The following is a 144179-nucleotide window of genomic DNA, read 5'->3' as shown; positions in this document are numbered from 1 at the left end:
AATCCAAATTATCTAAGATACTAAAATTTTAATCAGCACCTAATATCTTATATTTCAATCTCTTTTCTTGGTTTTGAAATTTTAGACCTTTTTTCCTTCATTGTCTTAAGTAAATTATAAATATGTTAATTTTATACATTTCATTTTGTCTACAATGAAAATGCAGAAAACTATATAAGAAAATGCAGAAAATATATATAAGTAATATATTTCACTCTTGTGAGTGTTTTTGATGGACCTCAAATAGTATTCTGTTTGCTTTTGATGTATTTTTCTTTATTTTGTCTGGTAAGCTTTTGAAAACACATAAGGTTGGCCTCTTAGCTAGTATTTTTATACCCATGGAACACTTAGCAACTTCTTCAGTATCACTAAGGAATCAGAAGAAACTTAGGGGTCAAATAATAATTTAAAATATCCAACACACAATAAAATGGAGTCCTTGAATCTGAGAATAATTAGTAAGAGGCAGTAATGACAAAATGCATCTTACTAAGCCTAAAACAAAGTCAGTAATGGAATGCCTAAATCTCCAAAAGAGCAATTTGGCCTTAACTATTATGAAATAAGTCATTTTATTTTTTATTTTATAAAAAGTGGAAGATCAAAATTAGACTTTAATTACCAATTTAAAATGATAGCATAGCATATTCAGATAAAATATCTAAGCAAATACAATGAAAGGATAGTTCAAATTTGCTGAATCTGATCAAGCATAGCTACTTATTGCACTTATTTAAATAAAAAGGTAATAGATCTTTATTTCTTCTTGAACATGTGTTGTTTAATTGTGGGCAGTTGTTTCCAAACTTTTATTTACCTTCAGTTTATTTTTTCTTAATTGTAATACACAGAAATATGTAGCTTTATTATCCATTAATTTTCACATTTTGTTATATCGTCTAAGATCACCTTCTTGCTTTACTACAGCCTCTAGTTATTCGTTTAAAGATGCTATGTGACTGATAAAATTTTTGAGTCCTTGTATCTTTGAAAACTTCTGAATGTAACTCTAGAAATCTCAGTCAAATATTTGTTCTTAAAGCCATTTCTCAATTTTTTTCTGAAATTGTTGGTGCTAGGAAGCATCTGATATCAATCTGATTTTTCTTTCTTTCTGAGAAAATTGATATTTTTTGGATGATCTTTCAAATTGGCTCTTTAAACAAAGTGTCGAAGTACTTACTACTGTGTGTTTAGATGTATGCTTTCAAAAAAAGTATCCTGCTTGGCAGCTGTTAGTCTTTTATTCTGAAGAATGCTTTTAAATCTTTGAATCTTTGTTATGGGAAATATTGGACTATTTTTCCTTCAAGTAATGCTTCTCTTCTTTCCCCCCATTAGGTCTTTATGTTTTGTTCTTTTTTTTTTTTGCTCTGCTGTGTCTTGGATGGATTTTGGAACTTATAAATTTATTCTAAAACGTTTGAACTTTTCTTTCATGCTGCATTCTGGAAGAATTTCTAGTTCAATTTCCATTTATTAATTTACTCTTCAGTTGTTTTCATGTTACTGTTCAATCCAAATATTATTGATACCAATAATTGTATGTTTTTTTTAATCTGCAAGTTCTCAATATGTGTCCTTTATATAATCATCTTGGGTGACTCTTCCCAATTCCTAGTAGGTAATGGCAGCCATGATATGAATCTTCACAACAAATCTCAAACTCTCTAGGTCCTACTGTAAGATGACACTAGAGTTGCTGTTGCTTATCTGAGGAAGACAAGACTTTGAAGCACCTTCTGCTTCCATGGCAGTGCCCCAAATAAACATCCTGTTTTTTGTTGATGTCCTTTCTCTAATTCCTAAATTCCACTAACTGTAGGTCCAGAACATGAATATTTAATCTGTTTTGCCAAATCTCTGCAGTTGTGGCTGCCTTCTCAGGTTTATAGACAATCCTTAGGCCCTCTGGAAATATGAGTTACCTGTCTTATATTTTAGAACTAAATATATTTTTGTAATTTTTATTTTTGATGAGATTTTTATGCTATTTCCTGTAAATTTGATGTGGGGACAGAAAGAATGTGTAATACATTTAGCTCACACACTTGAAAATGAGCATTCTGTTAAAATTGTTTAGATACTAAGTTTAATCTATTTTTTTCTAATCATATGAACCCTTTTCACATCAAAAGTATAATTTATATTAAAAGGTAAATACACTGACAGAATTATGAGGTACATTCTCCTATATTTGTGTGGATGTTTTAAACATATGTATCTTGGTCTACTCTCCCATTTAGCTGGAAAACAATATTCCAGGAAATGAATCAAAAACATTATTACAATGTAATTTTTTCCTGGAACCAGGAAAAGTAAAGAGAAAAATAAATAAATTGCAGCAAATGTCAGTATTGGTTTTAGTAAATGAATAGTAAAATCTAAAAGTGTAATTTAATAAAATTGTCATCATAAAATGCAGCTATTTATTCTTTCAAAGGCTTACTTAAATGTAGTACCAAAAAGCTGCAAGATGTAATCATGTTGCCTATGAAACTGAAGTCTGTCAAATCTCAGGCTGTAATGTAATACATTATGAATAAAAAACATTTTTTTTTTTGCATGAAACTTTGAACAACTCCAAAATTGGATGATTTTCAAAAACATTTATAACACATTTTTAAGTAAGCAATTGCACTAAAGTGACCACTTGTAATGTATTAAATGTATGAAATTTATCTTCCATTGTCCAAAATTAACACTTTGCAAACAGAAAATACTCAGGAGCAAATATTTACTTGAAAACTCAAAACTGCTGTGCTTTATTTTACATTATATTGTCATATTTTCTTATGAAGTGTTCATATATATATATATATATATATATATATATATATATATATATATATGGTATTATCTGTCTCTGGATATTTCATTAGAGACTGATTATGTGACATTTATGTCAACTTTCCTGGATGATCTTAATATTTACACATAGTACTGAACCAGTTATGTGTTAGTCAAACTGTCAAAGAAGAATTTAAGAATAAACTTTGATCTATGTTGCATACTGAATTATTCAAACTAGTATGCTCATCTAGACATATAGGTCAGAAATGGGAGAACCTATATCTAACCACAAGAAGAGTATACAGATATACAGTAATTTATGAAATAAATAAACTCCTGAAAAGCAGAATAAAAAAGAGAGATTTGAAAGCTTATTTTTTTATTGAATTGTACTCTAAATTTACACATCAAAATTGTGGAACATTTGGAAATAGAAAAAAATGTTTGAAACAACAATAAAACGATATAACTCACTAGGCAGAATTAATATTTTTGCAGTGGTCTCCCAATATAATTTCTATTAATTATTTTTATACTTAAAATTATGATTTATATTTATTTAATATGTGACCTGTTCATATTCACTAAATTATGTGTATGCTATATAATCTGGTAAATCATTACACATATATACTTACTCATATTGCTGTCATTAAACTGAACATAAAATAATTTTAATAAATTTATTAATTTGCATGAATATAACATGGTATACTTAGTCATTTTTAAAGTACTTAGATAGCTAATTTGCTTCTCTTCCAGTATCATTGTTTAAGGTTGTAAGTTTACCTTTAAGGATATTTGAACTGCCTTTTATTCTATCATGCAATTTAAAGACTAACTAATAATACTGAATTTGTGTAAGGTTATTTATTGCTTTGTTAGGGCAGGGTGTATTGAAGCCCAAAAGTGTTTGTGAAGCCTCTTTAAAGGTTTAGTATTAAAATTCTTGTGTCTCCCTTGAGATAGGCAGCAGCAGAGACCTCTGTTCAGTTCATTAAGGCTTCCAGTTATTGTTTTCCACATGGCTTCGTGAATTCAAGGTTGCACATGCATGATTCCTGTTTTAGGGATTGGTTTCTGATAACTGGTAATCATTACTGTTTTTTTGGTTTTTTTCCTTTGTCTCTGGCTACTTCTTGTATTCTTTGTCTATCAGGGGAGTTTTGTTTTAGAAATTATTTACATTTCGTGCATAGTGTAAGAAACTTTTGATGACCTAATTCTGTTAATCTGCTCCTGTCATTTATGCTATTTTTGTCATATAGTTCAGTTCAGCCATTTAAATCTAATGTGCCTATTCTGGCTTTCACTGACTGCTAATTGTAACAGTAAGGAAACTGGAGTGTATTTACATTTTTTTTTTTCTGGATTATGGGTCACATTTTTCTATTTCATTACGTCTCATAATTTATACTTACATTGGCCATTGTCATCGTTGTGTTGTGTAGATCTGGATTTTTATCTTCCTTGGTGAAATGTATGATTTTATTAAAGCAGCTAGTAAATTACTAGCAGATGATGTTTATCCTCTCTGGGCTGAGAGTGGAGGTTTAGTGCAGTTTGCCTTGGGTCCAAGGACCCACGCCTCAGTCCAAAGTGCTTTTTTCCTAAGGCATGACCTCTCTATGGTTTCCTTGAAAAGCTCAAATTGATTACCAAATTTTTCTAAATTGACAGAACCTGAATCTCTCCACAAACTGCTGAAATCTCAGCTCAGTTCTTTCAACCATTCAGAGATTGCTTTCCCCTAGGATCCTGTGGTCTGCCCCAAGTATGCCCAAAATATGAACCAGTGAAAGATTGGAGAGAGTATATATTCAGATTTCAGGACTTGGCCTCCATATATTTTTTTTTTCCTTTTCTTCAATTTCCAGCTATTATAGTAGTCACAAACTCTGACCTATGATATTTCTACCCAGTAAGACTATTAACTTCTACTTAGCAGTATGTTCTGTGTGTTAAGCAGACTAGGGAGTACCCTTATGGAAAAGTCAGTTAAACCTAGACATTATCCAGTGGGTTTCCCTTTTCTCTAGGGTCTTATATCCTCCAGTTCAGCCTGATTTGTACACTCCAGAGTGTGTTTAAAAAGTTAATTGTCATTGGTAAGAGGATTTGTCTGATAAAAGCTACTTAGCAATGATTAGAAACAGGAAGGCTATGCTAGGTATATGTATTTTTAATTGTACATATATTTCCTTTGATTTCCAGAAAATTTCTAACAGTCCATGTCCATGAACAATATTTAGAAGTATTTTCCCTAAATCCCTAAGATCAAAAGATGTTATAGCATTTCTTAAATTTTTACAGCCATATATAAAACATAAAATGATACGTGTTTGTAACTCTAATTTGTATTTCTTTGGCTACTAATCTATTTGAATATTTCTTCATATGTTTGCTGGAAGTTTTGATTTGCTCTTTTATGTTTTTTCTTATTCATATTTTTCTAAATTTCTAATGAATTGTTTGTCTTTTCCTTGTTACTATGTGAAAATTATTTTTACCAGTATTAAACTATGATTTTTACCATCAGAATTTGTTGAACAACTTAAGTGATTTTATAATCATAACTATGTTTAATTAAATTTTAGTATTACTAAATATCACAGAAATTACATATATAAGGTCATTTAAAAGGAAAATGCACACATATAAAGAAAAAGCTAATAAATCTATGCTGCTTACACTACGCTGGGCACAGTGCTAAAATTTTAAACTATGTTTATACATTTAATCCTCATAACAACACTATGATGCAAGTACTTTTGTTATTCCCATATTAATAAAAGAAACTAAGGCACACTGTTTAGTGTCTTGCCCAGGGACTCAACAATGGCTAAGTGGTGAATTCAAATTTTGAATGTGACGAATCTTGCTCCATTTCCTATTTCCTTAGGTACTATATCATACTGCTTCTTATGTACATCTATAGAGGTACTTGATTGAAAACTTTTCTTGACTATATTTCCTAAAAACAGATTACTGTTGATCTTGAAAAACCATAAGGATTTTAATTTTAAACCTAATTATCTATCATTATTATTATTATAAATATAAATATGCCAAAATATAAAAGCATTTTAATGTGCTGATTGTCTGACTTTTGAAAGAAAATATAATTTCTTTCTTTTGAATTTCATATTATTCTGAGCAATTTTCACGCATTAGTCATTTTAAAGTTTGAATGTATCTAGAAATAATAGTATACATGATTTTAATTAATTGATTTCCTTATTTTTCATATTTCTTCATTTGATTTGCATTAAAATCAAAGTTCTCACATGTTTTGTTTGGAGTACAAAAGGACTAGTCACCAGCAAATGTAATAACACCAATTGTAAAATATCACTTCATAAATGTGTTAGCATTCATTGCCGATGCAGAAGGAAAAAGAAAAGCAGAAATGAGTCAAATTTAAATGGATCCATGGTAAGACATGTATAAATTTCCTTTTATCACCTATGAAAGGAGTAAAAAGATTTTTGATAAAGAAGGAATATTGATTAAAATGAATAATAGGGTCATAATGTAGGTAATAATATATATTTGAAATGCTGAAGTATGCACTTATTTTCATCTTGATGAAGGTAGTGTCTCGCACCTACATAGCAAAATCTCTGCATGGTTATAGCAAAGCAAAAAAATAATAATAGCATGTATGTTGGTGAAAGTTTCTTGGGGTGAGAGTAGGAAATTACACTTTTTCCACAAAATGTATGTGTGAAACAAAAAAATTTACAGAGACAGAATATGTTGCTAAACATTGTACATAGAGCTATTCATCCTAAAATTTAACCAAAGTAAATATATCATGCTTCTATTAAAGTTACAAGTATTTTCGAAGTAACCTTTTATAATATTATTTTGGAGAGCTGGAAATCTTTTCATATTGTCATAATAGTCTCTAGAAATATAGATGTATAAATTGTTTCTATTTTGGAAATAGCCCTACTCAGTATATCTGGGCATTTTTGTTTTGTAAACCAGAAAGAGATGATAAACACTTTTCAAATTTGTAAAGCAAAAGCAGAAAGAGTAATTCTCCTTAAGAAATGTATACTGTATTACTATGGCACTTAGAAAGAATGTCTTCTTGACTAATTTTACTGTCTGTATCAATGACATGCAAACTTTTCTGTAGCAGGAATACAAGCATAGAAAATACAGTTCTGTTAATGACAGATGACCTTGTATTGGAATAATATTCCTGCAGATAAGAATTATGAAGTTTGGAGAAAACATAAAAAAACAAATATTTGAAGACACTAGGAATAATTAAAATTGGACAGAAACTACAGGAGACTTAAAGAATAAAAGCACACTGAATAACATCCACATTTATAAGTCCTTTCTCCCAAGGACATTTCCCATGGAACTGTTACAATGAAGAAAGAACTCCTGCAGAAATCTGATGTCTAATTGGGTTAATGTAGCAGAGGCAAAAGTTCAGGGCTGCTAAAGGGACTGGATATTGTGTAAATAAATGCAAGAAAGGAGGAAATCACAGCTGGTAAGTTTCAATATCTCCATAAAATTCCTATTATGTTCTTGGTTTATATCTGCAATGTGCATGTGTGGAGGAGAATTCAATGAGCCAAATAGGACAAAAATACAAACAAAAACAAAATAAACAAATAATGTACTTGGAAGGCTAGAAAAATTGATGAGAGATTTTAGCTGGTTTTTTTTTTACCAAAAAAGAAACAGAGAAGTTTAAAGTCCACTAAGTTAGATGGACTTCATAAATATCTCAGATTTCCTAAATGTCATACTCTAACAAAGCATAAAATAAGCCTTTACAATGTAAGGGTATCAGTCCATAATATAATTGCCTGATTAAATAAAATCAATACTATTCAGAGGAGAATAACCCAATTCAAAATCTTTTTGATGTATTTTTAAATATATCCAGTATTCAATAATAGACATGCAAAGAATCAGGAAAATGTAGCTATTATCTAGAAAAAAAATAGGTAATAGAAACAGACCTTGAGATGATCAATGGTACAGTTAGCAGCCAAGTACTTGGAAGCCACTCTAATACATGTGTTCAAAGACTTTAAAACAAATAATGGTCATAATGAGTGAACAGATGAGGAATCTCATCATAGACAGGGAAATAAATCTGAATTAATGGAATTTTTAGAATTCAAAAGTACAGTTTCTGGAAAAAAAATTCTACTCCATGGATTTAAATTTGATACAGTAAAGAAGTAATTAGAAATCAATAACAAAATAATACTTTCAAATTCCCTAAATGTGTGGAAATCAAAGAAACAATGTTTAAGCTTAACAGCTAGTCAAAATAAAATTCAATGTTCTCTTAACAAAATGACTTTAAGTCACACTGTAATCAAATTGTGAAAAAACAGTGATAAATTTTTAAAAACACAAAGAAAATCAAAAAGCATATTACATACAAGGGAGAAAACATACAAATCATCCTTGCATTTAAGAAAATGCGGGCAAAAAGGCAATAGTATTACATCATAACACGCTGAACATAAAATGAAAAAACTAAAACACAAACAAAACCAAAAAATCTTTGATACAGAATTCTATATGCATGCCAAAACAAAACAAACAAAAAAAAAAAATTGAGAAAATTTTGTGTTAGCCAACCTGCATTTGAAGAATTGTTAAAAAAAAGTCTTCTTAAGGAGATTGATACCAGGGAAATCAGGGGTGATTTTAATTTTTTCTCTTTTGTATGTAATTTTTCATTTTGTCTCTGTTTGATAGTATTTTCAAAAATTAAACATGCACTTACTATATTGTACATAAATAACATATCAATACATTGGATTAAAATAGAGGCTCCTCTGATGTTTATACTTTACATCAGAAATATTCAATATGTTATTGGACAGATAGTTGCAGGATCAAATCTTATATATATAATCCACAAAAGTAGTAAGATGTGAAATACATATGGGTGAATTGTTAGATAGGAGCATATTTATCCAAGAAATTAAATCAAAGAAGTTATGTACCAGACTAAGACAAAGATGAACATGAATTTCCAATACAGTAGAAAAAAGGGAACTAAAAGTAAATTTAGCATTTAGAAAATACACTTTTCATCAAAGTATAGTAGTACCATTGGCCTGACAATAGCAAAATGTAAGAATTTTTTAATGGTTTTAGATTTTCAGTTCTGTCATGTATTATAAATAACCATAATTATTTTCTCCACCTTGACTAGCATAGATGGAATGAAAAACATAGGAAATGGAAATATGATAGAATAAACATGGCATTTTTTGCCTCAGATTTTACTAGATTATTTTTGTATATTCAAAAGAATAACAATTCACTTAAGGTATACAATTCTTAGTAGATCAGAGTATAACATAAACTCTGGCCTCTCAGTCGTACTTCTTGTCCTATCTGATGAGTAATTGTTTTCTTACTTGGTAAAACTTTTACATATATGTTATGTAGATAGTTAAATTGCTATCTTTCCCTTACCTCCTGTTCTATATGAGAATGAGGCTAATAAAAATGCTATATATATATATATGTATATATATATATACATATATATATACACATATGTATATTTATATATATATTTAAACAAAAAAAGGCAAGTTAACATTTTAATTTGTATAAATTGCCACAGCCAACATCATACTCAACAACGAAAAGCTGAAAGCATTTCCTCTGACATCAGGAACAAGATAAATATGCCTACTCACACCACTTTTATTCAACATAATATTGAAAGTCCTAGTCACAGACATCAGACAAGAAAAAGATATAAAAGGAATTAAAATTGGAAATGAAGAAATAAAACACTCACTGTTTTGTACATGATATTATATACTATATACTATATGTAGAAAATCCTAAAGACACCACCAAAAAACTATTCGAACTAATAAATGAATTCCATAAATTTCAACAGGATATAAAATTAATATACAGAAATCTGTTGTGCTTCTATACACTAATCATGCACTATCAGAAAGAGATATTAAGAGAGCAGTTCCATTTACATTTGCATTTACTTCAAAATAACTCTAACCAAGGAGGTAAAAGATTTGTACTTTGAAACTATAAGATATTGATTAAAGAAATTGAAGACAACACAAACAAATGGAAATATATACTCCAGTATATACTCCAGTGCTCATGGACTGGAAGAATTAATATTGTTAAAATGACATTACTACCCAAGGTAATCTACAGATTGAATGCAAATCTACAGATTGAATTGTATCAAAATACAAATGGCATTTTTCACAGTACTAGAACAAATAATTCTAAAATTTGTTTGGAACCATAAAAGACTCTGAATGTCTAAAACAATCTTGAGAAAGAACAAAGCTGGAGGTATCACAATTCCTGATTTCAAACTATACTACAAAGCTACAGTAATCAAAACAGTAAGGCACTGGCACAAAAACAGACACATAAATCAATGGAACAGAGTAGAGAACCCAGGAATAATTCTATGTTTAAATGGTCAATTAATCTACAACAAAGGAGGCAAAAATACATAATGTGGAAAAGACAGTCTCTTTAATAAATGCTGTTGGGAAACTGGACAGCTACATGCAAAAGAATGAAACTGGACTACTTTCTCACACCATATACAAAAAGAAACTCAAGATGGATTAAAGACTTAAATGTTAATACCTGAAGCTATAAAACTCCTAGAAGAAAACATAAGCAGTATGCTGTTTGACATCAGTCTTAGGAATATTGTTTTTGACCTGTCTCTTCAGGCAAGGGAAACAAAAGCAAAAATAAACAAATGAGACCACATCAAATTAAAAAGCTTTAAAAAAAAATGGTCATGAAGAACCTAGGGGCAAGAAGGGAATAAAGACACAGACCTACTAGAGAATGGACTTGAGGATATGGGGAGGGGAAAGGGTAAGCTGGGACAAAGTGAGAGAGTGGCATGGACATATATACATTACCAAACGTAAAATAGATAGCTAGTGGGAAGCAGCCGCATAGCACAGGGAGATCAGCTTGGTGCCTTGTGACCACCTAGAGGGGTGGGATAGGGAGGGTGGGAGGGGGGAAGACACAAGAGGGAAGAGATATGGGGACATATGTATATGTATAACTGATTCACTTTGTTATAAAGCAGAAACTAACACACCATTGTAAAGCAATTATACTCCAATAAAGATGTTAAAAAAATTAAAAAGCTTTTGCACTGTGAAGGAAACTATTAACAAAATGAAAAGGCAACCTACTGAATAGAAGAAAGTATTTACAAATGATGTATCTGATGAGGGGTTAATATCTAAAATATACAAAGAGCTCATAAAACTCAACATCAAAAAAACAAACAACCTGATTGAAAAATGGACAGAGGACCTGAATAGACATTTTTCCAAAGAAGACATACAGATGGACAACAAATACATGAAAAGACGCTCAACATCACTAATCATCAGGAAATACAAATCAAAAGGACAATGAAATACCACTTTACACCTGTCAAAATGGTTACTGTAAAACACAAACAACAACAACAAACAGCAAATAAAAAGTGTTGGTGAGCATGTGGAGGGAAGAGAGCCCTTGTGAACTATTGGTGCAATTGCAAATTGGTGCAACCAGTATGGAAAACAGTATGGATTTTCCTCAAAAAATTAAAAAAATAGAACTATCATATGATCCATCAATTCCACTTCTGGGTATATAAAATTAAAAAAAATAAAACAAAAAAAAGCCCCCATCCAGGAGCCCACCAAGAGTAACCTCATTTGAAGAAAAGATACTGCAATCACCCAGGAAATCCCTGGGGATTTAGGAATACTGTCTAAGAAACCAGGGTCGAAGATCAAATATATACATATTTTAAAGATGCTTTTAGTGCTCTTATCACTTAGGAAATTACAAGGGTTTTAGTGGCTCTGTGCTACGAACCAGGGACAGAGACTTATATACATATATATTTCACAATATTATTATAGAAAAATAAAAAGTGGGGTAAATAGGCAAATACATATGTGACAATTAAAGGAAATATTTGGTCTTTGTTTTTCTTAACTACCTCTATAGTTCATTGTGGTATTCTGTTGGATTCATACACATGTGCAATATGTAAGCTTAAACTAATTTAGATTTGAACCCAATATTTACATTTATTGGTAGGAGGACGTTTCTAATGTCTCATTTTTAAATATTATTAAATATATATATTTTTTATTCTGGGCATTTTTCTACACCTAAAATATATGAAGTAATAGTATGTATAAAATTATATAAAAAGAGAAGCTGATAACCAAATTTTGTAATCTTTTGAGAAGCATAAGACCAATTACTATTTTACTAAGTCTATATACATGATGTCACCAAGAGGACAGAATGTTTACATATTTTTAAAAATATCAAACTGAAATTAGAATAATTTAAATCAAAAAGTCTAAATAAATTTATGATATCTGAACATTATGTGAATGAAATAATGGCTTTAGCTAAAATGATTTTGCAGTATCCAGAAACATTTCTTAGCTTAAAAAGCATGCATAATAGTATTTATTGCTATTAATGTTAATTATATCCCCGTAGTAAAGATAATTTATTGAAAGTATTTTAATCTTTAATTTGAGATTTATTCATGGTAATCTTTCCCAGTTCTGAAATCAGAAGATTTTGTTTTTATTCGATGCATTGTCATTAGCTTCCTTTCCTTGAGAATTAGCAGTCAGAGGGTTCTAATCAAGCAAACACTTTCCATTGAACAATGCAAACAAATACAAGATTTTATTGTTTGATTTGTGCTTGGATTAAATATTCAGTACAACTAGTTTTCAACTCATATTTTGGACCTGGAGGCAAACCTCTTAAAGAAAAATAACTTCCTTCTCAACTTCAGAGGCTATATGTATATTACTTGACTTTTTTTAAAATTACAGATATAAAGAAAAACAAATACATAATCTACGTAGCCTTATTGGTTGTTAAGGAAAATTACCCAAACTTTAGAAATGAGGCAAAACATTGACAGTAAGTACTTTCAATGTCATTGGGGCACTACAGGCCCACTGGAAGGAAGGTTTATCTCAGTCTCTAAGAGACAAGCAACTCTGACACACTATTGGCAATTAAACAGGTTCCAGATATTTTGATATTTTACAGCTCTGGAAAGTTACATATAATGAGCAGCAAAGTGAAAAAAATAGGAAAAGGATTTTTAGGCTTTTAAAGATGTAACTAATTTCTATCTAGAAGACAAGACAATCCAAAAAGTATGGGTATATTGTCCTACAGGACATTAGCCAGATTGTATCTAATGTAGCAATCTAATTTAAAGCTTTCTTTTGCATCCTTTTTTGAACTGCCTTATCATTCTGTCAGTCCCTATGCTGAGTTATACAGAACTTTTGCATCTGCTTATATCTATTTAAATGAGAACTATGTATTTAACATTTACAGAATTTTGTTCTGATATCAAGAAACAGAGGATCATTTGATTCTTCCCTGAAACAGAGAAATACCAATTTTGAACCGTTGGTGTGGTTTAAGTCAACTTTCCAAATTTGATAATAATAAGAATCACCAAGGAAAGTTAATATAGCCAAGAATTCTGCTGTTTGGTGGTAGATATTCAGAATCTCCAAGGAAAAGACCTGTGTATCTGTCTTTTTAAAAATAGTCCCAGGTGACTTTATCATCAACTGTCTATGCAGAATACAGATCTAGAACTTTGGTTCTGAAAATATTTGTAGTCCACAATTACTCTTTTTACTGCTACTCTGAAGGATATTTATGCCATGAAAACAGCAGATTTTGCTAAAATAAAATAGTACATCTACGTGTTGATAACGACTTCAGACAAAAGTAGTTTCTTAAGTATTTATAATCTCAAAGGTTAAGTATATATAACAAGATAATCTTTATATGTTTTATATATTCTGCATATCTTTAAATGATACAGCAAAAGGCAAATGCTATAGCTGAGTACGTTCAACTGTATGAGACTTAAACTAACTCACTTCACCTATTTTTATTACTGTGCTTCCAAATTGGGAGAGTCTCATCAGAAAAAAACAAAAACAAACCAAAAAACACTTCTATATATTATATATATCACAAAGTGATATTGAGGTCATAGAATAGTATAAATAATAGCAAACAAATACAGTGCTAAGTCCTGTTTTAGGTAAGTTACATATATTATTCTCATTTAATTCTCATAACCACCCTATACTGTAGTTTCTATACATATACTAACTTTTTACTGTTACAGATTTGTAAATTAGGAGTATTCATTCTGTTTATATACAAGAGAACTGTAGTTTAGAGTTCAAATAACTTGCTTAATTTACTAATTTACTAATTTACTTAATTTACTAATGGCTAATATATGATGCAGTAGGGAATCCTAACTTTGATACTGAACTCATGCTTTTTTACACTTAATATTCAATTATTTCAAAGTAATTCTTTATTGGAATCTTAAAGGTGGGATTTCATGGCCAGGTAGTTCAATTTTATATCTGGGTCTTAAATAATCACAAATAGAAGTTATATAAGCCATATATCATAGAAAACAGTACATTTCAATATATTCCTTTCTATTTTTAAACAACAACTCCCCCCCACCCCTCCAGCCAACACTTAGGGAGATCTTCTTTATATTGAGTTGATATGTGTAATAAATTGCATTCCTTTCCAAGGATTTGATCTGCCAATGTTTCAGCTTTATACCTCTCCTCATTAATCTTCCAAATCCATTGAAACTGTTCTTCATAAAGGATTTTTAAGTCTCTGAACAGTCTTCAATTCCACTTTTAAATATATTCCATCTATTATACCTTATATCTTTATTATCATAACATCGAAGTTAAAAAATATCTCTTATTCATATTATCTGGGGAAACTTTTTCTCACATTTTTATTTCTTCATTTTTGAAATTATTTCATTGTCCTTGTTAGCATTTTCTCTACTTTCTCTTTTAGCACCATCTGTGAGTTTCCTGACTTTGCATTTACTCTCTTTAAACAATAATTAGGATATTAAATAAGATTAAGACAGCATTAATCCTCATTTTTTCCCAGTTGGTTATTTCCAATTTTTGTACTGTCTTATACTAACAAACCTTGTTTACAGGTTATTAGAAAACTTGCAGTATGTATTCTGAGCCAGATTGCATTGAAATTACTGGTTTACTAACAGGCATATTATAAACACATCCTACAATTGAAAATTTTATGGTATAACTTCATAAGTCCTTAAAAAATTGTATTCTTTTTGGCTTTACATATTTTTCCATCACTTGTTTATTATCAATATCAGGCAAAATGAGAAATGCAAAAGTCTCTTCAATAAGTGGTGCTGGGAAAACTGGACAGCTACATTTAAATGTATGAAATTATAACACTCCCACACCATACAAAAAAATAAACTCAAAATGGATTAGAGACCTAAATGTAAGACTGGACACTATAAAACTCTTAGAGGAAAACATAGGCAGAACACTCTATGACATAAATCACAGCAAGATCTTTATTGATCCACCTCCTAGAGTAATGGAAATAAAATCAAAAATAAACAAATGGGACCTAATGATACTTAAAAGCTTTTGCACAGCAAAGGAAACCATAAACAAGACCAAAAGACAACCCTCAGAATGGGAGAAAATATTTGCAAATGAATCAATGGACAAAGGATTAATCTCCAAATATATAAACAGCTCATGCAGCTCAATATTAAAAAAAGACAAACAACCCAATCAAAAAATGGGCAGAATACCTAAATAGACGTTTATCCAAAGAAGACATACAGATGGCCAAGAAGCACATGAAAAACTGCTCAACATCACTAATTATTAGAGAAATGCAAATCAAAACTACAATGAGGTATCACCTCACACCAGTTAGAATGGGCATCATCAGAAATTTTACAAACAACAAATGCTGGAGAGGGTGTGGAGAAAAGGGAACCCTCTTGCACTGTTGGTGGGAATGTAAATTGATACCGCCACTATGGAGAACAGTATTGAAGTTCCTTAAAAAACTAAAATTAGAATTACCATATGACCCACCAATCCCACTACTGGGCACATACCCAGAGAAAACCATAATTCAAAAAGACACATGAACCCCGATATTCACTGCAGCACTATTTACAGTAGCCAAGTCATGGAAGCAACCTAAATGCCCATCGACAGACAAATGGATAAAGAAGTTGTGGTACATATATGCAATGCAATATTACTCAGCCATAAAAAGGAATGGAATTGGGTCATTTGTAGAGACGTGGATGGATCTAGAGACTGTCATACAGAGTGAAGTTAGTCAGAAATAGAAAAATAAATATCGTATATTAACGCATGTATGTGGAAGCTAGAAAAATGGTACAGATGAACTGGTTTGCAGGGCAGAAATAGAGACACAGATGTAGAGAACAAACGTATGGACACCAAAGGGGGAAAGTGGTGGGGAGGGGGTCGTGGTGTGATGAATTGGGAGATTGGGACTGACATACATATACTAATATGTATAAAATGGATAACTAATAAGAACCTGCTATATAAAAAATAAATAAAATAAAATTCAAAAATTCAAAAAAAAATTACTCTTAAAGACCTATTTTTTCTAAGTTCATATTATTTGTCTGAAAAATTGAAATGTTAAATCACATATTAAAACTTGTACCATAAGTTACTAATGAAATAAAATTGCATTTTAATGTATTCTATGAAGTAAATAATTACTTGCTCATAATTATGAAAGGGATGACAAAAACCTCAGGCCATAAGCATTCTGTGTATGGTAGGGTAAAGGTTTTAAAATTTAGTCCCAACACAGAGGTTTTCTATTTTCTTCTGTGTAACTGAAAGTGATTTCCTCATAGTTTCCCAAGGACTTTGTAGGGCATTTGGGCATTATTGATAGAGTCAGAGTGCAGTTTGGGAATTTAAAATAATCCATCTATTCTGGTTGAACTCTGTCACCTCCAAATTAACCCACACTTTCAGGAATTTTTTTATCCCTTCCACTACTCTTTATATTCTTCCAGTGTGATATTTGAACACAAATTTGAACCCAATCTCACATATTGGAATGCTTATTTTGAAACGCATTTTTTTTTTTTTTTTTGGACACCTAGTCCCCTTGCTATACCTTTGTTCTCACACACATCCACTGTTGGATGCCATATTTTAAGTTCTTTGAATGTCAGACTGCATTGCCAATGTTTCATTCATCCTTTGTTTTCCTTACTTAGGTGATGCAACTTGACTGCTCAAAGTGAATTTTCTTTTAACATTTACTGTCTCCACTGTCCATATCATTCTACTGAGACCTCACTTATTTAGATCAAGATAGCTTTCCAATTGCAAAATCCAATAATCTCTAGTTCTTGTGCTGTTGATCTTCAATAAGTTCAACAGAGTACATATGCAGTATACATTTTAATTTTATTAAATAATGTTTTTATGAAATATTTCTAAATTTCAATTTGCAATTCATTACATATTATGGTAATTAAATTAATTTAGTTCTACTATGTACTACCAATAATGTGTTTTTCACATTTCTTTTGGAAAACATTTCCATTATTCAAATGTAAAAATAATATACATTATAGTCTAAAATGACACAATTCTTTAAAAAACAGCATTGATGTTTGTTCTTATTGGTTTATTTTTATAGAATATAGAAATTTTAAAGGTAATCACTTTAGGAAAAAATGGGATGTTTAATTTTAAATGAGAATGGTATAATCTCTCTTTCCATGTTAAACAAGAATTGGCCTTTAAAATGCCATGAAGTTATTGACTTCTTTAGTTTGCACCTTAGGTGTGAACATATGTGATGGCTAATTTTATGTGTCAACTTAACTAGGCCACAAGGTTCCTAGATAATTGGTTAAACGTTCTTGGTGTGTCTGTGAGGAAGTTTCTAGATGAGGTTATCATTGGTATCCATAGACTGAGTAAAGCAGGTTGTTCTCCTCAGTGTAGGTGGGACTCATTCAACCTGTTGAAGGCCTGAATAGAATAAAAGGCTGAGTAAGGAAGAATGCTCTCTCTCTCTACCTGTCTTGGTGCTGAGATAATAGTCATCTGCCTTTAGACTTGGATTTAGACCAAAACTGACACTATTGGATCTCCTGGGTCTTCAATATGCCACATGCAGATCTTGGCACTTCTCAGCCTCTATTATCACATGAAATCACTCCTTAAAACCCAGACTAATATAAGCTGTAAAAGGAATGTATGTTATAGTTTCTCTATTTTTATCTAGAGCTCACAAGTAAAAAAAAAAAATGTTATTCTGGGAAGTGACATATAAAGCAGTTAAATTAAAAATATATAGAAATTTAAAAAAATTAAGGTATTAACTGCCTAGTTTCATTACAGAATTATATCAATAATTAGTTGTGGTTATTTTCTGTTGTATGATGTAGTTTGTAGTGAATCTGGTACTACTTACAATTAAATGTGCTTTTCCAAAAGGCATTATTCAAGGGGTAAAGCATCACATAGACACATAATGAAGCAAAGATGGACACAAACTTAAAAGTAAAAAAAAAAAAAAAAAATCAATGTTCAGTGTTAGAAGAATCTTTGAGGTAAATGTGAGGTATTGAATATGCCCAGAAGACAGGCTAATAATCAGCCACAGTGTCAGTATTCAAGACAGATTAATAATCTATGTGTTCACTTACAAATATTAATGTAACATTGTGTATGCAAAGCATCATTGATTATGAACTCATATAATTTCCAGATAAAAGTTTAAAAAATATTTTTGGCAATAACATACTTAATGACTTTATTATATTTTTCATTCAATAATTTTGTTTATGATGAATGCAGCCTACTTAAATATAATGGTCACACTTCCCCACTAAGAGATTTGATAAGAAAGATTATATAAGGTTAAATTAAAAAATAAATAATAATAAATATTCACAGATAAATTCTATATTGTCTTTCATAAACTCATTTGTTTTTCATAAACTCATTTTGATGAATGTCACAGATGTGACATATATCTCAATTAAAAAGGGAACTCAATTTGTCACAGCAGCTTTTGTCTATACATCTGTGAATAAAACATCAGGGAGTAAGATCTAGAAGTGTTAACTGCAGTATTATACTGTGTTATTCTTTTTTCTAGAAATAACTCTTAGCCATATTATCCACAAATGATAAATATAAATAATATAACCACAAAATTTCCTGCCAATGTTAACTCTTACTTATTGGCTTTTTTCCCACTACATATATATGTCACATCCTTTGAAGTTATGACTACACCTACATAATTAATTTACTAAATAACCAACTTTAAAGGACAAGTGGAGGAATAAACAATGTGGTGTAGAATGAGTGGCACATATATTCTGCACTAACATAGCCAATGAATAATCTGCATCTCTATAGTCAAGTTAAAAGAAAGAAAACTATTAATTTTCTGCAAAATATGCAAAAGGGCTATAAAATAATATTCTAAAACCCAATATTGGAAAATTAATGCAATTAAGTGAGTCGTGACATTCAACCAAGAAAAAAAATGGAGTATTTTAAAGTGCTTCTGCAATTTAGATATCTAGATTCAAGAAACAAATTTGTAGTTATAATACCATAGTACACACATACCCATTTCTTTGTTTTGTTTCTTAAACTAGAATGTTGAAAATTATTACCATTTCCTTTTTTAAATACCTGCAAGGATAAGCTTTTCCATTATTAAAAAAAGCTTAATGTATAGTTTATTTTAAAATCTTCTCCATAATATATGCCATATGAATATGAGTTTTCAAACATTTGTAATGGTGAGATCCAGAATTAACTTCATTCAGTATATGGAAATTACATTATTTTCCAATTATTACAATTCAGCAAAGCATGGGCAAACAATTTTAAATATATATCCAATTCTCAATTAGCCACACTACTGGAGGGAAAAAATGTGTATGTAGCATTAAAACAAAGGAAAAATCCTAACTCATTTTTATTCATGTAGTATAATTCATCATATCCATACCTTTCTGTTAGCAGCTCACACTTCATATCTTTCCATGACAGAATCTAAGCTTTAATATTAGAGAGTCAGAAGACCTGACCAGAACTTTTTGAGATGCCAAGGGTATAAAGAATAATTCAGAAAACTTACATTTTACTAAATGTAAACTGGAATTATGTCAATGAAACACACATTATTTAGGAGGTTTAGCATTTCTTATTTTAAGAGGTAATAAACATTCCTTGGTAGTCATATATATATATATATATATATATATATATATATATAGGAGTATAGTTGATTTATAATGTATTTTCAAGTGTACAGCAAAGTAAATCTGTTATACATATAAATATATCCATTTTTAAAGCTCTTTTCCCATGTAGGTTATTACAGAATATTGAGTAGAGTTCCTGGTGCTAAAGTTGGTAGAATGAAAGAAATGATAAAGATCACAGCAGAAATAAATGATATAGAGATGAAGAAAACAATAACAAAGATCAATGAAACTAAAAGGTTTTCTTTGAAAAGATAAACAAAATTGATAAACCTTTAGCCAGACTCATCAAGAAAAAAAGAGAGAGGGCTCATATCAATAAAATTAGAAATGAAAAAGAAGTTACAACTGACACCACAGAAATACAAAGGATCATAAGAGACCAGTACAGCAACTATATGCCAATAAAATGGACAACTTAGAAGAAACGGACAAATTTTTAGAAAGGTACAACCTCCCACGGCTAAACCAGGAAGAATGGAAAATATGAACAGACCAATCACAAGTACTAAAATTGAAAATGTGATTTAAAAACTTCCAACAAACAAAGGTCCAGGACCAGATTGCTTCACAGGCGAATTCTATCAAACAATTAGAGAAGAGTTAACACCTATCCTTCTAAAACTCTTCCAAAAAATTGCAGAAAAAAGAACACTCCCAAGCTGATTCTATGAGGCCACCATCACCCTGATACCAAAATCAGACAAAGATAGCACAAAAAAAGAAAATTACAGACCAATATCACTGATGAACATAGATGCAAAAATCCTCAAAAAAGTACTAGCAAACTTAATCCAACAATATATTAAAAGGATCACACACCATGATCCTGTGAGATTTATCACAGGGATGCAAGGAATCTTCAATATATGCAAATCAGTCAATGTGATACACCACATTAACAAACTGAAGAATAAAAACCATATGATCATCTCAATAGATGCAGAAAAATCACTTGACAAAATTCAACACCCAGGGCTTCCCTGGTGGCGCAGTGGTTGAGAATCTGCCTGCCAATGCAGGGGACACGGGTTCGAGCCCTGGTCTGGGAAGATCCCACAGGCTGCAGAGCAACTGGGCCCGTGAGCCACAATTACTGAGCTTGTGCATCTGGAGCCTGTGCTCCGCAACAAGAAAGGCCGCGATAGTGAGAGGCCCGCGCACCGCGATGAAGAATGGCCCCCGATTGCCACAACTAGAGAAAGCCCTCGCACAGAAATGAAGTCCCAACACGGCCATAAATAAATAAATTAAAAAAAAAAATTCAACACCCATTTATGATAAAAACTCTCCAGAAAGTGGGCATAGAGGGAACCTGCCTCAACATAATAAAGGCCATATATGACAAACCCACAGCTAACATCATTCTCAATGGTGAAAAACTGAAAGCATGTCCTCTAAGATCAGGAACAAGACAAGGATATCCATGCTCACCACTTGTATTCAACATAGTCTTGGAAGTCCTAGCCACAGCAATCAGAGAAGAAAAAGAAATAAAAGGAAGCCAAATTGGAAAAGAAAAAGGATTATATATGCTAGCTGCCTATAACATCCTAGATAATTTTCCCTGTGCTGAGAATGCAGCATCAAAGTAAACATAGTTTCTGCTCTCATAAACATTACATTCTAATAGTGAGGATCAGACATTAGACAAAAAATAGATACATACAAGTAGAGTTAAGGGCTAAGAAAAGTAAGTAAGAGTGATGAGGTGTCATTTTAGAGAGGGTTGTCATGAAAAGTTTATTTCTTCTATATTACTTCAGCAGAGATATGATTGAAATGGATAGTCACTCAAGCAAATAGCTGAAGATAGAATGTTGAATACAGAAGGAGACACAAGGGCAAAGGGCTTGTGATGAGCTAGTGCTTGCCATGGTTGAATCCACATGATATCTGAAAATGAGTGGCGGAAGGGTACTGTCATCTTTGGACTTTATTCTGAATTATATAGGAAGCAATTGGACGATTCTGAGCAAGAGTATGTGATTTGTTTTATATCTTAACAGAATATCTCATGTGGACATTAAGCTGAAGGGAAAGAGGGTGGATTGTAGTAACCAATTATTATGCTATGAAAACTCATGTGGTGGTGGTGGAAGTGGTGAGTAATATTTGTACCGTGGATTTAGTAATAGTTGACAATGTTAGTTTTAGTATAATAAAGTTATTTTGGACCATTTAAAATCCATTATCCTCGGTGGCTATATTCTTTTGACTATTTCACAAAAATATTACATGAAAAATGGCCTATGATCACTTGTTCAGCTCCCTAGAACCCTACTCACTTCTACTTCAACAACCCCTCTCAACTTTATTAAAATTGCTCTTCCTGAGAACACTAATGATCAAATTCTGTTAAACCCAGTTTAAACCTGAGCCTACATATTTTTTAACATATTACCGCAGTCTTTTTACTTTAACTTCCACATAGATCTCTTTTAGAGAGCATGCACATGGGTATAGTTTTGTTATGCAAACAAAACTCACAGTCTTATAGAAGAAATGTTATTTCCTTTCATGATGACATGTTCTTTCTCATCTCAATACCTTTGCTCCTACAACCACTCCACCTTAAATACTTTCTCACCCCTTTTAAAAACTTCTGATGTCAGATGAAATGTCATTAAATTGAGGAAGCTCTCCTTGACCTGAAATGTCAGATTCCCCTACTTTTAGTTAGTTGCATTTATTGTATTTGTGATTTTATATTATCCCCTTGGCTATTTGATTTATATCTGTCTCCTCCTACCTTGTTGGTGCTCATGACTGGACTTGTGCCCAGCACTGGACTTGTCACAAATAGAAGCTCTGAAAATATTTGTTGATAAGAGATTGAAAAGTGGCACAAACCCATTTTCATTTGTGATTCTGTATTCAGCAGCGTTCTCCAGAGAAATAGAAACAATAAGATATATACAGATATGTATATAAGAAGAGATTTACTATAGGAATTGGCTCACACAATTATGAAGGCCAAGAAGTCCCATAATCTTCCTTCTGCAAAATGAAGAATCAGGAAAGTTGGCTGCATAATTCAGTCCAAGTTCAAAGGCCTGAGAATCAGGGGGGCTGATGGTTTAACTTGCAGCTAAAGGCCACAGGTCTGAGAATGAGGGGCTGCTGGTGTAAATTCTAGACTCTAAAGGCTCAAAAACCAGGAGCTCAGATATCCAATGGCAGGAGAAGGTCAGTGTCCCAGCTCTAGAAAAGAGAGTGAGAGTTCACTTTTTCGCTGCCTTATTGTTCTATTTGGGGCCTCAACAGATTGGATGATACTGCTCACATTGATGAGGCTGGTCTTTTTTACTCAGTCTACTGATTCAAATGCTAACCTCTTCTGGAAATACCCTCACAGTCATAAGCAGAAATTATATTTTACAGCTATTTGGGCATCCCTTAGCCTAGCCAATTTGTTGTCCAAAATTAACCATCACAGATATCATTCAGCATTCCCAATTCTTGTTTCCGTGATTAATTTATTATGTATATTTTCTTTTATTGTTTTTCTCACTAAGGATTTAAAGAAATATATTCTCATTTTCCTTCTACTATTGGTTCTCCAAAAAATTAATAAATAGAAAAGTTAATTAGAGTTGGGAGACCAAGATGGTGGAGCTCTCACACCCTGCAACAATACCAGAGCCCCAAAAGAAGAAAGACTCCTCTTCTTTTCTAGCAACAACTCAACCAATGAAAAGTCACGGACTCTTTGCTTACTATAGCCCTCCCAGTGAGCTCACAGCTTTTCTTGTCAACCCTGGAGTTTGAAGGTACATCTTTCTCCTATATCTGAGACCCTGCTCTCTTTGTGTTTGAAGCTCTTCAGGCTTTACTTGGGATCTATTTTAAAGTTTTGTCCTTTCTGGTTAATGTCTTGTTCTGTATGCAAGAATTCATTCAACACTTTGGTGTGATTTTGAGATCAGACTGTTTCAACTGAAACTGACTGAGAAGCCTTCAGCCCTTTCCTTTGGGAGCAGGGGTTGTTTCACTGAAACTGTGCCATTTTTCAGTGTTCAGCCCATTTCTTTGAAATAGTGGCTATTCTATGGGAACTGGCTGAGAAGCCATTGGCCTGGCTCCTCTAGGACAAAACTGTTTACTTAGAACTGTCTAGAATTAGGCCTGCAGGCTGTTTGAGTTGCAAGCTGTTTCAATTGAGCTACTTGAGCTGTAAGCTGTTTAACCTTTTTGAAAATTATTCTTCTACCCTAGAGAAAAACCTCTGAGAAATGGGATCCCAGTTATCTAAATATTTTTAGGGCAACCCACTACAGGGACTCCAACCAATTTATGTTTTAAAATGGTGGTTCTTCCTCAGGTGCACTTCTAACTAAATGGATTGACTTGACCAAAGGAAATTTAGAATATCAATGACTATTATGAGGAACTTTTGAAATCCCCAAACTCAATTTTCTTAGAAACCAATTTGATTGCAATAGCTCAAAAATTTCCAGAACTGAATGGTAGACCTATTTCAATTGGTATTTTAAGGCTTCCCAACATTATCAGGAGTCTAAAATTGCCTGTCTGCAAAATAAGATTTTAAGATTAACTGAGGCAAACAAATTATTTTAAAAAGATAAAATGACTCCTGAAGCTTCAGGCTCTTTTTCCTTGATTTCTTTGTCTCAGGCTCTGCCTCCAGTGCCATGTTTCACCTTCCTTTCTATACCCCCCACACCTCCTCTATATCCTCAGCTTTGCCATACTAATTATCTAGCTGAACTTCCCTTTTTTGAAATTCTCCCCACTCCCTTTCTCTGAACTCATAAGAACCTGTTTCTTTAAAAATAAGCCTTTTGAGGATCCAGAGGGTAAACCCTTATATTCCCTAGACGAAAGCTGAACTGTGAACCATAGTCAAAGATATTCCTAAAGTAACTGAAGATCTTCATAGATTTGCTTTGAGATTTAATATAGTCATTCAGACTTATCAACCTGGTTCCTGTGACTTAAACACACTAATTCAAATGCTTTTGGTAAAGGCCATGTCCACCACTGGGTGAAAATGGTTAACTGGGAAAATCCTGAAAGGTCTCTAGAATTACAACCAGGAGACCAGCCCACTAATTCGTTATATGATCATCTCAGGCAATCAATGGGTGACTTCTTCAGGCAATTTTTCGGGCCTTCCCAAAGTCTGTTTTTGAAACAAAATTCAGGTTTGCACACAAAAATTTGATGAACCTGTTCATGACTATTACAGTTGACTTAGATTATTTTTAAAGAAAATTCTGGTCTTCCTTCAGATGTTGATTTCACCTGGTTAGCTTTTAACTCTATGTTTATTAATGGGCTGAACTGGGATCTTTCTCTTCTAGTAAAAAGGACCAGCATGGAATGGGAAGCTATGTCTGCTCCAGATTAAGTTAACCTGGCAAATCAGCTCTCTTTCACTCTAGATGAGCCACCTGAAAGGAAAAGCACCAAAATCCTTAATCTTCAACTCCAGCAAATGAAGGCTCCTAAAGAAAACCAAAACCCTCCTTGTTTCTGCTTCTTATTGCAAAGAGCTAGGACACTGGAAAATAGATTGTTACAAATTTAAGTTCATTAGGTGCTTTCAGCCCTCTAACTATCACCCACTTTCTAAAGCTATTAACCTTAAAGGGACAAAGCCTGCCAAAGAAAAGTTGCAGTTTGCCCAAACCCAGGTTTTATATTTAGGGCATCTGATATCAGAACAAGGGCTACACTTAGATCCAGAGAGAATTCTTGGTGTCCTAAGTTTCCCAAAACCCAAAATTAAGTGTCAACTATTAGGTTTCCTTGGGCTGGTTGGTTATTGCCAAAACTGGATTTCAAGTTTCTCTTTTATCGCCAAACAAAAATCACCCCAACCCAATTTTATCAGCATAGATTTCAAGGTCTTAATAGAGAGTTGAACCCAACCTGCCCTTGGGCAACCCGATTAACAAATTCCTTTTTTTCCCTTTTGTATACAAAAAGGAAGAAAATGCCCTTGGAGTACTCACCCAAAAACACGGGGCTCCCATCAACCCATAGCTTTTTATAGCCAGCACCTGGACCCTGTGGTACAGGGACACTCCCCCCCACCCCCTTACATTAGAACCATTACAGCCGTTAACATTTCAATTAAGACCACTGAGAAAATCATTGTGGGATCTTCTTTAACCATTTTTATATCTCATGCAGTAGAAGCCCTCCTGAATTCTCATCACACTCAACATTTCTCAGCCTGCCACCTCACCTCCTATAAAGTCCTTTTGTTAACTGCTCCTCACATAATTCTTTTATGTTGTAATAACCTTAATCCTCTTTTTCCCTCCATCAGTGAGGAAGTCCCACTTGACTGCTTAATGCTGACTGAACTCCTCCTGAATCCTCATGATGACCTGCAGGAAAAGTATTTGGGTAATGCTGACTTCTGGTTCACTGATGGTACTTATTTTAAAAGTGACAATGGCAAATATTGTGCTGAGTATGTTATTGCAACTCCTTTTGATGTTGTTGAGGCAGCATCTTTACCTATGGCTACCATGGACCAACAGGCTGAAATATATGCTCTTACACATGCTTGCTCTTTAGCCAAGGACAAAACTGCCAATATGTATGCTGACAGTAGATATTTTTGTGAAGTAGCTCATGATTTTGGAATGTTGTGGAAGCAACATGGCTTCTTTATTTCCAGTGGAAATAAAATTAAAAGTGGTCCCTACGTTCAGGAATTATTTGATTCAATACTTTCACCTGCTGCTTTAGCTATTAAAATTCTGGGGCATCCTAAACTTGACTCTCTGACCTCTCAGGGAACTCACCTTGCTGACTTTTCTGCAAGGAATGCTGCCCTTAAAGAAACCAGCAGCAGACAAGCAAACCTCTGTCATGGTCCAAAGGAATATTTTCCCAAATGACAACTTAGAAAAACAGGCTAGGGAAGCACAACAATTGGCTTATAAAAGGAAAAACAAAATTGGAAATTCAACAATTGTTTGTTTGATAAAAAGAGAAAGCTCTATTTTGAACCAAACAACAATTCAGTCCTACTGGAGACTCTAAAATTTCCAGTCCACACAACTGCATGTTCATTAAGGCACTGGTTCACTTACAAAATTATAGCATTCATGATTCAACACTGGTAGGGAAATATTAACAAGGCTGCAAAAAGTGTCTACCTCACTTATTTCATTTGTCTGAAGTACAACCCAGGGAAGCCTATTCATACTGTTTCTGGACATTTTCAAGGGTGGCAAATAGATTTTATACAACTTTCTCTGGATATAAATATGTTTTAGTCATGGTCTGTATGTTTTCACACTGGACTTAAACCTTCCCTTGCTGACAGGCTACTGCATCTTCTGTAAAGCCTTTTTGGAAAAAAATTACCCTTACCTGGAGAATTTATCTCAAACTTCATAGTGGTTGAGAAACCCATTTTACTCGCTAGGTACTCTATGTCTGTGATGTTTTAGCCAGTTTTACAACATCTTGACTGTGCTTACCACACTCAATTCTCTGATTTAGTCAAATGCACTAACCACATTATTAAGATTCAACTGGCAAAATATGAAGAGCCCCTCCAAACACCTTGGCAAAAACAATGTTGTAGGTCCTTCTAAATCTCAAATCCACCCCTTTGGAACTCACAATCTCTTACCTTTTGAGATAGCCCCAGGACACCAGATGTACTTGGTTCCTGCTTCTTTTGACCCACAACTGTTAAAAAGAAAGACAGTCCCATATAACAAAGGCCTAATTGCTTCTATTAAAAATAACCTTGTGTTGCTAAAGCAATCTTTTCACAGTGTGCTCTTGGGAAACAAAGACCTTAAGCATCACACCTTGTAACCTGGAGATTTCGTCTACTGAAAAAAGACACCTGCAGAAGAACTCTCTTCAACCACACTAGAAAGACCTCTATCAATCACTGTTAACCAAACCTTGTACTGCTGAACTCCAGGGAATAGACTAGGATTCATATAACATACCAAACCCTGACTGGATCTGACATTATCTGGTGATATGAAAGTAAAGATTTTCTGGAATTGAACCAGAAAATGTCTGATGAAACAGATTTTCTAAGATATCAAGATCAAGCCTGTTGGAAGTTTAATGGCAAAACTTTGATGATGATGTAATGCTTCGGATGGTCTCCAATGTCTATGATCTTGATAACATATGGACTTTATTTTTCTTTTTTTACTGGAGTAAAATTGTTTTTCAATGTTGTGTTAGTTTCTGCTGTATAACAAAGTGAATCAGCTAATATGTATACCTATATCCCCTCCCTCTTGGACCTCTCTCCTCCTTCCCTGCCCCCCATCTAGGTCATCACAGAGCACCGAGGTGAGCTCCCTGTGCTACACAACAGGCTCCCACTAGCTAGCTATTTTACACATGGTAATGTATTTATGTAAAACCTAATCTCCCAATTTGTCCCATCTTCCCTTTCCCCCCTGTGTCCACATGTCCATGTTCTACATCTATATCTCTATTCTGGCCCAAAAAATAGGTTCATCTGGACCATTTTTCTAGATTTCATTTATATGTGTTAATATATGATATTTGTTTTTCTCTTTCTGGCTTACTTCACTTTGTATGACAGACTCTAGGTCCATCCACATCTCTACAAATGACTCAATTTCTTTCCTTTTTATGGCTAAGTAATATTCCATTGTATATATGTACCATATCTTCTTTATCCATTCACCTATCATTGGACATTTAGCTTGACTCCATGTCCTGGCTATTGTAAAAAGTGCTGCAATGAACATTGGGGTACATGTGTCCTTTTGAATTATGGTTTTTCAAGGTATATGCCTAGTAGTGGGATTCGTGGGTCATATGGTACTTCTATTTTTAGTTTTTTAAGGAACTTCCATACTGTTCTCCACAGTGGCTGTATGAATTTACATTCCCACCAACAGTGCAAGAGGGTTCCTTCCTCCACACGCTCTCCAGCATATATTGTTTGCAGATTCTTTGATGATGGCCATTCTGACCGGTGTGAGGTGATACCTCATTGTAGTTTTGATTTGTATTTCTCTAATAATTAGTGATGTTGAGCATCTTTTCATGTGCCTGTTGACCATCTGTCTGTCTTCTTTGGTGAAATGTCTGTTTAGGTCTTCTGCTATTTTTTAATTGGGTTGTCTGTTTATTTGATATTGAGCTCCATGTGCTGTTTGTATATTTTGGAGAGTAATCCTTTGTCCATTGCTTCATCTGCAAATATTTTCTCCCATTCTGAGGGTTGTCTTTTCATCTTGTTATAGTTTCCTTTGCTATGCAAAAGCTTTTAAGTTTAATTAGGTCCCATTTGTTTACTTTTGTTTTTATTTTCATTACTCTAGGAGGTGGGTCAAGAGAGATCTTGCTGTGGTTTATGTCAAAGAGTGTTTTTCCTATGTTTTCCTCTAAGAGTTTTATAGTGTCTGCTTTTGCATTTAGGCATTTAATCCACTTGGAGTTTATTTTTGTAAATGGTGTTAAGTAGTGTTCAATTTCATTCTTATACATGTAGCTGTCCAGTTTTCCCAGCAACACTTACTGAAGAGGCTGTCTTTTCTACATTGTAGGTTCTTGTCTCCTTTGTCATAGATTATGTGACCATATGTACTTGGATTTATCTCTAGGCTTTCTATCCTGTACCATTGATCTATAGTTCTGTTTTTGTGCCAACACCATACTGTCTTGATTACAGTAGCTTTGTAGTATAGTTTGAAGTTAGGTAGCCTGATTAATCCAGCTCCATTTTTCTTTCTCAAGATTGCTTTGGCTATTCAGGGTCTTTTGTGTTGCCATAAAAATTGTAAAAATTTTTGTTCTAATTCTGTGAAGAATGCCATTGGTAGTTTGATAGGGATTGCATTGAATCTGTAGATTGCTTTGGGTAGTATAGTTATTTTCACAATACTGATTCTTCCAATCCAAGAACATGGTATGTTTCTCCATCTGTTTAGGTCATCTTTGGTTTCTTTCATCAGTGTTTTATGGTTTTCTAAGTATAAGTCTTTTTCCTCCTTATGTAGGTTTATACCTGATATTTTATTATTTATGTTGAAATGGTAAATGGGATTGTTTCCTTGATTTCTCTTTCTGATTTTTCATTGTTAGTGTATAGGAATGAAAGAGGTTTCTGTGCATTAATTTTGTATCCTGTGACCTTACCAAATTCATTGATTAGCTCTAGTAGTTTTCTGGTGGCATCTTTAGGATTATCTATATATAGTATCATGTCATATGCAAACAGTGACAGTTTTACTTCTTCTTTTCCAATTTGTATTCCTTTAATTTCTTTTTCTTCTCTGATTGCTGTGGTTAGGACTTCCAAAACTACTTTGAATAAGAGTGACAGGAGTGGACATCCTTGTCTTGTTCCTGAACTTCGTGGAAATGCTTTCAGTTTTTCATCATTGAGTATGATGTTTGCTGTGGGTTTGTCAAATATGGCCTTTATTATGTTAAGGTAGCTTCCTTCTATGCTGACTTTCTGGAGAGTTTTTATCATAAATGGGTGTTGAATTTTGTCAAAAGCTTTTTCTACATCTATTGAGTTGATCATATGGCTACACTGGAATTGTTATTGAATCAGGTCCTGCTGCTCATCGCTTACAAAATCAATACTCTCAGATGTTGGTAGAAAGGAAAGGTGTCTTTAATCAGAATGCTGGCAATCTGAGGAGATGGTAGAATCAACATCCCCGTAAAACCACCTCTGAATACTTTTGTCAGCCATGAAAGCTTTTATAGAGAAACAGGGAAGTAATCTCAGTTAATCATTGGGATAGGGGATCAGAGTCATCACCATCCCCCACCATGTGCAGGCTTGTGTGCAGGCTTGTTGACTCCTCATTATCTTTCTTTAGATGCTATCTTGTTCACATAATTTATTCATGAGATTACTGAAGGGGAAGCTAGGGAAGAGATCTGGTCATCTGTTAATTATTTATTCTTCATTTCTACTTCTTTGATCTATGGAAAGACCCAACAAGTTAGGTAAAGTATTGTGTGATCAAAAAATTTGAAAGGTGTGCTAGGGATAGAGATGAGTAGTGAATGGGGGTTCCTGGTTTAAGGTTAGTGGCAAGACAAAGGGGTGCCTCCTGCAGAGAGCTCTCTTCTGCAAAAAACTTTTTTTTGCCAAAAGGTGCTTACAGAATTTCCTTATTTGGCATGTATGAGTTTTTCTTTTTCATTTTTGTTGTTGTTGTTGTTCTATCTTGGTTTCTCAAGATATAACAGTGATTATGTATTTTAGGAAGTATTTAACTAATTTTCAAAAACAACAATAACTTGTCTTTAATAGGGTTGCCAGATAACATTCAGGGCACCCAGTTAAACTGAATTTCAGGTAAACAACAAATAATTTCTTATTTTATGTGTTTGTATGTTTTTACAAAGATAACTAGTAAGTAGATATACTTTTCTAATTCAAGGGTAAACATGGTAATGAGCTTTCTTGGTAGAGAAAACCCTTTTCACAGGCCTCTCAGCTACTGCATAGAGACATTTTGTCAAAATGCAGACCATTTGGGCAGTTTTAAGTTCTTTTTTACTTACAAACCTTATTTTTCAGACTTAAATTATTGTATAAGAATGCAAATTTTTATAAACTCAATATGTCAATCAACTTGTAAAGTATAGGTTTTTATTTTGAAATGTAGTTAATTCAATTTCATAATTATTTTTTCAATGCAGTGAGTAACACAATTTACACTTTTTTTGGACACTTTTTTTTTTTTTTAAGAGGGAAGGATTTTTTATTTATTTATTTTTGGCTGTGTTGGGTCTTCGTTTCGTGCGAGGGCTTTCTCTAGTTGCGGCAAACGGGGGCCACTCTTCATCGCTGTGAGCAGGCCTTTCGCTATCGCGGCCTCTCTTGTTGCGGGGCACAGGCTCCAGATACGTAGGCTCAGTAGTTGTGGCTCACAGGCCTAGTTGCTCCGCGGCATGTGAGATCTTCCCAGACCAGGGCTCGAACATGTGTCCCCTGCATTGGCAGACAGATTCTCAACCACTGCGCCACCAGGGAAGCCCCACTTTTTTTGGACACTTTTTACTCTTGCTTCTGTTACATTTCTTTTGAGCTCCATATATAATTATTGGTTTTATGGCTTCCATATTTATCATCATTGTGCATGCTTTCTTATTTTTATTTTTTTCTAAATTACAAACTGATTTTATAGTGGTCATTCCTGTGGATGTTCCATCTTTGAATGGGATGAATTACATTACTGCATATTATTTTTCACCCAATAATTTTGCTGTCCCCCAAATACAGTTAAAAGTTCCTCTTTTATTTAATCGGCTCTGTTGTTTGATGTAAAGCTACATTAAAAATTGTATTATTTAGCAGATCACAGCCATGCATCATACCAGCACAGTTGTCTGCGTGCTGTCAGTAAAACCATTTGTCAAGTCCAGTTCTAAAGTATGGTATTGTGGTGTTATTAATGACATTTTCCCCTAATTTATGCATTTTGAGTATATGCTGTTTACATTACTGATGATTTCAGAAGTATATTTGGTTTAGGTTGTTGAGGAGGGGGAAATTTTCTTCTCTACCCCTCTTGAGTTCTTGTGGCTGGACTAATATTGAAAATGACATAAAACAGATTAACAGGAGAAAGAGAAACAAATTTGAATTCATACACACTCAGATCCTATAGAAATGAGACCTAAGAACTGACCAAAGGAGATAGTTTTTATACTTTTTAGACAAAAAAACAGTATAATTTTGAAGATTTGACAAGACAAAGAAACTTAGGTTTGCAGGGCCCCATTAGTGAAAAATCTAAACAGAGCTTGGGCTTGGGGTAATAAATTAAAGAAGTGACTATGTTTGTTTATATAGGCTTCTCTGGACTGAATTCCTTATCTTTGGTGACGAGGAGTCCTTCTACCTTCAGATGCAGGAATGCATCTTTCACATGAGAGGTTTATTTACTGCTTTCAGGGAGGAGAGTCAGAGGGGCCCTCTTGCAATGACCCTTTCTTATGTAAATTTAATTAATAATAATCAATATGCCATTGAGGCACATTTTGGGGTGGTTTACCCTGGGCTCCAACAATGTATAGCTGAATCTAGGACTTTAGACTGTCTTCCTCTCTTTACCCTTCTTCCTCTCAGGCTTCCTTCTGTGTAGTTCAGTTTCCTTCTGTATAGTCATCACATTTTCTCCTATTGAACAGAAATATCATTCATATGCCAGAATTGAGGGGCACCAGTAACCTCAGCAAAACAGAGGGCTTCTTTCTTGAAAAACTTATACATCATTCAGGAGAAAGGTAACTTAATAGTTCCTTTGGAGTTTAATCTGGAAAACTTGCATAAAAATTGTCAGAAGAAGGGTGTTCTGTGATTCTTGAAGACAATCTCATATATACATATCTATGGCCAGTGTAGGTGGCTTATTGCAATTGTTTTCCCTTTCCTCCCTGCTTTAAAGGAAAGATGTTGGACAAAAAAGTGAGTACTTGTCTCTTTTATATTTTACCCCTTCTCTTCCTAGCCTTCATATATATACCACTCTTAGCATACATGAAATTCTATGAATTTGTACATCTAAAATAATAATACTTTGAGAAATAAAACCAAAAAATTACTCAAAGGCAGGAACCAAAGTTATTCTAAGTTTCCAAAATTTAGTTCCAAATCCAGGATCTTGGGGTGCTATTTAGACCCAAAAATTCAGATCTGGAAGTAAATTCTGATTTAATTTTGTTTTTTTTTTTCCAATAATGTAATCAACAAACACTGATCTTTCTGAAAGCAAAATATTCAGGGCTTGAAGAGAAACAAGTTAAATAGCAATGAAAAAATCTATTTGGAAATAGGAAAAGGGAATAATGTTAGCCATTAGTGCTGTTCACCAAGGCACCTTGTCTCCTTCTTGGCATGAAGAAGGGATTACATCTCACTGTCTTCTTTAAAGGTAGGCCTGATGATGTGAATTGTTTTGCCAATGAATTGTAATTTGCAATTGTGGACTAAGAATGCCACCTGTCATTTCAGTAAACAAAGGATGTTGTGGCCATCAAGCCATCAGCTACTACAGCCACACCAATGGTGAGCCCTGAGGGAATTCACAATGGAAACAAACAGGATCCCCGCCATCAAGCAGTCAGCCACTGCAGCTGCCCCCAACAATGCATCCTGAGGAGATTCAGGATGGGAAAGAACAGGATATTGGCCCTAGATTGCTAAGGTGCATATCAAAGGAATGATTTCAATGAGCCCAGACTCTTACATCTTCCCATACATAGAAAAGTACTAAATTCATTAACTTGAGATATCTGGTTTTCTTTAATTAATGGTAATCTTTTGATGTTCTGACAACCTGGTCTTATTACAAAACTCTTGTATACCCTGGATCCTCCCTTACTTCTTCAGAGCAGTCCCTCAGAGCTGTTTGAGATGCTGCCTCCCGGGCTTGAAATTCTCAAGTCCACTGAATAAAACATAGTTCTCAACTTGTACGTTGTGCATTTCTTTCAGTTGACAAAATCAAGTATACAACTTTAGGACAATAGTGTTTTCTAGCCAAGAGGACATTCTCAGTCCACAGTGATTGTGACAGTCCATGTCCATATAGAGGTGAGAGGTTGAGCTATCAGTTGGAAGATTTGCGCAAATCTACTGTGGGCTTTATGTGAATGAGAAATGAACTTTGTTAAGTGAAGCCACTGATATTCCTAAGATGTCTGTGTCTGAATATAACCTAGCTTGAAAAATATAGGAAAAAATATGTAATTTGCACTAGTTTATGTCACTTATTAAGACTTACCCTGAAGTTGGAGAAAGCAACAACTTGCTCCACTGGTCACATAGTAAATTCTCTTTCCATCATTGTAGACAACTCTGGTTCTTCCTGAGAAGAGTTGGTCAGCACCACAGGCTTCAGCACATTTTGAGGCTACATATGGTTGCATACTTATAAGATACTTTATAACAGGGTTGGAATTTCTCTGGCAATAAATTTCCATATAATAATAATCAAATTGTGTATTAAATTTCTGGGCATAAAATAAATAGCAACCAAAATCAGACATTTTACTGTTGTTGTTGTTCAAGCAGGTAACAAATTTTGAATTTGAATACTGTCTGTGATTTTTGTCTTTCTTGGAAGCAAGTCTCTAAACTTTGCCTAAAGCTTAACTGTTTGGGTACCTCTATGGCATTTGTTTAGAAATAATAAACTGAGATGAATATGCAGAGCTAATCTAGTCTCCCCAAGCTGCATCCTAATGGAAGATGCTTTAGATAGGGCTGAAAATGTAGAGGCATATTACTAACACCCGGGAAGAAGAAAGTTTCCTTTATACATGAAGGTTCTTCTGACTAGTCTGAGACTTAAATTGACATGAGACAAACTAAGAAGAGAAAAATTTTTTTTAAAGTTTCATAGCATGTATACATGAGAGAGACCCAGGAAAATTGACTAACTTGCCAAAATGTTAGAAACCTCACCTTAAATGTCATCTTCACCTGAAGACAAAAGATAATGTTGGGGATAGTGGTTTGGGACTTCAAAGCGGAAGAAGGAAATTCATATGGACATGGAAAAGCAAATATTTTGTAAACACATTTTCTGGTTCATGCAGAGACAATGGGACACAGAGTGGATTCTGATCTTTAGGCCCTGCTGTGTTTCCCCAACCACATCTAGTTCATATTTCTTGCATATATCTCTGGTGATAGCTCTAGTTCATATTTCTTGCATATATCTCTGGTGATAGCTCTATTCTGGGAACAGACACTCTATCTAAATTTTTTTTAGGCACTTAGGGGGAAAGTCAAAGTTTCTTCCTGAGTCTTTTGGGACTTGACACTTTTAAGCTCTAAATAATCTGCAAGCCAAAGAGATACTTTGCGGTGGCAAATTTTACTCCCTTACATTAACTTTCTAAGGCAGGGGGTTCAACAGGAGATATTTTAGTTGAGTGATTAATTCAAGTTTCTTCGACTTTGATAAATCCTCCCAGGTGTCTATAGTATCTCTTCTTGTTCTTCTGCCTCCCTGAATTTGAGCATTCACTATAGCTTGGTAAAGTTCTGATACTCAGCAATCAAGGATGTTGGCTCTAGATTTAAAAGACTAATAAATACCGTGATGTTACTTTTTTTCTTTTATCTATGCTAAACTAGAGTTTAAAATCCACAAAAAGTAGCTAAATCCCTCCATGTTACTAATAAATCCTTTAAATCCTCTCTGCCAGCATGTGATCTACACTGTCACTAATACATACACAAATACCAAAGATTCAATAGGAAAAGATTGGGACTGTGACATGTCTCTCTGAATGGAACAGAGCCCATGAGCTTGAACTGGTTGTTGTCATGTATAACTGCAGGCTCAGTTTTTCAGGTTTTCTGAATTTTCAAGGAGAATCAGGGAATTTAGTTTTTCTGTGAATTTTCCAAATTTTTAATATTTTTAATTGAGTCAACTAAAAAATAAGCAAATTTGCATGTCAAATTAAACATATTTGTGAGCCAAATATGATCCATGAGCTACTAAATTGAAACTTCAGAACTACCAGTAAATCCATTCAACTTTCCTGAATGAACCAATGAGCAAATGAATGAATGAATTTCTCAACCAATTTGGCATGAAGAGGAAGGTTGGCAGAGACATATGATACTGTGGTCAAAAGCACAATTGGATAATCAAAATGCCTGAGGTTACCTGAAGGGCAGCAGAATATGTCATCCTGCATATGACTGTAGGAGTTCATGACATGTCACACCAAAATATGCTGCTTTGATATATTGATGACTTTGAGCTTTTCAAGTAGGTACTTGAAAAATAGCAAATGCAGGGAGAAGCTTTCTCTGAACTCTCCTTATCTACCTGAAGACAGATCCTCTGAAAGGAACTCAGTTGTCATAAATCCTGTCCCTGAGAGTTTCATCAACCAGGGAAGATTGACTCTCATCACAGTACAGGAGACTAGACTGACACCAGAAGCAGACAAACTTTGTCACAAACTATCACACCTCCCATTTATAATGCTAAGGAAGGACCCATTTATCTTTCCTAAAAATAACATACTTTCTCTAAGAAGCCTCCATCTTCCCTTCCTTTGTTAAGATGGTATTTAACTCTGAATTCTAAGCCACCTTGGGGAGTTACTTAATTTTCCCTGGGTATTTTTCATATACACCTGAGGCATACATGGTAATAAGCTTCTGTTTGTTTTCTCTTGTTAAACTGTCTTTTATTATAGGGATCTTAGTTAAGGACTCAGAAGGATAGAGGGGAAATTATTTTTCCTCCCTGTAAAAACTTACTAGATATCTGACCTTAGACAAATTATAATATATACAATTTCTCTAGCCTTGTTTTCCTCATCTGTAAAATGGGAAAAAAACTGTACCTCATAAAATTGTTAAAAGGTTTAAGTGATGTAAAATTCAATATTTCAGTGCTAGGCAAAGAAGAGCTTATTGAATTTTAGTTATAGAGTAAAGGGTAGAAATTGAAGATTTTCTGAAAGGAGAAAATTACTAAATTTGAAAATTCAATTGTAGAAAGTAAACGATGATTCTAAGATGACATTAAACTTTTAATTGAACTTGAACATTCCACAGCTGTTTAGGACAAATTTCACACAAAAATTTGTATCAACACTACTTAGCTCTATAATAGCTCAAAAATAGAAGCTAATCTTCAAGATATGTGGGCCTTGATATTTTTATTGTCTACCATTTCTCCTGTTTTCACAGTTTACTGGCTAAAAGATCTGTGAAATTTACATTTATGTTCTAATTCTCATTGATTGAATTTTTGATCCTGTTTGTAGGTGACTGAGAGAATCTAAGAAATATTAGAAAGTGTGTTCAACTACAATAGAAATAGAAAAGAACATAAGAGAAGGAATTGCTGGGAGAAAAGACTATAGATTTATCATTGCTTTAAGTGAGTCCTACTGTATACATTCTTTTCAATATATTTTCTTTCAAGAACATTAATTTCCTGTGCATATTCAACAACAACTTTGTGGAATTCTGACACTGTGAGCAATCTCAGCTTTAAAGGGACACTAATGAGCTGTGTATGGAATGTGAAATTCTGACTACTCATTCAAAATGAATTGCTCATGCAAATTGTTTTTAAAAGGCAGTTTCTTTATTTGTTTTTCAATGACAGAACAGTATGAATAGTATCTGGAAGTTCAACGTCAAAAGCTACTGTACATGAGGAAAAAAATGCATTAAGTTATAAAAAATTATAACTGTTATTTTATCTTTTTAATATATAGCATCATAAGAAGTATTACTTATTTGCTAGAGCATTATTTTCTGTAATTGCTGCTAGCTAAAATCTGAAACTGCATTGGAATATGCATTTGTAAATATATAAAAATATATAGAAGAAAGTAAATATTTTTCTCTGATTTATTGACAAAATTTCCATGCATTCTTACTCTGTGGTGACTTAAGACTTTAGTAATGTTTACATTTTTAATTATAAATCATCATTTAATATGATGTTACTATGAATTTAAATGTAAATGATAAACTGTATGTATTTACTTAATAATGCATTAGATAAGCTGGAATTTAAGATTTTTCCCTGTATCTCATTAATTAGGGAACAGTGATTTAGGATACAGTGTTAATAGGACTTTCTTGTATTTTTGTATTTATAGTGTTTGATTATAAGTCTAATTTAACATCATTCCATTTGGCAACTGACTACCAAGGTGGACATTTAAACATTCATGCTTCTAAAAGTCATTATAATTAGTGTCTAATGTTCCACATAAATAAGGTTCTACACAAAATTAGCTAAGATCATGCATGCAAGAAGAAGGGGGTCATTGGTATTTTGGGATTGGCTCCCATCCCCCCACTTATGGGTAAATCTGGAAAGGAAAAAAATAAAAAAGAACAAGAAAAAAAGAAGACAAGGAAGGAAACAGGTTAACTATTTTATAAAAGTCCAAAACAAATATCCTGGAAGCAATAATAGATTCCAAAACTTTTTCTATTTATGACCATTTATTTACATTTAAATTGCCTGATACTAATCAATAATGCTGTATTGTGACCGATTTCTCCCCCAATAGACTTTAATTTTGGTTATCCTATGTGTCTGCAAAGCTCCTCAAATTGTTCCCTGTTATCAACTGTTGAGTATCCCAAACTTGCAGAATATTCTCTTTCTCCTCTTTCTCCAGGCCTCCCTAAAAAAAATCTATCTATAGATTTTAATACTTCATCCAAGCCTTTTAAACTTCAGAACACACTAAGGTTTGTCACTTTATCATTCACCCCTACACTGACCTATTCAATCTTGTTAGGTAACGCATGATGGAGGACTGAATAGGCACCACAATAGTGAGTCAGACCTGGAATACAGTGACAAATATTGATAATAGATTCAGTTCCAGATATAATCGGCAAGTTTCTGATGTCCAGAAAAAAGCTGATACTCAGATGTGAGTAGTAGGAAGATCTACGAATCAAAACAGGAAAATTTTTTAAAATGATGTATAGGAGGAATATATCTGGGGAGGAAACTGAAGTTCAAGAATAAAAAAAAAAACTTCAAAGTGCCAGCATAAAGGGAAAAATATCAAGTAACAAATAAGCAAATCAACAAACTCTTCTGGCAACTAGATGTTTAAAAAGCCATGTAATGTGGGCTATCACTGTTTATGCTACCAGAGCTCTTCATCCAGGTCAGAAATTGAAATTATCTAAGAAACTGAATAATCTAAGAAATTGTTCTATGTCTTTTCTTCTCATTCTACTAACAAAATATTTTGTTGGTATTGACAGCAAGGTGCACATCATTTAATCCTTTGTGACGCATTTTAAGTAATTTTATGTTAACTGTTTAAGCAATTCAAAATGTGTTTATGTTACTAGGTAGTAAAAAGTTTTATTAAGTGTACTTGTTTCAAAGGTGGAGAAAAATAATGTTAAAGTTACTTCTTTATATCATTTTAATGTACCCCATCATCGGTTCTACATACATGTAACTCCAGCATTTATTAGAACTCTAATCAGACATTTTTCACTTTACCTCAGGCAGTGTTTTCTCATTCTTTACTCCTGGCCTCTGTACTAGCAAATGAGAATTTTCAAATTTCTTCTCTCTTTCTTTGTATTAGTTTCCAGAATATTTTACCCTTTGACTATGAGTACGTTTCCAAGAAAATGATACTATTCTTTGTGTGTTTGTGTGTGTGTATGTTGGGGAGGGAGAATATTTTTATATTTCTCTTTTTTCCCTCCTACATTCCCTTCCTTCTATCTTTCCTTCCTCCCTTCCGTCCAACTTTTCTTCCTGACTTCAGAATGAATCTATGGATATTAATTTTACCCTTTGGGTTAAAATCTAACAATACTTTATTCTGTTGCTACAATTGTTCCAGCTTTGACCATTGAGAGCTCATTTAGTTGTCTCCTGTATATCTTTTATATACTTCCATCAGTGTGTGTGTGTGTGTGTGTGTGTGTGTGTGTGTGTGTTTTGAAGTCTCTATTCAATGGCACTAAATCTTCTTAAAACATATATATTTTTTATCCCAGTAACAGAATAAGCCATTTATTCAAGTCACTCTGGTTCCTTTTATTGGAGAATCACATTAGAAATCAAGACAGGTGTGCTTGTTGCTACTGGGATATTGTTGCATCTAGGCCTTCTTAGCTGAGAGACAAAGGAATATATGCGATTATGCTAACTTGTATATATACACATGAATAATTACTTCTCCACTTAATGTCTGTACATATATTAAGCCAAACTCAAGTTTACATAGATCTCCAAATCTAAGCCATTACTACATGGATCATTCTAGCTCCCTTATCTTCCATTCCAACAGTGAGAACCCTGGTTCCCAGCATTTGTCATTCATATGTTTAATTCATTTCCAGTACACCTGTATAGCAGTATCAGATATGCTAACCTGAATTGTATCCCTGTAAGAAGCAGCTTTATTAACTAGAATGTGGAGCCCTGTACAGCTCATTTTGTCTAAATCTTCTAGTCTCCATTAATTTCCACAGTTACTTAAGGAAGCACTTCTTCCCCTTTCAGTGAGACTGTTTCATATATTCGTCATATAGTTAGATTGTTTTGTCCTAATCTGCATTCAATCCTGGGATCCCCTCATCTCTTAAAAGATTATTTAAGTTTTGCATACATTAAGACTCCCTCTTTGTGGTGTGAACTCTCATGGTCTCAGCAAATATACAGTGTTGTGTATCCACCATTAAAGTAATATAGATAACAGATTTACCACTTAAAAACTCTCTATGGTTTACCTACCCAAAACTTACCTTCTATCCCACCCATTTCCTCTCTTCTCTGTAAACCACTAATCTCTTTACTATTTCTATAATCTTTCAAAAATGTCTGTAATTGGACTCACACTGTATGTCACCTTTTCACACTGGCTTTTTTCACTTAGCAATATACATTTAAGATTTGTCCCTACATTTTATGACTTGATAGGCCTTTTTAAAATCATTGAATAATATTGCATTGTGTGTAGAATTACCACAGTTTGTTTACCTATTAACCTATGGAAGGACATCTTTGTTGCTTCCAACTGCTGACAGTTATGAATAAGCTACTTGAAACTTTTTTTTAAAACATCTTTATTGGAGTATAATTGCCTTACAATGTTGTATTAGTTTCTGCTGTATAACAAAGTGAATCAGCTATATGTACACATATATCCCCTCCCTCTTGCATCTCCCTCCCACCCTCCCTATCCCACCCCTCTAGGTGGTCACACAGCACCGAGCTAATCTCCCTGTGCAATGCAGCTGTTTCCCACTAGCTACCTATTATATATTTGTTAGTGCATACATGTCAATGCTACTCTCTCACTTCATCCCATCTTACACTACCACCTCCCTGTGTCCTCAAGTCCATTCTCTACATCTGCATCTTTATTCCTGTCCTGCCCCTAGGTTTGTCAGAAACATTATTATTTTTTTCAGATTCCATATATATGTGTTAGCACATGGTATTTGTTTTTCTCTTTCTGGCTTCCTTCACTCTGTATGACAGACTCTAGGTCCATCCACCTCAGTACAAATAGTTCAATTGCATTTCTTTTTATGGCTGAATAATATTCCATTGTATATATGTGCCACATCTTCTTTATACATTCATCTGTCGATGGACATTTATGTTGCTTCCATGTCCGGGCTATTGTAAATAGTGCTGCAATGAACATTGTGGTACATGCCTCTTTTTGAATTATGGTTTTCTCAGGCTATATGCTCAGTAGTGGATTGCTGGGTCATATGATAGTTCTATTTACAGTTTTTTAAAGAACCTCCATACTGTTCTCCACAGTGGCTGTATCAATTTATATTCCCACCAACGGTGCAAGAGGGTTCCCTTTTCTCCACTCCCTCTCCAGCATTTACTGTTTGTAGATATTTTGATGATGGCCATTCTGACTAGTGTGAGGTGATACCTCATTGTAGTTTTGAATTGTATTTCTCTAATGGTTAGTGATATTGAGCATCCTTTCATGTGTTTGTTGGCAATCCATATATCTTATATGGATAAATGTCTATTGAGGTCATTAGACCTGCCCATTTTGGATTGGGTTGTTTGTTATTTTGAAATTGAGCTGCATAAGCTGCTTGTATATTTTGGAGATTAATCCTTTGTAAGCTGCTTCATCTGCAAATATTTTCTCCCATTCTGAGAGTTGTCTTTTTGTCTTGTTTATGGTTTCCTTTGCTGCATAAAACCTTTTAGGTTTCATTAGGTACCATTTGTTAATTTTTGTTTTTATTTATATTTGTATTTATTTTGTATTTGTATTTGTATTTATTTTGTATTTATATTTGTATTTATTTTGTTTGTATTTATTTTATTTTATTTATTGTATTTATTTTGTATTTATATTTGTATTTATTTTGTTTGTATTTATTTTATTTTATTTATCAAAGATGAGGTGACCATATGTGCATGGGTTTATCTCTGGGCTATCTATATTTCTATTTTTGTGCCAGTAAGTACCATACTGTCTTGAATACTGTAGCTTTGTATTATAGTCTGAAGTCAGGGAGCCTGATTCCTCCAGCTCCATTTTTCTTTCTCAAGATTGCTTTGGCTACTGAGGGTCTTTTGTGTTTCCATACAAATTGTGCAATTTTTTGTTCTGGTTCTGTGAAAAATGCCATTGGTCATTTGATAGGGACTGCATTGAATCTGTAGATTCCAGTAGTATAGCCACTTTCACAATATTGATTCTTCCAATCCAATTACATGCTATATCTCTCCATCTGTTTATATCATCTTTATTTTCTTTCATCAGTTTCTTACAGTTTTCTGCATAGAAGTCTTTTGTCTCCTCAGGTAGGTTTATTCCTACATATTTTATTCTTTTTGTTGCAATGATAAATGGGAGTGTTGTCTTAATTTCACTTTCAGATTTTTCATCATTCGTGTTTAGGAATGCAAGAGATTTCTTTTTTTTTTTTTTAACTCCTTTATTTTTGGCTGTGTTGGGTCTTCGTTGCTGTGTGCGGGCTTTCTCTAATTGTGACAAGAGGGGGCTACTCATCATTGCAATGTGCGAGCTTCTTATTGCGGTGGCTTCTCTTGTTGCAGAGCACGGGCTCTAGGCATGCAGACATCAGTAGTGTGGCATGTGGGCTTCAGTAGTTGTGACTCGTGAGCTCCAGAGCACAGGCTCAGTAGTTGTGGTGCATGGACTTAGTTGCTCTGCAGCATGTGGGATCTTCCCAGACCAGGGCTAGAACCCATGTCCCCTGCATTGCCAGGCAGATTCTTAACGACTGCACCATCAGGGAAGTCCCTGAAAGAGATTTCTTTGCATTAATTTTGTATCCTGCTACTTTACCAAATTCATTGATTAGCTCTAGTAGTTTTCTGGTAGCATCTTTAGGATTCTCTATGTATAGTATCATGTCATCTGCAAACAGTGACAGCTTTACTTCTTCTTTTCCGATTTGGATTCCTTTTATTTCTTTTTCTTCTCTGATTACTGTGGCTAAAACTTCCAAAACTATGTTGGATGATATGGTGAGAGTGGGTGTCCTTGTCTTGTTCCTGATCTTAGAGGAAATGGTTTCAGTTTTTCACCATTGAAGATGATGTTGGCTCTGGGTTTGTCGTATATGGCCTTTATTATGTTGAGGTAAGTTCCCTCTATGCCTACTTTCTGGAGGGTTTTTATCATAAGTGGGTGTTGAATTTTGTCTAAAGCTTTCTCTGCATCTATTGAGATGATCATATGGTTTTCATCCTTCAGTGTGTTAATATGGTGTATCCCATTGACTGATTTGTGTACATTGAAGAATCGTTGCATTCCTGGGATAAACCCAACTTGATCATGGTTGATGATCCTTTTAATCTGCTGCTGGATTCTGTTTGCTTGTATCTTGTTGAGGATTTTTGCATCTATGTTCATCAGTGATATTGGCCTACAGTTTTCTTTTTTTGTGACATCTTTGTCTGGTTTTGGTATCAGGGTGATAGTGGCCTTGTAGAATGAGTTTGGGAGTGTTTCTCCTTCTGCTGTATTTTGGAAGAGTTTGATAAGGATAGATGTTAGCTCTTCTCTAAATGTTTGATAGAATTCACCTGTGAAACCATCTGGTCCTGGGCTTTTGTTGTTGGAAGATTTTTAATCACAGTTTCAATTTCAGTGCTTGTGATTAGTCTGTTTATATTTTCTATTTCTTCCTGGTTCAGTCTCGGGAGGTTGTGCTTTTCTAAGAAGTTGTCCGTTTCTTCCAGGTTGTCCATTTTGTTAGCATATAGTTGCTTGTAGTAATCTCTTCTGATCCTTTGTATTTCTGCAGTGTCAGTTGTTACTTCTCCTTTTTCATTTATAATTCTGTTGAGTCTTCTCCGTTTTTTTCTTGATGCATCTGGCTAATGGTTTATTAATTTTGTTTATCTTCTCAAAGAACCAGCTTTTAGTTTTATTGATCTTTACAACTGTTTCCTTCATTTCTTTTTCATGTATTTCTGACCTTATCTTTATGATTGCTTTCCTTCTCCTAACTTTGGTTTTCTTGTTCTTCTTTCTCTAATTGCTTTAGGTGTAAAATTAGGTTATTTGAGAATTTTCTTGTTTCTTAAGGTAGGATTGTATTGTTATAAACTTCCCTCTTAGAACGGCTTTTGTTGCATCTCGTAGGTTTTGTGTCATCGTGTTTTCATTGTTATTTGTTTCTAGGTATTTTTTTGATTTCCTCTTTGAGTTCTTCAATGATCTCTTGGTTATTTAGTAGTATATTGTTTAGCTTCCTTGTGTTTGTATTATTTACAGTTGTTTTTTTTCCTGTGATTGATATCTAGACTCATAGCATTGAGGTTGGAAAAGATACTTGGTATTATTTCAATTTTCTAAAATTTATGAAGGCTTGATTTGTGATCCAAGACATGATCCATCCTGGAAATGTTCTATGAGAACTTGAGAAGAAAGTGTACTCTGTTGTTTTCAGAGGGAATGTCCTACAAATATAAGTTAAGTCCATCTTGTTTAATATGTCATTTAAAGCTTGTGTTTCCTTATTTATTTTCATTTTGGATGATCTGTCCATTTGTAAAGGACAAATTTTCATTTTGATGATCTGTCCCTTTTATGGCTGCTAGCATTTGCCTTATGTGTTGAGGTGCTCCTATGTTGGGTGCATAAATATTTACAATTGTTATATCTTCTTAGATTGATCCCTTGATCATTATGTAGTGTCCACCTTTGTCTCTTGTAAGAGTCTTTATTTTAAAGTCCATTTTGTCTGATATGAGAATTGTTACCCCAGCTTTCTTTTGATTTCCATTTGCATGGAATATCTCTTTCCATCTCCTCACTTTCAGTCTGTATGTGTCCCTAGCTCTGAAGTGGGCCACTTATAGACAGCATATATACAGGTCTTGTTTTTGTATCCATTCAACCAGTCTATGTCTTTTGGTTGGAGCATTTAATCCATTTACACTTAAGGTAATTATCAATATGTATGTTCCTATTACTATTTTCTTAATTGTTTTGAGTTTGTTTTTGTAGGTCTTTTCCTTCTCTTGTGTTTCCTGCCTAGAGAGTTTCCTTTAGCATTTGTTTTAAAGCTGGTTTGGTGGTGCTGAATTCTCTTAACTTTTGCTTGTCTGTAAAGGTTTTAATTTCTCCATCGAATCTGAATGAGATCCTTGCTAGGTAGAGTAATCTTGATTGTAGGTTTTTCCCTTTCATCACTTTAAATATGTCCTGCCACTCCTGTCTGGCTTGCAGAGTTTCTGCTGAAAGATGAGCTGTTAACCTTATGGGGATTCCCTTGTATGTTATTTGTTGCTTTATCCTTGCTGCTTTTAATATTTTTTCTTTGTATTTAATTTTTGATAGTCTGATTAATACGTGTCTTGGCGTGTTTCTCCTTGGATTTATCCTGTATGGGACTCTCTGTGCTTCCAGGATTTGATTGACTGTTTCCTTTCCCATGTTAAGTAAGTTTTCCACTATAATTTCTTTAAATATTTTCTGAGTCCCTTTCTTTTTCTCTTCTTCTTCAGGGACCCCTATAATTCGAATGTTGCTGCATTTAATATTGTACCAGAGGTCTCTGAGACTGTGCTCAATTCTTTTCATTCTTTTTTCTTTATTCTGCCCTGAAATAGTTATTTCCACTCTTTTATCTTCCAGGTCACTTATCCATTCTTCTGCCTCAGTTATTCTGCTATTGATTCCTTCTAGAGAATTTTAAATTTCATTTATTGTGTTGTTCATCATTTTTTGTTTGCTCTTTAGTTCTTCTAGGTCCTTTTTAAAAGTTTCTTTTATTTTGTACATTCTATTTCCAAGATTTTGGATCATCTTTCTATCATTACTCTGAATTCTTTTCCAGGTAGACTGCCTATTTCCTCTTCATTTGTTTGGTCTGGTGGGTTTTTTTTTTAATTTTATTTATTTATTTTTGGCTGTGTTGGGTCTTCGTTTCTGTGCGAGGGCTTTCTCTAGTTGCGGTGAGCAGGGGCCACTCTTCATTGTGATGTGCGGGCCTCTCACTGTCACGGTCTCTCTTGTTGTGGAGCACAAGCTCCAGATGCACAGGCTCGGTAGTTGTGGCGCAAAGGCCTATTTGCTCCTCAGCATGTGGGTTCTTCCCAGACCAGGGCTTGAACCCATGTCCCCTGCATTGGCAGGCAGATTCTCAACCACTGCGCCACCAGGGAAGTCCGGTCTGGTGGGTTTTTACCTTGCTCCTTCATCTGCTCTGTATTTCTCTGTCTTCTCATTTTGCTTAACTTACTTTGTTTGGGGTCTCCTTTTTGTAGGCTGCAGGTTCGTAGTTCCCATTGGTTTTGGTGTCTGCCCCCATTGGCTAAGGCTGGTTCAGTGGGCTGTGTAGGCTTCCTGGTGGAGGGCACTGGTACCTGTGTTTTGGTGGATGAGGCTGGATCTTGTCTTTCTGGTGGGCAGGACCGTGTCCAGTGGTGTATTTTGGGATTTCTGTGACCTTATTATGATTTTAGGCAGCCTCTCTGCTGATGGTTGGTGTTGTGCTCCTGTCTTGCTAGTTTTTTGGCATGGGGTGTCCAGCACTGGAGTCGGCTGGCCATTGGGTGGAGCTGGGTCTTCGCATTGAGATGGCGATCTCTAGGGAAGCACTTGTCAATTGATATTATGTGGTGCTGGGAGGTTTCTGGTGGTCCAATGCCTTGAACTCGGCTCTCCCACCTCAGAGGCTCAAGCCAGACACCAGGCCAGAGCACCAAGACCCTGTCATCCACGCAGCTCAGAAGAAAAGGGAGAAAAAAAGAAAGAAAAAATATTTTAAAAAATACTAATAATAATAAAAGAAGAGAGCAACCAAACCAATAAACAAATCCACCAATGATAACAAGCTCTAAAAACTATACTAAGATAAACATAAAAATCAAAAACAAATCAGTCTCAGACAGCAAACCCCAAGTCTACAGTTGCTCCCAAAGTCCACTGCCTCAAATTTGGGATGATTGGTTGTCTATTCAGTTATTCCACAGATGCAGGGTACATCAAGTTGATTGTGGGGATTTAATCTGCTGTTTCTGAGGCTGCATAGATAAATTTCCCTTTCTCTTCTTTATTCACACAGTTCCTGGGGTTCAGCTTTGGTTTTGGCCCCACCTTTGAGTGTAGGCCACCCTCAGGCATCTGTTCCCACCCATACAAGTTGGGGTTAAAGCAGCAGTTGATTAGGGGACTCTGGCTCATTCAGGCTGGGGGGAGGGAGGGGTACGGTAGTTATAATTGGAATGCAGGGTGAGCCTACAGCAGCAGAGGCCAGCATGACGTTGCAACAGCCTGAGGCGCTCCGTGTGTTCTCCTGGGAAAATTGTCCCTGGATCCTGGCACCCTGGCAGTGGCAGGCTGCACAGGCTCCCCAGGAGCACGGTGTGGATATTGACCTTTTCTTGCACACAGGATTCTTGGTGGCTGCGGCAGCAGCGTTAACGTTTCACACCCGTCTCTGAGGTCTGAGCTGATAGCCACGGCTCACGCTTGCTCTGGAGCTTGTTTAGGTGGTGCTCTGCCTTCTGTGGGCAGACAGGGAAGGCTTCCCCTCTCCTCGCACACCCTGAAACAATGGTCTCTTGCCTTTTAAGCAAGTCCAGGCATTTTCCCCAACTCCCTCCAGGCTAGCTGTGGCACACTAGTCCCCTTTTGGCTGTGTTCATGCAGCCAAACCCAGTCCTCTCCCTGGGATCTGAACTCCGAAGCCGGAGCCTCAGCTCCCAGCCCCCACCTGCCCCAGTGGGTGAGCAGACAAGCCTCTCAGGCTGGTGAGTGCTGGTCGGCACTGATTCTCTGTGTGGGAGTCTCTTTACTTTGTCCTCTGCACCCCTGTTGCTGCACTCTCCTCCGTGGCTCTGAAGCTAACCCCCACCCATCTGCCATCTCCACCAGTGAAGGGGTTTCCTAGTGTGTGGAAACTTTTCCTCCTTCACAGCTCCCTCTCAGAGGTGCAGGTCTCATCCCTAGTCTTTTGTCTCTGTTTTTTATTTTTTCTTTTGCCCTACCCAGGTACGTGGGGATTTTCTTGCCTTTTGGGAAGTCTGGGATCTTCTGCCATTGTCCAGTAGGTGTTCTGTAGGAGTTGTTCCACATGTAGATATATTTTTGATGTATTTTTGAGGAGGAAGGTGATCTCCACTTCTTAATCCTCCGCCATCTTGAAGGTCCTCCCAAAGCTATTAAAAACTTTTCACACGGTTTTGTGCAAATATGTTCTGGATATATTTTGTTTTGTTAGAATTTTACCTGAGTATTTTTTGGTGCCATTATAAATGGTTTGGTTTTATAAATCTCTAATTCCAAGTGTCCCTTGATGGAATATAGGAAGTCAATTGAGTTTCTATATTTACCTTGTATCCTAAAATCTCACTATATTGCTTATCTGTTCCAGTTTGTGTGTGTGTGTGTGTGTGTGTGTGTGTGTGTGTGTGCATTCTTTGAGATTTTTTTAGATAAGCAATCATTTCAATTGAGAACAAAGAGAGCTTTATTTTGTCCTACCCTATATATATAGTTTTTCATTGTTTTTTGTCTTATTGTACTGCCTAGGTCTTCCAGTACGATGTTTAATAAGAGTGATAAGCAGGAACAATCTTGCCTTAAACTTAGGGAGAAGTTATCCAGTTTCTTGCCATTAAGTACAATGCTAGGTGTAGGATTGTTGAAAATATTTTTACCAAATTAATAAAATTCACCACTATTGCTATTTTGCTGAGAGGTTTTATCATGAATAGGAATGGGTGGTGGATTTTTTCAGATGATGTTTCTGCCTCTATTTATCTAATCATTTGTTTTTTCTTCTTTAACTATTTAATATGATGAATTTCATTAAGTTATTTTTAAATGCTGAACTAGCCTTGCATACCTGAAAGATATCCTACTTGGTCATAGTGTATAATTACTTTTATACATTGTTGGAATACATTTCATAATATTTTTTGAGGATTTTTACATCCTGGTTCATGAGGCACATGGGTCTATACTTTTCCTTTCTTGTCTTAATCTGGTTTACATAGAAGAGTAATGCTGGACTCATAAAATGAACAGATTTCCCTCTGCTTTTATTTTCAGTAATAGATTGTGGAGAATAAAATCATTATTTCTTTACCTTAAAAGTTTGGTAGAATTCAACTGCCAAAACATTTATGCTGGGTTTTTTTTAAATAAATTTATTTATTTATTTATATTTTGTTTTGGGCAGCTCTGGGTCTTTGTTGCTGCGTGCGAGCTTTCTCTCATTGCGGCGAGCAGGGGCTACTCTTCATTGTGGTGTACAGGCTTCTTATTGTGGTTGTTTCTGTTGTTGCGGAGCATAGGCTCTAGGCAGGTGGGCTTCAGTAGTTGTGGCACATGGGTTTAGTTCCTCCACAGCATGTGGGATCTTCCCAGACCAGGGCTGGAACCCATATCCCCTGCATTGGCAGGTGGATTCTTAACCACTGTGCCACCAGAGAAGTCCCTGTATTTTTTTTTTTTTTGAAGGTCAATAATTATTGGTTTAAATATATACCTTTTTAGATTATCTATGTTTCCTTATGTGAGTTTTGGAATATTTTTTCTTTCAAGGAATCAGTTCATATTATCTATGTTATCAAATTTGTAGGCACAGAGTTGTTCATATTATTTATAATAATGTTTTAGTATTAACTGAGCATCCATGGGATCAGTAGTGTTAATTCCTCATTCACTACTGATCTTGATAATTTTTCTTGCTATTTTTTTCTTGATTAGCCTGGTTAGATTCTTATCAATTTTATTATTCTCATGAAAAAGTCAGGTTTTGATTTTATTGATTGTCTATATTGTTTTCCTATTTCAGTTTCATTGATTTTTGCTGTAATTTGTATTATTTCTTTTCTATTGTTTGCTTTCAGCTTAAATTGCTCTTATTTCTCTAGTTTTATAAGGTGAAGACCTAGATTATTAATTTTAAAACTTGCTTATTTCTTAATGTATTCATTTAAATTAATAAATTTTTCTATATGCACTGTTTTTGCTGAGTATCACAAATTCTCATATAATTATTTTCATTTGCATTTACTTCAAATATTTTAAATTTTTTCTTGAGACTTTATCTTTGATGTGTGATCAGTTTAGATGTGTGTTGCTTAATCTCCAAATATTTAAGTATTTTCCAGACCTGTTTCTATTATTTATTTCTAGTGTAATCTCATTGTGGTCAGAGAACATACTTTATATGATTGTTATTCTTTTGTATGAGTTAAGGTGTATTTTATGACCCAGAATGTGGTCTGTCATGGTGAATGTTTCATGTGATCTTAAGAAAAATATGTATTCTGACACTGTCGATGTAGTATTCCTTAAGTGTCAATTAGATCAAGTTTATCAATAGTGCCCTTCAGGTCAACTATGTCTTTACTGATTTTCTGTCTGCTTGGTCTACTAAAGTCTAAAAATTGGTTATGGAAGTCTCCAGTTATAATAATGGATTTGCTTATTTGTCCTTGCCGTTCTATCAATTTTTGCCTCATCTATTTCAATACTCGTTTGCTAGGTGCATACATGTTAAAAATTTTATTTTTTCTTTGACAATTGACCCCTTTACCATCATGTAATGTCTCTTTGTCCTTGATAATTTTCCTTTCATTATAGTCTGTCATGTCTGATATTACTATAGTAACTCCAGATTTCTTTTGATTAGTGTGAGCTAGGTGTATCTGTCTCTACCCCATATACTTTTAACAAATGTGAATCTTTATATTTATAGTGAGATCCTTGTAGAAACATATAATTGGGTCTTGCTTTTTAAAATCTTCCCTGGCAATCTCAGTCTTTTAATTGGTATATTTAAACTAATTACCTGAAAGTGATTACTGATATATTTGGATGAATATCTACCATATTCAAAACGTTGTCTCCTACTTTTTTTCTTTACCTCTTTTCCTGATATCTCTGGTTTTAATGGAAACTTTTATAATTTCATTTTCTGTCCCCTCTTAGAATATCAGTTGTATTTGAAAAACTTTTTGTTGTCCTAGGTTTTACAATATACATTTATAACTAGACTATGTATAGCTAAACCTTTAAATAATAGTAAACTGCTTAACATGTAGTGCAAATACCTTATAACATATTTCCATTTCATCACTCCCATCTCGTAACAATAGTGATTCATTTCACTTTTTCATATGGTATAATCACAGAATATATTGTTACTATTATTATTTTAAACACAGCATTACTGTTTAGCTTAATTAAGAATAAGGGAAATAAAATATTTAACTCTACCTTTTAAATTCTTTCTTGGAACTTCTTACTTTAAGTAGATCCCAATTTATGACCTATGTTGATTTTCCTTCTTTGTGAAAATTTATTTTATTATTTATTGCAGGCTAGGTTGGTGTCAATGAACTTCTTCTTTTGGTTGGTCTGAGAAATACTTTATTTCTTTTTTACTTTTGAAGGATAATTTTGTTGGATATAGAACTTTAGGTAGATGGTTTTTGTTTCATTCTTAAAATTTTGACACCTTTAATATTTCACTCCACTTTCTTCCTGTTTGCATGGTTTCTAACTAGAAATCTGCTGTAATTCTCATTGCCATTCCTTCGTAACTAAGTTGTCCTCATTCTCACTGGTTTTTTGAAATTTTCACATTGTCTTGGTTTTCTGCAGTTTGAGTATGAAGTACCTACGTGTAAATTTTCTTGAGATTACTGTATCTGTGGTTTGTTAATTGTTGTCTGTTACTAATTTTGGAAGTACCTTGGCCACTATTATTTCAATATATCTTCTGCTCATTCTATCTTAGTTCTCCTTCTGGTATTCCAATTACTTAGGTTTACTGCTTTTGTAATTATTTCAGACTGATTTACTAGTCAAATAATATTAACACATTGATCATAGTTATTTTAAATTCCTGGTCTCATATTTCCAAAATCTATCATATCAGGGTTTGGTTCTGATGCTTACTGTCTCTTCTGACTGTGTTTTTACCTGTCTTTTAGCATGTCTTATAACTTTTGGTTGAATGCTAGACATGTTTTGAGTAATAGGAACTGATGTAAAAAGGCCTTTAGTGTGAGATTTTATGTTCAATTGACTGGGAATCAGGCTGTGCTTATTTTTGTATAACAGTGCTTGCCAAGAGATCCTAATTTATTATCATCCTTATTTTTGACTCTTCTGTTGTGCTGGGTTTCCATAACAACTCCTGCCTAGATAGAATCTGTGTATTGCAGATCTTTCATCGTTATCATACTGGAGACTTTTTGATATGTGGTAATGTGTTAGAAAGCAGAAATGTTTTATATTATGATGAAATCTCAGTCTTTTCATGAGTATGTGTCCATGGGCTATTATCTTCACAAATGTTTCTTAGCTTCACCTCCCTACCCCCGACCTCCAGTCAGATAAGAAAGAAAGCTGAACAGAGTTTGGTAAATGCCTTTCCCTTTATGTAGGACAAGGTACTGGTAAATTCTTTTTCTGTGGAGAGTAGGCTTTGTTATGGGGAATACTCTGAATGTATTTTTTAAATGGTTCATTTTCCCCTCACTTGCCAGTCAAGTTTTTACTTTTTCTTGGCCTTCACTCTAAGAACATTGAGGAGTTCCCAGAATAAAAACCCAAAAAATGTAGTGGGTCATCCTAAGTTTGTGCCCCCTCCCAGGAGTTTTGTATTCTCATAATAATGTAAATCAGCCTCCAAAAATTTGTCAAAATTACCAATTAGATGTTTGTAATCATTTATAACTCCAGTGACTACTGCTCCTGGTACGCAGATCTCAGCTGTGATTCTCTGTATGTGCCTATCTCTCCAGTTTTGGGGGTGGTGGTTTGTCCTGCAATTTCAATTCTTTGCTGAGGCCAAGAAAATCATTGATTTGCAATTTGTTCATCTTTCTCTTGCTAAAGGGTAGCAAGTTGTCCTCATCCTCACTGGTTTCTTTTGAAACCAGTAGCAGTGAGAATTTCCAAGCTCTTTACACATTAAAGCTGAAACTGGAAGTTTAAAACATGTTATGTTTTAAAGCTACAATATGAAATTCAGAGAAACTTCTGATCTACATTGTCATTCTAATGTAGTGTATACATCAGTCAAAATAATCTACACTATGCTTATTTAGATTGAACATGAAATAATTCTCAGAGCTTTATAACAATGGTCTACATCTTGCTTATGTTATAGGTGAGTTAGGTGTGCCTCTAATCCTAAATTCCATCATTCAAGAATTCAGGTTAAAAAATAACCCCTCTCTGTGACATGGTTTGTCTTGAAGCAAGAAAGGAAAAAGATAGTGAGGTTACATTATTTTTTAAATGTTCTGCTTGGAATTAGCATGCTACTTTTATATTTCATTAGCCTAAATGAGTCACATAGGCAAAGTTGCTCTCAATAGTGAGGGAAATGTCATCACTACCACTACTGAGAGGCCACATAGAGTGGGTATCTGAATATTCTGAACAAAAGTAAAATCTAATACAATTAGTGATATAGATGTTCACATGTCAAGGAGGAAAGTGAGCATCATTTCTTAAAGCTATGTCAATTTGAATGTTTTTAATCTGCCTTAAATATTATTGTAGTTCATAGTTAACTGAGTACATAATATCTTATGTCTCCTTAATCTTATGGATCTAACCCCTTAATCTTTTGCTTCATACACTTCTTTCTTTTTTGTTCTTTGTTCCTTTTATTATTTTTTTCTTTCTTTCAATCTTCCATAAACCTATAATTTTTACCACTTACTCAACTAAATTATTTTTCAAATTATGAACGTCTCTGACCTGGATGATGGCAATAGCCTCTTAAGAGTTACCACTCATTATCTTACTAATTTCCGCCATCATAAGCTATTCTCCACAGTGCAGCCATTATGACCCTTTTAAAATTGGATCTCTTTTTTTTTCCTTCAGAACAATGGTTCAATAGCTTTCTATATTATTTGCAATAGTATCCAAATTCCATACATGACTTATAGACCCCAACATATCTAGAATTTGGTTGTCTATTAGGTCTCAACACCAATAAATCCTTTCCTTGTATGATTTTCTTCAGTTGTACTGACCCTCTTGCTCATCCTCAAATGTGACAAGCATGCTCCTGACTCGGAGTCTTAGAACTTTTGTGTTTGATTGCCTGTGATGCTCTTCCTCCAGAGGGCCATTTAGCTGCCATCTGTCACTTTCTTCAAGAATCTGCCTAAGTTCTCCTTTTCATAGGGGCTTTCTTCTGGCATATGTCACAGCTAGACACATGTACCCTTGTTTTTTTTTTTATAAATTGTCTTTAAGTTGAATGTAAGCTCCATGAAAATAAGGATCAAGTCTTGCATCTTTAATGTCCCCCAAAATTCAGAAACATAATAGGTGTTCAACAGGTATTTATTAAATAAATAAAGGAAAGAAGATATACTTTTCAGTATAATTTCACATATGTGTTATATGTATGTATGTATATTCTAATTTATTTGTTATTTAAAATAATTAACAGAAAATTCAATTATCTGTTCTCTCAGTTTAGTTAGACTCATTAATGTCTTCATAATGATGATCAACAAAACTGATATGTGACATATGAAAGAATTTCATTATTTTATTCTTAGTCAAAAAGTATGGTGTTTACTATCATCAAGGCAATGTTCTAACTACTGACAATGTAACACCAAAGAAGAAAATGTCTCTTATCCTTTGAAAGATACATTTTAGTTGGATGGAGTCAGTAATAAAGAAATAAATGTCACTATACAAAAAAAATAGCCTCTGATAAGTAAAATACACATAATCAAAATAGGGCAATGAGCTAGAAAATGAGTGGATGAGTAGACTGCTGAAGAAAGAAGTATCCGTTCAAAGACAGTAATTACCAAAATGTCTTGGTTATGTCTCCTTTTCTAATATATAGTCACCCTAGAAAATGGCTGAATGTTTCTTTGGAGAAGCGTAGAAGGAAGCCTTGCAGGATACATTTTTACAGTGTAGCAGGGTTCTTCCTCACGGAACCCTGTTTCTTTTTCTTATGAAGGGCTTTGGGACTTTGGCTCAAACTTGGGAATTGCTTTAGGGGCTCTGTCTTTCTATTATGGTGGCTGAAGTCATACTTCCCACTAATAGAACCTTGAAAAGTTCAAAAATTATATTATTTCATGTCTTCTAGAATAGATGTTGGACTTGAAAAATTCATTCAATAGAAAATATTAATATTTGATGCATGTAGGCAAGGAAAATGTGATAAACTGTTTACTCCTTTATATAAACTGTTTAAATAGGTAACATGGTTAAATTACAATTTTCTATGTATAATTTCTGAATGTGCAATGATTCTGTGGCATTCCCTGTGGGAAAAGGTATCTGATTCACGTGTTATCCTCAAAGAATGGCTTGGTTTTTAAGACTCAATGTCTGCAGCAAAATTTTTATTTCTATCATCAAACAAGACCTTTGAAAAGCATGGGAGGAGAAAATAAACTGGCAGAAGACATGAAAAATGATAATAGAAAGTCTATCAGGTGACCTAAAGAGAATTACATTTTGAATGCAAACTACATACTATAAGAGCGTATGTGGAGTTCAATCATAGGCATGGAGGAATAAGGGGTGGTGTTTATGATTGGTTTCATCTATTCTGGTCTTTTAACTGTCAGCTCATGGCTGACAAGTTGAATAATTGGAGAATGTGTCTGATGGCTTAAAACAGAATGTTTTATTTTATGTGATTTGGAGCCTGTTTTTCACCTGGACTTTTGAACAGTTTCAGAAAGAAAAATAATGGGCATCTATTCTTAGTTTCCCAAAATTGTAAAAGTAAATTAATTTTCCTTGTGACAAATTGTCAAAAAATAAACTGCCTACTCTTCACATAGCATAGAGTTTTGAAAACTGTGTCTGATCTGATAAAAATAAAATACTGGTGAGTGGTATTTAGACATTTTATAGTGACATATGTGTTTTTATTTTTTATAAATGTGCTTGCATGTGACACGATAATTTTTTCAGATAATTACTTATTATTGATGAGCAACATAATTATTCTTTGAGCAAATGCATGTATAATTTAGTGCTACTTATGCTACCACAGCTGCTGCTACTGCTATACTATAAAAGTTTTTATTGCTCTTTTAGTATTTCTTTGTCTTATCCATAGATAGGAACATCTATTTTCTTTTTCTCTCCTTCTATCTTTCTTTCTTCCCTTTTTTTTTTTTTAAGAGCACTGCACCACCTTTCCACATAATGAAAAGCTATCCAGTTACCATACGTGTGAGGATAAATTACCCAAGCCTTGCTTTTGATGTGAAAGGATAGATTACATAGTTATTGTCTCATTCCATAAAATCTTAGCTAAATGACATTTATGAGGTTACACACTGTTTTAGAAAGTTCTGTTAAATTGTGTTAGATATCACTCTTCACCCATATTACACACTTTTCCATATGAGGAAGAAAGATAGTGATAGAAGAAAGGAGAACGAAAAGGAGGGTGGAAGAAAAAAATGAAGAAAATATGAAGAAAGTATAGTAATAAGGCAAATAATCATATATGAAATATATTTTTAGTGGAAATCAAGCAATAGGTGGCATTCAGTGGGTTAATAGTTTAAAGCAATAATTATTAGAAACAGAAGTTATTTTGTCTGATGCTACTTGTATATCTAATCTTTCTTTTTTATATTTTTTAAGGTGGAGTGGTTGGGGCAGGGGAGCAATCATTAAAAAGTGTAAATATTTTTAAGGAAAACAAGAAAAATTAAAACAATAAAATATAAAATAATCATTTCATAGAATGTATGGATTAATCAGGTCATAGTGAATAATACTAACCCTTTGGAGTAATATATTTTTAGAAAATATATTAAATTAATTGTATCATTGATTCACACAGCATTTATGTTTGTTTTCCCAGTTTTTTAAAGCTAATACTATTCAACACGTCTTGGGTCCTATCCTAAGCTTCTCATGTGTGATATCTCATGTCACCATCGTATCCAACTAAAGAGCTGGGTTCTACAATGCCCTTTTTAACACAAATGCAACTGATTCTATCCTTGGTTATTACTGGAAATGGAATTCAAACGCAGGTTTATAGAATTCTAAACTTTGACTTTTCAAAATGCATGTTAATACTTCTAATAAGGATTATAACACATTAATTACAAGTCTTGGATTTAAAACATTATTCAAGATTTAAAACTAATATCACCAAAAGAAACAATAACAAAATCATTTCTATTTTCAGTAATTTGGCAAACCATTTTCACTTTTTGGTATTTCCATCTTTGACCAAATTCATTTAAACTTTTACATTGTGATATAATTATTCAGATATAATTTTGCAATGTACATTTAAACATTTTTATCCAACATCACGTTTACACAAGAATGCCCTGTGTGAGAATCTAGACATACACTTTAACATTTTATATTTTCTTAAACTGCTATTTACTAATTATTTCTGATTTATGAATATTACATTATTTCTTACCAAGAAGACATTTATTAATTCATATAATTGATTCCAATTTAATAAGGGATGCCATTTGGATTATCATTATATTATATTTTAGATTTGTGTTAAAAACTATGGTGAAAGCAATCAATGAGAGAAAATTAACATTTAATTTGAAAGATATTTTCCTTTTCCTTGAAAATTAGAATTATCTTAATATCATTGAAAAAGGCCCTCCCCCTTTTTTAATACCAAGTCTTCCTGTCTAAATTTGAGTTGGCTTAAAAAGACTGTTAATGCACTAATCACAAAGATGTGGTCAGCTATGAGATTTTAAAACTATATTACAATATATATCTAATGAAATATCTGTTAATCACATGTATATGTTCTTACATAATCTACTTGCTTCATATGCTATTAAAGTTCTTCACAAATCACACATTTTTAAGTTTTCTTTTATGAGAATGCCTGATTCTTTCAACAAATAGCAAGAAAATTCTAATGCTAATCTTGAAAACAATACCTATTTAAATTTAACCACTTGGATTTTAAATGTAGTAATAGAAAATGCCTACATTTTAAATTCCAATATCTATATTACACATTAAGGAAAAATAAAATTACCTGCTACTGTAATAAATATATACATTGTCACACATTGTTACTAATTTCATTAAACCCTATCAATTAAATTTTTCAAAGAGGAAGAAACTGATGAGAAAAAGAAATGAAGTCTTGAAAAAGCTTTTGTGTTTCCATGCAAAATGTTTCTATATAACATTGATAAGATATTAATATCTGTCTACATTTTAAACAAAGGATTTGGTGTCAATTAAGTTAATACTCCATTTCTGTAGTTATGAAGCCTGATCCCCTAGCCTTTTTATATTGACCTGATATCTTATTAAACATTACTTCCTATTTAATAGCAAACTGGACCATGAAAATGATTGTTAAATCCTTCTTGTCAGCTAAATTCTTTTACTTACATACTATAAATCTTTAACAGGTCACATTTATTATCGCTGATGATTAAAAAATATTTTGCCAGGACAAAATATATATGATATGCTACATTTATTTGATCCATTGCTGTAATCAAGGATAATTCAGATTATAGTTGCACTATCCTAGTGAAACACTGCCTCATTTACTACATTTCTTTGAATGAATTTGTATTAAAATACACACATTCAGTGGAAATTACTATTACTTGTCATTCTCATATTATTCTGTTTTCTCATAAATTAAGTTGGGAGGCCTTGAGAAGTTAGAGCACTAAAAGACAGTACATAGCTTTTCTATTAAAAAGGGAAATTTGTACTTCATACAATCTCCCATATTTTATATTTATTGCCATAATAATTTGCATGGTTCCTATTTGTGTGTGTATATAGCTGTAAGTATTGCCAATATTTGTCTCTTGCATTAATGAACTAGTCTTTTGTTGCATTTGTAAATTACAAAGGAAATAGAAAGTAGGAGAACTTTTTTTTTTCATTTGCATCTAGCTAATATGCTGAGAAACATTTAGGAAAATATAGTGCAACATTAAAAGTAGTAGACTTTAGTTATAAATCTAATCATTAGTAGGCACAAAGCCGTTTTCGCAGTAATGCCTAGTTAAATTATTTTGAAAAATGCTCCCTTTAGGATTTCTTTTAATATTGTTTTGTAAACTAATCTTTTGGTTACGTAAGAGTGGAGTTAATTAAGCAAGTTCTACCTTGTAAAGAGAGCAAGCAAAAGACAATAAAATATTTCCTATTGTGCTGATTAAGACAGAGGGTACTTTCCTTAATATAACTTATATAAAAGTATAAAGGCATTTGTATAAAAACTTCTGTGCTTGTAATACATAAACTGCAATGAGGAAGTAATTTTTCCACTGGAAAGGCCTTCAATGTCAATGGCCAATGTGATTTTTAAAATTGTATATTACTTAATTTGGTTTAAAGCCTGAATATGGTTAGCGGCCTAAAGCTGTCTTGCCAACCTATGTCTTCAAAAGACTTGATTCTCCATTCAAATATTCACTGGCCTTGGCCCATTAATAAGACATATAAAACTGTTTTGAATGTAAAAGTAAATTAAATACCACTGTGTAATAATGATTGATTAACATAAAATTAAAAGTATCAAACTTGCAGACCCCGGGATGAGGTTCATTCATATCAAAGTTTTCTTAAAATTTTCTGCAACACCTTCATCAGTTGATATTTCCTCTAATATTCTGTACTTCCAGAAATATTACAGTTTTAAGGAGCTAAAAATGAATGTTTAGCTAAATGTATAAGTAAGAATATAATTAGATGTATTAATAGAAAAATTGAAATGAAGTGACTCTTCAGTCTTTATTCTTGCAGTCTTCTCAATCCTGTAATTTTTACATATATCCATAAGCATATGTATTTGGCATGAATAATACTATATATAGTATAATCTTTCTCTCACAAACACACCACACAACAAACACACACACACACACACACATACACACACCATACAGATTATTTGAAAGTTTTCTCTTAAAATACATAGCAACTGTATTTTTTAAAGTTTTAATTATCACAGGTAAACAGAATCTATGAGATTTCCAGACTCTACAAAACTCCACATTGCTACTTCCCACACAGTGGTTTATCTAATAATTAAAGCTGTTCAAAATAAGAATTATAAATAAAAACAAACTAACAAGGAATGCTTAATAGAAAATACAAATGAAAGGAGGAAAACAGTATGAACACAAGGCCAACAGTGAAAGAAATTTCCTAAGAAAAAATAAGATTTCAGAATAATACTTCATCACAGTTTCAGGGAAATTTATTCATAAATTATATCTGAAAAATATTCAAAGAAGAAATGCATGATTTTGGGATGATTATAAAACTATGGAGGAGGTAAATTAAAAAGCCGGTGATCTTGGTAATCATTGGAAGCTAAAATAATTTTAAAACACAGATGAACATATCATGTTAAAAAATTTAGAATACGCTTGAATAAACACAAAATCTTGATCAGAGAACAGATTTGAAAATATCAAAAGAGGTAAACTAAAATGGTGGAAAATATGAATATTGTCCACCATTGAAGTGGAAGTTAATGGTGACAGAGCATATGCATTATTGATGTATTGCAATGAGATACAACAAATGGAGCAGAAAAATATTTACTGATATGATAAAAAGAAGCTCTTCTTCATTGAAGGTGACTTTGAACTTGTAGATTAAAAGGGCAGATCATATTTTAAGAACAATATATAATGTATTTAAATTTCTAAAGATTACCGAGATATACAGCAGGGGAGGAGTGTTATTCCAGAATGGAATGCAGACTGTGGCAAAAGAACCTAACTATACTAAAGTGTATGTAGGTATAACTTCATCTTAAGGGGGTATGGAAAAAAATGTGCTCACCTAAGTAGCTTTGAAAAATGGTATTTTGCCTGGAAACTGCAAAATTTAACATGAAAGTTAGTGTGTGTGTATATATATATATATCTATGGATTAAACAAATAACTAATAAATGGCAGATTATGGGAACCAGAGTTCTCACTGCTTAAGAAGGAGGCTGCAGATAAGCAAGAAAATGATGTGAGGCTACAATCAACCATGTGGTACTGGATTAGAACTTGGGATATCAGTGTGAACTCATGCTTAGCTTGATACAGATAGAAATGGATAAATTCAAAAGTAATTATAGATATCTGTGTATATAAGAGTTAGTACATATATAATAGCAGCATAGTTCTGGTCAGTGAAATAAGTTCACTTCACTGCTCTTAGTGACTTAATTCCAATGAATAGTGTGTTAGTCAGGAAACTCTAGAGAAACATAACCAAGAAGTATTTTATATATATATATATATATATATATATATATATATATATATATATACACACACACACACACACACATATACATATATAATGAGAAATTGGCTCACTTTGGAAGCTGACAAGTCCCAAGATCTATGGTCAATAAGCTGAAGACCCAAGAGAGCTGATGGTATAGTTCCAGTTCAAGTCTGAAAGCCTGAGAACTAGGAGAGCCAATGCTGTAATTTCCAGTCCAAAAGCTATCAGGTTTGAGACCCAAGAAGAGCCAATGTTTCAATTTGAGTACAAAGACAGAAAAAGACCAGTGTATCAGTTCAAGCAGTCACACAGGAAGAGTCCCCTCTAACTCAGCTTTTTTGTTCTATTGGGGTATTCAGTTGATTGGACGAGTCCCACCCACATTAGAAAGAACAATCTGCTTTACATATCAATTTAAATATTAAACTCATCCAAACACACCCTCACAGAAACATTCAGAATAATGTTTGACCAAATATCTGTGCACCCTGTAGCCCAGTCAAGGTGATATATAAAATTAACCATCAGAAAGAGGGTATAAAAAAGATGGAGAAAAAGTAACTTTGTATTGGGTGGGCAAAAAATTGCCTTCAGTTTTTTAAGTAATAATAAAAGACACATTTTTCTTTTTCACCAAGAACTTTATTGAACAATATATTCACGCTTTTGTTCCACTACCGTCTTCCATTTTTCAGGCAACTTCATAATTCCAACTTCTCAAAACTTTTTATCTTTTTGAGCAAAGAACTGTTCCAGGTGCCTTTTACAGTCTGCCAGGGAATTGAAATTTTTTCCATTAAGACAATTTTGTAAAGACCAAAATAAATGGAAAGCCGAAGGTGCAATGGCTGTTAAATACAGTGGATGAATCAGAACTTCCCAGCCAAGTTGTAGCAGTTTTTGCCTGGTCATCAAAAAAATGCGGTCTTGCAGTATCCTGATGGAAGATTATGCGTTTTCTGTTGACTAATTCTGGATGCTTTTCATCGAGTGCTGCTTTCAGCTGGTCTAATTAGGAGCAGTACTTGTTGGAATAATTGGTTTGGTTTTCCGGAAGGAGCTCATAATAGAGGACTCTCTTCCTATCCCACCATGTAAGCAATATCACCTTCTTTGGATGAAGACTGGCCTTTGGTGTAGTTGGTGATGGTTCATTTCACTTGCCCCCAAGATCTCTTCCATTCCACATTATTGTAAAGTATCCACTTTTCATTGCCTGCCACAATTTGTTTTAAAAACAGAACATTTTCATTATGTTTAAGTAGAGAAATACATGCAGAAATACAGTCAAGAAGGTTTTTTTTCACTTAACTTATGTGGAACCCAAACATCAAAGTGATTCACATAACCAAGCTGGTGCAAATGATTTTCAACACTTGATTTGGATATTTTGAGTATATTGGTTATATCTCATGTGGTATAATGTTGATTGTTCTCAACTACTGGTTTTTTTTTTTAAACATCTTTATTGAAGTATAATTGCTTTACAATGGTGTGTTAGCTTCTGCTTTATAACAAAGTGAATCAGTTATACATATACATATGTTCCCATATCTCTTCCCTCTTGCATCTCCCTCCCTCCCACCCTCCCTATCCCACCCCTCTAGGTGGTCACAAAGCACCGAGCTGATCTCCCTGTGCTATGCGGCTGCTTCCCACTAGCTATCTATTTTACATTTGGTAGTGTATATATGTCCATGACACTCTCTCACCCTGTCACATCTCACCACTCCCCCTCCCCATATCCTCAAGTCCATTCTCTAGTAGGTCTGTGTCTTTATTCCCGTCTTGCCACTAGGTTCTTCATGACCTTTTTTTTTTTTTTTCCTTAGATTCCATATATATGTGTTAGCATACTGTATTTCTTTTTCTCTTTCTGACTTGCTTCACTCTGTATGACAGAATCTAACTCCATCCACCTCATTACAAATACCTCCATTTCATTTCTTTTCATGGCTGAGTAATATTCCATTGTATATATGTGCCACATCTTCTTTATCCATTCATCCGATGATGGACACCTAGGTTGCTTCCATGTCCTGGCTATTGTAAACAGAGCTGCAATGAATATTTTGGTACATGACTCTTTCTGAATTATGGTTTTCTCAGGGTATATGCCCAGTAGTGGGATTGCTGGGTCGTATGGTAGTTCTATTTTCAGTTTTATAAGGAACCTCCATACTGTTCTCCATAGTGGCTGTAGCAATTTACATTCCCACCAACAGTGCAAGAGTGTTCCCTTTACTCCACACCCTCTCCAGCATTTATTGTTTCTAGATTTTTTGATGATGGCCATTTTGACCGGTGTGAGATGATACCTCATTATAGTTTTGATTTGCATTTCTCTAATGATTAATGATGTTGAGCATTCTTTCATGTGTCTGTTGGCAATCTGTATATCTTCTTTGGAGAAATGTCTATTTAGGTCTTCTGCCCATTTTTGGATTGGGTTGTTTGTTTTTTTGTTATTGAGGTGCATGAGCTGCTTGTAAATCTTGGAGATTAATCCTTTGTCAGTTGCTTCATTTGCAAATATTTTCTCCCATTCTGAGGGTTGTCTTTTGGTCTTGTTTATGGTTTCCTTTGCTGTGCAAAAGCTTTTAAGTTTCATTAAGTCCCATTTGTTTATTTGTGTTTTTATTTCCATTTCTATAGGAGCTGGGTCAGAAAGGATCTTGCTGTGATTTATGTCATAAAGTGTTCTGCCTATGTTTTCCTCTAAGAGTTTGATAGTGTCTGGCCTTACACTTAGGTCTTTAATCCATTTTGAGTTTATTTTTGTGTATGGTGTCAGGGAGTGTTCTAATTTCATACTTTTACATGTACCTTTCCAATTTTCCCAGCACCACTTATTGAAGAGGCTGTCTTTTCTCCACTGTATATGCTTGCCTCCTTTATCAAAGATAAGGTGACCATATGTGCGTGGGTTTATCTCTGGGCTTTCTATCCTGTTCCATTGATCTATATTTCTGTTTTTGTGCCAGTACCAAACTGTCTTGATTACTGTAGCTTTGTAATATAGCCTGAAGTCAGGGAGCCTGATTCCTCCAGCTCCATTTTTCGTTCTCAAGATTGCTTTGGAATTTCGGGGTCTTTTGTGTTTCCATACAAATTGTGAAATGTTTTGTTCTAGTTCTGTGAAAAATGCCAGTGGTAATTTGATAGGGATTGCATTGAATCTGTAAATTGCTTTGGGTAGCAGAGTCATTTTCACAATGTTGATTCTTCCAATCCAAGAACATGGTATATCTCTCCACCTATTTGTATCATCTTTAATTTCTTTCATCAGTGTCCTATAATTTTCTGCATACAGGTCTTTTGTCTCCTTAGGTAGGTTTATTCCTAGATATTTTATTCTTTTTGTTGCAATGGTAAATGGGAGTGTTTTCTTAATTTCACTTTCAGATTTTTCATCATTAGTGTATAGGAATGCAAGAGATTTCTGTGCATTAATTTTGTATCCTGCTACTTTACCAAATTCATTGATTAGCTCTAGGAGTTTTCTGGTAGCATCTTTAGGATTCTCTAGTATAGTATCATGTCATCTGCAAACAGTGACAGCTTTACTTCTTCTTTTCCAATTTGGATTCTTTTATTTCTTTTTCTTCTCTGATTGCTGTGGCTAACACTTCCAAAACTATGTTGAATAATAGTGGTGAGAGTGGGCAACCTTGTCTTCTTCCTGGTCTTAGTGGAAATGGTTTCAGTTTTTCACCATTAAGGACGATGTTGGCTGTGGGTTTGTCATATATGACCTTTATTTTGTTGAGGAAAGTTCCCTCTATGCCTACATTCTGCAGGGCTTTTATCATAAATGGGTGTTGAATTCTGTCGAAAGCTTTCTCTGCATCTATTGACATGATCATAGGGTTTTTCTCCTTCAATTTGTTAATATGATATATCACGTTGATTGATTTGCATATATTGAAGAATCCTTGCATTCCTGGAATAAACCCCACTTGATCATGTTGTATGATCCTTTTAATGTGCTGTTGGATTCTGTTTGCTAGTATTTTGTTGAGGATTTTTGCATCTATGTTCATCAGTGATATTAGTCTGTAGTTTTCTTTCTTTGTGACATCTTTGTCTGGTTTTGGTATCAGCGTGATGGTGGCCTCATAGAATGAGTTGGGGAGTGTTCCTCCTCTGCAATATTTTGGAAGAGTTTGAGAAGGATAGGTGTTAGCTCTTCTCTAAATGTTTGATGGAATTCGCCTGTGAAGCCATCTGGTCCTGGGCTTTTGTGTGTTGGAAGATTTTTAATCACAGTTTCAATTTCAGTGCTTGTGATTGGTCTGCTCATATTTTCTATTTCTTCCAGGTTCAGTCTCGGCAGGTTGTGCATTTCTAAGAATCTGTCCATTTCTTCCAGGTTGTCCATTTTATTGGCATAGAGTTGCTTGTAGTAATCTCTCATGATCGTTTGTATTTCTGCAGTGTCAGTGGTTACTTCTCCTTTTTCATTTCTAATTGTATTGATTTGAGTCTTCTCCCTTTTTCTCTTGATGAGTCTGGCTAAAGGTTTATCAATTTTGTTTATCTTCTCAAAGAACCAGCTTTTAGTTTCATTGATTTTTGCTATTGTTTCCTTCATTTTTTTTTCATTTATTTCTGATCTGATCTTTATGATTTCTTTCCTTCTGCTAGCTTTGGGAATTTTTTGTTCTTCTTTCTCTAATTGCTTTAGGTGCAAGTTTAGGTTGTTTATTCAAGATGTTTCCTGTTTCTTGATGTAGGCTTGTATTGCTATAAACTTCCCTCTTAGAACTGCTTTTGTTGCATCCCATAGGTTTTGGGTCGTCGTGTCTCCATTGTCATTTGTTTCTAGGTATTTTTTGATTTCCCCTTTGATTTCTTCAGTGATTACTTCGTTATTAAGTAGTTTATTGTGTAGCCTCCATGTGTTTGTATTTTTTACAGATCTTTTCCTGTAATTGATATCTAGTCTCATAGCGTTGTGGTCGGAAAAGATACTTGATACGATTTAAATTTTCTTAAATTTACCAAGGCTTGATTTGTGACCCAAGATATGATCTATCCTGGAGAATGTTCTATGAGCACTTGAGAAAAATGTTGTTTTGGGGTGGAATGTCCTATAAATATCAATTAAGTCCATCTTGTTTAATGTATCATTTAAAGCATGTGTTTCCTTATTTATTTTCATTTTGGATGATCTGTCCATTGGTGAAAGTGGGGTGTTAAAGTCCCCTACTATGATTGTGTTACTGTCGATTTCCCCTTTTATGGCTGTTAGTATTTGCCTTATGTATTGAGGTGCTCCTATGTTGGTTGCATAAATATTTACAATTGTTATATCTTCTTCTTGGATTGATCCCTTGATCATTATGTAGTGTCCTTCTTTGTCTCTTGTAATAGTCTTTATTTTAAAGTTTATTTTGTCTGATATGAGAATTGCTACTCCAGCTTTTTTTGATTTCCATTTGCATGGAATATCTTTCTCCATCCCCTCACTTTCAGTCTGTATGTGTCTCTAGGTCTGAAGTGTCTCTTGTAGACAGCATATATATGGGTCTTGTTTTTGTATCCATTCAGCCAGTCTGTGTCTTTTCGTGGGAGCATTTAATCCATTTACCTTTAAGGTAATTATCGATATGTATGTTCCTATTCCCATTTTCTTAAATGTTTTGGGTTTGTTATTGTAGGTGTTTTCCTTCTCTTGTGTTTCTTGCCTAGAGAAGTTCCTTTAGCATTTGTTGTAAAGCTGGTTTGGTGGTGCTGAACTCTCTCAACTTTTGCTTGTCTGTAAAGGTTTTAATTTGTCCATCAAATCTGAATGAGATCCTTGCTGGGTAGATTAATCTTGGTTGTAGGTTTTTCTCCTTCATCACTTTAAGTATATCCTGCCACTCCCTTCTGGCTTGCAGAGTTTCTGCTGAAAGATCAGCTGTTATCCTTATGGGGATTCCCTTGTGTGTTATTTGTTGTTTTTCCCTTGCTGCTTTTAATATGTTTTCTTTATATTTAATTTTTGATAGTTTGACTAATATGTGTCTTGGTGTGTTTCTCCTTGGATTTATCCTGTATGGGACTCTCTGTGCTTCCAGGACTTGATTAACTATTTCCTTTCCCATATTAGGGAATTTTTCAACTATAATCTCTTCAAATATTTTCTCAGTCCCTTTCTTTTTCTCTTCTTCTTCTGGGAACCCTATGATTCGAATGCTGGTGCGTTTAATGTTGTCCCAGAGGTCTCTGAGACTGTCCTCAGTTCTTTTCATTCTTTTATCTTTATTCTGCTCTGCAGTAGTTATTTCCACTATTTTATCTTCCAGGTCACTTATCCGTTCTTCTGCCTCAGTTATTCTGCTATTGATCCCATCTAGAGTATTTTTAATTTCATTTATTGTGTTTTTCATCGTTGTTTGGTTCCTCTTTAGTTCTTCTACGTCCTTGTTAAATGTTTCTTGCATTTTGTCTATTCTATTTCCAAGATTTTGGATCATCTTTACTATCATTATTCTGAATTCTTTTTCAGGTAGACTGCCTATTTCCTCTTCATTTGTTAGTTCTGGTGTGTTTTGACCCTGCTCCTTCACCTGCTGTGTGTTTTTTTGTCTTCTCATTTTGCTTATCTTACTGTGTTTGGGGTCTCCTTTTCACAGGCTGCAGGTTCGTAGTTCCCATTGTTTTTGGTATCTGTCCCCAGCGGCTAAGGTTGGTTCAGTGGGTTGTATAGGCTTCTTGGTGGAGAAGACTAGTGCCTGTGTTCTGGTGGGTGAGGTTGGATCTTGTCTTTCTGGTGGGCACGTCCACGTCTGGTGGTGTGTTTTGGGGTGTCTGTGACCTTATTATGATTTTAGGCAGCCTCTCTGCTAATGGATGGGGCTGTGTTCTTGTCTTGCTAGTTGTTTGGCATAGGGTGTCCAGCACTGTAGCTTGCTGGTCGTTGAGTGAAGCTGGGTCTTGATGTTGAGATGGAGATCTCTGAGAGATTTTCGCCATTTGGTATTACATGGAGCTGGGAGGTCTCTTGTGGACCAGTGTCCTGAAGTTGGCTCTCCCACCTCAGAGGCACAGCCCTGATGCCTGGCTGGAGCACCAAGAGCCTTTCATCCACACGGCTCAGAATAAAAGGGAGAAAAAATAGAAAGAAAGAAAGAAAGAGGATAAAATAAAATAAAATAAATCTATTATAATAAAAAATAAGAAAAAAATTATTAAGAATAAATTTATTAAGAAAAAATTTTTTTTAATTTTTAGAAATAGATTTATTAATTTTTGATAATAAAAATAAGAAAAAATTATTAAGAAAAAAATTTATTAAGAAAAAAATTTTTAATTTTTTAAAATAAAAAATATGAAAAAACTTATTAAAAAAATTTTTTAAATTTTTTAAAAATAGAAAATAAGAAAAAAATTATTAAGAAAACATTTATTTGGGAAAAAAATTTTTTTTAAGTAAAAAAAAAAAAAAAAAAAAAAAAAACGGACGGACCTAACCCTAGCACTAATGGTGAGAGCAAAGCAATACAGACAAAAATCTCACGCAGAAGCATACACATATACACTCACATAAAAAGGAAAAGTGGAAAAAGTAATATATCCTGCTCCCAAAGTTCACCTCCTAAATTTGGGATGATTCGTTGTCTATTCAGGTATTCAACAGATGCAGGCACATCAAGTTGTTTGTGGAGCTTTAATCCGCTGCTTCTGAGGCTGCTGGGAGAGATTTCCCTTTCTCTTCTTTGTTCGCAGAGCTCCCGGGGTTCAGCTTTGGATTTGGACCCGCCTCTGCATGTAGGTCGCCTGAGGGCGTCTGTTCCCCGCCCAGACAGAACGGGGTTAAAGGAGCAGCTGCTTCGGGGGCTCTGGCTCAGTCAGGCCGGGGGGAGGGAGCGGTTCGGAGGAGGTGGGGCAAGGCTGCGGTGGTAGAAGCCGGCGTGACGTTGCAGCAGCCTGAGGCGCACCGTGCGTTCTCCCAGGGAAGTTGTCCCCGGATCACGGGAGCCTGGCTGTGGTGGGCTGCACTGGCTCCTGGGAGGGGCGGTGTGGAGAGTGACCTGTGCTCACACACAGGCTTTTTGGTGGTGGCAGCAGCAGCCTTAGCGTCTCATGCCCGTCTCTGGGGTCCGCGCTGATAGCCGCGGCTCGCACCCGCCTCTGGGGTCTGCGCTGATAGCCGCGGCTTGCGCCTGCCTCTGGAGTCCGCGCTGATAGCTGTGGCTCGCACCCGTCTCTGGAGTTCGTTTAAGCGGTGCTCTGAATCCCCTCTCCTTGCGTGCCGTGAAACAAAGAGGCAAGAAAAAGTCTCTTGCCTCTTCGGCAGCTGCAGACTTTTTCTCGGGCTCCCTCCCGGCTAGCTGTTGTGCGCTAGCCCCTTCAGGCTGTGTTCACACCGCCAACCGCAGTCCTCTCCCTGCAATCCGACGGAAGCCCGAGCCTCAGCTCCCAGCCCCCGCCCGCCCCGGCAGGTGAACAGACAAGCCTCTCGGGCTGGTGAGTGCTGCTTGGCACCGATCCTCTGTGCAGGAATCTCTCCGCTTTGCCCTCCGCACCTCTGTGGCTGTGCTCTCCTCCGTGGCTCCAAAGCTTCCCCCCTCTGCCACCCACAGTCTCTGCCCTCGAAGGGGCTTCCTAGTGTGTGGAAACCTTTCCTCCTTCACAGCTCCCTCCCACTGGTGCAGGTCCCGTCCCTATTCTTTTGTCTCTGTTATTTCTTTTTTCTTTCGCCCTACCCAAGTACGTTGGGATTTTCTTGCCTTTTGGGAGGTCTGACGTCTTCTGCCAGTGTTCAGTGGGTGTTCTGTAGGAGCAGTTCCACGTGTAGATGTATTTCTACTGTATCTGTGGGAAGGAAGGTGATCTCCACGTCTTACTCTTCCGCCATCTTGCCCAGACCCTCCTCAATTACTGTTTTTATTTTATTGCTATCAACTTCAATGCTCCCGAATGTGGAGCATTGTCCAGCAAGAAATCTCCAGCCTGAAATTTCACAAACCACTTTTGACACGTTCGATCAGTCACAGCACCTTCTCCATACACTGCACAAATCTTTTTTGTGTGTTTCAGTTGCATTTTTACTTTTCTTGAAATATTAAAGTATAATATGCCAAAAATGTTGTTTTTTTCCTTCCATCTTCAATATTAAAATGGCTACACAAAAATTCACCAATTTTGATGTCTTTTTTTAAATGAACACTGATATAACAGCTGTCACATACAATCTAACAAAATTGTTTCAAATGAAGTTAAAGACAACTAAGTGCTACTAGAGCCATCTTACAGAAAAAAATGAACGAACCTTTTGGCCCACCTGATAGCAGAGAAATCTGGCAAATTGTACTTAAATCAGGTGATCAAAGTCAACATCAACAGTAATAAGACATTGTGACAGTATGTACTCTTGATATGAAATGTTAAAAATGTCCCTTCATCTCTAAGGTCATCCTTTCAAAATACATAACCCAAGTCTAAACATGGAAAAAAATTAGTGAAACCAAAATTGAGAGACATTATACAAAATACCTGACTGGCATTCCTCAAAGCTTATGGTCATCAACGACAATGAAAGTCTGATAAACTGTCACAGACCAAAGAGGACTAAGAAGAAATGAAGATTAAATGTAAGGTGGTATACGTTATGGAATTATAGAATAGAAAAAGGACATTAGAGAAAAATCTAATCACATATGAACTAAGTATGGAGTTTAATTAATAGTAATATACCAGTATCAGTTCCTTAGTCGTGGCAAGCATACGTGATATAAAATGTTAACAACAGAGAAAAGTGGATGTGGATTTAAGGGAGTTCTCTATATATCTTTGCTTCTTTTTAGAAGAATCTAAACTATTCTAAAATAAAATGTCTATTAAAATAGGCAGAATGGAAATTATTAAGATATAGTCTAATAAGTCATTGTATCTTGAGGAAAGATAGATAACCCTACAGATATCCTAGAATTAGGCTCACCTCAAAGCTTCTCAAAAATACTCACTGTTGGGCTTCCCTGGTGGCACAGTGGTTGATAATCTGCCTGCCAATGCAGGGGACACGGGTTTGAGCCCTGGTCTGGGAAGATCCCACTTGCCGCGGAGCAACTGGGCCCATGAGCCACAACTACTGAGCCTGCGCGTATGGAGCCTGTGCTCCACAACAAGAGAGGCCGCGATAGTGAGAGGCCCGTGCACCGCGATGAAGAGTGGTCCCCACTTGCAGCAACTAGAGAAAGCCCTCATACAGAAACAAAGACCCAACACAGCCAAAAATAAATAAATAAATTAACAAAAAAAAGTCACTGTTTGAATGGACTTGAGGACACAGGGGGGAAAGGAGAAGCTGGGATGAAATGAGAGAGTAGTACTGACATATATACATTACCAAATGTAAAATGGATGGCTAGTGGAAACACAAGGAGATCAGCTTGATAATATGTGACGACCTAGAGGGGTGGGATTTGGAGGGTCAGAGGGAAGCTCAAGAGGGATGGGATATAGGGAGAAAAAAAAATCCTAAAAAGGATTTCTTAGGTTGAAAAAGTACATATAAGGGTTATCAATCCCCTATGGATGATCTTTAGCTGGATAAATACAGGGAAAAAGTCAGATATTCTTCCAAAGAAATAAAATTTTATGAAAAAAAAAAACTCACTGCTTAAGAACAGAGGAAAATATGTTCATAATTTGAGAAAAAAAGAATTTAAACCAAAACACCAGAAAAACTTATTCAAGTGTAAGCAGGTCCAGAGACCTACCTAGAGTTATGGGAGGGCCTCTGGGGAAGCAGGGGTTGGCCCTGGCTCACACTGTGAGCAAGGACACTGACAGAGGAGGCCCCAGGAAAATATTCTTATTACTATTATTCTTTTTTGTTTCATTTAACTCAGTTTGTTGGTGGTGTTGTCTTTATTATTTTTAATTCTTAATTTTTATTTTTTTAATTTTTAATATATTTTTTATTTTTCTATTTTTAATTTATTTTTTTTCTTGTTTTTGTTCTTTGTTTTATTTTCTTTTGTCTGTCTGCTTCTTTGTTTCTGTTCAATTGGTTTATTATTTTTAATTCTTAATTTTTATTTTTTTAATTTTTAATATATTTTTTATTTTTCTATTTTTAATTTTTTTTTTCTTGTTTTTGTTCTTTGTTTTATTTTCTTTTGTCTGTCTGCTTCTTTGTTTCTGTTTAATTGGTTTTGTTTTTGTCATTTCTCTTGGGTTTGGTTTGCCTATTTTCTTTCTTCCTTTTTGTGTGTGTGTTGTTGTTGTTGCTATTGGTTTGTTTTTGCTACTTGTCTTGGGCTTTGATTGTTTGTTTTCTTTTCCTTTTTTTTCTTTCTTTTATCTCTAGCCATGTTATGTGGCTTGTGAGCTCTTAATTCCCCAGCCAGAGGTCAGGCCTGGGCCTCCAGGGTGGGAGCACTGAGTCCAGGAAGATGGACCACCAGAGAATTCCCAGACCCAAAAATTAATCAGCATGTGCTCTCCCAGAGGTCTCCATTTTGACAACAGGACACAGCTCCACCCACCTGCCTACAGGCTTCAGGGCTGAACACCTCACACAAAACAACCAGCAAGATAGAAACACAGACCCACTCATCAGTGGTCAAGCTGCAGAAAATTGTACTAAGCTCACAGACACCCCAAAATTCACTGCTTGACCCGGCCCTGCCCATCAGAGGGAGAAGACTCAGCTCCACCCACTAGAGTGCAGGCACCAGTCCCTCCCTCCAGGAAGCCTAAACAAGCCCCTAGACCAAACTCAACCACCAGGGGACAGACAAAAGAAGCAAGAGGAACTATGACCATGTAGCCTGGAGAAAGGAGACCATAAACACAGTAAGTGAGACAAAATGAGGTAACAGAGAAATAAGAAATAAGACAAAGGACCAAGGTTAAAAACCCACAACACCAAATAAACGAAGAGGAAATAGGAAGTCTACCTGATAAAGAGTTCAAAAGAGTAATGATAGTAAAGATGATCGAAGATATCAAAAATAGAATGGAGGCATGGATTGAGAAGATACAAGAAATGTTTAACAAGGACACAGAAGAATTAAAAAACAATTAGTGATGAACAACACAGTAACTGAAATGAAAAGTACACTAGAAAGTATCAATAGCAGAGTAACTGAGGCAGAAGAACAGATAAGTGAGATTAAGTGAGCTGGAAGATAAAATGGTGGAAAAAACTGCTGTGGAGCAGAACAAAGAATAAACAATGAAAAGAAATGAGGACAATCACAGATACTTCTGTGACAATAGTAAATGCACCAACATTTGAATTATAGGGGTCCCAGAAGAAAAAGAGAAAGAGAAAGGGTTTGAGAAAATATTTGAAGAGACTATAGTCAAAAACTACCTTAACATGGGAAAGGAAATAGTCAACCAAGTCCAGGAAGTGCAGAGAGTCCCATACAGGATAAACCAAAGGAGAAACACACTGAGACACATTAATCAAACTAACAAAAATTAAATACAGAGAAAAAATATTAAAAGCAGCAAGGGAAAAGCCACAAATAACATACAAGGGAATTCCCATAAGGTTATAAGCTGATTTTTCAGCAGAAGTGGCAGGATATATTTAAAGTGATGAAAGGGAAAAATCTACAACAAAGATTACTCTACTCGGCAAGGATCTCTTTCAGATTTGACAGAGAAAGCAAAAGCTTTACAGACAAGCAAAAACTAAGAGAATTCAGCACCACAAAACCAGCTTTACTACAAATGCTAAAGGAACTTCCCTGGTGCAAAACACAATAGAAGAAAAAGACCCACAAAAACAAACCTAAAACAATTCAGAAAATGGTAATAGGAACATACCTATTGATAGTTACCTTAAATGTAAATGGATTAAATGCTCTGACCAAAAGACACAGACTGGTGAATGTATACAAAAACAAGACCCATATATATGCTGACTACAAGAGACGCACTTCAAACCTAGGGACACATAATGACCGAAAGTGAGGGGATGGAAAAAGATATTCCATGCAAATGGAAATCAAATGAAAGCTGGAGTACCAATATTCATGTCCAACAAAATAGACTTCAAAATAAAGACTATTGCAAGAGACAAGGAAGGACACTACATAATGATCAAGAGATCAATCCAAGAAGAAGATATAACAATTGTAAATATTTATGCACCCAACATAAGAGCACGTCAATACATAAGACAAATGTTAACAGCCATAAAAGGGGAAATCAACAGTAATACAATAATAGTGGGGAACTTTAACACTCCACTTAAACCAATGGATAGATCACCCAGACAGAATATTAATAAGGAAACACAAGCCTTAAATGACACATTAGAACAGATAAACTTAATTTTTATTTATAGGACATTCTATCTGAAAGCAGCAGAATGTACTTTCTTCTCAAGAACACATGGAACATTCTCCAGGATAGATCACATTTTGGGTCACAAATCAAGTCTCAGTAAATTTAAGAAAATTGAAATTTTACCAAGCAACTTTCCAACTGCAATGCTCTGAGATTAGAAATCAATTACAGTAAAAAAGAATTGGAAGAAACACGAACACATGGAGGCTAAACAATATGCTAAATAACCAAGAGATCACTGAAGAAATCAAAGATGAAATAAAAAAATAACTAGAAAAAAATGACAATGAAAACATGATGATCCAAAACTTACAAGATACAATAAAAGCAGTTCTAACAAGGAAGTTTACAGCAATACAATCCTACCTCAAGAAACAAGAAAAATCTCCAATAAACAACCTAAACTTACACCTAAAGCAACTAGAGAAAGAAGCACAAACAAAACACAAAGTTAGTAGAAGGAAAGAAATCATAAAGATCAGGGCAGAAATAAATGAAATAGAAATGAAGAATAAAATAACAAAGATCAATGAAACTAAAAGCTGCTCTTTAAGAAGATAAACAAAGTTGATAAAACTTTAGCCAGACACATCAAGAAAAAGAGGGAGAGTACTCAAATCAATAAATTTAGAAATGAAAAAGGAGAAGTTATAACGGACACCACAGAAATACAAAGCATCATAAGAGACTACTACAAGCAACTCTATGCCAATATAATGGACAACCTGGAAGAAATGGACAAATTCTTAGAAAGGTATAACCTTCCGAGACGGAACCAGGAAGAAATAGAAAATATGAACAGAACAATCACAAGTAATGAAATTGAAACTGTGAATAAAAATCTTCCAAAAAACAAAAGTCCAGAACCACATGGCTTCACAATTGAATTCTGTCAAACATTTAGAGAAGAGCTAACAGCCATCCTTCTCAAACTCTTCCAAAAACTTGCAGAGGTAGGAACACTCCTAAACTCATTCTACAAGTCTATCATCACCCTGACACCAAAACAAGACAAAGATACTACAAAAAAAGAAAATTACAGACCAATATCACTGATGAATATAGATGGAAAAATCCTCAACAAAATACTAGCAAACAGAATCCAACATATTAAAAGGATCATACACCATGATCAAGTGGGATTTAACCCAGGGATGCACAAGTTCTTCAATATACACAACTCAATCAATGTGATACACCATATTAACAAATTAAAGAATAAAAACCATGTGATCATCTCAATAGATGCACAAAAAACTTTTGACAAAATTCAACACCCATTTATAGTAAAAAATTCTGCAGAAAATGGGCATAGAGGGAACCTTCCTCAAAATAATAAAGGCCATATATGACAAACCCATAGCAAACATCATTCTAAATGGTGAAAAACTGAAAGAATTTCCTCTAACATCAAGAATAATACAAGGATGTCCACTCTCGCCACTATTATTCAACATAGTTTTGGAAGTCCTAGCCATGGCAATCAGAGAAGAAAAAGAAATAAAAGGAATCCAAATTGGAAAAGAAGTAAAACTGTCACTGTTTGCAGATGGCATGATACCATACACAGATAATCCTAAAGATGCCACCAGAAAACTACTAGAGCTAATCAATGAATTTGGTAAAGTTGTAGGATAAATAGTTAATGCACAGAGATATCTTGCAATCCTATACACTAACAATGGAAGATGAGAAACAGAAATTAAGGCAACAATCCCATTTACCATTGCATCAAATAGAATAAAATACCTAGGAATAAACCTATGTAAGGAGGCCAAAGACCTGTACTCAGAAAACTATAAGACACTGATGAAATAAATCAAAGATGACACAAACAGATAGAGAGATATACCATATTATTGGATCAGAAGAATCAATATTGTGAAAATGACTATACTACCCAAAGCAATCTACAGAGTCAATACAATCCCTATCAAATTACCAATGGCATTTTTCACAGAATTAGAACAAAAAATTTTACAATTTGTATGGTAACACAAAAGACCCTGAATAATCAAAGCAATCTTAAGAAAGAAATCAGAGCTGGAGGTATCAGGCTCCTTGACTTAAGAATATACTACAAAGCTACAGTAATAAAGACAGTATAGTACCAGCACAAAAACTGAAATATAGATCAAGGCAACAGGATAGAAACCCCAGAGATAAAATCACGCAAATATGGTCACCTAATCTATGACAAAGGAGGCAAGAATATACAATGGAGAAAAGACAGTCTCTTCAATAAGTGGTGTTGTGAAAACCGGACAGCTACATGTAAAAGAATGAAATCAGAACACTCCCTAACACCATCCACAAAGATAAAATCAAAATGGATTAAAGACCTAAATGCAAGGCCAGACACTATAAAACTCTTAGAGGAAAACATAGGCAGAACACTCTTTGACATAAATCGCAGAAAGATCTTTTGTGACCCACCTCCTAGAGTAATGAAAATAAAAACGAAAATTAAAAAATGGGATCTAATTAAACTTAAAAGCTTTTGCACAGCAAATGAAACCATAAACAAAACGAAAAGACAACCCTCAGAATGGGAGAAAGCATTTTCAAATGAAGCAACTGGCAAAGATTAATCTCCAAAATATACAAAGAGCTCATGAAGCTCCATATAAGAAAACAAACAAACAACCTAATCAAAAAATAGGTGGAGACCTAAATAGACATTTCTCCAAAGAAGACATACAGATGGCCAACAAACACATGAAAAGATGTTCAACATCACTAATTATTAGAGAAATTCAAATCAAAACTACAATGAGGTATTACCTCACACCAGTCAAAACGGACATCATCAAAAAATCTACAAATAATAAATGCTGGAGAGGGTGTGGAGAAAAGGGAACTCTCTTGCACTGTTGGTGGGAATGTAAATTGATACAGCCACTAGGGAGAACAGTATGGAGGTTCCTTAAAAAACTAAAAATAGAACTACCATATAACCCAGCAATCCCATTACTGGGAATATACCCACAGAAAACCATAATTCAAAAAGATACATGCACCCTAATGTTCTTTGCAGCACTATTTACAATAACCAGGACATGGACGCAACCTAAATGTCCATCAACAGAGGAATGGGTAAAGAAGATATGTTACATATATACAATGGAATATTACTCAGCCATAAAAAGGAACGAATGTTTTTCATTTGCAGAGACGTGAATGGACCTAGAGACTGTCATACAGAGTGAAGTAAGTCAGAAACAGAAAAACAAGTATCGTACATTAACGCATATATGTGGAATCTAGAAAAATGGTATAAGTGATGTTACTTACAAAGCAGAAATAGAGACACAGATGTAGAGAACAAACATTTGGATACCAAGGGGCAAAGATGGGGGATGGATGAATTGGGAGATTGGGATTGACATGTATACACTACTATGTATAAAATAGATGACTAATGAGAACCTATCGTATAGCATAGGGAACATTACTTGGTTCTCTGTGGTGACCTAAATGGGAAGGAAATCCAAAAAAGGGGTTATATGTGTACGTATGGCTGATTCACTTTGCTGTACAGCAGAAACTGAAACAGCAGTGTAAAGCAACTATACTCCAAAAAAGTATATATATATATATGGCAGCCACTGTTAATATTGGCATATTTCCTTACTGGTTTTCTTTCATGTATTTTCCGTTTCACATTGTTAAAATTATAGTATATATATAATTTGTGGATATAGAATTAGTGAGTCAAATGATACTGACATTTTTAAAGTTCTCAAGACAAACACCCCATTGATTTATAGAAAGTTTTTATCAATTTTCATTTATTTTGGAAATATAAGAGCTTCTCTCTTTTTCACCTAGCTACCAATGACTGGAGATTCTGTATATATTTGTCTGTGTGTCTACATATATTACATATATACAACAATTTTATTAATTTGATTGGAGAAAATGTTATCTTGTTTTAAATTTTGATGTTTGCAGAACTCAATATTTTCTCAGGTGAATTTCTTCTTTTGCTAATTGTCTTAGTTTCCTTTGCCGGTTTAGACTGTGTCCTCAATTTGCATCAGCTTTTTATATATTAAAGATATTAACATTTTAAAAAAACCAATAAATTCAGAAGAAAGAAGAGAAACTATGGGAGAAGTATATATATACTTTCTGATCTTCAAAGCCCTGACAATAAATTTTAAATTGAGATATATACCTTAAACTGTGTATTAACCAAAACTGCCATTTGTACCCTATTTCTAAAGCCCACCCAGGCCATGATTTATTCAAATATAAATTCATATTAGGTAAGGTGATGCTTTTTGTTGTTACTGTTGCTGTTATTAATTCAGGTCCAAAGTTTGCCCTATCTCAAAGATACTTGTGCACAAGAAATTACAGAGAAAGACAGTGACTATCTGTTTCCCTCACTTGGACAGACACTTTGAAGTGTGGACATCTGGCTAATCATTCTTGCAATCTGCCACTTTACTTCCCTCTTCATAAACTGATCTTTTGATCTCTGCTATCCCTTCAGAGACATGTCCTTATGAGTCTATCCATCAAATGACAAACTCCTGGCCTTACTAATATTTTGTGACAGGCAGGCATTGCCTGACCCTGTGAGCCTACTTAGAATCCTGATTTTAAAACTTCTCAGTATTATTTCTTCTTGCCTCTGGTAGATTTATTGTTTCAAACAACAATATATGTTTCACATACACATCCAAACTTCAAATATCTGATTATTATCAGGCCAGAGAGTATATGTGTAGACACACCCAGACAAACACACACACACATGCACACATACATTCATACTCATAACAGGTGCTGTACACAGTAAAATTTAGCTGATGTGGGTATATTTTTTTCCTATAGGTTTTAGTGTTTATAGTAATAATGTTAAGGAAAAATTTCACCAGAGTAAAATAGGCAAGCAAAACTTAATTTAAGACTATTGCAATTGGGTCCACACCATTGCAATAGGAGAGAGAGACTGAACTCAACTCTACTGAAACCAAAGGAAGGCCAGAGGAATTTTAAATGCTGAAACTGATCTAAAGGAAAATACATTAGGGGAGAAGTTTTGTCAAAGTGATTAGGCTACCTGTGTTTGTTAACTGTTGCTGATCCAAGTTAAGCTACTACTCTCCCACAGAGATTGGAAAATAAGGGCACTATCTTTTTTGATGATTACATTTCAAAGGAATGGCTTCCAGGTCTTTGAGAAAGACATAGAAGATTTACTCCAAAGGAGTGCAGAAAATTCACAGTTACAAGTTTTCTAATGTAAAAATTCTCTAAGAAAAGAGACGTCAGTGGCTTACAGTCAGGAGAAACTCTGTCTAACATTTAGTGAAGCAGAGGGAAACATTAAAGCTGTTTTGGTCAATAACAAGCCTCTTGCATGATTATATTCCTATTTCTACATCTTACTTCACTTGCCACCATCCTAGCATGCACACTACGCATTGCTTCAGCCAAACTGAATTACTTGTAGTTCTAGATAAATCGTACTTTGTTCATGCTTCTATTCTTTCCACCACTTTTCTTTCTCGTATTACCAACTCTTTCTTTTTTATCAAATATTAAGTACATGGTTAGGGCCCCTGGACACTTTCCTTGCTTTAATAATTTGATGCATTTACCTTTTATCTATCTCCCTATTGCAACTATATCAGTATGTTATAATGTTAAGAGTGTGGATTCTAGAGTTATATTAGTCAAGGTTAATGCTGGCCCAGCCACTAATCAGTTGCAGAATTTGGGAAGTTACTACATCTCTTGGAATCTTGGTGTATCATTTGTAAGATGTAGATAATTATAGCACCTATCTTACATGCTTTTTTCTTCTTTCTTTTCTTTAATGTTTTGGTTAGGATAAAATAAAATTAATGTGTGCAAAATGAAGAACAGAGTATTGTTTTTGTCATGCCACTCAAACCTTCAATTGTTGTTAATTTTTATTTGTTTCTCCTTCTAAACTGTAAATTACATTATAATAGGAAGAAATTGTATGTGTTTTGGTGTACCCTGTGCCTTGAATGGTAATTTTTATTTAGTACTTTTTATTATATACTTGTTGATGGCAAGTTCAACTACTGAAATTTTATATTCCAACCTATAAAATGTTGTATTTTCAAAATGATATTGAGACTTATAGTTTTAATGGGTACTGAGATGCATTTTAAACAAAAATATTTTGTGAAAATAAATGAGTGAATGAAAACTTCTCTTCATTTGTTTATCTGTGCTTAAATGCCTTATTTTGTTTTAAAATCTGAGTTTAGAAAATAATTATTTTTTAATCCTCTAGGAGAAAAATACAGTGAAATAAATAGTAATAAAAACATAAATAAAAACTATGTGTGAGTGATTTAAAAGAGCAAAAATGACCAAGCTATATGAACTATTTGTTTATTTTTTTTATCATTAATCTGAAGTTTGAGTGGAAAAGGGAAAAAATGACAATGTTTTCCCTCTGTGTATCTTAAATGTCAGTCAATTTGATTACTGTTGACATGTACTTTCACCGACATAGATTTTCCCTGAGGACATGAGTTGTTCCCAAGATGCGATAGTCAGTATGACCAAAACATGGGCTGAACAAGCCACAGAGAGAATCTGAAGAGGAAACAGGTCCAAACAGTATCTTGACACTTTGTGAACCATTTCAAAAACTCAGCAAATGCAGAGAATGCAAAATATTTATTCTAGGACTGCCCAAATCTTCAGCATCACCATAAGCATCTCAGGTTGCTAGATTAATTAACTGATAATATAAACTCAAAATAAAAAATCGTTAAGCTAACACATGAGAAGAATCTTTGGACAGCATCTAGGTATATACTGAGTGGATTTTAACAGAACCATAATATTTCAGAGCAAGTAACTAGTGTAGACTTTTGCTAATTGAAGTTAGAATAAAAACTACTTTAACGTAATATAACTATAAGTGGCAGAAAAAAGTTTTCTTTTATGTAATAGATGTTTATTCAATATTCACACGGAGATGTAGTTGAATATATTGATATTAATTAAATTCATTTAGCAGCAGATGAATGGTAAAATTCTAAGTTTATCCACTAAAAGTAGAAACATAAGGAAAAATATAATATGGAAAACTTTCAGAGACTATATATTGGCCAAAAATTTAGTGGACACAATTTAGCTATATGTCATTTTCAAGTCTCATTTTAAAAGAAAATAATAGATTTATAAAGAACAATATTAAAAGAGTAAAGCACTCAAATATGAGTTTCTCATTCATCTTGAGCTCCAGAATTCTGTGTGCCAGGGGCAACCACTCTTATTAGTTAACTACATTTCTTTCTGAAGATAATTTATATACATTAAAGCATATATATGAAGGGCAGCATGCCAATTAAAAGAAACACACAAATAAGGTGACAGATATTTAGAAAATAAAAAATGAAAAATAGGTGTAATTTCATTCCTACTTATTTATTTATTTATTTATTTATTTATTTTTGGCTGTGTTGGGTCTTCGTTTCTGTGCGAGGGCTTTCTCTAGTTGTGGCAAGCGGGGGCCACTCTTCATCGTGGTATGCGGGCCTCTCACTATCGTGGCCTCTCTTGTTGTGGAACACAGGCTCCAGACGTGCAGGCTCAGTAGTTGTGGCTCATGGGCCTAGTTGCTCCACGGCATGTGGGATCTTCCCAGACTAAGGCTTGAACCTGTGTCCCCTGCATTGGCAGGCAGATTTTCAACCACTGCACCACCAGGGAAGTCCTCATTCCTACTTTTAACATGCTAATAAAAAGTTATTAAACATTGGTTATTGTTGGATAAAATAACACAGTAAAATTCATAAATAACATATTCAGATAAAATATACTAAGGAGTTCAGCTAATAAACTAATCTCTTATGAGGAAGTGTATTGTCTTCAAAACTGTCCCACACAACAAGGTAGTTTTGGTGTAATATGTTTTAAAGTAGCTCTTTTTATTCTGTAAATAGTGTATTAAGATTTTGGCATGTCTGTAAAAGTTGTAGTTAAATTCTAGTATTCTATCTTCATCAGCTTCTACTGAAAGAGAATTTTAACCTCAAAAAGATAATTTAAAATCCTCCATTTGTTCTCTAATCTATATATTAGTGTACGCTCAGGCCACTCAAGATGGCTGTTCTCTTGCTCTGTGCACATCCCCTGCTTGACAACCAGTGCCTGCTTCACTGACACCCTACTCATATCATATGATTGACCTTCCTGTGTACTTGCCCCAGGCTCCAATTAGTGATTGTTTTTATCAAAGGGATAGTGAGGGCCGTGCCTCTCTGCTGGTTTCCCTAGTAACCAATGAGTCAACCTGATGTAACTCCCCCTATAAATGGCATACCCCCCTTCCCTCCACCCCCCTAGAGTGAAGTCAGCCACCACATCCTGCCCACCATCTCCTCTACATGGTGAGGTGTCACTTCAGGACCTTGCTTCAGATGTGTAAGCTCCCCTATCCATTAAACCATTGATGTCTGTGTTGCTGACTCCCAGCTCTTTCTTCTGTCTTGAAGCTGGGCAAGCACATGCCTTGCAGGCCTGTGGGGTGCAGCCCAAAATTATTAATATCAAATAAGTGATTTTGCTATAAATAAGCAGAAGAATGTACTCTGATATCAGAAAGTACAGAAGTCCAAACCCAGCTAATAATCAACTTGCTTACAGAGTAAAATATTCTAAGGACAATTCAAGAGGTCTCTGCGTAAGGCAGCACAGGAGTGCCCACTCAGTTTTGCTTACCATGCAGAAATGGAAGTGTAGAGGCTCACAAATGAAGCATTTAAATTTTAATCCAGCTTCTCTGTATACATGTCAAATTAGCCTATAAAGGCACAGTTTCTTATTCCCAATTTGTTGTTTTTGGGAAAATACTTTGGTGAATCTCTGGCTAGGGAAACGAGAAAACTGAAGCCAGGGAAACTGTAGTTTGCTGACGAGTGGCAGAATCCAGGAAAGACAAGAGATAATGAGGGAATCTCTAACTCTGTCTATCCCTAATCCAGACTAACTCCTGAACTATGCATGTATAGAGCACATTCTAAGGGGCCAAGCTAAAGACAAAGAGTCAGGTAAGATCAAAGCTGCTGGTAAAGAAATAGAGTTTCACATTCAAGTCTAGTAAAGATAATTGTCCAATTCAGAATAAATAATCTTCATTAAAAAAAGAATAGAATCTAGAATCTCTGAAAAGTTAAAACTCAGGATATAATTCAAAATTACCCAATACAGGAAGAACCAAGAAAAATGAAACTCATGGCCAAGAAAAAAGAAAAAAAATGTTATAGACCCTGAGATACTGAAATCTTGTAATTGGAGGTCAAAATTTGAAAGTAACTATTATAACTCTCTTCAATAAAGTTAAAAAAAAATGCTCACTATGGATAAAAATATTAAAAAGATCACAGCAGACAATGAGAAATGATTTTGCAACTAAAAAATATAGTATCTGAACTATAAAATTTACTAAATGGACTGAAAGAATGCATATTACAAAGAGTAAGTGAATTTGACAATAAGTCAGTATACATTATCCCATGTGAAACACACAAAAAAGATTTTTTTAAAAAACGGTGTCAGAGATCTTTGATAAAATCAAGTCATTAAACGTGCGCTTAACTGGTGTTACTGAAGAAGAAGAAAAAGATACTAGAGCAGAAAAAAATATTGAAGAAAATGGCTGAAATTTTCCCAAATTTGATGAAAGTCAGAAATTTATAATTCCAGTTTAGCTGAATATGTTAATATCTCCACTTAATCCTCAGAAGTGTCCTATACTACATAATAAATTATATATGGTCACTTAACTATAAGGCAAAATTTGTATGAAGTTAAGCTTACACTTTATTTCTTAAATTGCCCTCAAATTGAAATATATACAACATAGGACACAATGAATATGAGAATGTCCAATATACAAATTAAGTTAATTTCACACTAACCTACACATTTATTAAACAGAATTGTCTTCTAATTTATACAAACTATAAACTACCACTTACTGACTTTAAATAAACAGAGATTTGCACATCCTGGGAGAATTTTCTTATGTTACGGTATATTGGAAGACAAGGTTTCACGTTCATTCATATAATCTACCTGTCATATGAATGTTCTTTCTCTCAGTAAGTCCAACAAAGCTAATTTTGCTTCTCTTATTGTAAAATTATGTTTTCCTGTGTTGAGCACCAAATGAAACAGGTTAATTAAATTTGGTGTCCATTTTATGTTATTATTGTTTCTTACATGTACAGCTTGCCTTACAGGTACATGATACATACTCACTGAGATTGGCTGGAGAAATAGAGATGCTACAGTCCCACCTCACATCACATTATTTTAAAGGCATAGGTACAGTGAGTAGAATGACAGGTGAAACTGATGGCACACTGTCTATTATTTCCATATTTTCTCTCCCTCTCTCTCTCTCTCTCTCTCTCTCTCTCACACACACACACACAAACACTATCTGGTGAGCATTTATATTTTAAACCTGACAAATTGTGTCTGATACAACTCCACAGTAAATAAAAGGGAATATTAACACAGTAGCAATTTCTCCAATTGAACACGCTTTCATACGCAGTGATGAAGATGGTAAGAAAATAGAAAACAAAACCCCCTTCAGCATACTAGAGTTTCTAACCCTAAAGTAGAAACAGCAAAGTTTGATAAATTACATATTCAATAAGGGATATTCTTTGATTAAAAATTAAAGTCCCTTTGTATATAACCAATGGAAATCAATATAGTACATTTTATATCAATTATTATTTTTCTTAACTAACAAAGTTTACATTGCAATGAAACATAACAGAAGGTTGTCATGTTTAAGGAAAAATGTAAGGTGTAATGTGTTTTAAGGAAATGTGTCCTAAGGAAATGGGATAAGATAAATGTTATAATCAGTAAAAAAAATTAATAGGATATCTATATATCAATCTGAAAAATAAACTATAAATATTTGCATATATATATTTCAAAAGCAATAAATACTTATCATTTGCTTGAGAATGGATCTAATAACAGATGCACTATACTTTTATGAAAAATTTACATCATATTGAAAGATCTAAGTTTTTTTTTTTAAATTTATTTATTTATGGCTGTGTTGGGTCTTCGTTTCTGTGCAAGAGCTTTCTCTAGTTGTGGCAAGTGGGGGCCACTCTTCATCGCGGTGCGTGGGCCTCTCACTATCGCAGCCTCTCTTGTTGCGGAGCACAGGCTCCAGACGCACGGGCTCAGTAATTGTGGCTCATGGGCCTAGTTGCTCCGCGGCATGTGGGATCTTCCCAGACCAGGGCTCGAACCCGTGTCCCCTGCATTGGCAGGCAGACTCTCAACCACTGCACCACCAGGGAAGCCTCAAAAGATCTAAGTTTTGAAGATATTATTGAAAGAAAAATGTTTAATGTAGTTGGAAAAATCTATGTTCTTGGATGGGAAGATAATATTGCAAAGATAGAAATTAACCACAAATTATTAATTGAACACAATTCCAATAATATTCTAACCATAGTATTTTATAACTCTTAACAAGTATACCCTAAAATAATTTGGAAGAAATATAGACAAGATATTTGTGAAGGAGAAAGGTAATAAGGGGACTTCCTTATCAGATAGTGAGTCTAATTTTAAATTTACAATAATTTTAAAATGTGCTATTGAAGAGATCAATAAATAAATGAATTGGAATAGTTAGCTCTTATCTGATTTTTATTTAAATCAGCATATAAATTGAAACTTTTTATATGACAGAAGCAGCATTAAAAATTAGTGGGAAAATTAATTAAATATTCAATATATGGTGCTAAGACATTATGGAAGAAAAAATAAAACAAGTTCTCTATATCATAAATATAAATTGTGGATAGAAAAATGACCTAAAATAAAAACAAAGTACAAAATCTCAGATAAAAATACAGGAGACTATTAATGTGACATCAAGATAAAAAAGATTAATTGAAGATATAAAATTCACAGATTTCAAATGTTAGTAGATGCATATTTACATTAAAAAATATCTAAATACAGAAACTATAATTTGGGGACATGTAAAGGTTTTATGTTTGTCTAATAAAGGAACTATGATTTGGGGGACAAGTAAAGAATTTTTTATCTCTCTAGTTTCTTCTTTGCTTGTTTGTTTCACTTTTGGACTGAAAAGCCTTGAACCTGCTTGTTGATCAAGCCCCAGTAGAAAGGTTAAGATAGAAATAATTTGCAAAAGAATGTAAAAACCAAAAAAAAAGGAGAAAAATCGGTGGGAAATTACAAATATTCAAAATATACATTGATTTCATAGAAATTATTTCAACAGATACAAGTATTTTTACATAAAAATGTTAAATTTTTCTTTAAACCTTGTTTTTTAAAACTTTGATAAACAATTATACTGTTCCAATGCTGAGAACTAAACTATTCCAATACAAACATATCTTATGGACCCCTCTTTTGGAAGTTAATTTTTTGGAAGTATTTGCAGTTAGTATAACTGTAAATATCATTGATTCTGATATATCTATCATTGATTCTGATTTATCTATTTGCTCATTTTGGAAACAAACAAAAAAAAACATATTGTCACTTACTAATAAATCCCATCCTCTCTGTAGAATACACTATGATTTCCATGTTTTATATAAATAAGGTTGTGGAAAATAATTTCACTGAAAATTTTCTCACATTTAACCTTGATGTGGACTGCTATATTTGTGGGAAATAATATGAATAGAAAATAATTTTACCAAAATAAATGCATTATAATTGTGAATGAGACACTACAGTGTCTTACCTTGAGCTCTCTAGAAAAGAGACACTGAACTAAAAATTCACCAACAACACTTTATTGATGAGTGCAAACCCTCAGAAACAAGAGAACGAAAAATAGGAGTGAGGTCGAAAATAAGAAGAATATGTATAAATTCTTTTAATTAAAAATTGCTCAAACAATTTCAGAGAGATTATGGCAATAGAATTCATGGCTGGGGATTTTCCAAAGCATTGCTTTTCTTCCTTAATTTGGCCCTTTCTATTTTTCAGTTTTGCTTTGTGAATACTTTAATATAAACATGTTTTTCTATCTTGTCTGTGTACTTGTACTTCCAGATTAGGTGGTACACTTCACATTATTAAAAAGTCCTTGCTCATTATTTTTATTTCTATCTTTGGATGTCCCAGATGAATTTCAGTAATGTTCACAACTTTGACTAATTCTTTAAGCAGAAGGATAATGACAGTGCACTAGACAATTCAGAGCCAGTAAATATCTCACAGAGGGCAAACAATTTAGGTTCACAAACCGTGTGAATTTCAAGAGCTGATAAATGAGATATTAGCCTTTGGATAGGAATTCAAAGTAATTAAAAAGCTAAAAACAATGTATTCATTTTGTGATTCGTTGTTAATATACCATAGTGTTAAACAATTAATATTAAATACATATTATCTTAAAAAATATATGCATATGGGCTATTCAACCAGGAAGTATACAGATTTTTATAACATTAATTATTAGTGAAAAATGACTATATTCACTTGTAAAAGTATTTCAAATATTTATATAAACAACTTACATAACAATAGTCTTCTATTATACTTTCAGTATAGTTAAATTTAAGAGCTGTTGGTAAGTGATTATGTATGTTTAATATATACTGAGTGCTGGGATATTTGATTTGATACTCATGTATGTTAACTCCATTTCACAGATAAGAAATCAGAGGCTCAGAAATATTAGTGTATGCCCACTATCAAAAGTCAGTAACTCAGGATTTAAAACCAGGTTTGGGGGGGTACAAATTTAGAATGAACGCCATTCCATTACTTTGTTTAGTACAATATATGTTTTCTCTGATATAACTTTAATGTATAAATTTAGTCATATTTGTTCTCTATAATATTGTCTTTAAATATGATTAAGAAAAATATATTTAGTAGGTTATTTCAAAATAAAACAATTATTTAATTCTAAATTTCAGGTTAACAATTGCTTGTCATAGCATTTAGTCACTACATTCAAGAGAGGTAGTTTCAAGCAGATCTGGATTCCAATTCCAACTTGACCACTTATTGAACAACCTGCTGACACTGTGAGTGCCTTGGTTTACTTTCCTGAGACATAACACTTGATACGGTTATGAACATTAAATAATATGATGAAGTGTTGAAATTATAATGAAGCTGAATTACAAACTATCTTTCTCCAAAGTATAATGAAATGAACAAAACGTTTTAAAAACACCAAAAATATGGTGATAACACAATGGAAAGGACATACCTAGTGGCATGATATTTTTGAAAAGTTGCAGTTTAAACTGAGGTGAATCAATTGTGGGGCTAATAAAGATTAAGGTAAGGGGCACCTCACCTTTATGAGCACCTTCCAAAGTTCTCTATCTAATTAACCATATATAGTTCTGTATTCTGTGTCTTACAGAAGGTTCCCATACTGCATAAAATTCAGAACTGGCAATACCTGGATATCTCCTTTTGCCTAAAATAGAAACAGGAAGTTCTAGAATTGTACTAAGCTCTCCTAATCTCGTTGCCACCAACTCAATCCCTAATTGTGAAACATAACACAATTCTTAAATAACTCTATATAGGAATGCAATAGAGGAGGAAAATTATATTTCCTCCCTTTTGATAGGTTGTTAACTGATAGATGTAAAAAAGGAAATGAACAACAAAGACCGACTAATCTTTCTAACAGAATTAAAATTTGCTCTAGGTTGACTTTGGGAATGATCTGAAATCTGAAGGAATTCAGTCTTTGGGATACAGTCCGTGAGTAAATTGAAGTAATCTTAATAGAGTGCATTTACCCATTCAGAACTTTGGCCAGAGCTGAGGAGAGTTTTCGTGTGTGTGTGTGTGTGTGTGTGTGTGTGTTTCTCCATCTTCTCCATCTTACTGGGAGTCTGACCATGAGGAGCTGAGGGAAAGAGGACAAAAGGTGGTGACAGAGGTGGAGCTTGAGACAAAAAAGATGTGGAAGAAGAGCCTGAAGCTTCGGGAGCCATTTTATCTTTCTTAATTGTTTGTCTCAGTTAATCTTAAAATCTTACTTTGCAGAGAGGCAATTTTAAACTAATAATGTTGGAAAGCCTCAAAATACCGATTGATTCCATTCAGTTCTGGGAATTTTTTAATCTATTTTAATCCAATTCAATTATAAGAAAATTGTTTGGGGATTTCAAAAATTCCCCATAATGGCCACTGATATTCTAAATTACCTTTTGTCAAGTCAATCCATTTAGTCATAAATGCACATGAGGAATAACAGTGGTTTCTAAATATAAATTTGGCCAAAGTCCCTGTAGGGGGGATGCCTTCAAAATATTTAGATGACTGAGATCCCATGGCTCAGAAGTTTTCTCTAGAGTAAAAGAGTAATTTTCAAACAGCTTAAACAGCTTACAGCTTAAGCAACTCAATTCAAACAGCTTGCAACTCAAACAGACTGCAGGCTTACCAGTAGCCATTTCTAAGAAAATAGCTCAGCCCTGGAGGGGCCAGGCCAAAGACTTTTCAGCCAGTTCCCATGAAATGGTCTCTATTCCAAAGGAATGGACCAATGACTGAAAAACCAGCACAGTTTCAGTGAAGCAGCCCCTGTTCCTGAAGAAATGGGCTGAAGCTTCTTACCCAGCTTTGGTCAAAACAGTCTGATCTCAAAAATCAGACCAAAGTACCAAACAAGTATCCTCTCAGAATAAGGCCTTAATCAGAAAGAATGAAACTTAAAATAGGTCCCAAATAAAGCTTGGAGAGCTTTAAACACAAAGAAGGCATGAGCTCAGATCCAGGAGAAAGATATACCTTCAAACTCCAAAATTGGAAAGAAAAGTAGTGAGGAGATAATGGGTACCGCACCTGTATGTTCATAAGCCTCAGAGCCTTCAGGGGTCTTCTCTGGTCCCTGTACAGGCCACCAAAATGTGTTATTCTTCCAGAAAAGATGAGTTTTTTCAGGATCAGCAGAGAATTGCAATTCAGGGCCTGCAACCATGGCAAGACAAGTGCAAGTCCCTGCATGATTGGGAAAGGAGAAGTCTTTTACAGAGGGGAAAGGAATTTGGGAGGGCTATAGTAAACAAAGAGTCAATGACTTTCCATTTGTTGAATTATTTTTTTTTAAGATTTTTTTTTGATGTGGACCATTTTACAATTTTTTATTGAATTTGTTACAATATTGCTTCTGCTTTATATTTTGCTTTTTTGGCTATGAGACATGTGGGATCTTAGCTCCCCAACCAGGGATCAAACCCACACCCCCTGCATTGGAAGGCGAAGTCTTAACCACTGGACCATCAGGGAAGTCCCTCCATTGGTTGAATTATTGCCAAGAACGAAGAGTCTTTCTTCTTTTTGGTCTCTGCTATCATCACAGGGTGTAAGAGCTCCCCCTGCTGATCTCCCAAATCTATTTAAGTGAAGTTTCTGTGTATTAATTTTTACAGATCAGTAAACCAGTCAAGAGTCCAGTGGATCAGGGCAGATTGTCTCATCCTTGAAGGAGCCTCAAAGAAAGAGTGGAAAAGTACTACATACTGAGTTGGAGTAGGAAAGTGTCTTAAAGTTTCCCTTTTTTCCCTCACCACCTCCCCCTGCAACAAACACAAGAACACCTCTGCAGAACTGCCTAAACAAGACCTCTGTCCAAAGTGTCAAATAAAAAGACCTTGGAATTAGAGTACTTGGATGTAAATATACAAATGTATATTTGTAAGAGTATGACTGGGCAGCGGGCCTGAGTCTTTGACTGTAACACTTTAGTAAAACTGTGATGCACAGGCTCTGCACCAAGTCTGGTGTGGGGAGGACAGTTTTTCTGATGAGGCCTGCCTTGCAAAATATTTGTTGTTGCCTGTGGTTGAGTCTGAAAGATCACACAAAGTTTTCTAACCAGGAGCTGGACTCTTTATGTACCAAAAAATGTAAGCAAGTGAAAGAGAGACAGGGTGACTAAAATGGAAACATGCTAATAAATATATAGAAATAAAACAAAAGGAAGAAATGTAGTGAGCAAAACAGACAGAAAAATTGGTATAAAAATGAAAAAAATCTCAAGAAAAGAAATTCTGCAAAGCATTTTATGTTATGAAACAGCTTAATACAGGGTTAAAAATCACTGTCAAAGTAGGGGTTAGGTGAAAATGATTTAAAAAATCAAAAGAATATAATAAATATTTTGCTACATAAATTTTCTTTAATTTTAACCCAATTTAAATATGCTGAAACTTAAAAATGATGAGGTTTTTGTTACTGAAACCCGAAATTAAAAATAAAAGGAGATGCAACATAAGAATAAAAATTAAGCACCAGGACTTCCCTGGTGGTTCAGTGGTTGAGAATCCGCCTGCCAATACAGGGGACACGGGTTCGAGCCCTGGTCTGGGAAGATCCCACATGCCGCAGAGAAACTAAGCCCATGAGCCACAACTACTGAGCCTGTGTGCTGCAACTACTGAAGCCTGTGCACCTAGAGCCTGTGTTCTACAACAAGAGAAACCACCAGGATGAGAAGCCCACGCAGCGCAACAAAGAGTAGTCCCCGCTCACTGCAACTAGAGAAAGCCGGCACACAGCAATGAAGACCCAACGCAGCCAAAAATAAATAAATAAAATAAATAAATTTTTAAAATAAATAAAATGACATGCTAAACAATATATTTTAAAAAAAATTAAGCACCAAAATCATATCTTTATAATTATGGTAAATACATTATAAATGTCAAATAACAGAACTGGAAAAGACAATATGTACAGTAAACTACAAATAATCCAAAGTAAAAATAGAGTATCTGAGGAAGAGAATACACAAGTGAAATGGGAAAAGAACTCAGAAGTATAATAAAAGAAAAATTTAGAGGGGTCTGGGCAAGATGGCGGAAGAGTAAGACGTGGAGATCAACTTCCTCCCCACAGATACATTAGAAATACATCTACACGTGGAACTGCTCCTATAGAGCACCCACTGAAAGCTGGCAGAAGACGTCAGACTTCCCAAAAGGCAAGAAACTCCCCACGTACCTGGGTAGGGCAAAAGAAAAAAGAAATAACAGAGACAAAAGAATAGGGACGGGACCTGCACCAGTGGGAGGGAGCTGTGAAGGAGGAAAGGTTTCCACACCCTAGAAAGCCCCTTCGTGGGCAGAGACTGTGGGTGGCAGAGGGGGGAAGCTTTGGAGCCACGGAGGAGAGCACAGCCACAGAGGTGCGGAGGGCAAAGCGGAGAGATTCCCGCACAGAGGATCGGTGCCAAGCAGCACTCACCAGCCCGAGAGGCTTGTCTGTTCACCTGCCGGGGCGGGCGGGGGCTGGGAGCTGAGGCTCGGGCTTCCATCGGATTGCAGGGAGAGGACTGGGGTTGGCGGTGTGAACACAGCCTGAAGGGGCTAGCGCACAACAGCTAGCCGGGAGGGAGCCCGAGAAAAAGTCTGCAGCTGCCGAAGAGGCAAGAGACTTTTTCTTGCCTCTTTGTTTCCTGGTGTGCGAGGAGAGGGGATTCAGAGTGCCGCCTAAACGAGCTCCAGAGACAGGCGGGAGCAAAGGCGATCAGCATGGACCCCAGAGACGGGCATGAGATGCTAAGGCTGCTGCTGCCGACACCAAGAAGCCTGTGTGCGAGCACAGGTCACTATCCACACCACCCCTCCCGGGAGCCTGTGCAGCACACCACTGCCAGGGTCCCATGATCCAGGGACAACTTCCCCAGGAGAATGAGCAGTGCGCCTCAGGCTGCTGCAACGTCACGCTGGCCGCTGCCGCTGCAGGCTCACCCCGATTCCTTCCCCCACCCTCCCCCAGGCCTGAGTGAGCCAGAGCCCCTGAAGCAGCTGCTCCTTTAACCCCATCTTGTGTGAGCGAAGCACAGACGCCCTCAGGCGACCTACACGCAGAGGCAGGTCTAAATCTAAAGCTGAACCTCGGGAGCTGTACGAACAAAGAAGAGAAAGAGAAATGTCTCCCAGCAGCCTCAGAAGCAGCGGATTAAAGCTCCATAAACAACTTGATGTACCTGCATCTGTTGAATACCTGAATACACAACGAATCATCCCAAATTGAGGAGGTGGACTTTGGGAGCAGGATATATTATTTTTTCCCCTTTTCCTCTTTTTGTGAGTGTATGTGTATGCTTCTGTCTGAGATTTTGTCTGTATAGCTTTGCTTTCACCATTTGTCCGAGGGTTAGGTCCGTCCGTATATTTTATTTTATTTTTTTTTACTTAAACATTTTTTTCTTAATAAATATTTTCTTAATAATTTTTTTCTTATTTTTTATTTTAAAAAATTTAAAAATTTTTTCTTAATAATTTTTTATTTTTTACTTTAAAAAATTAAAAAATTTATTATAAAAATTAAAAAACTTATTGTTCTTAATAAATTTTTTCTTAATAATATTTTTTCTTATTTTTTATTTTAATAGCTTTATTTTATTTTATCTTACTTTATTTTATTATATTTTATTTTATTTTATTTTATCCTCTTTCTTTCTTTCTTTCTATTTTTTCTCCCTTTTATTCTGAGCTGTGTGGATGAAAGGCTCTTGGTGCTCCAGCCAGGCATCAGGGCTGTGCCTCTGAGGTGGGAGAGCCAACTTCAGGACACTGGTCCACAAGAGACCTCCCAGCTCCATGTAATACCAAATGGCGAAAATCTCTCAGAGATCTCCATCTCAACATCAAGACCCAGCTTCACTCAACGACCAGCAAGCTACAGTGCTGGACACCCTATGCCAAACAACTAGCAAGACAAGAACACAGCCCCATCCATTAGCAGAGAGGCTGCCTAAAATCATAATAAGGTCACAGACACCCCAAAACACATCACCACATGTGGACGTGACCACCAGAAAGACAAGATCCAGCCTCATCCACCAGAACACAGGCACTAGTCCCCTCCACCAGGAAGCCTACACAACCCACTGAACCAACCTTAGCCACTGGGGACAGATACCAAAAACAACAGGAACTACGAGCCTGCAGCCTGTGAAAAGGAGACCCCAAACACAGTAAGATAAGCAAAATGAGAAGACAGAAAAACACACAGCAGATGAAGGAGCAAGGTAAAAACACACCAGACCTAACAAATGAAGAGGAAATAGGCAGTCTACCTGAAAAATAATTCAGAATAATGATAGTAAAGATGATCCAAAATCTTGGAAATAGAATAGACAAAATGCAAGAAACATTTAACAAGGACGTAGAAGAACTAAAGAGGAACCAAGCAACGATGAAAAACACAATAAATGAAATTAAAAATACTCTAGAAGGGATCAATAGCAGAATAACTGAGGCAGAAGAACGGGTAAGTGACCTGGAAGATAAAATAGTGGAAATAACTACTGCAGAGCAGAATAAAGAAAAAAGAATGAAAAGAACTGAGGACAGTCTCAGAGACCTCTGGGACAACATTAAACTCACCAACCTTTGAATTATAGGGGTCCCAGAAGAAGAAGAGAAAAAGAAAGGAACTGAGAAAATATTTGAAGGGATTATAGTTGAAAATTTCCCTAATATGGGAAAGGAAATAGTTAATCAAGTCCTGGAAGCACAGAGAGTCCCTTACAGGATAAATCCAAGGAGAAACATGCCAAGACACATATTAACCAAACTATCAAAAATTAAATATAAAGAAAACATATTAAAAGCAGCAAGGGAAAAACAACAAATAACACACAAGGGAATCCCCATAAGGTTAACAGCTGATCTTTCAGCAGAAACTCTGCAAGCCAGAAGGGAGTGGCAGGATATACTTAAAGTGATGAAGGAGAAAACCCTACAGCCAAGATTACTCTACCCAGCAAAGATCTCATTCAGATTTGATGGAGAAATTAAAACCTTTACAGACAAGCAAAAGCTGAGAGAGTTCAGCACCACCAAACCAGGACTACAACAATTGCTAAAGGAACTTCTCTAAGTAGGAAACACAAGAGAAGAAAAGGACCTACAAAAACAAACCCAAAAAATTAAGAAAATGGTCATAGGAACATACATATCGAAAATTACCTTAAATGTAAATGGATTAAATACTCCCACCAAAAGACACAGACTGGCTGAATGGATACAAAAACAAGACCCATATATATGCTGTCTACAAGAGACCCACTTCAGACCTAGGGACACATACAGACCGAAAGTGAGGGGATGGAAAAAGATATTCCATGCAAATGGATATCAAAAGAAAGCTGGAGTGACAATTCTCATAACAGACAAAATAGAATTTAAAATAAAGACTATTACAAGAGACAAAGAAGGACACTATATAATGATCAAGGGATCGATCCAAGAAAAAGGTATAACAATTGTAAATATTTATGCACCCAACATTGGAGCACCTCAATACATAAGGCAAATACTAACAGCCATAAAAGGGGAAATCGAAAAGTATCACAATCATAGTAGGGGACTTTAACACCCCACTTTCACCAATGGAAAGATCATCCAAAATGAAAATAAATAAGGAAACACAAGCTTTAAATGATACATTAAACAAGATGGACTTAATTGATATTTATAGGACATTCCACCCAAAAACAACAGAATACACATTTTTCTCAAGTGCTCATGGAACATTCTCCAGGATAGATCATATCTTGGGTCACAAATCAAGCCTTGATAAATTTAAGAAAATTGAAATCGTATCAAGTATGTTTTCCGACCACAATGCTATGAGACTAGATATCAATTACAGGAAAAGATCTGTAAAAAATACAAACACACGGAGGCTACACAATACACTACTTAATAACGAAGTGATCACTGAAGAAATCAAAGGGGAAATCAAAAAATACCTAGAAACAAATGACAATGGAGACACGACGACCCAAAACCTATGGGATGCAGCAAAAGCAGTTCTAAGAGGGAAGTTTATAGCAATACAAGCCTACCTCAAGAAACAGGTAACATCTAGGTTAAACAACCTTACCTTGCACCTAAAGCAATTAGACAAAGAAGAACAAAAAACCCCAAAGTTAGCAGAAGGAAAGAAATCATAAAGATCAGATTAGAAATAAATGAAAAAGAAATGAAGGAAACAATAGCAAAGATCAATAAAACTAAAAGCTTGTTCTTTGAGAAGATAAACAAAATTGATAAACCATTAGCCAGACTCATCAAGAAAAAAAGGGAGAAGACTCAAATCCATAGAATTAGAAATGAAAAAGGAGAAGTAACAACTGACACTGCAGAAATACAAAGGATCATGAGAGATTACTACAAGCAACTCTATGCCAATAAAATGGACAACCTGGAAGAAATGGACAGATTCTTAGAAATGCACAACATGCCAAGACTGAACCAGGAAGAAATAGAAAATATGAACAGACCAATCACAAGCACTGAAATTGAAACTGTGATTAAAAATCTTCCAACAAACAAAAGCCCAGGACCAGATGGCTTCACAGGCGAATTCTATCAAACATTTAGAGAAGGGCTAACACCTATCCTTCTCAAACTCTTCCAAAATATTGCAGAGAGAGGAACACTCCTCAACTCATTCTACGAGGCCACCATCACCCTGATACCAAAACCAGACAAAGATGTTACAAAGAAAGAAAACTACAGGCCAATATCACTGATGAACATAGATGCAAAAATCCTCAACAAAATACTAGCAAACAGAATCCAACAGCACACTAAAAGGATCATACACCATGATCAAGTGGGGTTTATTCCAGGAATGCAAGGATTCTTCAATATATGCAAATCAATCAATGCGATACACCATATTAACAAATTGAAGGAGAAAAACCATATGACCATCTCAATAGATGCAGATAAAGCTTTCAACAAAATTCAACACCCATTTATGAAGAGAACACTGCATAAAGTAGGCATAGAGGGAACTTACCTCAACATAATAAAGGCCATATATGACAAACCCACAGCCAACATTGTCCTCAATGGTGAGAAACTGAAACCATTTCCACTAAGATCAGGAATAAGACAAGGTTGCCCACTCTCACCAGTATTATTCAACATAGTTTTGGGAGTGTTAGCCACAGCAATCAGAGAAGTAAAAGAAATAAAAGTAATCCAAATCAGAAAAGAAGAAGTAAAGCTGTCACTGTTTGCAGATGACATGATACTATACACAGAGAATCCTAAAGATGCTACCAGAAAACTACAAGAGCTAATCAATGAATTTGGTAAAGTAGCAGGATACAAAATTAATGCACAGAAATCTCTTGCATTTCTATACACTAATGATGAAAAATCTGAAAGTGAAATTAAGAAAACACTCCCATTTCCCATTGCAACAAAAAGAATAAAATACCTAGGAATAAGCCTACCTAAGGAGACAAAAGACCTGTATACAGAAAATTATAAGAGACTGATGAAAGAAATTAAAGATGATACAAATAGGTGGAGAGATATACCATGTTCTTGGATTGGAAGAATCAACATTGTGAAAATGACTCTGCTACCCAAAGCAATTTACAGATTCAATGCAATCCCTATCAAACTACCACTGGCATTTTTCACAGAACTAGAACAAAAAATTTCACAATTTGTATGGAAACACAAAAGACCCCGAATAGCCAAAGCAATCTTGAGAACGAAAAATGGAGCTGGAGGAATCAGGCTCCCTGACTTCAGACTATATTACAAAGCTACAGTAATCAAGACAGTTTGGTACTGGCACAAAAACAGAAATATAGATCAATGGAACAGGATGAAAGCCCAGAGATAAACCCACGCACATATGGTCACCTTATCTTTGATAAAGGAGGCAAGCATATACAGTGGAGAAAAGACAGCCTCATCAATAAGTGGTGCTGGAAAAATTGGAAAGGTACATGTAAAAGTATGAAATTAGAACACTCCCTGACACCATACACAAAAATAAACTCAAAATGGATTAAAGACCTAAGTGTAAGGCCAGACACTATCAAACTCTTAGAGGAAAACATAGGCAGAACACTCTATAACATAAATCACAGCAAGATCCTTTCTGACCCAGCTCCTATAGAAATGGAAATAAAAACACAAATAAACAAATGGGACCTAATGAAACTTAAAAGCTTTTGCACAGCAAAGGAAACCATAAACAAGACCAAAAGACAACCCTCAGAATGGGAGAAAATATTTGCAAATGAAGCAACTGACAAAGGATTAATCTCCAAGATTTACAAGCAGCTCATGCACCTCAATAACAAAAAAACAAACAACCCAATCCAAAAATGGGCAGAAGACCAAAATAGACATTTCTCCCAAGAAGCCATACAGATTGCCAACAGACACATGAAAGAATGCTCAACATCTTTAATCATTAGAGAAATGCAAATCAAAACTACAATGAGATATCATCTCACACCAGTCAGAATGGCCATCAATAAAAAATCTAGAAACAATAAATGCTGGAGAGAGTGTGGAGAAAAGGGAACACTCTTACACTGTTGGTGGGAATGTAAATTGATACAGCCACTATGGAGAACAGTATGGAGGTTCCTTAAAAAACTGAAAATAGAACTACCATACGACCCAGCAATCCCACTTCTGGGCATATACCCTGAGAAAACCATAATTCAAAAAGAGTCATGTACCAAAATGTTCATTGCAGCTCTATTTACAATAGCCAGGACATGGAAGCAACCTAAATGTCCATCATCAGATGAATGGATAAAGAAGATGTGGCACATATATACAATGGAATATTACTCAGTCATAAAAAGAAACGAAATGGAGTTATTTGTAGTGAGGTGGATGGAGTTAGAGTCTGTCATACAGGGTGAAGTAAGTCAGAAAGAGAAAAACAAATACAGTATGGTAACACATATATATGCAATCTAAGGAAAAAAAAAAAAAGGTCATGAAGAACCTACTGGCAAGACAAGAATAAAGACACAGACCCACTAGAGAATGGACTTGAGGATATGGGGAGGGGAAAGGTAAGATGTGACAAAGTGAGAGAGTGGCATGGACATATATACACTACCAAATGTAAAATAGATAGCTAGTGGGAAGCAACCGCATAGCACAGGGAGATCAGCTCTGTGCTTTGTGACCACCTAGAGGGGTGGGATAGGGAGGGTGGGAGGGAGGGAGATGCAAGAGGGAAGATATATAGGAACATATGTATATGTATAACTGATTTACTTTTTTATAAAGCAGAAACTAACACACCATTGTAAAGCAATTATACTCCAATAACGATGTTAAAAAAAAAAAAAAGAAAAATTTAATAAAAATTGAGTTTCCAGTAGAAAAATTACAGGGTGCTGATGTACATATGATTACAGAATGAAAAATGTCCATATGTAAGTACATAAAATAAATAGATTAAGAGAAGTTATTCAAGTATCTAAGGAGAAGAAAAAGAAACAATTCACTTATAAAATATGGAGGCGGTTACTCAGGTTGACCTCAGGTTCAGTCCTAATATAACTGAAATCTAAGGAGACAGGATATACCAATGTGTATAAAATATTGAGAGTTCCTGTGATTCTAGAGTATTTTTCCCAGCCATAATGCCATTTGATTAGAAATAAAACAGACATTAATTTTAGAATATGAAATAACTCAGGGTTTAGAGCACTAATAAGCAGTTGTGAGAGAAAGAAATGCATAGCAAAATTCAATTATTTAAGAAGTAAATAAAAATTAGTAAATCACAAACGGATAAAAAGAGTGTGTATTAAAATTCAGTAGATTGAAATTTGGAACTATTATTAACAGTTAATGTAATATTTTAAAAATAGAGAATACATTTTTTAATAATTTATGATAATTTATAACAGTATAATTTTTTTAAAAGTGAGAGAAGGTATTGGCAAGAATTACAGTGGTAATTTTAACTTTATTATCAATAAAGAATCAGTATACACTATTTTATTATATATTTGTACATTATTGTACACACACACACACAAACTGTACATTGCCAACCTCTTAATATTTTATATAATCTACTTTTCCCTAGCCACAAATGCTGTCTTAGGAAATAACATCTCCCTAGAAAAAGGTACACTGAAATATCTATAACTTGATTTTGAAAATATATATAACATAGAAGCCCTTTTGTGTGATTGGCATCAGTTGTACTGAGAAAAATTTCTTTTCTAAAATGCTGAATCAGGTATCATAAAAATGACACAATATTATAAAAAGTAATCAAATAAGTGAACATTCAGCTAGGTATTTGATTTAAAGCTGAGGTTCCTATTTTAATGAGTTCTTTGTTTGTGGACCATCAACAGTTTCTTGTATAAAATATGCCCATAACATAGAGTCAGGAATTTGTCTCCATATAGTCAACTTGGAGCAAGAAATTAAAATAAATTTATGAAGCATTCTGAGAAAAAATTATTGCTATTCATTCCAATATTTGATTATTATTTTACCCACATATTCCTTAATAGTGGTGTTTAATTCTATTAGTAATATATTTGAAAATTAAGTTGTCTTCACAGAAAAAAAACTATATTCACATTGTTTTCACAGAAAAAAACTATGTTCACATCAATATTTTATCAGTTTATATAATATTTGATAAGAATCACAATACATTACAACTCTTACAAACAAGGAAAAAAACACAGTACATCCTTGGGAAAATTCAATTCAATTTACATAACTGTAAAGTATGGTACATGCTGGTATGCTCTGGCACAAAAAACTTGAAACAAATTAATGTACACTCAAACACAAAATTGTGTTATTTGAAATGATAAAAGTTGACTTATTTAGAAATCTAGTTCTGAATATATTTCTATATTATCTTTAAAGAGTTAATATTAGGCAAAAATTATACAATCAATCATGTGTTTAAAATACAGGTTTTACTGTGATTTTAAGTCACTCAAAGGATGAGATCCCCTTTTAAAAGATTAAGGTCTACAGTAGGTACTGAGGTTTTCATCTTTGTTGCTGAATCAGGATTATGCTTTCTTGCTGATTGATGGGTTATGTAGGTCAATGACTGGTTAGAATAATTATGATGCCATCATTAATGTACCAGACTGGGACACAACCTGGATCTCATTTACTATTTTGTTAGCTCACGTTTGTTCACTTATGGGGCTAAAAACAAACCAGACTATTCTCAAAAGTACATATGTGCTTAAAGATTTTCTTTCATAAAATAATTAATTTATGTGGGTATTTCTTTTAAAATAATGCAAATTGTACTGGGTACACAATAATGATAACAATATCAATAGTAATAATACAAAATAATCAGGACTTCTTTGAAATATGAAGAAAAATACGTGCCTAAAGACAGGGATGCTATGCAAATATTTTATGACTTGGTTACCAGCCAGAAAATAAGCCTCAGGAGTCAACAGGGATGCTGACCTCGGAAAACCTGAATGGTTTTTCAGGAATATACAGCTACTTATGTTAATAGCTCTCATATCATATAACAAATTAGTAATATCTCAATTATAATAAGTATGGCCCATGGGCAAATGTAAGACCAAATTTAAAACAGATTAAAGTGGACCAATCTGAAGCATAAAAGAGAAAAGAACATCCTGTGCTCCTGTGATGAAAGGATAAAATGTCTCCATTTTCTTACTCTTATCTCATTCTCCTCCAATGCTTACTTATCCTTATTTCTTTCTTGTCCAATTGTCACTCTCATTAAAGGACAAGCTTTATAAAGTTACTTCCTGTTACCTTTTGTTCTCATCTAGGCACCTTTCTCCACACATAACAAATTTCCCCTCTTCGTGGCAGAGCTTCTTCTCTACCAATATTCTAGACATATGATACCCTCCAGTTAATAAAATTTGATCCTCACAATGTTTTGCTTCCTTCTGTTTTATCTCTATGTTGTCAGTGTACTTTCTTGACTTGTGTACTTAATCATAAAACAAGGTGTTTCCAAAATTATAGAAATCAAATGAAATTTATGTAATATTTTATAGATTCTTCCCAGGAATGTAATTAAAATCTTTTTTCCCCTAATCATGAACTCCTTTGTATGTTAACAAATAATTTTTATTCATCTTTGTTAGGAATGTCTTTCTATACAAGTTTAAAATTGAGTTAATATTTCCTAAAAATATATTATTTTATAAGGCTCTTCATTGACAGAATTTTGTGTTTTTCATGTTTTCGTTTTGCATTTTCTTTTTTTGATTTTTGAAAATTTATCTTTTAAAAATTGAAGTGTGGAACTAAATTTTTACATCCCTTATTTTATTATATACTCATAATCTAATAGTTTCATAAAAATACACACATATATATTATTGCATACATTCACACATCTTTTTACACACATTCACAAAACATAACATATATATTGTTATATATACATACATAATATAATAGCATAGCAAATAGTTTCACTGCCCTAAAAATCAATGTTATTGAATCAATCACTTTTTTGATTTCTATTATTATAGATCCATTTTGCCTACTCTATTGTAGAACTTCAGATAAATGGAATTATATTACATGTACTCTTTACTTTTTGACTACTTTAACTCAATGAAATGCTTTTGAGATGCATCCATGTTGCTGCATTGCATCAGTAATATTTTTGTCTTTATTGTTGACTAATTATTCATTGTATGAAGATATTGAAAAGTTTTATATGTTATGTTATGTGTGGACATTTGAGTTATCTTTGTTTTTAATCATTTTAACTATGGCTGTTATGAATATTCTCTTCCCAGTTTTTTTGTGGGTGTGTGTTTCATTTCTGTTGTGTAAATGCTTAGGTATACAATTGCTGGGTAATGATATAGACATATATGTTTAAACTTAAATTTAACTGAACTACCAAACATTTTTCTAAAGTAGTTGTCTCATTTTACATTCTGAACAGCAGGATATCAATGATCCAAGTTGCTCCAAATCCATACTTACATTTAATAATATTAGTTTTTTAAAGTGTTAACCATTCTGTGGGTATGAAATAGTTGCTATTTCACCTTTCTTCATTGTTTCCCTAAATTTCAGAAACTTCTTCCTCACTCATGCTCAGCAAAAGACTGACCTTGTAATCTACAGGAAAGAATTCAAAAGGAATTTCTTCTATAAGTATACAAGCATCCCTGTATTTACATGCACCTTGTTTTTTCCATAGCTTTATTAATGTAAAATTGACAAATAAAAATTGTATATACTTAAGGTGTACAAGGTGATGTTTTGATACATTGTGAAATGATTACCACAATCAATTTAATTAACATATCCATCACCTTATATAACTACCTTTTCTTTTTTAATAAGAACACTTAAGATCTACTCTTTTAGCAAATTTTGTATGCAATACATTATTATTAACTGTAGTCATTAAATCTCTAGAACTTATTCATCTTACAACTGAAAGTTCGTACCCTTTAACCAGGTCTCCATTATTCATATCCTCCAGCCTTGACAATCACTATTCTACTATCTCCTCCTATGAATTTAACTTTTATAGATTCTACATATAAGAGAGATCATGAAGTACTTGTCTTTCTTTCTGTGACTTACTTAGCATGATGTTCTCAGGTTGATCCATATTGTTGCAGATGACAAGATTTCTTTCTTGAGGCTTAAATATATATAAAATATATGTTTATAGGTTTATATTTATAAATATATATTATTTTATCTAAAATATATGTTTTTATTTTATTATATATTTTGTGGCATTTTGTATATTTTGTGGTATTTTGTAAAAATGTGTAATATATGTCATATTTCCACAAAATACCACAAAATATATTTAAAAACCACAACTGTTATATATAGAGATCACATTTTTCTTATATATTCATCTGCTGATGAACACTTAAGTTGTTTCCACATCTCGGTGATTGTAATAATGTTGCAATAAACTTGGGAGTGCAGATATGTCTTCAACATCCTCATTTTATTTCCTTTGGATATATACTTAGAAGTGGAATTTCTGGATTATAAGGTAGTTCTATTTTCAATTTTTTGAGGAATCTTCCTAGAGTTTTTCATAATAGTTGTACAAATTTATATTCTCATTAAATAGATACACAAAATTATATTCTCAATAAAGTGTAAAGGTTTCCTTTTCTCTACTTCCTTGCTAACACTTGTTATCTTTTGACTCTCTGATAATAGCTATTCTACCAAGTGAGAGGTGAAATTTCATTGTGGTTTTGATTTTTATTTCCCTGATGATTAGGGTTGGTTAGCACATTTCATACAACTGTTAGCCATTTGCTTGTCTTATTTAGAAAAATACCTATTTAGGTCCTTTGTCCTTTTTAAAATTGGGTTATTTGCTTGGTTTTGATTTTGGTTTTTGTTTCTCATTTATGAGTTCCTTACATATTTTACAATTGTAAATATATATGCAACCAACATTGGAGCACCTAAATATATAAAACAAATGTTAACAGACCTAAGGGATAAATAGACAGCCATATAATAATAGTAGGGAACTTCGATGTCCCAATTTCAGGAATGAATACACGGGAGACCTTCAAGATGGCACAGGAGTAAGATGTAAAGATCACTTTCCTCCTCACAAATAAATCAAAAATACATCTACACGTGGAACAACTCCTACAGAACACCTACTGACCACTGACAGGAGACCTCAGACTTCCCAAAAAGTAAGCAAATCCCCATGTACCTGGCAGTGTGGCTGACAGGGTCTTGGTGCTGTGGCCTGGTGTCACGCATGAGCCTCTGAGGTGGGAGAGCCGAGTTCAGGATATTGGACCACCAGAGACCTTCCAGCACCATGCAATATCAATTGGTGAGTGCTCTCCCAGAGATCTCCATCTCAATGCTAAGACCCAGCTCTACACAACGGCCAGCAAGCTCCAGTGTTGGACGTCCCATACCAAACAACTAGCAAGACAGGAACACAAGCCCACCTATTAGCAGAGAGGCTGCCTAAAATCATACTAAGTTCACAGACACCCCAAAACACACCGGCGGACACGGCCCTGGCAATCAGAAAGACAAGATCCAGCCCCACACACCAGAACAGAGGTACCACTCCCCTCCACCAGAAAGCCTGCACAAGCCACTGAACCAACCCCACCCACAGTCTCAATCACTGGGGCAGACACCAAAAACAATGGGAGCTATGAAGCTGTAGCCTGTGAAAAGGAGACCCCCAAAAAAGTTAAACAAAATGAGAAGACAGAGAAATATGCAGCAGATGAAGGAGCAAGGTAAAAACTCGTCAGACCAAACAAATGAAGAGTAAATAGGCAGTCTACCTGAAAAAGAACTCAGAGTAATGATAGTAAAGATGATCCACAATCTTGGAAATAGAATGGAGAAAATACAAGAAACGTTTAACAAGGACATAGGAGAACTAAAGAGCAAACAAACAGAGATAAACAACACAATAAATGAAATAAAAAATTCTCTAGAAGGAATCAATAGCAGAATAACTGAGGTAGAAGAATAGATAAGTGACCTGGAAGATAAAATAGTGGAAATAACTACTGCAGAACAGAATACAGAAAAAAGAATGGAAAGGATTAAGGACAGTCTCAGAGACTTCTGGGACAACATTAAATGCACCAATATTTAAATCATAGTGGTCCCAGAAGAGGAAGAGAAAAAGAAAGGGACTGAGAAAATATTTGAAGAGATTATAGTGGAAAACTTCCTTAACATGGGAAAGGAAATAGTCAATCAAGTCCAGGAAGTGCAGAGAGTCCCATACAGGATAAATCCAAAGAGAAACATGCCAAGACACATATTAATCAACCTATCAAAAATTAAAAACAAAGAAAAAATATTAAAAGCAGCAAAGGAAAAGCAACAAATAGCATATAAGGGAATACCCATAAGGTTAACAGCTGAACTTTCAGCAGAAACTCTGCAAGCCAGAAGGGAGTGGCAGGACATATTTAGAGGGATGAAAGGGAAAAACCTACAGCCAAGATTACTCTACCCAGCAAAGATCTCATTCAGATTTCATGGAGAAATTAAAACCTTTACAGACAAGCAAAAGTGAAGAGAATTCAGCACCACAAAACCAGCTTTACAACAAATGCTAAAGGCACTTCTCTAGGCAGGAAACACAAGAGAAGGAAAAGACCTACAATGAAAAACCCAAAACAATTAAGAAAACGGTAATAGGAACATACATAGAGATAATTACCTTAAATGTAAATGGATTAAATGCTCCAACCAAAAGATGAAGACTGGCTGATTGGATACAAAAAGAAGACCCGTATACATGCTGTCTACAAGAGACCCACTTCAGACACACACACAGACTGAAAATGAGGGGATGGAAAGAGATATTCCACACAAATGGAAATCAAAAGAAAGCTGGAGTAGCAATTCTCATATCAGAAGAAATAGACTTTAAAATAAAGACTATTACAAGAGACAAAGAAGGACACTACATAATGATAAAGGGATCAATCCAAGAAGAAAATAGAACAATTGTAAATATTTATGCACCTAACATAGGAGCACCTCAGTACATAAGGCAAATACTAACAGCCATAAAAGGGAAAATCGACAGTAACACAATCATAGTAGGGACTTTAACACCCCACTTTCACCAATGGACAGATCATCCAAAATGAAAATAAATAAGGAAAAACAAGCTTTAAATGACACATTAGACAAGATGAACTTAATTGATATTTATAGGACATTCTATCCAAAAACAACAGAATATACTTTCTTCTCAAGTTCTCATGGAACTTTCTCCAAGACAGATCATATCTTGGATCACAAATCAAGCTTTGGTAAATTTTAGAAATTTGAAATTGTATCAAGTATCTTTTCTGACCACAAAGCTATGAGGTTAGATATCAATCACAGGAAAAAAAAAAAAAAACTGTAAAAAATACAAACACATGGAGACTAAACAATACACTACTAAATAACCAAGAGATCACTGCAGAAATCAAAAAAGAAAGAAAAAGATACCTAGAAACAAATGACAATGAAAACATGACGACCCAAAACCTATGAGATGCAGCTAAAGAAGTTCTAAGAGGGAAGATAACAGCAATAAAATCCTACCTCAAGAAACAAGAAAAATCTCAAATAAAAACTGAACCTTACACCTAAAGCAATTAGAGAAAGAAGAACAAAAAACACCCAAAGCTAGCAGAAGGAAAGAAATTACAAAAATCAGGTCAGTAATAAATGAAAAAGAAATGAAGGAAACAATAATAAAGGTCAATAACTAAAAGCTGGTTCTTTGAGAAGGTAAACAAAATTGATAAACCTTTAGCGAGACTCATCAAGAAAAAGGGAAGAAGACTCAAATCAACACAATTAGAAATGAAAAAAAGAGAAGTAAAAACTGATATTGCAGAAAGGATCAGGAGAGATTACTACAAGCAACTATATGCCAATAAAATGGACAACCTGGAAGAAATGGACAAGTTCTTAGAAAAGCACAACCATCCAAGACTGAATCAGGAAGAAATGGAAAATATAAACAGACCAATCACAAGCACTGAAATTGTAACTGTGATTAAAAATCTTCCAACAAACAAAAGCCCAGGACCAGACGACTTCACAGGCCAATTCTATCAAACATTTAGAGAAGAGCTAACACATATCCTTCTCAAATTCTTCCAAAATATAACAGAAGGAGGAACACTCCTAAATTCATTCTACAAGGCTACCATCACCCTGATACCAAAACCAGACAAAGAGGTCACAAAAAAAGAAAACCACAGGCCAATATCACTGATGAACAAAGATGTAAAAATCCTCAACAAAATACTAGCAAACAAAATCCAACAGCACATTAAAAGGATCATGCACCATGATCAAGTGGGGTTTATCCCAGAAATGCAAGAATTCTTCAATGTACACAAATCAATCAATGTGATACACCATATTAACAAATTGAAGGATAAAAACCATATGATAATCTCAAAAGATGCAGAAAAAGCTTTTGACACAATTCAACACCAATTATGATAAAAAATCTCCGGAAAGTGGGCATAGAGGGAACCTACCTCAACATAGTAAAGGCCATATATGACAAACCCACAGCAAACATCATTCTCAATTGTGAAAAACTGAAACCATTTCCTCTAAGACCAGGAACAAGACAAGGTTGCCCACTCTCACCAATATTATTCAACATAGTTTTGGAAGTTTTAGCCATGGCAATCAGAGAAGAAAATGAAATAAAAGGAATACATATCAGAAAAGAAGAAGTAAAACTGTCACTCTTTGAAGATGACATGGTGCTATACATAGAGTATCCTAAAGATGTTACCAGAAAACTACAAGAGCTAATCAATGAATTTGGTAAAGTAGCAGGATACAAAATTAATGCACAGAAATCTCTTGCATTCCTATACACTAAAGATGAAAAATCTGAAAGAGAATTTAAGGAAACACTCCCATTTACCATTGCAACAAAAAGAATAAAATACCTAGGAAGAAACCTACCTAAGGAGATAAAAGACTGTATGCAGAAAACTATAAGACACTGCTGAAAGAAATTAAAGATGATACAGATGGAGAGATATACCATGTTCTTGGATTGGAAGAATCAATATGTGAATAAGGCTATACTACCCAAAGCAATCTACAGATTCAGTGCAATTGCTCACAAACTACCAGTGGCATTTTTCACAGAACTAGAACAATAAATTTCACAATTCGTATGGAAACACAAAAGACCCCGAATAGTCAAAGCAAACTTGAGAAAGAAAAACGGAGCTTGAGGAATCAGGCTCCCTGACTTCAGACTAAACTACAAAGCTACAGTAATCAAGACAGTATGGTACTGGCACAAAAACAGAAACATAGATCAATGGAACAGGATAGAAAGCCCAGAGATTAACCCCCACACATATGGTCACCTTATCTTTGATAAAGGAGGTAAGAATATACAATGTAGAAAAGACAGCCTCTTCAATGAGTGGTGCTGGGAAAACTGGACAGCTCCATGTAAAAGTATGAAACTAGAACATTTCCAAACCCCATACACAAAAATAAACTCAAAATGGATTAAATACCTAAATGTAAGGCCAGACACTATAAAATCTTAAAGGAAAACATAGGCAGAACACTATGACATAAATCACTCAACATTCTTTTTGACCCACCTCCTAGCGAAATGGAAGTAAAAACAAAAATAAACAAATGGGACCTAATGAAGCTTAAAAGCTTTTGCACAACAAAGGAAACCATAAACAAGATGAAAAGATAACCCTCAGAATGGGAGAAAATATTTGCAAATGAAGTAACTGACAAAGGATTAATCTCCAAAATATACAAGCAGCTCATGCAGCTCAATATTAAAAAAACAAACAACCCAATCCAAAAATGGGCAGAAGACCTCAGTAGACATTTCTCCAGAGAAGATACACAGATTGCTAACAAACACATGAAAAGATGCTCAACATCACTAATCATTATAGAAATGCAAATCAAAACTACAATGAGGTATCACCTCACACCAGTCAGAATGGCCATCATCAAAAACTCTACAAACAGTAAATGCTGGAGAGGGTGTGGAGAAAAGGGAACCCTCTTGCACTGTTGGTGGGAATGTAAATTGATACAGACACTATGGAGAACAGTACGGATGTTCCTTAAAAAATTAAAAATTGAACTGCCAGATGACCCAGCAATCCCACTACTGTGCATATACCCTGAGAAAACCATAATTCAAAAAGAGATATGTACCACAATGTTCATTGTAGCACTATTTACCATAACCAGGGCATGTTGAAGTGTCCATAGACAGATGAATTGATAAAGAGAGTGTGGTGCACATATACAGTAGAATATTACTCAGCCATAAAAAAGAAATGAAATTTAACTATTTGTAGTGAGGTGGATGGACCTAGAGTCTGTCATACAGAGTGAAGGAAGTCAGAAATAGAAAAACAAATACCATATGCTAACACATATATATGGAATCTAAAAAAAAAAAAGAAAAAAAAATTGTTCTGATTAACCTAGGGGTATGACAAGAATAAAGATGCAGATGTAGAGAATGGACTCGAGGCAACAAGGATGGGAAAGAGTAAGCTGAGATGAAGTGAGAGAGTAGCATTGACGTATATACACTACCAAAGTAAAATAGATAGCTACTGGGAAGCAGCTGCATAGCACAGGGAGATCAGCTCAGTGCTTTGTGACCACCTAGAGGGGTGGGATATAGAGGGTGGGAGGGAAACATAAGAGGGAAGGGATATGGGGATATATGTATACATATAGCTGATTCACTTTGTTATACAGCAGAAACTAACACAACATTGTAAACAATTATACTCCAATAACGATGTTAAAAAAAAAAAAAAGAATGAATACATTTTCCAAACAGAAAATCAACAGGAAAACTCAAATAGCACTATAGAGCAAATGGTTCTATCAAACATATACAGAATATTTCATTCAATATCAGCAAAATACATACTCTTTGCAAGCACCCATAGAACAATCTCTAGAATAAATCATATGTTAAGCCACAAAACAAGTCTTAATAAATTAAAAAAGATTGAAATCATATCAAGTATCTCTTCTGAGTGCAATGGTATGAAACTAGAAGTCAATAATTGGAGGAAATTTGGAAAATTCACAAATATGTGGATATTAAACAACACAGTCCTGAACAACCAATTGGTCAGAGATGAAACCAAAAGAAAAAATTTTTAAATATGTAGAGACAAATGAAAATGGAAACACAACATATCAAAACTTATGAAATGCAGCAAATCAATGCTAAGAGTGAAGTTAGCAATAAACACATATATCAAGAAAATAGAAAGATCTCAAATAAACAACCTAATTTACACCTCAAGAAACTAGATAAAGAAGAACTCAGCCCAATTAGCAGAAGGAGAATGGTAAAATAAAGAGCCATGAAGAAACAAATGAAATAGAGATCACAAAACAATAGAAAAGATCAATGAACCTAAGAGTTGGGTTTTTGAAAAGGTAAACAAATCTTTAGGTAGACTAAGAAAAAAGAGAAAAGACTCTAATAAATATAATCAAATATGAAAAAAGAGACATTATAACTGATACCACAGAAATACAAAGGATCATGAGACTGCTAGGAATAATTATATGCATACATCCCTTTTATTCTCTCACTATCACAATATAAAGTTACACTCTTTCTAATTAATAACTGTTTTTACCCACATTTTCTGCTTAGTGTCTTAGTGTGTATCCTTAGTGGAAAGTTTGTCATGTTGATTTCACTTTACCTTCTTTTTCTTCAAATTATATTACAGTCTCCTCATCAATGTTTAAAGAAACTTAAATATCTTTAATTAAAAACTAACATCATACCTACCCTCATCCTTTTATCATATACTCTTCAATGCTAAACATTTTTATTCAACAAACATATCTTCATAATTCAATACCTCATTATCCCATCCAATCTACTATTGTTCCTACTTCTTCAAAGACACTGTTATCTTGCTAAAAACTCCTGTGACTTCTATGTGGCTACATCCAAGTTTTATTTCAGAATTTGTAACTTTCTCATCTTCTCAGAAGTATTTAACAACTTTATCTGCATCCCTTTACTGAAGGCTTCTATGCCTTTGTTGCTACATATAACAAACATCTCAATCTTTTGGTCTTCTGTCCACCTCCCAGAATATTCATTCACAATTTCTTCTGTAGATGGTTCCACACGACCCTTAAATGAGTCTTCTTTTGCATTCTACACTCCTGTTTCATTGTGTTAGCACAACTTGCACAAGTGTTCAATCATAATAACTGAGAGATATCAAAATATACATAACTATCTAACTCTAACCTATCATCAATTCAATCACAATGGATTGATTTTTAAATATCCTGTTGTGCTTCACTATCCATCAATCCATTTCTAATTTACCACATTATGTTGAGTGTACTTCCTATATATTTTGAAACTGTCCACTCATTTTTATCCTCGTAGTAATACATCGTTTCTTCCTCCATCATATCTTACCTAGCATGTATCTCTCTCGACCTTATTATGTGTAATCCATTCCATATCCACTGTCATCTTTAAAAATTATAAAGTAGAATGTGTCACCCCGATTTAAAAAAATGCTTTGGTGACTTTCCTTTGTCCTTGCCATACATCAATCTCACAATTTCGTGCATGTTCTCCTCTTCAGTCTTCTTTTTCACTTGTTTCCTACATTACTCAGTTCATCAAAACACCTCTTACTTTTCAGAATGTGTTGAATTGTCTCTAATGTATAAGCCTTCACATGATTTGTTTTGAAGGAAAGTTTCTTTCATTCAACGTCTTATACTAAATTCACAAGGTGACTGCCACTCATCCTTCTGATCTCAGATTAACAGTTAGTTCTCAAATTAAACTTCAGTTTTCCATACTAGTTTAGCTCCTACACATTGAATTTTCCCACCAGACTGTAAGACCCACAAGGGCATAAAATTGCAACCCTTTTCTTCCTTGATAAATTTGTAGCATCTATACAAGTGTCTGGTAAAGAATGGACACTAGCAAATTAGATATTAGATAGATCAATAAATCACAATTTGTTTATTAGTTACATTCTGCAGAGACAAAAAACCTTAATCCTGCACAAGTGTAACTAGTACAAAACAGGTTAATGATCACTTTTTGTCAGGCTAAGAATCTAATTCAGCAATTCACTAACTTAAAATCATTAATCTACCATGTTTCAAAGTTTTAGAGCTCTGATCACAAAGGATAAAAAATATTTTAATAGATGTTGTAATGTCTCTCATTAGTTAAGGAATGCATAAAACAAAATTATGTTTATTGGCTTTAAATCTGTTCCATTTTGACATTTTCCAAATACAGTAAACATAACTGTTTTCCCACAATTGTAAAAAATAATCCAATTTACAGAAATATTGTTTCTTTAGAGATTTATGTCAACAATCATGCTAATTAATCATTGATGGGATGAAATTGTCTCACTAAGTAGAAAAGATCATCCACTGAAATGCTCAATTAGAGAGTGAGCACTACATAATATATCACTCAGCTAGAGATAGTTCTTGTTCTTTTGAAAGTTGAATATCATTCAGTGTAATAAATATGAAGAAGAATTAATTTTATCAACGAACACAGGCAATTTAGAGTCACATATATTGAATAATAAAAACACAATGAAATTAATACTACTAATTGCAGAAATGTTATAATTTAGTGACATATTTAAAATTTCTGACAAAAAAAATTCTTTCATTATTTCCAGTAACAGGAATCAACATTGGCATCCAGAAAAGCCATAAGAAGTGACTTTTCCATAAATGATTTATCTGACAAATTTAAAAAGTAACTTTGTATATATACGTAATTTTTCCTACCTGTGAAATTAGTATATTGGAATTGATGAAACATAAAGCATCTCCAGGGTTAAAGGTTCCTTGACTTGATGATTTATACCTACCACTTTTGTCACCAGGATCAATGCTTACTTCATGTGGAGGAAGGTCTGCCCGTGTGCTGTGATCCTCCCAATTTTTTTCTTTGACTTCTTCCTCATGACTCTTCAAGTACTGAAAATTCATTGCTATCAACAGAGGAAATCCTTTAAGGTGAGTCATTTCCCCCTAAAGATCTTTGAGTAACACATGCATCCAACAAAATAGTTACAACCATCTAACCTGAAGTAAGAACACTGTGGAACATAGAATACTTATATTTTTATGGGGAGGCAGGAAAGAATGAGGTCTTTGAATATCTGCAGCATAAGGCAAAGCTAAAATGGCTATATATGTCTAGGTTGACAGAAGGTTTTCATGTATCACTGAGAAGGTGTCAAGTGAAAACAATTTTTAATAAAGAGTAAAATTATTTTCTAAATTTTCAACTTCCCTAACTTTCTTCTTTAACTTCTTTACAACTAATTTTATCAATTTGTAAAATAAATCTAAAATGGTCTCTGTCCATTTCAAAAAAATAAAATACTCTGACAATATCTTCTAGCCAAAGACCACCAGTAACACACCTGTAGATGAATAAGTGTGTTCATTACTAACTGCAGACAGAGAGAGAACTCACACTATAAGGAATGGTAGCAAGTCTCAGAAAGAAAGCATTAGAAAGAAGCTGCAATTGAATTCAGTCTTTTATTGGGTAATTTTGGAATGAGAGTATGGAAGTGAGGATCCACCTTGGGTTGGTTGCTGCCAGAAAGCAGCAGCTGTTCTATGATTAAGCATTTCCATACAATTTATCCATCAGGAGGACAGATTAGAGCAAGAGTAATGCTGTAGTTGGTTAAAAAATAGCAGTCCTTCATAAGAGCTGAGGAATGGGGATGTTTGCTACTTCATGGGTTATGTAATGATCTTGTTTTTTTCTCACTTTACCATAGTGTCTGACTGATCTTGTCTGATGTTGGTATCTATGAGATTATGTATGTCATACCTACAAGGGATTAATGTGGCCTAGTTAAGAATATTGCACCATCTTTAACAACACTGAGGCCCACTTCCCAAATGCAAGTGGCTGCTTTATTCTACCTCACAAAAAAGATACAGAAAGCAAAATAATGAGGAAATTCATGACAAAGAAAAATCAAGGATATCCAACATAACTATTATTCTCTATTATACAACTTTGTTCATTTCTATCACAGTACTTAATAGAAAGTCATTATGCTAAGCATTTTCATTAACTACCACTTTTTATATATAAAGAGTACATATCTGTATTATTTACAGATATTATCCACAATCCCTTCCAAATACTTGATACTTATTAATCACTAAAGTAATACTTGATGAAGAAGGATCATATGGTGGGCACCGTGCTGAGGGATGATATGGAGATTTTTAATGTTATGAGAGAGGTTGATCTAGAAATGGACAGGATGGGGTAATTTGCAGTGGAAGAGAAATTACCCTAATAAATCATTAACTAAATTTTCAAACTACCTTCATATATTGCATCACTTACTCCACTTACTCCCACATTTTTATGGTTATTATTAATGATTTTTTATTCCCAACTTATTTTTGTTTTTCTCTTTTAATGCAATGACCCTCGAATGGTCAAAGCAATTGTGGCTGTCATTCAGTTGTCTGAACAAGCCCTTAAAACAAGCCCCACTGTTTAGAAAGGTCTTCATTGTAAAGCATAGTCCATTTTCTACTCAAGCCAAGGGTGGAGCAGGCAAGAATATGACAAAACCAATAGACATGGTATTTATTGTATTTCTATGGAATAAGAACTTAATCTGTAAGGTAAGTTATCAAGGAGGTAGAAAAATAAAAATAAGAGAAGCTATAATAGTTTACCTGTTCAGAGTGTCAATAATATGAAACATCATCAAATAAAAATATATCTTGTTAACTGCAAACACCAATTATACTCCAATGATAATACTATCAATATATTAGAGAAATAGTTTAAAAGAAAAAACATATATATAATTTAATTCCTATTAAATGGTATAAGTATGGCTGTATTTAATGCATTTAGATGTTAGATTTATATAGAAATATTGAGGTATTCACACATCTTGAATTTAACTATATTTTCATATGTGGTCCTGTAACTTCTTTCCAAAGATTTTTTTCCCCTTATGTTTGCTCAATGAGCTGAAAATTTCCTAAATTGTCCTAGAGATTTTTACCTTAGCCTTGAGATCATTGACTTTCTAAAGCTATTGGTGTGGCTATTAAAAGAAATTGTGTGTGCATTGTTTAAATTAACTGTCATTATCACAGAATAATGAGACTGCAAGCAAATCATGTCATTAGGAAGAGCTTTCACATCAGAATCAAATTTCTCCTCTGTTTACTGTTAAATGTGCAATTTACCTAAAGAGGGAGTGAAAGGGAACAATGAGACAAGAATTGAGTGAACATTTGTGTTGCCAATTCTCTGACCCAGGAATGCTAAAATAAGAAATTTTAAAATGCCTACTACAAAAGGACTATGTATAAAAAATAAATAAACATAAAATGTCAAATATGCAGACATCTATCCACAAGAAAAGATGGACTGCAAGCAAAATGTCATAGTTTTTGATGAAGTGCTGATATTGAATTATAACCCAAATATTTCTTGAAGAGTAACAAAAAAGTTATTTTTAGGAATTTGTAGGGGAATTCAGTTGAATAAAATTCAGTTGAATTTCAATAAATAAATTGAAATTGTTTCTTTACCTAATTTCCTATCCATTCTTTAAATTATCTGATGAATGTTTCTCAGGGTCCTGAGTTTTTACTTATTGCTAGTCATTTCTGAATCTCACATATGCTCTTCTGCAGATGTCAATTTATTATATTTTTAAAGTATATTCTTACATCTATCATTCATTCTATGAAGCACTGAAAAAGGTATAAAATTTAGACTTAGACATTTAGGTTTGAGTCATAATTTCACCATCTAAAAGCTGTATGAATTTAGACATGTTGATTAATCACTCTTTGTTTCAGGAATGTTTATTTAAAATGGCATAGTTCTTCACAGACTAGTCACAAGCATTAAATAAGAGAGGGAAGAATGTGTTAATGACCTTAAATAGTACCTATCACAAAATAGGTATTAATTACAAATTACTTTCCTTTCCCTCTCTCTTCCCTTGGATTTCAAACAACATCATGGCACTCTTTGCTTTACCGTCAGCTATTCACATACTTCAGACCAGCTTTATCCATTGACATGTTTGTTTTTTTAAAAAATTTCATACACTGTGTTTTTATTTTCTTCACCTCTGCTTCAGTTTCCATTCTTCCAATCTTATTGTTTCCTGACACTTACACCAATAGAACAGTTGAGCTATCAGAAAGAAATATGCTAGGTAAATATATTGGGAAAGTTAAATGAAATAGGAATTATTGAGATGCAGACCAAGCTGAAAATCTGTAAGGAAACACTCACTATCTTGGATTGTATAGACATTCAACGGAACAGGAGGTTCCTACTTGCCTCTTTCACTGGTCTTTATCAATAGCTACTTGGACAACAGAAAATTCTTAACTCCAAAGAAGACCATTCATTGATTGGCAAAAAGCCAAAAACATTAACTTTTCCTGCATTTTGTGTCATGAGACAAATACATATGATGAGTTGCTGTGATAGCAGAATATTAGAAAGAACTATTGTGTTAGGGATCTGAGAGCACCCCAGGTTCACACCCTTTCTGACTACTCTTGGCATGATTTTACTTTTTTTGTCCATGAGATTTTATGAAATGCATTTTTATTGTGTTAATTTATTCATGTTTCAGTTGTTTACAGTTAACTTTCTCTACGACAGATTTATCTTCGGTTAAAAAGTTGTTTCAAAATCCAATATAGTAAAATTTATAATTCATATTTTATTACATATTTGTTTGTCTTTTAGGTGAGTACCTCATACATCTCTCATCAAGCTTTGGCCCACCCAGAAAGATGAAACAGAATTCTGGTCAAAGCAGAAATATTGAACCCCATGGGCACTTTAATATAGGAGTTTCTGACTACTGCCCTTGCTTTTGCTATACAATATTAAGTTTCATGTGATAAATATTCAATATGACAGAAATCTATAAGCTGTATGTTATCTAAAGTTAAGTTGAAAAACTTAGTAATTCATAAAAAATATACTTATCCTTTGATTTATTTATTCTTTCTTTCATAATTTTTATCTCCTAAATGACAATGTGGTAAGAGTAATTACTCTAACTGCACCATGTCTACTTATAACATTTTAAAAATTAGTAAGAAGTTGATTAATACAAAGACAGTGCGATTAGTGGAATTTTGAGGTAAAACACCTAATCTGTAGTCTTTTATTAGATATACGCATTAATGTGATATTTGTTAATGTGCTTCAAACTTAAAAAAAATACATAAGTATCATATATATTGTTATTAAATAAAATGTTAAAATGTGCAACTGATGAAAGATGAAAATTATTCATCACAAACATACATGTGGTACGTTAAAAATTTTATTTTGTGTATCATCATATTACATATATATTTGATTACAACACAAAAATAATAAACTTATTAAAATTAGTTGATTTATTTCATTCTTATAATTTTAACAATGGTGTAATGATTTTATTGTTTTGAAGGAAATAATTAATAATGAAAAACTACTATAATTTATTATGTCTCCAGAGTGACTATGATTCTAAATTCAGTATAATAACTTATCCAAAAGAGAATAATGAAGAAGATAAATTTTGTCAATTAAGGTGTAATAAAGTCCTTGAAAAGACACATACTTAAAAGGAAGTAAATTTAAACAGTCTATCTACAGATTAATAGATCCATGTATCATGGAAATATATATATTTTAATGATGCTTAGTACTTGGATCCTATATACAATAATTAAGAGTTATTCAATTACTGCACTTGGTCTTGGGAAAGAAGGCAACCCAGTTTGTTTCTGTTGGGGACTGAATTGTGCTGATGTTTTAACAGGAGTTTAACAGTTCATGATATTACTCACATGGCCTTTATTTTTATCTAATACTTCAGAGGAGGAAAGTGTAATAATATGGGGTCATAGAGGAATAAGAATCAGAAATCAGATAACAATTATACCCCTCAAATTAACTATTCATGATATTTTTGGCATTCATATTAGATTGTTGTGTCTGAAGTCTTTGCAAAGGAACTAAGCTACTAGCTTTAATGATGTGGCAGCTCAATTTAATTAAACATGCAAATAATTGTTGCATTTATGTTTCTATTTTCTATTTATCTATGCACACACATAAACACACTCATATAAAATTATGTATATTTCCAAATACTATTTTAGGAATTGTGGAAACAAAGATGGCCTTTGTTTTTGAGAATCTTACTGGCCACTTGGAAGATAAGACATTCTTCTGTGAATAAGCTACATGAAAATCTTAGTCCATCTGAAAGAAGTATGTAAATACAGGAAATTCATTAGAACTGAGGAAATTGAAGATAAAAAATGTTTTTTACCTTTACAACTTTATAGAATAAAGTAAATGTTGACTTAGAACCTACATAAAGAATAAAGATCAATGTCTGAAAATATTGATGCCTTCACTATTGTCCTTTACATTAGTGAACTAATAATAAGAACCAGGTATCGTTGGAGCAGGCCAAAGATAGATTTGTGTGTTCAAAGACAGTTGTAAAGGATAATGTGTACCGCTACTCTGTTCTTCAGAAATGAAGGAATTATCCCCCCACCTGCATGGAGAGCTGCAGACAGCTGGTCTTTTGCTCTCAGCTCTCTTGTAGAATTTCCTGAAGTTAAATCTCATTCCCAGGGGTGACTGTCCTACACGAGGGTATAAAGGTCCAGCCATCTTGTGCCAGTTGGGCAAACTCTGAAGGGCCATATTCACCTTAGAGCTCCTCAAGGACTATGCTCTGGCTTGCTGAAACTATACCACATTAAAACTTTTTTCTCTGAATAATCTATTATTTTTTTCTCTTTCTTTCCATGGGCTGATCCCAAGGGCAGCCTCTAATGAATTCTCCAAACTCTAATCTATCTGAGAGTTTGCTTCCTGGGGAACTCAACCTGTAAAGAGTCAGTGTCTTAACTGAGGTATTTGGACCTAATTTTAGAGAATATCAGGAATTACGTATGAGAGGTAACATAAAGAAAGTAACAGGCTTCCCTGGTTGTGCAGTGGTTAAGAATCCGCCTGCCAAGGTGTGGGACATGGGTTCGAGCCCTGGTCCGGGAAGATCTCACATGCCACAGAGCAACTAAGCCTGTGGGCCACAACCACTGAGCCTGTGCTCTAGAGTCCACGAGCCACAGCTACTGAGCCCACATGACGCAACTACTGAAGCCTGCACACCTAGAGCCGGTGCTGCGCTGCAATGAGAAACCCACACACCGCAACGAAGAGTAGCCTCCGTTCGCAGCAACTAAAGAAAGCCCACGCGCAGCAACAAAGACCCAACACAGCCAAAAATAAATAAATAAATTAATTAGTTTAAAAAAAAAGAAAGTAACATTTTAGGAAGTCTGTTTTATGAATGTGATCATAACATTAAATTATGGGAAAACATAGACTTTATTTCTTAAATTTGTAGTTAAACCAGAATCCAATTAAAGTAATTTGAGAAAGTAGTGTGATGGTTAATTTTATGTGTTGATGTGACTAGGCTAAGAGATGCCCAGATAGGTGGTAAAACATTATTTCTGGGTACATCTGTGAGGGTGTTTCCAGAAGAGAATCTGTAGCATTTAGCAATTTAACTTGGTAGACTGAGTAAAGAAGACTGCCTTTACCAGTTAGGTGGGCATCATCCAATCCACTGAAGGCATGAATAGAATAAAAGGGCTGAAGAAGGGTAAATTTTTGCCAGGAAATTCCCAACTAGGAATGATTTTTATAAAGAAAAAAAGAATATTTTAAGGAATGAGTTATTTAAGACAATATAAGTTCAGAACAGAACATTTAAATAAGCACAGAGTGGGTGAATATCAGTGGAATAATTTAAATTGACTGTAGACAGTTTATGAACTACAAAATAAATAATTGGCAGGATGATGTAGGCAAAAGTTACAAGCCACTTGATTAAAGAGTTTGCTTGTGAAACAACATAAATGTGACATATCATGAATTTTTTTATTATCCACAGTTTTCCTGTCACTAAAGGGTCACATAATATATAATAAAACTACTTCGATTCTTCCTCAAGTCTTTCCCATTTTTTCTGATAGCATCTTGTTTCTTTTATGTTTAAAATTTTTTTCTTGTATTTATGAACTGTATTTTAGCTATCTAATAGTCTTTTCCAATGATATTTTATAGCAATTCTTTATTGACTAATTCTACAGTTTTTTAAAAACATTTATTCACATCCATTTATGGTGCAATTGTCTGTGTTTTAGTAACTTTAGATGATGAGCTCTTTAACTGTCAGGTATTCTTAGTCAAAACCCTTTGTAGTCTGCATTAAGAATATGTTCTTTCAGAAATTTTGTATTTGCTTCTTCCATGGTCTTTGGGAGCATTTGTACTTTGGCTTAAGTTTTATGTAAAATTTTCAATTCACAGCTTCTCAGACTATGTAGAACCATAAAGTAGAACTTGAAAACTATGTGAGGGTAAATTCCTGAGAAGACTCAACATCTGTTTTGTGTTTAACAAGAGCCCTGGTGAAGAATCATTAGCTTCTGTTTAATTTGATTTTTCTGGTAGGTATTATTATTTTCTCATCTCCCCTTTTTCCAAGTGTGCAGTCCTTTGAGTGCCATCACTTTATGTATGAGTTTCATTTCTTCAACTTATAAGATACCAAATGTTTTCTTCTGTCCTCTTCAGGCTGGTATGCCTAATTCCCTTTGTTACTTCTTTCTATTTTTTGCCCTTAGTAATGTATTTCTTATTTTCTTACTATTTCAATTATGCATTTATATGTTCCATTGTTATATTTAATACACTATTTTTAGGCATTTGTTGTCATATCATCAGAAATAGATGTTCATCACTGGAAATTCCAAATACTGATTTCAAGATAGAGAAGATTCCCAACACTCATTAACATGTACCATAGATTTTGGCACTTTGCCTCTTAGTGTGGTCTTCTTGACCACTGCCTTCTATGTACTAGTATCATTCAAAGGAATGACAAATGTGTTTGCTTATTTATAATTACTAACAAATTCCTTAAGATACATTCCTAGACAAAATATACATCCTACATTTATCTAATTGGTTGAGTCTTACTTTATCACAAGCTTAATAAATTTGTACTCTCTTAAATTTATTTATTTAATTTTGCTCTCAGCTAGTCACTTTCACAGCTGTTTTATTTGTAGAATTATTATTCTGGCTTCGGATGAGAGCAAGTGTTTTTCAGAGGTTTATGTCATTTGCTTCTGCGAGGCACTTGGCAGTGCTGTGAGCCTGGGATCTCTATAAATTATAATCTAATTTTAAAAATTCTTTGACTGCTCAGGTATTACAAATGAACACTGCAAACCCATTAGAAGTCCAAAGTGAGATCCCAAATTCCCAGCAATGATCCCCCCTCAAACTCAGGTAATAGCCAAATGTAATTGAATTTCCTGACAATTCTCAGGGAGCTAAGAGATTAGTTTTCATTTAAACTTACAATGAGAGTGTATTTTTTTGGAAGTCCTAGCTTTATGGGGGAAATCTATTTCTGGACTTCTCACTTTGGCTGGGTCTTGTACTCTGTTTTCTCTTTCCTATGCCCTACGGAGCTCAGTTTTATCTGGTTATACTAAAGCATTCACGATAAACTTGAACCTTGCTACACTACTCTACTTAATTTTCTGGGTTCCCACCTATTCTCATTCACAGTGAGGAAATCCTTACATTCTTCACAGCTCATCAATGCGTTTGTACAAAGAAGTTTACATACGTTATATGGAATCGCTTTTGTTGTTTACATCAGAGGTTTCAATCCAGGTGTCTAGCTCATTATTCAATCAGAAATTATTATTTCCTGAACTCACTCCACTCAGGTTTTCATGACCACCAGTCAATTGAAGCTAGTTTAGATGAGATTGGCAATGACTTTCACATTGATAAATCCATGGTCAATTCTCAGTTCTCATTTTTTTAAAAATATCATCAGCATTTGAAAAGTTAATTTATCTCTCTTCTTTGGAATATTTTCACCATTTGATTCCCAGGAAACCCCACTCTCCTGGTTTCCCTTCTGCCTCAGTGGAAGTTCCTTATCAGTATGCATGCTAGGCTCCTCCTTAACATTCCCAATTTTCTCATGCTATTGTGCCTTAAGGCTTAGTCCTGGGAACTTTTTTCTTCTCTATATACACCTACACTTTTGTTGATTTCTTTGAGCTCAAGGGTTAATATTAACCAAACCAGCCTGTATCTAACCCCTATTTGATGTCTCCGCATAAGTGATTAATTGGCATCTCAAACTCAATATGTCAAAAACTTCTGCAACTCAACAAATAACTATGTCCTTCCAATTGCTCATGCTGAAAACTTGACTTTTCACCTCTCACATTCAATTCATCGGCAATCCTTTAGATTCTTTAAAAAAGATATAACCATTATCTGACCATTTCTCACAACCTCCATAGCCACCACTTTCATCCAAGCCACCAGATGTTCCCTTGAACCACATCCATTCCCTCCCAACTGTGTTCTCTCCATCTGCCCAGATTGCCTATAGGCAGTGTAGGTCTCCACATTATCATTTGGAACAGACCATATTACTCCTCTGCTTCAAACTCCCCAATATTTTCACATATTTACAGGATATTTTATCCCTAATTACTCTCTAATGTCATATCCCTCTGTGTGTCTCTAGCTTAATCCACTTTGACTGCACTGGACTACAAAGTGTTTCTCAATTTAACAAAGAATGTTCCCACCTCAGGGACTTAACAATTTCTGTCCTCTTTAGTTATACCCCTTTCATAATATATCCTTCACCTACTTCAGGTTTTTGTAGAAAAATCACATTTTTCAGTCTCTGATAAACATATAAAAACTCAAATGCCCTTCCCCAGGCACTCACTAAGACTCCTTCGCTACTTCAAATTTTTCTATTGCATTTATTACATGACATTTTTATGTTTTAATTCTTATGTGCTTCTGTCTTCCCCAACTAGAGTGAAAGCTTCATAGATATGACATTCATTTTTCTACTTAGCTCATCTCTGTGTCTGTGTTTCACAGAAAATTGACTAGCATCTAGCAAGTGCTAAATAAGTATTTGTTGATAAAATAATTAGGCAATCATCTCACAAAGATGTTTGATGTCTGAAAACCTATTGATTATTAAAGAAAAAATAGATATGTCTTTCAACAGATAATTGTGTAGTGAGAATTTTAAGCAATTAAAGGAAAAATTAATAGAAGAGCAAAAGTCGATATACAGCAAATGAATGTATTAACATCATTCTTAAAGAAAATACAGGACAGGATACAAGAAGATCAAAGAATAGAAGAACATTGGACTTTGTCAATCTTAAATTATATCTATCAATCTTTACACACTATCAATAATACTTTGTTATAACAGGCTTGCTGCAGTTAAATAGAAAATTTTTTTCCTAATAAATCATTGGAAAAACTTATAATGCAAAGCAATCACACTTCATCTCTCAAGGTAAATGAAAAATATTGTTTCCATTACATAGTACTTGGGATGAAATAAAATAGTAAATAAATTTCACATTCAAACTCTGATTATGTAAAACAACTTTCATAACATTCAAAGTATTAAATGACTAGTCATGCATTTATCTACTAAGCATTTTCTTTTATTATTCAGAGCATTTCCAAACACTGCCTTCTGAATTGAAAAAGAAAAGGAAAAAAACATAGAGGGACTTCCATATCTTTGTACTTACTTTTCATTTAAAATATATAACTTGACAAATGTCCCAGATTCTTATAATTTATTCATGCTTCCAATTGCTGATAGATCATAGACATTAACCCTACATTATTTTTCACTTGTAACACCATTCAACCTACCACTAATTTACCACGTTCTGTTTTCTTACAAATATCTGTCAAAACTCTTGCCCTCTAATTCAATCCTGTAAACCTTACCAAGACCATGGGTAATAATATTCAGTAATTGGTTATAATTTGACACATTCCCCCTTGGCTTAGTTCTCCTAAGTCCGATTCTTTGCCTCAGAGACCAAGAATATACTTTTCTATTAGCTAGAAGGGGAAAGAAAGAGAAAAATGTCACCACTTCTTATTTCCTCTCAAAAAGTCAAGTGATAGGCTTGATGTTCTTTGTGTGTTTGTTCAAGTGTTCCTATTTCTTCCATTTCTTTATCATTCTCCAACTTCCTGTGATTATAGTTGGTCATTATTTTCCACACATTTTCTTTTTGTTACAAATCTCTGAATATTATATGCATAAATTGAAGTAATTTGAAATAAAAATGATGTTTACAAACATGTCATAGAGGAAATTTCTTAATGTGCATTTATTTTTAATACTTTCAACTAAGGAACCAAATACCAGTGCTGTGAAAACGGGCACCCTTCAATCAAGATGGGTCTCCTAAGGCAGCAATTTATAATTTAAGATTTGATATAAATAGATAAGCTAATATTATTTATTACTAACTCTTCTTTTTGGCTCCTTGGTTGAAACAATGAGGAATGCCTAGGTACTCTAAAATTTCAACATAATTTTCATGTTACTATTAACCACCAATTCTTTAAAATTCTATGTCATTCCTGAATAAGACTTATGAGGTCTTCATAATATATTTTTGTTTAGATTTACAGAGTCCTATTCTTTTTCTTAGGAGACTCCCAAGAGTGGAAAAGTTTGTAATAAAACTTCTCTCTCAGGACTTCCCTGCTGGTGCAGTGGTTAAGAATCCACCTGCCAATGCAGAGGACACAGGTTCGAGCCCTGGTCCAGGAAGATCCCACATGCCGTGGAGCAACTAAGCCCATGCGCCACAACTACTGAGTCTGAGTTCTAGAGCCTGCGAGCAGCAACTCCTGAGCCCATTTGCCACAACTACTGAAGCCCGCATGCCTAGAGCCCATGCTCCACAACAAGAGAAGATACTGCAATGAGAAGCCTGCGCACTGCATTGAAGAGTAGCCCCTGATCGCCGCAACTAGAGAAAGCACGCATGCAGCCCAGAAATAAATAAATAAATAAATAGATAGATAGATAAATAAATAAACTTCTCTCTCTGTCTCTCTGCCCATAAGAACCAAGTATGTGGTAAACTCTAGTGTAGAGGAAATAGCTAAGCAGATTGTTTTCAGCTTTTTTGGGTTATTTATTGTCAAACATTCAGCAGAACAAACACAAAACAAAGCATTACACTCCTAAAGTTATTAATAGGACTAAAAGTGAGTCCATGCACTTTTTATTTAAGAATGCTGGATTAGAAAGAATATTGTTGATTAATATGATAATTTATTCGATTTCAAATTTACTGAGCACAAAGGTTTTAATCTGATACTTTTAGGAATTTTTTATCTTTTTAATTAAAATATTGTTATTATTATTAATATTTGTGTCATTTGGGAAATTTTTTCTTCCAGTTTTATTGAGATAAAACTGACATACAGCACTGTATAAATTTAAGATGTACAGCATAATGATTCAACTTACATTATGAAATGATTACCACAATAAGTTTACTGAACATCCATCATCTCATACGGATAAAAAAATTAAAGAAATAAAAAAATATCCTTGTGATGAGAACTCTTGAGATTTACTCTATTAACAACTTTCAACATGGATGGACCTAGAGTCTGTCATACAGAGTGAAGTAAGTCAGAAAGAGAAAAACAAATATCGTATATTAACACATATATGTGGAATCTAGAAAAATGGCATAGATGATCTTATTTGCAAAGCAGAAATAGAGACACATACACAGAGATCAAACGTATGGATACCAAGGGGGGAGGGGGGGTGGGATGAATTGGGAAATTGGGATTGACATATATACACTATTGATACTATGTATAAAATAGAAAATTAATGAGAACCTACTGTATAGCACAGGGAACACTACTCAGTGCTCTGTGGTGACCTAAATGGGAAGGAAATCCAAAAAAGAGAGGATATATGTATACATATAGCTGATTCACTTTGCTGTACAGTAGAAACTAACACAATATTGTAAAGCAAGTATACTCCAGTAAAAATTAATTAAAAAATCTTTCATATATAGCATATAGTAGTGTTAATTATATTTATCATGTTGTGCATTAAATCCCTCATAGTTATTTATCTTATAACTGGAAGTTTGTATCTTTTGACTACCTTCATCCCAATTTTCCCTTGTCCTAATCCCACCTCTGGTAAACACAAATCTGATCCCTTTTTCTATGAGTTGTTTGTTTTGAAGTATAATTTAAAAAGCACTATGTTAGCTCCTGTTACATGACATAGTGAGTCAATATTTATGTACATTTCAAAGTGATCTCCATGAGAAGTTATGACATCTGTCACCACACAAATGTATTATGTAATTATTGACTATATTCCCCACACTGTACATTTCATACCTGTCACATATATTTTGTAACTGGAAGTCTGTACCTCTTAATTTCCCTCACCTATTTCTCTCCTCTCCAGCCCCCTCCCCTCTGGCAACCATCTCTTTGTTCTCTGTATCGATACCTCTATTTCTGTTTTGATATGTTTGTTCATTTGTTTTGTTTTTTAAATTCTACATATAAGTGAAGTCATACAGTATTTGTCTTTCTTTTTCTGACTTATTTCATTTAACATAATACCTCTAGGTCCATCCATGTTGTCACAAATGGCAAGATTTTATTTTTGTTTATAGCTGAGTAATATTCCATCATATATACACCAATTTATAATCCCATCAACATTACAAGAGATCTCTTTTCTCTACATCCTCACCAACACTTGTTATTTGTTGTCTTTTTTTTATTATTATTAATTTATTTATTTATGGCTGTGTTGGGTCTTCATTTCTGTGCGAGGGCTTTCTCTAGTTGCGGCAAGTGGGGGCTACTCTTCATCGCAGTGCGCGGGTCTCTCACTGTCGCGGCCTCTCTTGTTTCGGAGCACAGGCTCCAGACGCGCAGGCTCAGTAATTGTGGCTCACGGGCCTAGTTGCTCCGCGGCATGTGGGATCTTCCCAGACCAGGGCTCAAACCCGTGTCCCCTGCATTGGCAGGCAGATTCTCAACCACTGTGCCACCAGGGAAGCCCTGTTGTCTTTTTGATAACAGCCATTTGAAAGGTGTGAGGTGTTATCTCATTGTGGTTTTGATTTGCATTTTCCTGATGATTAGTGATGTTGAGCATCTTTTCATGTACCTGTTGGCCATCTGTATATCTTCTTTGGAAAAATGTCTTTTCAGTTCCACTGCTCATTTTTTAATCCAGTTGTTTGTTTTTTTGAGATTGAGTTGTATGAGTTCTTTGTATATTTTGGATATTAACCCCTTATCATATAAATCATTTGAAAATATCTTCTCCAATCCAGTAGGCAGCCTTTTTGTTTTGTGCAAAACAGCTTTAATTTGATATAGTCCCATTTTTAAATTTTTGCTTTTATTTCCTGACCTGAAGAGACATATCCCCCCCCAAAACTGCTAAGGCCAATGTCAAAGAGCATACTGCCTATGTTTTCTCCTAGAAGTTTTATGATTTGAGGTCTTTGATTTGAGTCTTTCAAAGATTTTGAGTTTATGTCTGTATATGGTGTGAGAAAGAAATCCAGTATGACTCTTTTGCATGTAGCTATCCAGCATTTATTGACAAGAATGCCTTTTCCCCATTGTATATTCTTGCCTCCTTTGTAGTAGAATAATTGCCCATATAAGTGTGGGTTCATTTCTGGACTCCCTATTCTGTTCTATTGATTTATGTGTCTTTTTTGTGCCAGTAGTACTGTTTTGATTAATGTAGCTTTGTAGTATAATTTAAAACCAGGGAGTGTGATACTTCCAGCTTTGTTCTTCTTTCTCAAGATTGTTTTGGCTATTCAGCGTCTTTTGTGTCTCCATACAAATTTTAGAATTATTTATTCTAGTTACGTAAAAAAAAAAAAAATGCCATCATGATATTTTGATAGGAATTGCACTGAATCTGTAGATTGCCCTGGGTAGTAATATCATTTTAACAATATAAGTTCTTTCAATCCATGAGCAATGTATATATTTCCAACTGTTTGTGTCATTTTCAATTTCTTTCATCAGTGCTTACACTTTTCCAACTACAGGTCTTTTAACTCCTTAGTTAGATTTATTCCTAGGTATTTTATTCTATATGATGGGAGTATAAGTGGAATAGTTTTCTTAATTTTTCTTTCTGATAGGTTGTTACTAGTGTATAGACACACAAGAGATTTTTGTATATTAATTTTTCATCCTGAAATTTTACTGAATATTTGGATGAGTTCTAGTAGTTTTTAGGTGGTATCTTTTGGATTTTCTATGTATATATCATACTATCTCTACACGGTGACAGTTTAACTTCTTTTCCAATTTAGATTCCTTCTATTTCTCATTCTTGTCTGATTGTTGTGGCTACGACTTCCATGTTCTATGTTGAATAAAAGTGGTGAGGGTGGGCCTCCTTGTTTTGTTCCTGATCTTAAAGAAAATGCTTTCAGCTTTTCACCTTTGAGTATGATGTTAGCTCTGGGCTTATATATGACCTTTATTATGTTGAGGTGTGTTCACTCTAAACCCACTTTGTTGAGAGCTTTTATTATGAAAGGATGTTGGATTTTCTCAAAGACTTTTTCTACATCTATTGATATGATCATATGATTTTATTTTTCAATTTCTTGATGTGATGTATCACCTTGATTGATTTGCAGATATTGAACCATCCTGGGATAAATCCTACTAGATTATGGTATACTATCACTTTAATGTATTGTTGAATTTGGTTTGCTGGTATTTTTTTTTTGTTAATTGGAGTATAATTGCTTTACAGTGTGTTAGTTTCTGCTGTACAATGAAGTGAATCAGGTATATGAATATATATATATTCCCTCCCTCTTGGTCTACCCTCCCACCCCCTCAATCCCACCCATCTAGTTCATCACAGAGCACCGACCTGAGCTCCCTGTGCTATAGAGCATATTCCCACTAGCTATATATTTGACACATGGTAGTATGTTTATGTCAAACCTTATCTCCCAATTCATCCCACTCTCCCATTCCCCCACTGTATTCATACGTCCCTTCTCTATGCCTGAGTCTCAATTACTGCCCTGTAGATAGGTTTAACTGTACCATCTTTCTAGATTCAACATATATACATTAATATATGACATTTGTTTTTCTATTTCTGATTTACTTCACTCTGAATGACGGACTCTAAGTCCATCCACATCTCTACAAAAGACCCAATTTCATTCTTTTTATGGCTGAGTAATATTCCATTGTATATATGTACCACATCTTCTTTATCCATTCCTCTGTTGATGGACATTTAGGTTGCTTCCATGTCCTGGTTATTGTAATTAGTGCGACAAAGAACATTGGGGTACCTGTGCCTTTTTAAATTCTGGTTTTCTCAAGGTATATGCCCAGTGGTGGAATTGTTGGGTCATATGGTAATTCTATTTTTAGGTTTTTAAGGAACCTCAATATTGTTCTCCATAGTGGCTGTATCAATTTATATTCCCACCAACAGTGCAAGAGTGTTCCCTTTTCTCCAAACCCTCTCCAGCATTTATTGTTTGTAGATTTTTTGATCATGGCCATTCTGACCTGTGTGAGGTGATACCTCATTGTGGTTTTGATTTGCATTTCTTTAATAATTAACAATGCTGAGCATATTTTCATGTGTTTCTTGGCCATCTGTATGTCTTCCATATAGAAATGTCTATTTATTTCTTCCCCCCAATTGTTGATTGGATTGTTTGTTTTTTGATATTGAGCTGCATGAACTGTTTGTATATTTTGGAGATTAATCCTTTGTCAGTGGTTTCATCTGCAAATATTCTCTCCCATTCTGAGGGTTGTCTTTTCATCTTGTTTATGGTTTCCTTTACTGTGCAAAAGCTTTTAAGTTTAATTAGGTCTCATTTTAAAATTTTAATTAGGTCCCATTTTTTAATTTTTGTTTTTATTTTCATTACTCTAGGAGGTGGGTCAAAAAGTTCTTGCTGCAATTTCTGTCAAAGAGTGTTCTTCCTATGTTTCCCCCTAAGAGTTTTATAGTGTCTGACCTTATATTTAGGCCTTTAATCCATTTTCAGTTTATTTCTGTGGATGGTGTTAGGGAGTGTTCTAATTTCATTCTTTTACATGTAGCTGTCCAGTTTTCCCAGAACCATTTATTGAAGAGACTGTCTTTTTTCCATTGTATATTCTTGCCTCCTTTGTCATAGATTAGGTGACCATAGGTGCATGGGTTTAACTCTGGGCTTTCCATCCTGTTCCAATGATCTATATTTCTGTTTTTGTGCCATTACCATACTGTCTTTATTATTGTAGCTTTGTAGTAGAGTCTGAAGTCAGGGAGTCTGATTCCTCCAGCTCCATTTTTCTTTCTCAAGATTGCTTTTGGTATTCGGGGTCTTTTGTGTTTCCCTACAAATTGTAAAATTTTTTCTTCTAATTCTGTGAAAAATTCCATTGGTAATTTGGTAGGGATTGCATTGAATCTGTAGACTGCTTTGGATAGTATAGTCATTTTCACAATATTTATTCTTCCAGTCCAAGAACATGATATATTTCTCCATCTGTTTGTGTCAGCTTTGCTTTCTTTCATCAGTGTCTTATAGTTTTCTGAGTACAGGTTTTTGCCTCCTTACATAGCTTTATTCCTAGGTATTTTATCCTTTTTGTTGCAGTAGTAAATGGGATTGTTTCCTTAATTTCTCCTTCTGATCTTTTGTTGTTAGTGTATAGGAATCCAAGAGATTTCTATGTATTAATTTTGTATCCTGCAACTTCACCAAATTCATGGATGAGCTCTTGTAGTTTTCTGGTACCATCTTTAAGATTTTCTATGTATAGGATCATGTCATCTGCAAACAGTGACAGTTTTACTTCTTCTTTTCCAATTTGTATTTCTTTTTCTTCTCTGATTCCTGTGGCTAGGACTTACAAAGCTATGTTGAATAATAGTGGTCAAAGTGGATACCCTTGTCTTTTTCCTAATCTTGGAGGAAATGCTTTCAGTTTTTCCTGCCTAAAATGATGTTACCTGTGGGTTTGTCATATAAGGTCTTTATTATGTTGAGGTAGTTTCCCTCTATGTCCATTTTCTGGAGAGTTTTTATCATAAATTGGTGATGAATTTTGTCAAAAGATTTTCTGCATCTTTTGAGATAATCATGTGGTTTTTATTCTTTAATTTGTTAATATTGTGTATCACATTGATTGATTTGCATACACTGAAGAATTCTTGTATCTCTGGGATAAATTCCACTTGATCCTGGTGTATGATCCTTTTAATGTGTTGTTGGATTCTATTTCCTAGTATTTTGTTGAGGATTTTTGTGTCTATGTTTATCAGTGATATTGGTCTGTAATGTTCTTTTTTGTGATATCTTTGTCTGCTTTTGGTATAGAGTGATGGTGGCCTCATAGAAAGAATTTAGGAGTGTTCCTACCTCTGCAATTTTTTGGAAGAGTTTGAGAAGGATAGGTGTTATCTCTTCTCTAAATATTTGATAGAATTCACACATGAAGTCATCTGATCCTGGACTTTTGTTTGTTTGAAGATTTTTAATCACAGTTTCAATTTCATTACTTGTGATTGGTCTGTTTATATTTTCTGATTCTTCCTGGTTCAGTCTTGGAAGGTTATATCTTTCCAAGAATTTCTCCATTTCTTCCAGATTGTCCATTTTATTGGCATGTAGCGGTTTGTAATAGTGTCTTATGATCCTTTGTATTTCTGTGGTGTCAGTTTTAATTTCTTCTTTTTCATTTCTGATTTTATTGATTTGTGTCCTCTTCCATTTTTCCTGATGAGTGTGGCTAAAGGTTTATCAATTTTGTTTATCTTCTCAAGGAACCAACTTTCAGTTTTATTGATCTTTGCTATTGTTTTCTTTGTTTCTATTTCATTTATTTCTGCTCTGTTCTTTATGATTTCTTGACTTCAAATTTTTTGTTGTTGTTGTTGTTCTTCTTCTTTCTCTGGTAGCTTAAGGTGTCAGTTTAGATTGTTTATTTGAGATTTTTCTTGTTTCTTGAAGTGAGATTGAATTGTTATAAACTTTCCTCTTAGAACTGCTTTTGCTGCATTCCATAGGTTTGGGGTTGCCATGTTTTTATTGTCATTTGTTTCTATGTATTTTTTTAATTTGATTTCTTCAGGGATCTCTTTGTTTAGTAGAGTATTGTTTAGCCTCCCAGTGTTTGTGGTTTTTACATTTTATTTTACTGTAATTGATTTTTAATCTCATAGCATTTTGGCTGTAAAAGATGCTTGATATGATTTCAATTTTCTTAAATTTACCAAGGCTCACTTTGTGGCCCAACATGTGATCAATCCTGGTGAACGTTCCATGTACACTGGAAAAGAATGTGTATTGTGCCGCTTTCAGGTGGAATGTCCTATAAATATCAATTAAATCTATTTGGTCTATTGTGTCATTTACAGCTTGAGTTTCCTTATTTATTTTCTGTCTGGATGATCTGTCCACTGGTGTAAGCGGGGTGTTAAAAGTCCCCCACTATTATTGTGCTACTGTCGAGTTCCTCTTTTATGGCTATTAACACTTGCCTTATGTATTGAGGTGCTCCTATGTTGGGTGCATAAATATTCATAATTGTTATATCTTCTTCTTGGATTGATCCCTTGATAGTTATCTAGTGTCCTTCCTTATCTCTTGTAACAGTTTTTATTTTAAATTCTATTTTGTCTGATATGAGGATTGCTACTCCAGCTTTCTTTTGATGTCCATCTGTATAGAATACGTTTTTCTATTCCCTCTCTTTCAGTCGGTATATGTCCCTAGGTCTAAAGTGGGTCTCTCATAGACAGCATATATATGGGTCTTGTTTTTGTATCCTCAGGCAGTCTGTGTCTTTTGGTTGTAGCTCTTAATCCATTTACATTCAAGGTAATTATCGATATGTATGTTCTTATTACTATTTTCTTAATTGTTTCGGGTTTGTTTTTGTGGATCTTTTTCTTCTTTTGTGTTTCCCACCTAGAGAAGTTCCTTTAGCATTTGTTGTAAAGCTGGTTTAGTGGTTCTGAATTCTCTTTGCTTTAGCTTGTCTGTAAAACTTTTGATTTTTCCATCAAATCTGAATGAAATCCTTGCTGGGTAGAGTTATCTTGGTTGTAGGTTTTCCCCTTTGGTCACTTTGAATATATCCTGCCACTCCCTTCTGACCTCCAATGTTTCTGCTGAAATATCAGCTGATAACCTTATGGAAATTCTCTTATAAGTCATTAGTGCTTTTCCCTTGCTGCTTTTAATATTTTTTCTTTGAATTTAAATTCTCATCAAAAGTGTATAAGGGTTCCCTTTTCTCCACTTCCTTGCTAATACTTGTTATCTTTTGAATGGGGACTCAGGGGTTGTACAGCATTCTGTGTAGTGGTGAGTGGAATTTTGCCCCCACCCAGCTAACTCCTTGGCCTAGAGTGTCCCAAGACTAGTGTTGCTTGCCGGTGGGTGGGGCCAAGTCCTAGCACTAATAAGATAAGGGAAGTATTTTAAAATGGTGCTTGGCAGCACCAGTATCCTTGTGGTAAAATGAGCTCCCCAAAATGGTTGTTGACAGGCTCTGTGTCCCCATAGTGAGTACCAGTTTCCTCCTGCCTCTCTTGGAAGCTCTCCAAGATTGACAGGTGTGTCTGACCTAGGCTCCTTTCAAATTATTGCTTCTACCCTGGGTCTTGGAGCTTGTGAGAGTTTGTGTGTACCCTTTGACAATAGAGTCTCTGTTTCTTATCCCTCTCTAATGGTCTTCAAAGCAAACCCTGCTGCCCTTCAAAGCCAACCATTCTGGGGGCTCTTGTTCCCATTGACAGACTCCCAGGCTGGTGAGTTCAGTGTGGAGATCAAACCTTTTGCTCTTTGGGAAGAACCTCTGAAATTGTAATTATCCTCCCGTCTGTGGGTCACCTGTGTGTGGTTGAGGTTCTTGACTATTCCTCATCTCAGGCCCTCCTACCCATCTCATTGTGTTTCCTTCTTTAGATTTTTGGTTGTAGGAGATCTTCTATTAGTTTTCTGCTTGTTCTCATTGATATTTGCTCTGTAAATAGTTGTATTTTTGGTGTGAATGTGGGAGGAGATGAGTTCATGGTCTTCCTACTCTTCTATCTTGGCCACTTCCTTAGCTATATTTATTTTTCAAATATACTTTATAACCTTCAGGGAAATAATGCCCTTCTGGGTTAAGAAAAGGTACAATTGCCATGAGCAAAAACAGTATTAAAGGCCAAAGAAAAATATTTGAGTGTGTGTCCAGTGTTTAATCTCTCAGTCTAAAAGTCTAATACATTCAAAGATTTGCAAATTTTCTTGAGAGGAGGTTAGGGTTCATTTATCTTTGTACTCAAATTTACCTTTCTTACATTATATTTTCATGTATTTTACAAAACAGTTATTTGATGAATGTGTAGTCACATACATATCACCAGCATATTTTAAACACTCAAAGTTTTCTATTTAGATATGGTATAAAGTTCAAGTTCCCCATACAAAAGATATATTATCTAGGTACACTTCTCTTACACTTCTATTCCTTCACTGAGCAAAATTGAAGAACCCACAGTTTCCCAAATTTAGGATACATTTTTAAGTCACTTTTACTTGACATGTTCTTTCCCTGTGTTTGGTATACCTTATAAGCAGACAAAATTCTATCTTTCAAACTCTGTTCCTGTCATCATATCTGCATATGAGAGTTTATGCCTGGCATGTATTAGGCAAGTAAAAACTATTTTCTCAAAAAAATATTAATTAATAAAAAAATTAAATGGCAGCAAAGTAGGACACTTGTTCACAGATAAAAACAGATTTCCTGAATTCCTTTTAGAATTGGGTTAGACAGCTTTTTTTGTGTGTTAAGCTTATAAAGAAGCTACACATTATTTATTTCACAAATAGGTAATAATTGCCTAATACCTTTCTAGATAATTTTATAAGCATTTAATTTTTTTTAGTCTTCACAGAAATACCTTGTCACTCCATGACATAAAACACTGTGAGATCCTTTTTGACCCATCTCCTAGAGAAATGTAAATAAAAACAAAAATAAACAAATGGGACCTAATGAAACTTAAAAGCTTTTGCACAGCAAAGGAAAACATAAACAAGATGAAAAGACAACCCTCAGAATGGGGAAAATATTTGCAAATGAAGCAACTGACAAAGGATTAATCTCTAAGATTTACAAGCAGCTCATGCAGCTCAATATCAAAAAAACAAACAACCCAATCCAAAAATGGGCAGAAGACCTAAATAGACATTTCTCCAAAGAAGATATACAGATTGCCAACAAACACATGAAAGGATGCTCAACATCATTAATCATTAGAGAAATGCAAATCAGAACTACAATGAGGTATAACTACACACCAGTCAGAATGGCCATCATCAAAAAATCTACAAAAAATAAATGCTGGAGAGGGTTTGGAGAAAAGGGAACCTTTTTGCACTGTTGGTGGGAATGTAAATTGATAGAGCCACTATGGAGAACAGTATGTAGTTTCCTTAAAAAACTAAAAATAGAACTACCATACAACCCAGTAAACCCACTACTGGCCATATACCCTGAGAAAACCATAATTCAAAAAGAGATATGTACCACAATGTTCATTCCAGCTCTATTTACAATAGCCAGGACATGGACACAAACTAAGTGTCCATCAACAGATGAATGGATAAAGAAGATGTGGTACATATATACAATGGAATATTACTCAGCCATAAAAAGAAATGAAATTGAGTTATTTGTAGTGAGGTGGATGGACCTAGAGTCTGTCATACAGAGTGAAGTAAGTCAGAAAGAGAAATACAAATACCGTATGCTAACACATATATATGGAATCTAAAAAAAAAAAAAAAAAAAGGTTCTGAAGAACCTAGAGGCAGGACTAGACATAGAGAATGGACTTGAGGACAGGGGGAGGGGGAAGGTTAAGCTGGGATGAAATGAGAGAGTGGCATGAACTTATATATACTACCAAATGTAAAATAGATAGCTAGTGGGAAGAAGCCACATAGTACAGGGAGATCAGCTCAGTGCTTTGTGACCACCTAGAGGGGTGGGATATGGAGGGTGGGAGGAAGACGCAAGAAGGAGGAGATTTGGGGATATATGTATATGTAAAGCTGATTCACTTTGTTATAAAGCAGAAACTAACACACCATTGTAAAGCAATTATACTCCAATAAAGATGTTAAAAAAGAAAAAAGAATCACCTTGTGGTATTTCAATATTCATTGTATAGATGAAGTAGCAGTCTCAAAAGAGTTAAGTAATTTGTTCAATGTCACACAGATAAGTGACAAGGCAACGTCTGAGCATAGTTCTGGCTTCAAAGCTAATAATCTTCTGGCATTTTTTATGATGTACATTAGGCCCCAAGAACAAGCATTAGGAGAGAAAACAAAGAGCCCAATAGAGAGCTAGTCTTTCAGAATTTATAGCAAATTATTTTTGAGAACAAATTTTACTTAAACCAGACATTGACAACAATATTAAAAATTAGATAGTAAAAATTGTTTATTGTGATTATGTTTTATTTGCTCATTTAAAAATGAATATTTTAAGGAAGTTATTCTAGCTAAACTCTATAGATAATTATAAGTCAGCACTGGCTGCTGTATACTTACATAGAGTATACTCTAGCTGGATTTTTATGTTATAGTTGAGTTTTTCAAATTAAATATACTCATTTTGACCTCTATTTAAGCCTTCTTTGAAACCAACATTTTATTGGTTTTAACTTTACTGATTTTTCAATTGAAGATAACATTCCATTCATATGAATGTTCATTTGTTATAGCTTTCCATTTATAAGCCCCTGAGTCTTGGTTTAATGTTATTTTCTTGCAGAAACTAAAGTTTGTAGGTCAATCTTGAAGTATGAGAATAACCACAAATATAGCAGATGCCTCATAAATTTATCTTGTACTGCTTCTCTGTGACCTCTGTCAAGGAAATAACACTCAAATCTGTGTCAGCACGAACAGCTGTGGATGCCGCTGTTAGATAGCCATGACCTATCCTCCCAAGGGTAGTGCCCAAACTGGAGGGAATGGTGATTTTCACAGAGTCAATGTTATTAGCGTCAACATAAATCAGAAAATACTGCTTCAAATCTAAAAATTAGATGCCACAGTTCATAAAAAGAGGCAAATTCCCTTATAATAAATCAAACTAAGTTCTATGTAGATGTTCATGGAAATGATAATGACAATTATATAAGGATTTTTATATCCCTCAAAACTTCATTTACAATAAATCTGTAAATGGACATATAAATTGCAGATTTCTTTTTCAGAGAAATACGTTAGAAATTGTACTTTTTTTCTGCTGAAAGATCATTTTATCAGAACGTTAGAGTATGGAGAGTGGTAATAGTAAACATTACAGTTACTTTTATTGTTTCACTGCTATCCGCAACTTATCTTGCTAGATCAATTCTTAAGCAGTGAAGAAAATACAAAACTAGGAATTTTATTCACATGGCTAAATGTGGTCACTAAAGTTTAGTTTTCCATGTTATCATTTTTTCATTTGATTAATTGCCCTTTCTATATATAAACCCATGTTTCATTTATACATAAGTACATATAATAAACTATATTAAACAATATATTCTATATATATTGATAATACATATTACATATAAATATAAATAAAACAAATACACACATTTACATTCATACCGTACATACATACACTTTAATACACTCTGGTTTATCTGGATTAAGATCCTCTTATTACTTCTAAATAGCTTTAAGTTAGTACTACATGATATTTATGATAAAATGCAGCCCAAGCAAGCTCTGAATAAAAAGAAAATAGCCATACATATTTAATTAGCAATATTTGTGTTTCAGTTTAAGCATGTTAAACTCGATCGTTTTCCATGAGTTTAGGAAGATAAATCAAAATAACCAAATAATTTTGTACATTGAATTGTGCAGGAGAAACTTTTTGGCTGCTAGATAGGACACAGATATCAAAAGAAGTTTTGGCAGAACATTTGCATTAGCAAGTCCATGAAAATGCAGTCTTAAACTATCCACAAGTTTTTATCTGGGGTTTTGCTCCCCAGATGTCCAGGAAACAGAGTCTCTTAAAACAAACAACAAAACAAAAAAACCCGACAAAGCCATCACTCTTGGGATTTATAAAACCTGTTAGAGGCAACTGACAGTGTACAAATAAATGCTATTTTATGTAAAGAGTAACATTGTAAATAAGTTAGGTAAGATACAAGGATAATTAGAGAAAGCTTATATTTTAGATAGATAGGATTTTTTTCTTAATAAGGAGACCAAAAAAAAGTAGAAACTAGAAGTATCAATATTTTGGAAGACAAGATCTAAGTAAGGGAACTGCAAGTGTTTCTAAAGTGTTTGCTCCATGTGTTTGAAGAAAAACAAAGAGGCCAATGTAATTGCTGCAGAGTAAGCAAAGAGGGTTGGAGCAGGAAATGAGGTGAGAGCGAGCAGCTGAGGGGCCATGGTGACCTTTCAGCCCATTTCAGCGCCTTTTGGTCTAGGTGAGAGGGGAAACCATTGGAGAGACTGGAACAGAGGGGTGACAGGGGAATTATTAGGTTTTATGGAATTACTTCTAATCCTCTGGGGAAAATAAATAAAAAGTGGGCAAATGTAGTGGTATGGAGACGAGTTTGTAGGTTCCTGCAATAAACCAAGTGAAGAAGATGGAGGTGGAGGTGGGGAGAACTCAGATCTCAGGTATATTTTGAAGGTTTTGAAGGTGGAGTTGGCATGAATTGCAATAGATTGGACGTGAGGTGGAAAAGAACAAGACCTTTCATATTATCTGCTTTCCCCATAGTTCACTTATCCCCAAGTAACTCTTTTTCATTCAAACTTTTACTACCTGAACTCTGTGACTCATTTCAAACAAAAGTACGTGAGAAACAGAGCCATGCTGAGCACAAATAGAAAATAAAATACACGATCAGTTTTCTGAGTATTCTAATTTTCCCCCATAATTAATTCAGGATCCCCATACAATCTTTTTGGTAGATATCTATTATATGAAATCTGAGAAAAACCTCAATTGTCTTTGGCATCATTCCATGTTTCTTTTTGAAAGTCATTAACTTTGAATCCTTCCTTTTCCTGAAAGAATGGAACTCTCCTTTTTCTATACCTGGCTATTCAGTGTCTTCACAAAGGCCACCCTGTTTAATCCTGTCTACTAATCTAGGCAGTTATGTTTGTTAAACGGTATATCCCAGGCACTCTTCTGTTCACTTCACGATTAATCCACATAAGAGCCATATAACTTAATTTCTCTTTTATCCACATTTTATGGATAAGAAAACTAAACAAAATAGTGGTTAATTCATTTGCTTAACCTAACAACCCTAGTGAGAATAGACCAGAATTCACATCCTGGTAACATGGATCTAGAGCTTGTTCTCTTAGCCTCCAGGCAATGGGGACTCACACATAACCACCCCCACCCACTCCCCCAACTCCTGCAACCAGTAAAATTTACTGCCTGTAAATTCCTCCAAGTCCTGGTTTTCTCTGGGAACACAAGCCTGGTGAAGCTTTTTATTAGGTAAATTACATGGAGCTAATCTACTCTCCAATTAAAAAGCAAATAAACAAAAACAAACATAAAAACAAAAGAAAAACTTCTGTGCAGCACCACTGTACCTCAATGCAATTAAAATGGATAAACTGTCAAAATACCGTTCTACTTAACAATTCCACAGGCTACTGGATAACACTTTTTTGATTAGATGTCTTAATGCCTTTGTTCATTTGCAAGGAACAAGAGCTCCTTTCAGCAAAAAATGAGACTTTATTACAAACTATCAACATACTTTATTGGGTACATAAGAAAAGGAAGTGTGTTGAGACTTCATTAGAAACTTCAGCAGAAGTCCTAGAAAGCTTGTCTCTCAGTCAACTTCTCTCCTTAGAATATACTCTGGTTGTTGTTTCTGGCATACAGCATTATCTCTTTATCACTTTAAGAAAATTGAATTTTCTCTTCTTAGATATGGGTAAATGACCATTAATAACCACATATAAATTTTGAGTTTATATGGTCTCAGTTTAAATAATCAGCAAAAATTAATCATGGCCTATAAACCCCACTGTCATATTTTGGAGAAAAATTCTGTGATCTAAGCTTGAGTCAGGCAAGTACCTGCAGCATTATGTTATATCAGCATCAGTATAAGGTCTCTGTGCTGTGGAAAATTTCTAAAATAAAATTTCTAAACTATATATATATATACGTATATATATATACGTATATATGTATATATATATGTGTATATATATATATATATATACACATATATATATACACACACACATATATATAGTCTGAAACACCAAACAAGCCCTTTAGTTCACACTCAAAAGCTCCATGAAAATAATTTACACTTAAAAAGAATTGTTTTTATTTTTTGATGCTTTTATAAGATTGGCTTTTCTGTTAAGCCTATTTTTTTTTTTTTTTGGGAGGGGTGCCCTTGTTGAAAAATGTGATTCATGACTATAACTATTTAGAGAATAAACCATCACCTAATTAATTTCAATTAAGTAAGTTTCAAGGAAACAATTAACTATATTTAGCAATGTTAAACAAGGAAACAAAAATGTACTAAAGAAAAGCAAGATAATTTAAAAATAATATTCATTTAAACTCATAATGGATTGCTTATTCTCTGACTGAATTTATTTCAAAAAGTAGAGCTTGGAGCTCACTCAGTAAAATGGTATTCCTATAAGCACCATTCTTTTAATTTACCAATTTATTTATCTATGTTCTTACTGTGTTGCAGAGTAGAAGTTTGACTATTACCAGGGATTAGGGTCATGCAATACAAACAAGGGCATTCTGCCTTGTAAAGTTCCCTGTTGTCCTGTTCTGGGTTCCAACCATTTCTTCTATTTGGGATCCATCCCACAGTAAAATGTAAAATCCCTGAAAAATATTTTTAAATGTGAACATGATAAATATATTGCAAAGTAATAAGTGAATAAGGCAATAATTCAATTAACATGAATCATATTGTTTGAAGGAGTATATCTGGGAATAACTTTAAGTGGCCAAAAGTTTTATTATGTATTAAATAGAAATATTGAAAGCCTACATTGTAACCCATTGAAACAGTGCTAGATTTTAAATGCAGTGACATCCGTTATATGCATGTAGATGATTGAAAATATATGTATGCATACAGGCGTAGTTCGGAGATATTGCAAGTCTGGTTCCAGAACATCACAATAAAGTGAATCACAGGAATTTTTCAGTTTCTCAGTGTATATAAAAGTTATGTTTACACTATGCTGTAGTCTATTAAACCTGCAATAGCATTATGTCTAAAAAAAAATGTACATACCTTAATTTTAAAAAAACTTTATTGCTAAAAAATGCTAACCATAATCTGAGAGTCCAGCAAATAATAGTCGTTTTCTTAGTGGGGGTCTTGCCTTGATGTCGAAAGCTGCTGACTCATCAGAGTGGTGGTTCCTGAAGTTTGGGGTGTTGGTGGCAATTTCTTAAAATAAGGCAACAGTGAATTTTGTCTATTGACTCTTCCTTTGAAGAAAGATTTCTATGTAGCATGCAATGCTGTTTAATACATTTTTACCCATAGTAGAATTTCTCTCAAAATTGGAGTCAATCTCTCAAACTCCCTTCTGCTTTATCAACAAAGTTTATGTAATATGCTAAATTATTTATTGTCATCTCAACAGTCTTCACAGCATCTTCACCATGAGTATATTCCATCTCAAGAAACTACTTTCTTTGACCATCCATAAGAAACAATTCCTCATCCTTGAAAGTCTTATCATATGATGGTAGCAATTCAGCTACATCATCAGGCTCCAGTGTTCTCTCTTGTTCTCCTGCTATTTCCACCACATCTACAGTCACTTCCCCCACTGAAGTCTTGAATCCCTCAAAGTTATACATGAAGGTTGGAATCAACTTCTTCTAAACTTCTATTAATGTTGATATTTTGACCTCTTACCACAAATCACAAATGTCCTTAATGACATCTAGAATGACAAATCCTTTCCAGAAGGTTTACAATTTACTTTGTCCAGATCCATCAGAGGAATCACTATCTATGGCAGCTATAACCTTATGAAATGTATTTTTTAATAATAAGACTTAAAAGTTGAAATTACTCCT

Source organism: Eubalaena glacialis, chromosome 16 (assembly GCF_028564815.1).
Source record: "Eubalaena glacialis isolate mEubGla1 chromosome 16, mEubGla1.1.hap2.+ XY, whole genome shotgun sequence".
Taxonomy (NCBI): Eukaryota; Metazoa; Chordata; class Mammalia; order Artiodactyla; family Balaenidae; genus Eubalaena; species Eubalaena glacialis.
The sequence above is the reverse complement of the archived record's forward strand: the minus strand, read 5'-3'. Positions refer to the sequence as shown.